This window comes from Gymnoscopelus braueri, assembly GCF_963280865.1.
Source record: "Gymnoscopelus braueri genome assembly, chromosome: 18".
In the NCBI taxonomy this organism is placed as follows: domain Eukaryota; kingdom Metazoa; phylum Chordata; class Actinopteri; order Myctophiformes; family Myctophidae; genus Gymnoscopelus; species Gymnoscopelus braueri.
Window position 1 is genome coordinate 6,032,047 of NC_137618.1, and position 104,241 is coordinate 6,136,287.

The 104,241-nt window shown below is 42.3% G+C and overlaps 5 protein-coding genes across 5 annotated transcripts; all 5 read right to left on the reverse strand.

Moving 5' to 3' along the window:
• Positions 1 to 3,788: 3,788 nt before the first annotated feature.
• On the reverse strand, positions 3,789 to 4,490 carry LOC308073531 (corrinoid adenosyltransferase MMAB-like; the record flags this gene model as incomplete). Its single annotated transcript, XM_080412469.1, has 1 exon — positions 3,789 to 4,490. The coding sequence occupies one exon, from the start codon at positions 4,488 to 4,490 to the stop codon at positions 3,789 to 3,791; it is 702 nt and encodes a 233-aa protein (XP_080268595.1).
• Positions 4,491 to 19,440: 14,950 nt separating this feature from the next.
• LOC308106079 (corrinoid adenosyltransferase MMAB-like) lies at positions 19,441 to 20,142 on the reverse strand (the record flags this gene model as incomplete). Its single annotated transcript, XM_080457086.1, has 1 exon — positions 19,441 to 20,142. One exon carries the CDS (start codon positions 20,140 to 20,142, stop codon positions 19,441 to 19,443), a length of 702 nt encoding a protein of 233 aa, XP_080313212.1.
• Positions 20,143 to 21,817: 1,675 nt separating this feature from the next.
• On the reverse strand, positions 21,818 to 34,568 carry LOC308105836 (extracellular calcium-sensing receptor-like; the record flags this gene model as incomplete). Its single annotated transcript, XM_080456759.1, has 7 exons — positions 21,818 to 22,731; positions 22,816 to 22,939; positions 27,335 to 27,400; positions 30,032 to 30,304; positions 32,673 to 32,924; positions 33,655 to 33,659; positions 34,541 to 34,568. The coding sequence occupies 7 exons, from the start codon at positions 34,566 to 34,568 to the stop codon at positions 21,818 to 21,820; spliced, it is 1,662 nt and encodes a 553-aa protein (XP_080312885.1).
• A 2,693-nt stretch (positions 34,569 to 37,261) lies between these two features.
• On the reverse strand, positions 37,262 to 62,083 carry LOC308105837 (extracellular calcium-sensing receptor-like; the record flags this gene model as incomplete). Its single annotated transcript, XM_080456760.1, has 10 exons — positions 37,262 to 38,175; positions 39,371 to 39,494; positions 39,581 to 39,808; positions 42,758 to 43,033; positions 44,554 to 44,823; positions 45,741 to 46,026; positions 46,178 to 46,308; positions 59,464 to 59,736; positions 61,564 to 61,825; positions 61,977 to 62,083. 10 exons carry the CDS (start codon positions 62,081 to 62,083, stop codon positions 37,262 to 37,264), a joined length of 2,871 nt encoding a protein of 956 aa, XP_080312886.1.
• Positions 62,084 to 65,663: 3,580 nt separating this feature from the next.
• LOC308105839 (extracellular calcium-sensing receptor-like) lies at positions 65,664 to 76,316 on the reverse strand (the record flags this gene model as incomplete). Its single annotated transcript, XM_080456763.1, has 9 exons — positions 65,664 to 66,577; positions 67,769 to 67,892; positions 67,979 to 68,206; positions 72,941 to 73,216; positions 73,310 to 73,516; positions 74,339 to 74,608; positions 75,000 to 75,086; positions 75,638 to 75,932; positions 76,075 to 76,316. 9 exons carry the CDS (start codon positions 76,314 to 76,316, stop codon positions 65,664 to 65,666), a joined length of 2,643 nt encoding a protein of 880 aa, XP_080312889.1.
• Between the last annotated feature and the right edge of the window lie 27,925 nt (positions 76,317 to 104,241).

Here is a 104,241-nt window from a genome sequence, read left to right on the forward strand (position 1 = left end):
GCAATGTTAATTTTTTTTTAAATGTTTTCTTATTTCCACACAACTCCTTTATGCTATATTAATGACATAGTTAAATATTGAAAATGGGTGGATTTCCCCTTTAAAGCACCAAAAGTAGAAAGTACTCATTATGCAGAATGTCCCATTTCACAACTTTTCAAATGTATAAAATGTAAAAAATCTTTTGAAAGTAGCAGATCTACAAGCTCATAATGTGAGCTTGTAGATCTGCTATTTCAAATGGCCGAAATATATAGAGGGCTGAAGTGGTTAATGTTTGTAATAATAACCAAAATCAAGTAACTAATAACTTTTTTTTAAAGTTTTTAAATAATTGTTGTGGAGTAAAAAGTACAACATGCCTCTGAGATGTAGTGGAGTAGAAGTAAAAGTATTGCAAATTAAAAATTGTGTCTCGCTAGCCAATCACAGTGCTGAATAGAGTCAGCCAATAAAGTCAGCCAATCACAGTACAGGAAAGTGGGCCAATCACAGTGCAGGAAACTAATGCTAATGAGGTGTCCCAACCCCACTTATAGGGGCGGCTACACCGCCCAAAAATTACAAAAACATTATGTTGCTATATACTGTACATAGCAACAAGAACCCCAAAAGGGGTTCCCGGCTTGACAGGTATAGTTACGTAATGGGGTTACAGGTCTAAATGGGTTGAGACCGTGTCGTATATTATGAAGCATCAGACCGTGTGTTATCAGGCTTGTAGTTGTTATAAGAAGAGGAGAAGAAGCAGACGGAGACGGACGTCAGGGTTTCCAGGTTCCATTCAGTGTGTTTATTCAGAGTCAGCAACAAACAACCAGCATTCAGAGGAGCAGCCAGGAGCAGAGCCCCTGTCCACCCCCCAGCCTGACGGCTTGTGAGAGTGTGTTCCTAAAGTCACATTACAGTTTACTTTTATGCCCTGTATTTCACATTTACATTTAGAACACAGACTGTGGGGTGGGGGAGAGCCCCCACCACCTGTTGATTAACTTCTTTGAACATTAGGTGACATGATTTGCAAGTGCATGGAGGAAGGGAGTGGAGACCTTTTGTCTCCCCAATTGGGAATGCTAATTCCACCCCCACCTGGCTAGGCCCATCAGCCACCTCTGAATAAGCTCTCCTGTGTACAGGCCAAAGTGGACTTGTGATCCCAGTACTGCTAACATATGGTTTTAGATTTGTACATTATGTTATGAGGAGTTTTACTTGCATACTGTTCAGATACCACACAACTATTCCCCCCACGGAAGAATTTAACTTCTTCCGCAACCAGGTATATTAAATAGAACAGTTTGCAAGAGAAAACATCAAAAAACAACATCCTGCTACACCCCCCAAGACCAATCAATGGCTGAAACCTAAACAAAGAACATTTAGGAAGAATTAACATCAAACATCACATCAGACAAAACAACTTAGATACAAGCATCAAAATTACATAATGGTCATACAGTGATTTACCTTAAATTTCAAAATAAAAATAAACAAACTGTTTCACAAAATCAAGCAAGAATATAAATATTTAGTAACGGATCGGCTAACATTGGACGCGTGCGTCATGGATCACATGACTTTCGACTGACACCAAAGGCAAAGACTGAAACTATTTAAAAAATAAAACAAGCTTTAAAAATAAAACAACTCAGAAAACCTTATTCTCAGAAAATACATCAATACGGTGCTGAACTTAAAAACACCAGTCAAAATGCATTCTCATTCAATAGTGCGCAGGTCTCTCTGTTGTCTTTAAACTCTCACACTAAAGATAACCCTTCCCCCTACCAATGTCCCCCCACGCCGAGTCACCAAACTTGTAACCAAAGATAGAACCTTTCGAGTACTCCTATTAACTACACATGCTAACTACCAACGGAGGTGCCGACATTGAACAGAAGAAAGTGTTTCTTCAATGAAATAGACCAGAGAGTGTAACAACTAAATCCTCACATCACACTTTTACGCACGGCAACAAAAATAACGCTCCGTGGTTCAAATCACTTTATCACTAAAATACAACCTCTTGTCCCGAATGTTCAGTGTTCCATCCAATAATGCTGCTTTCGTCGCCTCAATCTCAATGTCCACGCACGTCAACAGAATAGCTGAGCGCAGTTCCAGGTGATATCATTGTTCCAGCCAAAAAATAGCCTCTCTCCATGCTCACCTCTTCTCCCCCCACGGACAACTTTGACACAGAAAGTTTTCCGCACCGCCGTCCCCATGAGAAGAGTAGAGTAGGCAGTTGTGTAGCCATCCGAGATCTGGTCCCGAGCGGCCGCGCAGTCATCACAACGTCGCCGTCGCAAGGCATACATCGTAGGTCGCCCTGAAGTCTCCATGGTCTGCTCCGCGGTGGTCCACCTCGCCGTAGGAAGACATCCACGGACCCAATCCTCCGCACAGGCCCGCTCCTGCGGCCACCTCAAAATACACAGGTTCTTCTCTAAAGCGCCTCCGGAAAGGAAAGCAACAATAGCCGCTGGTTCGCCAAATGTCGTATATTATGAAGCATCAGACCGTGTGTTATCAGGCTTGTAGTTGTTATAAGAAGAGGAGAAGAAGCAGACGGAGACGGACGTCAGGGTTTCCAGGTTCCATTCAGTGTGTTTATTCAGAGTCAGCAACAAACAACCAGCATTCAGAGGAGCAGCCAGGAGCAGAGCCCCTGTCCACCCCCCAGCCTGACGGCTTGTGAGAGTGTGTTCCTAAAGTCACATTACAGTTTACTTTTATGCCCTGTATTTCACATTTACATTTAGAACACAGACTGTGGGGTGGGGGAGAGCCCCCACCACCTGTTGATTAACTTCTTTGAACATTAGGTGACATGATTTGCAAGTGCATGGAGGAAGGGAGTGGAGACCTTTTGTCTCCCCAATTGGGAATGCTAATTCCACCCCCACCTGGCTAGGCCCATCAGCCACCTCTGAATAAGCTCTCCTGTGTACAGGCCAAAGTGGACTTGTGATCCCAGTACTGCTAACATATGGTTTTAGATTTGTACATTATGTTATGAGGAGTTTTACTTGCATACTGTTCAGATACCACAACCGTGTTAAACTTCAGACCGGCAGACCAAATCTAGGGGGGAGGCGTGTCTGTTTGGATGTAGTGCAACACGTAGCACAAAATAATTTGATCCACTGTCTGCCTGTATGTTCTCAATGTGATATCTGTCCTATTTGTCATACATCTACGACTTCACTAGGACGACTTGACCACTTTTCAACATATCTTCATATAATAGGTCCTCACTAATGCTCATGATAAAATGATACAATTTTTCTACTTGGTCTGTGTCTCATAGGAGGGCTGTGGACAGTCCAGAAACCCATCTACCAGTGACATCACCGTTAGGCAGGATTTCCCCCCCCCCAAAAGATTACATTTTCTTTATTCAGATTTCTATTAAGGGGAGAACAATGGGATCTATTATTGTATTGCAACTTTCCAGGAAGACAAAGCCTGCAGTTTCTATTAGCTTGGATTCCCCATCGATGATGTCACTGGTAGACGGGTTTCTGAACTGTCTACAGCCCTCCTCTGAGAGAGACTGATTAGATTTTTTTTTACCATTTTATCATGAGCATTAGTGAGGACCTATTATATGAAGATATGTTGAAAAGTGGTGAAGTCGTCCTTTAAGTCCCACATATAACATCATTGTGAAGCACAGTGATAGCAACACAAATGTAACCACTTTCAAACTGGCATATTCAAATGTATATATTCCACACTCTATATCCTACTCCTATATTCCTTCCTCCAGAATGTAGGCTACTTTATTCAGATCTTTTGTAGATTTTCTCTTCATTGCCCTCTTTCATTGCTGCATATCTGGCCACAGTAAACAGGTAATCACTCAGCCTGTTTAAAAATGTGGCAACATCTTGATCTGCCTCACCTGAGCGCACGATAGGAGCAACACGCCGCTCCGCTCTGCGACAGATTGTCCGAGCTACATGCAAAGCAGCGCTGCTCTTACCCCCGGAGGGCAAGATGAAGTTGGTGAGCGGTGGGAGTTTGTCTGTGAATTCATCAATCCAGCTTTCCAAGTCCACCACTGGTTGAGGGGAGAATCTGGTTTTCTTCACGTGACTTTCTCGTGCAGATGACAGAGGGGTGGCAATGTTTGAGCCCACATCTTGTATAACACACTGTATCCTGTCTAGCTGATAAGTGAATGCATGGCCCTTTTCAATGCACAGCTCCCTGGCCAACCCTATGGCTGATGACAATTCATCTGCACTTCCTAATGCTTCAAACACCTGGTCTTCCTTTGGCCTCCGTTCCCCGGTGAAGGTGCTAGAAAAACCTTTGTCTCCAGTTTTGGTGTATATTTTAGGGATCCTACGGTCTCCTTCTCCAGTGACAAAACTTCTCTCAAATACAAAGGAAGTCCTTGTCCAGTTCAGGTCTAGACATCTGCCTGCCCTTATGATGCAAGATAGTAGATGAGTCGGTTTGATTATTACTGAAGCCATGTTGTCTCTTGTCATACCATTACAATGTCTAATAATGAATGTAAAACATCCCTGCTGTGGAACTCCATAAACTCTACAAAGCTCCAAATGAGCAGCCAACAAAAACAGAAGTCTATGTGGTCTGGTCCATCACTTGCCCAAATATAGAGTGACACTGACATCATCATTATGATGTCATCCATATGTCATATGTCATCAATATGTCATATGTCAGTCAGTCTTTCCCAAATATGGGGTTACAGCTCCAGATCGAAGTTATTGTAGTTTAGCTCATTATTATTTTAAAAAATTTTCTTAATTCAGATTTTTTTTATTTCAATGTATTCACAGCTGGTGGAAACAAGTTTAAGATGTTAAATGTGAAATCTGTTGATTCACCCTTTCCATGCTCACCCTTTTACTTAATGACGTCCTCGATAGAACGTAAACTCTGGTGTCTCTCGATCTCTGCTATCTTTGGTGGTGAAACCTGCAGTCCTACTGCTATTACTACTGTTGTTACTAAAACTACCAGCATTCCTAATAATGTCTAAATAACAACAGGCATCACATTCCACACACATAGCCTTTGTGTGTCACATAATGCTGATATTGTAACCAATGTATCCGCAATTGCTGGAAACAACAAGTTGAGCATGTAGAACATTAAATTCTTAGTTTCACCATTTTCATTCAGGTCAGCATCCAGAACATAATAGTACCCCCTCTCAAACCCACAGCTATGCAGTATACAGTCATTGGCACTACTTTGTAATGTAAGTACACATCCAACATTTATAAACATATAGGAGGAACACGCCGCTCCGCTCTGCGACAGATTGTCCGAGCTACATGCAAAGCATGTAACGCCCATTCATTCATGTTCACACATGGCCGCACGTTACAATTCAATTCAAAGGAGCTTTATTTGTATTGGCATGAGAAAAAGACATTTCAAACACTTAATATACATACATTTGAAATATTTGAATGCGTAATACATACTGGGGACATGTAACAAATGTAAGTATTGGCAGTAAATATGTTACGTATTATGAAGTTGCATACAACGCAGGTTCAGGAGTGGAGACCACTCTCTGCTTATCACGGCCACTCCCCGTTCTCAATTGCTTCCCGCCTTCACTCATTAGCACCCGTATCCACTACACCTGCCTCCACTCACAGCCAATCCTTGTTGCAATCACCACAGTATAAATTCACCTGCAATCTCTCAACTGGCTTGTTAGTTCTGCTTCATGACAAACCAAACATGGGTTGTGAGTACTGCGCTTGTATATCGGCTATTTCTGTTATTCATTGCTTTCAAGTTTGTCGTCCTCCTCCACCCCAACCTCCTTCCTCCTCGATTCTCGCTCTTCTTCCTTCAGTCTCTATTTCTATAGGAATCCAGGGGGGCAGTGACGGAGCAGAGACGACCGACCGCTCCCTGAGTAGAGCAACGATGGCCGTCAGCTCCCGAGACTATGCCCTCACCCTGAGTCTCGCCCTACCTTGGGTTCCTCATCCCGTTCCACATTCATCTCATTATGTTAAAATAAACTGTTAAACTTAAGTAACCTAACTTAGTCTAGTCTTAGCACGTTTTCGTCATGTGGTCATTACTTATCAATTGTACGTTTGCTAATGAGATTGTGTTGATAAAACACACAAAACATTTGTCATTGAATTTCTGCTACTACGTCTTGGTGGCACCACGGCCCATGATGGACTTTTTAGTGTTTCTCTCAGGTTTCAAAAGCATTATATAACACTTTGGTCCAAACAGTGAAACCAAAATGCCAAAACTAGATGCTAAAATAGCAAATATCTCCACTACAACTGCATATTTGCCTGGGGAGCTGATATATGCTGGGATGAAGGCTATCCACACGGCACAGAAGATCAACATGCTGAAAGTGATGAACTTGGCTTCATTGAAGTTGTCTGGAAGATTCCTTGCCATGAATGCTAGGATGAAGCTGAGGAGTGCCAGTAAACCAATATAACCTAGTAACACGGCAAAACCCACTGTTGATCCCACATCACACTCATAGACTATCTTATCACTGTGGTATTGTGTGTTTTTATGAGGAGTCGGTGAGGCAGACACAAGCCAGGCTGTGCAGATTATTGCCTGGATGGAAGTAAGAGCCAGAACTGTTCCTCTCTGCTGCATCACACCAAAAAACTTCCGAATGTCTGCACCCCCAGGCTTGGAGGCCTTGAACACAGCCAACACCACCATAGTCTTTACCAGGATACACGAGACACACAGCACAAAGCTGATCCCAAATGCTGCATGCCTCAGCTGACAAGTCCAGAGCCTGGGACGGCCAATGAACAGAAGTGAGCACAAGAAACATAGTTTGAGTGACAGTAAAAGTTGGAAGCTGAGTTCTGAGTTGTTGGCGCGCACAATGGGTGTGTCTCGATGATAGACGAAGATTCCCTTGACAATGGCACACATAAGTGTGCCTAGCAATGAGATGGTTGTCAAGGAGATACCCAGGCCCTCATGGTAGGAGAGGAACTCAATGGCCTTAGGGACACACTGGTCATGCTGGGGATTGGACCAGAAGTCTTCTGGACAACTGGTGCATTCTGTAGAGTCTAATAAGGAGGGCCATGTTAATTGGACAGACAAATACAGTATCATCTTTACCTAGTGTACATAGCCACATGATGTAAACCAACCAGTTTCATTGCTGATCTTTCCCTCAGAACAAGTAATGCAGTCAAAGCAGCAGAAAGGTTCTCCTTTCTTTCTGGCCACACGGGATCCAGGGGAACACCTCTCACTGCATACTGACCGAGGAGGCTGCAGAGGAAACAAACAGGGATCAATTTCAGTCTAAACCTAGAAAAGTGTGTTCCTCTGAGCACATATCTCTGCCAGGCTGGGTTGCCTAGCCAAGGCTGTTCAAGTCATGGGTTAAGGCCATCAGGAAGCTGGGGGAAAGACCATAGCTAATGGTGAAAGGTAATAATAATAAAGCAATCGAGGTGTGTCAAAAGGTGTGTTTTGAAGAAAATGCTAATTGATTCGTCCCCGCACACATGTTGTGTGTTGTCACTTGTCACTGGGCAATTTGGGTGTGGCACAGACTGTGGCAGAGGCAGACGCTCTGACAGACTCACCTGCCAGTGAGGAGCCCCCACCGGGAGGACGTAGAGCCTTTGTCCTACTCCTCCCACCCAACACTCCCTGCTGACAGTTGCCGCCCCAGCCCGTAGGAATACATACAGTGATATCACCCTCCCCGCCCAGCTTCCCTCCCCAGAACGCAGACCAATTGTGTTCGTACATAGACACTCGACAAAGCCGGATGCACCACAGTGAATGGTCTCCACGGTACTCTTCACGGTAGCAGGCAGGCACGTTTACCACTGTGCCACCCGAGCGCCCTGTGTGCATGCAATGTTTGACGAAGGTCAGTCCAGCGGTATCCGATATTAGCTGCACACAGATTGACGGACACACACAGACAGGGGAGAAAACATAATCTCTGTCTCCCATCCTGGCGGAGATAACACATTCACATCATTAGCTCAACTTTAGCGATTGCAGAGAGTTAAAGTGACCTTTGTGGATTCAACGTTCCAGAAGATTCCATCTTCATCAACATCAAATATGAGTTCTTCACCTGTGGAGGCTGACTTCTTGATCACACCTACGTTTTGAAGCTTTGTGCTTCCATCAGGGAGCCACACCCAGTTTATGACATCATAGATTGGTAAAGCATCACCATTCTCATCAAATGATACATCATCACCAAATGATGTGGTGAAGTTGACCTTTTCCAGGTAATATATGAGCTAGAAATGGTGGTGAGCAAAGTTATGAAGAGCAAGATACTACATAATAGCAAATATATATATATATAAACAAATAAAAAGTTAACAGGGTGGGCTGGATTTTAGATTGTGCAATATTTTATTCATTTAAGTGCTTTCTATCATTTCCAGGATGTTCTACTTTTTTGGGGGGCAATCATATTTTGGTAAATATGCTGTTGAGCCACCAACAAACCAGTGATTTTTATTTCTAAAGCTCAATTCAACTCGTTCCATTTGAAATCTTGCTGGACACCCCATGGGACTTGAGTAGCTGAAAACTCAGCTTACTGTGGACACACATGCTTTTTACTTTTAAATGTTTTGTTGTTTTTGAGATATTTGAGATATATACAGTCTTTGAATTAATGTTTTACTGCATACAATATTTAATATTTATATTTTTAATATTTTATAGGTCATTTTTGGCCAATTCTGACAGCACTACTAAACGCGGACATGTGCAAAAGAATGCATACTCCAAGCAGTGTTCGGAATAAAGTGTTTATATGGTAAATTCGATTGGTATATACCGCCCCTCCAAACCTGAATGAAAATTAATTCAGAACAGACCGGAATGGAATATTCTATTCCAATTGAGGTGTTTACATGAGTATTTTTATTCTGAATGAGCAGTCATTCTGAATATAAGTGGAATATACAGTACCTGTCCATGTAACTGCAAATGTGAGGTGTTGTGATCTTGTAGATCTGCTTTTTTTTTAAAAAGCTTGACAATATTTGGAAAATCTGAGAACTTTTACTCTGGTACTCTAATATTTTGATGCCAATAACCCCCTTCACCCCCCCACACCCCAAAATGTTGTACAGCTACTGCAAACACTAAATAATCCAGGACTGGTTTATATGTATGAAGTACGGTTTATAAGATCATAATGTTTCACTGCAAAGTGTTCTTAGCTGCTGTAGTTTATTAGGTGTGTACTATGGAATTTGATTGACTATGGAAGATAGTTATTCACACACTTATGTAATATAATGATATATGATATACAAGACTAGGCTTCTTGTCGAATCAGTAACCTCTGGCTCCGTCCCCCGTCCCATTTTATCATCACCCGTTTGATGGGGGGGAAACTGTAGTTGGATTCCTGAGTTAAAAACTGATTGACAAGTAAAAAAATAAATAAAATAAAAAATACGTATACTTATAAGTTTTTATTCTAAATTTGGTAAACTGTGAATTAGCATCTCACCTGCCATGGCTGTATTGTGTGCAAACTGTGAACATTGTGACAAAAGCTTTAGTCAGTTAGGTCTGCTGAAGACACACCAGCGTCTCCACATTGATTGATTGATTGATTGAAATTTTTATTAGGCAAAAGAATGTAAAACAACACAGTTACATTTATAATGCTTTTGTCTAAAAGGTCCGGCCAAAAAAGTCCTTGCGGACTTGTTTCCGTTGGGGTCCTTGAGTTAATTTCATAGTCATATATAGTAGCAACCAAACAGTTCAAATATCAACATGAAAATACAGATAATACAGAAAAAATACCACTATGTACAAAAAAAGCATTTAAAAAATATATGTACAAAAAAAGGGGGGGGGGGAAGCATGGAAAAATAAAAATTATATACAAAAACACTGGAGAAAAACCCTTCCGGTGTAAATTGTGTGACATCGGTTTCAATGAGTCAGGTAATCTGAAGAGACACCACCAGCGTAAGCACACTTGAGGAAAACATTTCCCATACTAGCGAGTCAACACTGGAGGAAAACCTTTCCACTGTGACCGGTGTGATAAGGGCCTCAGTTTTAGCTAAAATATCTTTGTATGTATTTTTTTTACCTGTATCTCTCAGGCATCAAATCTCTACCCCCTAGTGTGGGGGGTAGAGATTACTAGGGGCCCCTAGTATCACACCCACATGTTTCCCACAAGGGCATTTTCATGCACCTATCAGTGCTTAAACTGACATGCACTAGGACACTTTTGGGACCTTTGGGTGCGTGGACTTAAGTGCAACTACGCACATACACATCACATCATGCAACACAACATAATTTGCACATACATATGAAAGGACCGCAATGGAAACAAGCCGCTGGATTTATTGCGTCTATCCTTTTGATAATGGTGTGACAACGTATGTATTTTTACATGTTTTGTTATGAATAAAGATGTCAAAGTTTCAGAAGGTTGGCTGTCTTGTAATTGGGAGCTTTTAAGCAATTGCAAATAATTGTTGTGTGACTAAAACGGGACGTAGAGTGAACCTAAACAAGCACTTCTCTTCCCCTGCCATCCGGTAAAACAAACCTGCCTTTCCTCGTGAGCTGACAGTAGAATCAGAATCAACGTTATTGTCACATCAAAGGTTTATAGGTCTAAATAATGTTATGTATGTTAATTCAATGTGAATTATAAAGTCATTAATAATCAAATTCTTGTGACTTTACTTTGGCATGCAAAGATCTAGTAACCAGCTAGTAAATAAATCTTAATTAACGATGTGATGTTATTAGCCGGGGCAAGTAACAAAGTAATGATAAGAATCATGAACCCCCCTGGGGATCCACCTGAGACCACCGGGCCTATCCAGTGAGACAGTCCAACTTGGGAGACCCCCAACACACAGCCATGTATCGCATGGATGTTTTCGAACAAGCAGTACCAGAGACCGACTCTCCTCGCTAATCCTATGAGCGCTCATCCTGGGCATCAGAGAGACTGAAAAAATATCTACCAACACACCACGTGTGGCCCATAACATGGTCGCATATGAATTCATGTATTAGGTAACTGGAATATAACTAATGATATATTACTAAGTTCAGCTGGGAGACTGAACAGAACTGCCACCCCTAAACATTCCTCTCCAATCAACTCAGTTGGCCCCGTTCCAATCAGATTGGCCTAGCTCATGACAGCGTTCCTTTAAAAGGACACCTCATCCTGCCTTATCTCATTTGTGCTTTCCGTTAAGGTCAGATAGCACGTAGCTGTCATGTCAGACGCGGAGTCCCGTGCTATTTCCACTCCTCACCGCAGCAACCGGCTTGCATAGCAACCGGCTTGCAGCAGCCGAGTTTTTACTATGGCCCGACGACAGAATCCTCGCTACTTTGTCCGATCACAGCCGAACTGGGCTTGACCCATTCTCAACTCGTCGATCTCCTCCTTTCTACACTAGAGTCGGTTCAGTCTCAGGTTCAGCCCGACCAAGCGTCCGGTACTAGTTCACCTCAGATCAGAGGAAAGGCGAAAAAGAAAAACACCACTCCGCAGCGCTCAGCCAGCCGTAGCCGCAATATTTCGGAGGGTCCCAGCGCCTCTCATTCTCCAAAGACACCCAGCACCACTGCTCTGCTGATGACAGCTACTGTATGACCACTCTGATGAATGGGGTGGGGGCTCTGGACTCTAGCCTGGTAAACCATCCCCCTTCCGGAAATCTCATTTGCATTTGATTTCTGGAATTGGTCTGGCCTACAGGCCTATATGGGCAATTTGGCTGTGGGCTGGAGCTGGGCGGGAGTAATACAGCTGACTGAAAACCCCTTCAGCCAATTAGCAATTTGTTCCCCTTCAGCCAATCAGCAGTTCGTGAGATTTCCGGAAGGGGGGGGGGTTACCAGGCTATCTGGACTCTAGGTCAGCTGGGGCCTACACCCGGCTCCTCTGCCAGTCTCACGTCTGCCCCACCTTTGCTACAGTACCTACTGCTAACAACATCACCATGTCTTCTGCTCCTAGCTCTGGGTTCAATCTATCCTCTGCTCAACCAGTCACTTAGTCCGGTTAACAATTCATTTCCCTTTCGCTTGTGTTTCTCCTCTCGTAAAAAAGGACAACATGTCAATTTAGCATCTTTAATACGTCCTAATCCTGAATGTGAACAGTTATTAGGGAATAGTTCTCTGCGGTGTTTCGAGGCTCTGATCCCCGTGTTAATCGCTCTTGTCTTTAGAGACACGCTCTGTGATTCATTTCCCGAGCGTAGACTCGAACTCGATTCCTACCTTCATTTGTGAACTCAAACGTAGGTATGGTGGTTCAATGTTTCATGATTACCATAAAGCGTTCTCAGCCAAAGCAGCAATTTACCTTTCTAGGTTTAAAAAATGTCATACCTCAATGTTTATGCCAAATATCTAAATAGCTATGAATATGACATATGATATTTTTTGGTTAAAACAAAAAGGTTTTTGTTATGGGTTAAAGCTCTATATTCTGATAGTACTCATTGCTATAGAGTGTTTGTTCAGTAACAGGGGTCTCTCTGTCTCTCCAGCTCTTTGATAGACAGGTACATACTCAAAGGTATGTATTAGGTTTTGGATCAGTGACTAACCATTTTAACATTGATTATGATTATGTGGTGGTGATCCTCTCATTCCCCCCCTCTGACACCCAAGTGGAGGCACGCATTGCTGCTTGTCTGGCTGACATCTCGGAGTGGATGTCGACGCACCACCTGAAGCTCAACCTGGACAAGACCGAGCTGATGTTCCTCCCGGGGAAGGGCTGTCCGCACCGAGACATGGCCATCACCATTGATAATGCTGTGGTGACCTCAACTCGGCCTGCGAAGAATCTGGGTGTGACCCTGGACGATCAACTGTCGTTCTCGGCAAACATCGCATCAGTGACAAGGTCCTGCAGATTCCTCCTCTACAACATCAGGAGGATTCGCCCCTTCCTCACGGAGAAGGCAGCCCAGGTGCTCATCCAGGCTCTTGTCATCTCCCGCCTGGACTACTGCAACTCCCTCCTTGCTGGTGCTCCGGCATCTGCCATCAGACCTCTGGAGCTTGTTCAGAAAGCTGTGGCTCGTCTGGTGTTCAACCGCCCCAAGTTCTCCCACACAACTATCCTTCTCCGTTGCTACACTGGCTCCCCGTAGCGGCTCGCATCCAGTTTAAAACCCTGGTGCTAGCCTATAGGGCAGTGAAAGGAACAGCTCCTTCTTACCTCCGGGCTATGGTCGATGCCCATACCCCTTCCCGACCACTTCGGTCTGCCACCTCGGGGCAACTGATTGCCTCGTCACTCAAGGGTCCTTCTGGCCGGTCCACACGGTCACGACTTTTTTCTGTTCTGGCCCCACAGTGGTGGAATGAACTTCCCACTGATGTCAGGACAGCAGAGTCACTGCCCATCTTTCGCCGCAGGCTGAAAACCCACCTCTTCAGGAAACACTACCCATCCTCTCTGCCTGGCCTACTTGTTGTTAACTAGTTGTACGAACGCTTGTGTTATTGTTGTACTGTTTTATTGGATCTTGTTTAGTCGATACACTTATTTGTTTTAGCTCCTGCTCATTTGATTTTGCTATTGTTGCCTCATCTGTTTAAGGAAAATAGGTAGCTGATATATTGCACTTTTACCTTAGCGCTAGGTATACTCTTGGTTGCTTGTTTTTGCAGAAAATGCACTTAATACTTCTGGTGATTAGTAGTTTTCGTTCCCTACCTATGTTGAATGCACTTATTGTAAGTCGCTTTGGATAAAAGCGTCTGCTAAATGACTAATGTGGTATTTTGAACTGAGATATCATAATTTCTTTACCATTTTCATGTTTATCCTTTTCATACTGTATGTGGCTTTGTGGAATGTGCTTTACAACTTTCTAATGTTTCAGATTGACCACATTGAACATACATATTCTGCCTTTTAAACTAAACCATTATTTTATAAAGGTAAGCTAAATCGTCTTAAACTCCTGGATGTTTTCATCTGTGACTGGAAGTGAAAAAAATATGAGCATTTTGCATTTTTCTTTTGCAGGACTAAGAGTATGAGGATGTAATGATTGCCGCTACAGCTAGAAATTCATCAGTCTGCAGATTTGAGGTGATAAAAGTAAATTTAAAACATATTGGAAATAATGTGAATAAATAAATACCCTCTTGTTGCAATGATATACCGGTACTGGTTTTCAGATGGTTGCATTGCTACAGTATATAAAGCAGTCAAGATGCCAAAGAGACGACCAGACGATGCTATCATCAAAGCAGAAGAAAGATGCAGCATCTGAATTTACTATAAAGAGAGCAATGATCAGTAAAGCTTTCACTCAGGTGTGTGATTATCTAAAAATGGAAGTTATTGAAAAAGGTCAGGTTGTCAAACTTGCTTATCTTGCAGTTTTGTATAATGATACATTGAAACAATTTGGAAAAGGCGCTGCTTCTCAGATAACAAGCCATAACCTGAGACAAAAAATTGAATGCTGTCCTCATCTCCAAGATAGTATTGACTTCGCATCTTGCCCATACAAAGACACATTAGTGTTCAGTAAATCCCAAGAATCAATGAAGACGACAGTTCGTTCAGCTTATGAGATGGGAATTACTGATTGGAATAAAGAGGTCAGCCATGACCTTCACAAGAAGATCGCAAAAGCATAAAAAAAACTCTGAAACAATCCCATGGCCCCCTACAGCTCATGATCTCCCAGATCCAAAGCAGGAGATTCCGTCTGAGGTTTTACAATTTGTTCTAAACCTAATCTCTGGTGAGAGAAAGCCATCATATCGGGAGGAAAGTCTTGCAACCTCCATTTCCCAAGACATCTGCAGAGCAGTTACATCAGGACAATGGAAGATGAAAAAACACATCTTGCTACGTATGACACTACGCCATCTCTTCAGGTCCAAGAGCATCACCACTCTGAGTCATGGCCACTGTGAGTCATACACATACTCAATTGAACTTGAAACAGCTCTGGCATTGATAAGCAAGTCTGATGTTGTCAAGAGCCAACCTGATGGAGCAGTCTTCCATAGTGACTGGGAAAAATTTGATCAGCTAGTGTCAAATGTGTATGGGGCAGGGTCCATTCATACTGCAGTAGGGATCTTCTACATGCAAGATCTCGGTTATTGCGTAGGTACAGCAGCCCTTACCTCAACACAGCCTACACAAGAGTGTAATCCTAACACTCGACCTACAAAAAAACTGCGGTCATTTAAAAGTCCTGCTCAAGATTTGCTAATGTACTACAACCGGAAAACGATCTGAACCAGTATTGCCGGGATCAAATTCAAATACTTCATCCACATGCAGCCACTCAAAACCATCAGATACTGATGTAAAAGTAAAAGTAAAGTAAAAGTCCGGGATTCAAAGCGTACTTAAAAAGTACAAAAGTATTGGTTTGAAAATGTACTTAAAGGGGAAATCCACCCATTTTCAATATTTAACTATGTCATTAATATAGCATAAAGGAGTTGTGTGGAAATAAGAAAAAATTAAAAAAAAAATTAACATTGCAAAAAAATTTAACATTGCAAAAAAATTAACATTGCAAATTACACCATGATGAGTCATCACAGTGTAATTTGCAATGTTAATTTTTTTGCAATGTTAAATTTTTTTGCAATGTTAATTTTTTTTTAAATGTTTTCTTATTTCCACACAACTCCTTTATGCTATATTAATGACATAGTTAAATATTGAAAATGGGTGGATTTCCCCTTTAAAGCACCAAAAGTAGAAAGTACTCATTATGCAGAATGTCCCATTTCACAACTTTTCAAATGTATAAAATGTAAAAAATCTTTTGAAAGTAGCAGATCTACAAGCTCATAATGTGAGCTTGTAGATCTGCTATTTCAAATGGCCGAAATATATAGAGGGCTGAAGTGGTTAATGTTTGTAATAATAACCAAAATCAAGTAACTAATAACTTTTTTTTAAAGTTTTTAAATAATTGTTGTGGAGTAAAAAGTACAACATGCCTCTGAGATGTAGTGGAGTAGAAGTAAAAGTATTGCAAATTAAAAATTGTGTCTCGCTAGCCAATCACAGTGCTGAATAGAGTCAGCCAATAAAGTCAGCCAATCACAGTACAGGAAAGTGGGCCAATCACAGTGCAGGAAACTAATGCTAATGAGGTGTCCCAACCCCACTTATAGGGGCGGCTACACCGCCCAAAAATTACAAAAACATTATGTTGCTATATACTGTACATAGCAACAAGAACCCCAAAAGGGGTTCCCGGCTTGACAGGTATAGTTACGTAATGGGGTTACAGGTCTAAATGGGTTGAGACCGTGTCGTATATTATGAAGCATCAGACCGTGTGTTATCAGGCTTGTAGTTGTTATAAGAAGAGGAGAAGAAGCAGACGGAGACGGACGTCAGGGTTTCCAGGTTCCATTCAGTGTGTTTATTCAGAGTCAGCAACAAACAACCAGCATTCAGAGGAGCAGCCAGGAGCAGAGCCCCTGTCCACCCCCCAGCCTGACGGCTTGTGAGAGTGTGTTCCTAAAGTCACATTACAGTTTACTTTTATGCCCTGTATTTCACATTTACATTTAGAACACAGACTGTGGGGTGGGGGAGAGCCCCCACCACCTGTTGATTAACTTCTTTGAACATTAGGTGACATGATTTGCAAGTGCATGGAGGAAGGGAGTGGAGACCTTTTGTCTCCCCAATTGGGAATGCTAATTCCACCCCCACCTGGCTAGGCCCATCAGCCACCTCTGAATAAGCTCTCCTGTGTACAGGCCAAAGTGGACTTGTGATCCCAGTACTGCTAACATATGGTTTTAGATTTGTACATTATGTTATGAGGAGTTTTACTTGCATACTGTTCAGATACCACACAACTATTCCCCCCACGGAAGAATTTAACTTCTTCCGCAACCAGGTATATTAAATAGAACAGTTTGCAAGAGAAAACATCAAAAAACAACATCCTGCTACACCCCCCAAGACCAATCAATGGCTGAAACCTAAACAAAGAACATTTAGGAAGAATTAACATCAAACATCACATCAGACAAAACAACTTAGATACAAGCATCAAAATTACATAATGGTCATACAGTGATTTACCTTAAATTTCAAAATAAAAATAAACAAACTGTTTCACAAAATCAAGCAAGAATATAAATATTTAGTAACGGATCGGCTAACATTGGACGCGTGCGTCATGGATCACATGACTTTCGACTGACACCAAAGGCAAAGACTGAAACTATTTAAAAAATAAAACAAGCTTTAAAAATAAAACAACTCAGAAAACCTTATTCTCAGAAAATACATCAATACGGTGCTGAACTTAAAAACACCAGTCAAAATGCATTCTCATTCAATAGTGCGCAGGTCTCTCTGTTGTCTTTAAACTCTCACACTAAAGATAACCCTTCCCCCTACCAATGTCCCCCCACGCCGAGTCACCAAACTTGTAACCAAAGATAGAACCTTTCGAGTACTCCTATTAACTACACATGCTAACTACCAACGGAGGTGCCGACATTGAACAGAAGAAAGTGTTTCTTCAATGAAATAGACCAGAGAGTGTAACAACTAAATCCTCACATCACACTTTTACGCACGGCAACAAAAATAACGCTCCGTGGTTCAAATCACTTTATCACTAAAATACAACCTCTTGTCCCGAATGTTCAGTGTTCCATCCAATAATGCTGCTTTCGTCGCCTCAATCTCAATGTCCACGCACGTCAACAGAATAGCTGAGCGCAGTTCCAGGTGATATCATTGTTCCAGCCAAAAAATAGCCTCTCTCCATGCTCACCTCTTCTCCCCCCACGGACAACTTTGACACAGAAAGTTTTCCGCACCGCCGTCCCCATGAGAAGAGTAGAGTAGGCAGTTGTGTAGCCATCCGAGATCTGGTCCCGAGCGGCCGCGCAGTCATCACAACGTCGCCGTCGCAAGGCATACATCGTAGGTCGCCCTGAAGTCTCCATGGTCTGCTCCGCGGTGGTCCACCTCGCCGTAGGAAGACATCCACGGACCCAATCCTCCGCACAGGCCCGCTCCTGCGGCCACCTCAAAATACACAGGTTCTTCTCTAAAGCGCCTCCGGAAAGGAAAGCAACAATAGCCGCTGGTTCGCCAAATGTCGTATATTATGAAGCATCAGACCGTGTGTTATCAGGCTTGTAGTTGTTATAAGAAGAGGAGAAGAAGCAGACGGAGACGGACGTCAGGGTTTCCAGGTTCCATTCAGTGTGTTTATTCAGAGTCAGCAACAAACAACCAGCATTCAGAGGAGCAGCCAGGAGCAGAGCCCCTGTCCACCCCCCAGCCTGACGGCTTGTGAGAGTGTGTTCCTAAAGTCACATTACAGTTTACTTTTATGCCCTGTATTTCACATTTACATTTAGAACACAGACTGTGGGGTGGGGGAGAGCCCCCACCACCTGTTGATTAACTTCTTTGAACATTAGGTGACATGATTTGCAAGTGCATGGAGGAAGGGAGTGGAGACCTTTTGTCTCCCCAATTGGGAATGCTAATTCCACCCCCACCTGGCTAGGCCCATCAGCCACCTCTGAATAAGCTCTCCTGTGTACAGGCCAAAGTGGACTTGTGATCCCAGTACTGCTAACATATGGTTTTAGATTTGTACATTATGTTATGAGGAGTTTTACTTGCATACTGTTCAGATACCACAACCGTGTTAAACTTCAGACCGGCAGACCAAATCTAGGGGGGAGGCGTGTCTGTTTGGATGTAGTGCAACACGTAGCACAAAATAATTTGATCCACTGTCTGCCTGTATGTTCTCAATGTGATATCTGTCCTATTTGTCATACATCTACGACTTCACTAGGACGACTTGACCACTTTTCAACATATCTTCATATAATAGGTCCTCACTAATGCTCATGATAAAATGATACAATTTTTCTACTTGGTCTGTGTCTCATAGGAGGGCTGTGGACAGTCCAGAAACCCATCTACCAGTGACATCACCGTTAGGCAGGATTTCCCCCCCCCCAAAAGATTACATTTTCTTTATTCAGATTTCTATTAAGGGGAGAACAATGGGATCTATTATTGTATTGCAACTTTCCAGGAAGACAAAGCCTGCAGTTTCTATTAGCTTGGATTCCCCATCGATGATGTCACTGGTAGACGGGTTTCTGAACTGTCTACAGCCCTCCTCTGAGAGAGACTGATTAGATTTTTTTTTACCATTTTATCATGAGCATTAGTGAGGACCTATTATATGAAGATATGTTGAAAAGTGGTGAAGTCGTCCTTTAAGTCCCACATATAACATCATTGTGAAGCACAGTGATAGCAACACAAATGTAACCACTTTCAAACTGGCATATTCAAATGTATATATTCCACACTCTATATCCTACTCCTATATTCCTTCCTCCAGAATGTAGGCTACTTTATTCAGATCTTTTGTAGATTTTCTCTTCATTGCCCTCTTTCATTGCTGCATATCTGGCCACAGTAAACAGGTAATCACTCAGCCTGTTTAAAAATGTGGCAACATCTTGATCTGCCTCACCTGAGCGCACGATAGGAGCAACACGCCGCTCCGCTCTGCGACAGATTGTCCGAGCTACATGCAAAGCAGCGCTGCTCTTACCCCCGGAGGGCAAGATGAAGTTGGTGAGCGGTGGGAGTTTGTCTGTGAATTCATCAATCCAGCTTTCCAAGTCCACCACTGGTTGAGGGGAGAATCTGGTTTTCTTCACGTGACTTTCTCGTGCAGATGACAGAGGGGTGGCAATGTTTGAGCCCACATCTTGTATAACACACTGTATCCTGTCTAGCTGATAAGTGAATGCATGGCCCTTTTCAATGCACAGCTCCCTGGCCAACCCTATGGCTGATGACAATTCATCTGCACTTCCTAATGCTTCAAACACCTGGTCTTCCTTTGGCCTCCGTTCCCCGGTGAAGGTGCTAGAAAAACCTTTGTCTCCAGTTTTGGTGTATATTTTAGGGATCCTACGGTCTCCTTCTCCAGTGACAAAACTTCTCTCAAATACAAAGGAAGTCCTTGTCCAGTTCAGGTCTAGACATCTGCCTGCCCTTATGATGCAAGATAGTAGATGAGTCGGTTTGATTATTACTGAAGCCATGTTGTCTCTTGTCATACCATTACAATGTCTAATAATGAATGTAAAACATCCCTGCTGTGGAACTCCATAAACTCTACAAAGCTCCAAATGAGCAGCCAACAAAAACAGAAGTCTATGTGGTCTGGTCCATCACTTGCCCAAATATAGAGTGACACTGACATCATCATTATGATGTCATCCATATGTCATATGTCATCAATATGTCATATGTCAGTCAGTCTTTCCCAAATATGGGGTTACAGCTCCAGATCGAAGTTATTGTAGTTTAGCTCATTATTATTTTAAAAAATTTTCTTAATTCAGATTTTTTTTATTTCAATGTATTCACAGCTGGTGGAAACAAGTTTAAGATGTTAAATGTGAAATCTGTTGATTCACCCTTTCCATGCTCACCCTTTTACTTAATGACGTCCTCGATAGAACGTAAACTCTGGTGTCTCTCGATCTCTGCTATCTTTGGTGGTGAAACCTGCAGTCCTACTGCTATTACTACTGTTGTTACTAAAACTACCAGCATTCCTAATAATGTCTAAATAACAACAGGCATCACATTCCACACACATAGCCTTTGTGTGTCACATAATGCTGATATTGTAACCAATGTATCCGCAATTGCTGGAAACAACAAGTTGAGCATGTAGAACATTAAATTCTTAGTTTCACCATTTTCATTCAGGTCAGCATCCAGAACATAATAGTACCCCCTCTCAAACCCACAGCTATGCAGTATACAGTCATTGGCACTACTTTGTAATGTAAGTACACATCCAACATTTATAAACATATAGGAGGAACACGCCGCTCCGCTCTGCGACAGATTGTCCGAGCTACATGCAAAGCATGTAACGCCCATTCATTCATGTTCACACATGGCCGCACGTTACAATTCAATTCAAAGGAGCTTTATTTGTATTGGCATGAGAAAAAGACATTTCAAACACTTAATATACATACATTTGAAATATTTGAATGCGTAATACATACTGGGGACATGTAACAAATGTAAGTATTGGCAGTAAATATGTTACGTATTATGAAGTTGCATACAACGCAGGTTCAGGAGTGGAGACCACTCTCTGCTTATCACGGCCACTCCCCGTTCTCAATTGCTTCCCGCCTTCACTCATTAGCACCCGTATCCACTACACCTGCCTCCACTCACAGCCAATCCTTGTTGCAATCACCACAGTATAAATTCACCTGCAATCTCTCAACTGGCTTGTTAGTTCTGCTTCATGACAAACCAAACATGGGTTGTGAGTACTGCGCTTGTATATCGGCTATTTCTGTTATTCATTGCTTTCAAGTTTGTCGTCCTCCTCCACCCCAACCTCCTTCCTCCTCGATTCTCGCTCTTCTTCCTTCAGTCTCTATTTCTATAGGAATCCAGGGGGGCAGTGACGGAGCAGAGACGACCGACCGCTCCCTGAGTAGAGCAACGATGGCCGTCAGCTCCCGAGACTATGCCCTCACCCTGAGTCTCGCCCTACCTTGGGTTCCTCATCCCGTTCCACATTCATCTCATTATGTTAAAATAAACTGTTAAACTTAAGTAACCTAACTTAGTCTAGTCTTAGCACGTTTTCGTCATGTGGTCATTACTTATCAATTGTACGTTTGCTAATGAGATTGTGTTGATAAAACACACAAAACATTTGTCATTGAATTTCTGCTACTACGTCTTGGTGGCACCACGGCCCATGATGGACTTTTTAGTGTTTCTCTCAGGTTTCAAAAGCATTATATAACACTTTGGTCCAAACAGTGAAACCAAAATGCCAAAACTAGATGCTAAAATAGCAAATATCTCCACTACAACTGCATATTTGCCTGGGGAGCTGATATATGCTGGGATGAAGGCTATCCACACGGCACAGAAGATCAACATGCTGAAAGTGATGAACTTGGCTTCATTGAAGTTGTCTGGAAGATTCCTTGCCATGAATGCTAGGATGAAGCTGAGGAGTGCCAGTAAACCAATATAACCTAGTAACACGGCAAAACCCACTGTTGATCCCACATCACACTCATAGACTATCTTATCACTGTGGTATTGTGTGTTTTTATGAGGAGTCGGTGAGGCAGACACAAGCCAGGCTGTGCAGATTATTGCCTGGATGGAAGTAAGAGCCAGAACTGTTCCTCTCTGCTGCATCACACCAAAAAACTTCCGAATGTCTGCACCCCCAGGCTTGGAGGCCTTGAACACAGCCAACACCACCATAGTCTTTACCAGGATACACGAGACACACAGCACAAAGCTGATCCCAAATGCTGCATGCCTCAGCTGACAAGTCCAGAGCCTGGGACGGCCAATGAACAGAAGTGAGCACAAGAAACATAGTTTGAGTGACAGTAAAAGTTGGAAGCTGAGTTCTGAGTTGTTGGCGCGCACAATGGGTGTGTCTCGATGATAGACGAAGATTCCCTTGACAATGGCACACATAAGTGTGCCTAGCAATGAGATGGTTGTCAAGGAGATACCCAGGCCCTCATGGTAGGAGAGGAACTCAATGGCCTTAGGGACACACTGGTCATGCTGGGGATTGGACCAGAAGTCTTCTGGACAACTGGTGCATTCTGTAGAGTCTAATAAGGAGGGCCATGTTAATTGGACAGACAAATACAGTATCATCTTTACCTAGTGTACATAGCCACATGATGTAAACCAACCAGTTTCATTGCTGATCTTTCCCTCAGAACAAGTAATGCAGTCAAAGCAGCAGAAAGGTTCTCCTTTCTTTCTGGCCACACGGGATCCAGGGGAACACCTCTCACTGCATACTGACCGAGGAGGCTGCAGAGGAAACAAACAGGGATCAATTTCAGTCTAAACCTAGAAAAGTGTGTTCCTCTGAGCACATATCTCTGCCAGGCTGGGTTGCCTAGCCAAGGCTGTTCAAGTCATGGGTTAAGGCCATCAGGAAGCTGGGGGAAAGACCATAGCTAATGGTGAAAGGTAATAATAATAAAGCAATCGAGGTGTGTCAAAAGGTGTGTTTTGAAGAAAATGCTAATTGATTCGTCCCCGCACACATGTTGTGTGTTGTCACTTGTCACTGGGCAATTTGGGTGTGGCACAGACTGTGGCAGAGGCAGACGCTCTGACAGACTCACCTGCCAGTGAGGAGCCCCCACCGGGAGGACGTAGAGCCTTTGTCCTACTCCTCCCACCCAACACTCCCTGCTGACAGTTGCCGCCCCAGCCCGTAGGAATACATACAGTGATATCACCCTCCCCGCCCAGCTTCCCTCCCCAGAACGCAGACCAATTGTGTTCGTACATAGACACTCGACAAAGCCGGATGCACCACAGTGAATGGTCTCCACGGTACTCTTCACGGTAGCAGGCAGGCACGTTTACCACTGTGCCACCCGAGCGCCCTGTGTGCATGCAATGTTTGACGAAGGTCAGTCCAGCGGTATCCGATATTAGCTGCACACAGATTGACGGACACACACAGACAGGGGAGAAAACATAATCTCTGTCTCCCATCCTGGCGGAGATAACACATTCACATCATTAGCTCAACTTTAGCGATTGCAGAGAGTTAAAGTGACCTTTGTGGATTCAACGTTCCAGAAGATTCCATCTTCATCAACATCAAATATGAGTTCTTCACCTGTGGAGGCTGACTTCTTGATCACACCTACGTTTTGAAGCTTTGTGCTTCCATCAGGGAGCCACACCCAGTTTATGACATCATAGATTGGTAAAGCATCACCATTCTCATCAAATGATACATCATCACCAAATGATGTGGTGAAGTTGACCTTTTCCAGGTAATATATGAGCTAGAAATGGTGGTGAGCAAAGTTATGAAGAGCAAGATACTACATAATAGCAAATATATATATATATAAACAAATAAAAAGTTAACAGGGTGGGCTGGATTTTAGATTGTGCAATATTTTATTCATTTAAGTGCTTTCTATCATTTCCAGGATGTTCTACTTTTTTGGGGGGCAATCATATTTTGGTAAATATGCTGTTGAGCCACCAACAAACCAGTGATTTTTATTTCTAAAGCTCAATTCAACTCGTTCCATTTGAAATCTTGCTGGACACCCCATGGGACTTGAGTAGCTGAAAACTCAGCTTACTGTGGACACACATGCTTTTTACTTTTAAATGTTTTGTTGTTTTTGAGATATTTGAGATATATACAGTCTTTGAATTAATGTTTTACTGCATACAATATTTAATATTTATATTTTTAATATTTTATAGGTCATTTTTGGCCAATTCTGACAGCACTACTAAACGCGGACATGTGCAAAAGAATGCATACTCCAAGCAGTGTTCGGAATAAAGTGTTTATATGGTAAATTCGATTGGTATATACCGCCCCTCCAAACCTGAATGAAAATTAATTCAGAACAGACCGGAATGGAATATTCTATTCCAATTGAGGTGTTTACATGAGTATTTTTATTCTGAATGAGCAGTCATTCTGAATATAAGTGGAATATACAGTACCTGTCCATGTAACTGCAAATGTGAGGTGTTGTGATCTTGTAGATCTGCTTTTTTTTTAAAAAGCTTGACAATATTTGGAAAATCTGAGAACTTTTACTCTGGTACTCTAATATTTTGATGCCAATAACCCCCTTCACCCCCCCACACCCCAAAATGTTGTACAGCTACTGCAAACACTAAATAATCCAGGACTGGTTTATATGTATGAAGTACGGTTTATAAGATCATAATGTTTCACTGCAAAGTGTTCTTAGCTGCTGTAGTTTATTAGGTGTGTACTATGGAATTTGATTGACTATGGAAGATAGTTATTCACACACTTATGTAATATAATGATATATGATATACAAGACTAGGCTTCTTGTCGAATCAGTAACCTCTGGCTCCGTCCCCCGTCCCATTTTATCATCACCCGTTTGATGGGGGGGAAACTGTAGTTGGATTCCTGAGTTAAAAACTGATTGACAAGTAAAAAAATAAATAAAATAAAAAATACGTATACTTATAAGTTTTTATTCTAAATTTGGTAAACTGTGAATTAGCATCTCACCTGCCATGGCTGTATTGTGTGCAAACTGGCACAGCTGTGCCCAGTGAAAGGCCCTCTTCCTGGCACACATTGCAACATGTCATGGAGGGCATGGGCCAGGGCATACACAGCCTTGTACACATTATACGTGTGTCTGAGGTCAGACATATCCAAAAAGTTATTTTCTGCTGTTGCAAGGTCCTCTTGTCCGGTACACAACGCTCCACCAGCATCCACCCACTCTGACGGAAGGGGTGCAAATTTACACTGAAATGCGTGCTCCCAAAACTTCCTCACCTGAAGAAACACCATCAATACTGAAGATACATTTATACCAAAATGAACGTCACGTCACACAATGTGTCTGAAACTCGCCGACAGTGTCACCACAAAATGTAAACAAATAAGTAAATGTGATCTCATCGTCTCCATGGTAAAGGAGCTGACAAGTATCCCTATTAAATCAGAGTGCGTGACCATACATTTTTCCAGAGGTACGCAACACATTCTTTTGTAATTTTTACCTCACTTTCATCTTGTGACGTGCCATTCAAAACCTGTCACCCAAATCATAAATTTAAGCTTTTAAACTTTAATTTAATGTATTTACTTAAAAAATGGAGAAGAATAAATAAAAGCTTGCACACTGAGGGCTCCAATGCGACAGATGCTTTATTGCACCAAAGAAATCGGTGACGTTTCGAGCACAAAGCTCCTCAGTAGTGATGTGCGGGTCAACCCGCCCCGCGAACCCATTTATAAATCTATGGCTCAACCCGCCCCGCGACCCGCGGTGGGAAAAAAAAGATAATCATCATCATAATAGCTCAGATTTATACAGCGCTCTTTTAAATACCCAAAGTCGCTTTAAATGTCTACAGTAGCACAACATTGTCATGGGCTAAATAAACAAGCATGTTGTTCAAAATAGGATTATTATATTTTTTTTGCGTGTGAGAGCGGCTGACCCGCTCACCCGCAGCCCGCATAATTGCCTCTGAAATCCTGACTCGACCACCCGGGTCGGCCCGCTCATCACTACTCCTCAGACTTTGCTTTGTGCTCGAAACGTCACAGATTCTTTTGGTGCAATAAAGCGCATTGGAGCCCTCATTGTGCGAGTGTTTATTTATTCTTCTCTACACTGTTCGTCGCTCAGTACCTGCCCAAACTTGGGTTGGGGATGTGCATGTCGGTTCTCTCTTTTCATATTTACTTTAGATATGACCTTGAATACTGTGAATATTTAACAACTAGCCTTACATCCCTATTCTGGGGTGAACGTTGGCCAAAGATAGCAGATCTACAAGCTCAGAAGGGGCCCTACTAAAGAGCACTGGGAGACTCCGGTCAACTGAGTATTAAAGGTTTAAGTGGTTAAAAAACAGACGTCAGTTTGACATTGACATTGCAGCTTAAAGAGTGCAGCACATACCATGCTAGTTTCATGTCTGTAGTCAGGATCATTGTCAGGATGTATTTTTAACAAGTAGTCCTTGAGACCTGGTAAATTATCTGCACGACGGATGGTAAAACCCAGGGTGCCTTTCAGGTACGGCATGAAGTGAGGAGACTGGAGTGGCTTATAGTTTGACCAGACCCAAGTGGCTATCCATTGCAGACCCGTCACATTCTCCTTTACCACCTGTTAAATATATTCTACTCGTTACCAAGAGCCAAAAAGATAGCTTATGTGGTACCGACACTTCAGGGGCCTTCAGATGGCGCTAGGCCCCACAACAGTCAGGGGGCTGCTCAAGCAGGGCCCGGCTGTTCGCAATGCAGCTCCAACAGAGGAAGAAATATTAGACCTGGTGTTATCTACACTGGACAATAACAGATTGGAGGACAGGAGGGGAGTAGCTCATGATGTCCCAATGAGATAACAAGAACGAGAGAGGGAAGACACGGAGGAATTAGGCGCTAGGATCGGAGAGAGAGTCAGAGATGCGGTGATACTTATCGATAGTGATATAGAAGAAGTTGAGGACACAGAGGATGACATGGAACAGACTGGTGCAGGGGAAGGTTCAGAGTCAGAGCAGGAAGAGCAGCAAGGTTCAGAGGAGGGGGAAAGTCAGGTGGAGTTAGAAGGGCAGCAGGGTCCAGAGGTGGATGGCCCAACTTCACAACTGAGGATAATGCAACAGCCACAATCATCATTCCCTGGTCTACGTGCCTACCACACCGGAATGGGGGAATTCACCTTCCTTCTCCTCCAGAACCCCTCCGTTCTCTCCAAACAGTCCCTAGGAGAGTCAGTTGGCGATGAGGGAGACAAGAGTCCTCCACCATATTGTTGCATTATGCTTTTGTATGGATGCTTTTGTGTTTGAACTGTGTTATTTTACACATCTAGAATAAGTGATGATGAACTAAGTAGTAGGAATGTACTTACAAGCTTTTTTTTCTGTTTCATGCTGGAAAGCGAGGGGTTAAAATTGAGACTTCATAAAATGCTGCAGTGTCAGTGAGTGTGACGAAAGAGGTTAAGATGTGCAAAAACAACTAGAAAGAGGAACTACCCTTGAAGGACAGGAAACCACAAAAGCTGGGCGAGGGTCAAAAAGCAGAGAGTGTGAAAGCATTCTACTCTGAGAAGGAAGAGTAGAAATACTCTATTTTTTACTCTACTCTCTAGAAGAATAAAAATACTTAAGGACAGTACAAGTTAAATAAACTAAAAGGAGAGGGAGGTACAAAATAATTATAAAGTGCGGTAATGCTTATTCTATGCTTAAAGATTGTATTAATGAATGAAAGAAGGGTTATTGAAAAGTGAATAGGGAACATTTGCGCGCTGTAGTTGAGATACCTGAGGTCTGTTAGAGTAATCTTACCATCTCTGACTTTTGCGGATATGGCAGTTAGATGCTTAATAATAGATAGGGTAGAAAAATCTGCCAAAAACGTAGTGCGTGTAGCCTATTCGACCAAAAGATCTCCAAATGTAGTGATAGATCTTATAAGGGGTTTTACCCGTTATAGCCTATTATTAGATTGTAGTCAGGCAAGGGAAAGATTGTACACCTTATACCTCAATCTGCTCTAAAATAGACAACAGGTAGAAAGAAGGATTATGGATTATTGGAAAGAACTAAGAGAAGGTGATATTTTAATTATGTTTGTTTTATCACCTCACAGAAGAGTAAGGGTACCCATGTATTTGAGATCTATTCGGATAGAACTTTAATATTCTCATGTATGTGATTATTGATTATTTTGTAACAGCTTAATTGAACATTGTATTCAATTTAACTTGCTTTTACCTGCATTTCTGCTTAAAGCTGTAAGCGCAGTCCTATAATACATTTTACATTTCCTGCATTTAAAGAGAAGTTTCATAGAGTTATTTTACACACTTTTGGGATAATTCCCATATTTGGTTTATCTCCTTCAAAGAGTAAAAATAGGTTTTGTGCATATAAAGGATTTCATGGGTTACCTCTAACCTCAATTTGGGTATCAATTAAAAGGGTTTAGTTGATATTCAAGAAACCCCCTGGATTTAGACATTTTAATAAATTCAGAATAATAAAACCAGTAACCACATCAACGTGCACACAAATTTAGTAAGATGGCAGACATTAACAGAGGTAACTATAGGCATTGAGTGATTATAGGGTTGTTTATATTTAATGCCTATTAATGAAAAAGGGTGTGGACTCTAGCCTATATCTTACGACATAGGCTTAAGTACATTTCTGGACCGCATTAGGGAGTCCTGGTGTAATGATATGGGACTTGAAATCCCCGATATTTCTTGGCAGCTGGCAATTAAAAGAATACATAAATCATATGTCTGCATCAGACATGGACTACTTCAATTCAAAGTGTTTCATAGGTTACACTTCTCTGAGCAGACTTGCTGAGATTTACCCGGATGTTGACCCGACTTGCTCCAGGTGCCATCAAGCTCCAGCCACTCTCTACCATATGTTCTGGTCATGCCCATCATTATCACAATTTTGGCTTTCTGTTTTTGAGACCTTTTCTTTTATCTGTGATAAAGAGATCTGCCCTAACCCCTTGGTTAGGGCAGATCTCTTTGGAGTGGTCCCTAGGGAAGTGACAGTATCTGGCGCTCAGTCTGATGCTGTGGCCTTCTCCTCTTTATTGGCTCGACGCCTTATCTTGTTCAATTGGAAATCAGCCAGTCCTCCATCGCATCGACGCTGGGTCGGAGATGTGATGGCTCATCTAAAACTTGAGAAGATTAAATATTCTACCAGGGGTTCTGTCCAGAAATTTTACAGGGTTTGGCAGCCATTTTGGGATTATTTTGATCAAAAATTCCCGGCTGGGGACACTTAGTAATCGGACGGTGAATTAATAATTTGACAACTCTTGTATGGCAAGTGACAATCTGTATGAGAACGACGTGTTTTTATTTTAAATTTTATTTTTGGTTTATTTTTGATTTTTTGTATTACTGTCTATTTACTTAAGGTATTGTTCATGTATGTTTATGTTCCGTCCTGTGATGTATGTATGTATGTATTGTTGGTGTTGAAAAATCAATAAAAACAATTTAATAATAATAGGCTTAAGTACATTTCTAGGGATGAGTTAGGGAACTCATTAGAATAGAAATAGACCTGTTAGTCAGAGAGCCTATACGGGACGAACGTATCTTCGTAATCTGCCCGGTGACAAAAATAAATAAATATATATATATATATTATACTGTATATAAATTGGTTACTTATTTTGTTATTAATACTTTTTTTTGTTCTAAAAACAGTTAGTTATAGCAGAGACGTGTGAAGTCCTGATCTAGAGCTATCTAACACAGCTATTTAACACTTTCATGGAAAAATATCACTTACCCTATACCTTTAATTATGAATTCCTAAATAAACATGAATCATGATACCAACCTCTTCCATCAACTTAAGCATATGATTCCCATATACAAATGCAATGACCACACGAGCTGTGGATTTCTTCATCACAGTGCAAATCCTCTTAAGTTCAGCTGGGTCGTTCCTCTCATATGGCAGAACCTCCACATAGGCCAGACAACCCAGACCGGACTGGGCCAGCTCAGACTGGAAGGACTGGGCAGCTTCGCTGGTACCTTCATGGTCAACGATCAGCAATCCTACCCAGGTCCATCCGAACCGCCTTATAATGTGGATCACAACTTGCACCTGATTGGAAAAAGAATGGAGCGCTAAGTAGTGGTGGGAGAAATACTCAGATTGTATCTTTTACTCAGTAGCAATACCAGAATATTAAAATATGCTTTGTAACAAGCAGTGGTGTAACTAAGTATATTTACTCAAGTACTGTACTTAAGTACAATTTTGAGGTACTTTTACTTTACTGGAGTATCTCCAATTGTCTATACTTTTACTTCTACTCCACTAAATCTCAGTGGCAAATATTGCACTTTTACTCCACTACAATTACTTGAAAACTTTAGTTAGTAGTTACTTTGCAGATATACATTATTACATTATAAAACATACATTAACCACTTAAGCCCTATTTTTTACCAAGGCTATTTTCAAACATTTTAGTACTTTTACTTTTGGTACTTTAAGTACATTTTGATACCAACACTTTTGTACTTTTACTCAAGTCAATTTTGAAATTCCGGACTTTTACTTGTAACAGAGTACTTCTACATTGCAGTATTGATACTTTTACTTAAGTAAAACATTTGAGTACTTTTTCCACCACAGGTAACAAGTAAAATGCATACATACAACATTTTATTTAAAGTACAAAAGTATTAGCATTAATATGTACTTAATTCAGCGAAGTAAAGTACTAACATTTTTCAACAAATCTGCTAACTCATAGATCAGCTATTTTTTGGAAGAGACAAATTATACAATAGAGTTTAAGTGGTTTATGTTGTTACTTTAAAATTATTATTATTATTTTGAAGACTGAGTCTTCAGTATGTGTTGAGTATGTATACGGACATATCTAGTGAAAAGATCTTCACAAATATACTTGAGTAAAAGCTATCTTCCAAGTACAATTCATGTGACTTACATAAATTATGGATTTCTGGATTTTATTTCCACATCAGGTGATGTAATACTGATTAGACTCACTAGAGGGAGGTATTTGTCAAGTGTGTGGAACATGAACTACATAATAACATATTGTGTCTGTAGCAGTTCACCTGGAAGTCATCACTTGGGATTGTTCTAAAGAAGGAAGGGAACTTGTTCCTCTCACTCAGACAGGGGCAGGTGTCAAAAACACTGACCTACCAAAGAGACAAATTATCTTTTTTATTTTTTTAAGAAATAGCCCCTACAATTTTCTATTTAGGCATTTAGCAGACACTCTTATCCAGAGTGACTTACAATAAAGGTGAATAATAGCATACATAGAATGCCAGTGACAGTTAAGTGCCTAACTATGATGCAGGTAAAGCACATTGAACATTGAAACTATATAATAACAGGTAGGCTAAACAATGCACCATGTTAAGTCTTAACATTTGTGGCCAAGAAAAACAAATCTAAGAACAGGAGAACGAGTGACCAAGTTATGTCTGCATGGTAGCCATATAATGGTCAGTCGCCAGCTTCAATGGAGAGAGAAGTTGTCAAGAAGGGGTACAGGGAGAGTGAAGTGCTAGGGGGTGAGGTTGAGTATGAAGAGGTGAGTCTTCAGATTGTGGCAGAAATTGGGGAGTGAGTCTGCAGTTTCCTACAAGCAGAGCATAATGAGCAAAGCGGAGCAGGGAGAGAGAGAGAAACAAAAGACGGTGCTGTTTTTAGCTGCATTATCAATTCACCTAGTCCGGCCTCCCTCTCTCTCCCTCCCTCTCTCACCCTCTCCCTATCTTCCTCTCCCTCTCTCCCTCTCTCCCTCTCTCCCTCCCTCTCTCCTTCTCTCCCTACCTTCCTCTCCCTCCACCTCTCCTCTCTCCCTCTCTCTCCCTCTCCCTACCGTCCTCTCCCTCTCCCTCTCATTTCTATAATGCTATAATACATACAGCATTCTGTATATCACACCAATAGCTTACTACCGAACTCATTCATAAAAGCAAATGAAATAAAGTTACATCTAACAACAAGTCTGGCCCAACTCGGGGCCAAAGAATCAAACATTTTAAAACCTGCCCACTCCACTTTGCTCACATGTTGAAAAAACACTAAGCGAAAGCAAACAAATCTGTGTTCAATGTAGTTATTATTTAGTCACAAGCTTTTCATAATGCATATCATGGGTTGAATATTTATAAAACCCCCAAACAGACTTAAATGCTTTCAACCTTGCCTCCCTATTTTGGACATATAGGGTTAGGGTTAGGGTTAGTTGAGGATTCTCAAACATAAAAATAAAACTAATTAAAATCCTGAAATTCTACACGCTCACAAAGTGTCAAATCACAATGGACAAGAAAATATGGGGAATACATTTATGAAATAACATACTTTAAAATATGACATATGGGAGATACAAGGATTCTGTCCGACAGCGATGATATTAGATTAGTACATAATCAATAGAAAATTGGTGATGGCAGGGTTGAGGTAGATAACTTACCATGGGCACTCTGTACAAACCTAATATTCTAGAGATGTGAATAGAATTAAATCCACACACAATTCCCAGCACTGGAGGGGACCCAGCACAGCTCTCATCCAGTTGGAACATCTTCTCTCTCCCACTGATCAACGACATTGCTGCAGGTACAGCTCCAAGGGGAATGCATTCATCATAGAGATAATATCCCAGAGTCACATTGGGTAGAAGGCGGGTGTTTGTGTTGATCTCAGTAACGGCAAAAGTCATTGCCTGGGAGAATCGAAAAAAATCTATGGAAAAACTACCACACAAAATATTACTGTAACTTTGAATATTTATCTTTGTAGAAATACACAACATCAACTAATCCTATGGTACTACTATCTATAAAAAATAACTTCTCTGGTTGCTATTTTATTTGTGGTATACTCACCCTTTGCAAGTATACTGTGGCTTGGAGGTGAAAGATAACTCAGGGAAGACAGGCTGGAAGTGGACGGGAAACACGCCACCCACAACAATGTCACCAGCCTTATACATTCTGCTGAGATTAAACTGTGCCTGTAACTCGCAAGAAGAGGAAGGTGAGGAAAACAAGGGAGAGAAAGAAGAGAACAATATCAAGGTGAAGTACAGGTATGAAAGCAGGTGTGTGTCTAGAGAAGCCCTCATGACTGTCCTCCTCTGTCTAACACCCTCCCCCTTCTCTAAATCCTGTCCAGTTGTTATGTTTTATACGCAGTGCTGTGCCATCCCCTGTGCCAACTTATGCCACTACGTAATGTTTCACAACACCCATCTGGGCAGAGGCAGAAGTAGAGGCAGGACTTAGCATACATTAGCAATCCAGTCATATGAAAATAATGTTGTGTTTGTCCTGTAATGTGTCAATGACACTATCTCACCAGGGCCATTGGCACAGAATTATCCACATGCATTATGGATTCTAACAACAACCAGAAGGCAGATGGTTTAGCAATCAACCATTGGACCAACATACCTGAACTGGTGAAAAAGGAGTTCACACAGATGACACAGTTTCACGCAAATTGCTCAGAAATCCTGGGTTTAAAAGTTTTTCAAACTGCTCAATATGGCAGAAAATCTAAGGGCGGAGCTTACTGGTCAAAGTGATAGATGTGTTCCTCATGACTCAAGGCACATGTGTAAGCAAGTTTCATGACTGTCGGCCAAACGAGGCATGACTTTTGCCTGTTTAAAGTTTGCATTAAAAAAGAAAATGCTATAGCGCCCCCCTTTGACCAGGTTGCTTTCAGTGATATTTGGAATGACCCTCTACATTACTGCAAAGTTTCAAACAATTGTGAGTCTGCATGTATGTGTTAGGGGCAGATGAATAATTGTCATAAAACTGCAATATTCATTGGCTCATAAAATATATATTTTTTCATTTATGGAAAATCAGCCACTAACGTTTTGTCGGCATAGGTCCAAAGTACATGTGTAGAACGTTTCACGCAAATTGCTCAAAAATCACTGCAGAAACACAGGTTTAAGTGTTTTTCAAACTGCTCAAAATGGCGGAAAATCTAAGGGCGGAGCTTACTGGTCAAAGTGATAGATGTGTTCCTCATGAGTCAAGGCACATGTGTAAGCAAGTTGCATGGCTGTCGGCCAAACGAGGCATGACTTAGGCCTGTTTAAAGTTTGCATTTAAAAGATTGCTATAGCGCCCCCCTTTGGCCAATTGGAGTAAGATTGGTTTCAGTGATATTTGGAATGACCCTCTACATTACTGTAAAGTTTCAAACAAATGTGAGTCTTCATGTATGTGTTAGGGGCAGATGAATAATTGTCATAAAACTGCAATATTCATTGGCTCATAAAAGCTTAATGTTTTCATTTATGGAAAATCCACCACTAACTTTGTGTCTGCATAGGTCCAAAGTACATGTGTAGAAAGTTTCGTGCGGATTGCTCAAAAATCCCCGGAGGATAGTTTTTTTTGCTGCTTTTCATATATGAAATGGTGTCATATTTATAATTTAATAGAATCTGAACCAACTTTTGAAATCATTCACACATAGACACAATGCTTTTTGAAGGATTTAGTTGCTCCCAGCCCTGTGTATCCTACACACAATGCTTTGGTCTGTTCCCATTGAAAAACAGCACAGCAGAGTTTTGCAGTGTTGCCAAGTCTGCTTATTATAAGTGCTTATTTTGGGCTCTTTTTCATAGACCTAGTTGCTTGTTTCTGTATGAAAAATCTGGCAACGCTGCCACATGTATATAGCGTGACACTGTTGCTTTTCTAGAGGCTGCAGTGTGTGCAATTGAATAAACTTGGGCGGCTACACTACTACTACTACTACTACAACAACAACAACGATTACTTTTCAGGGTGTTAACTGCGGTTAATGAGGGAAGTTTGGCAGACATGAATGTTGCTTCAGTTGCTGTAAGCCCTGCAGTTAAACAGACAGGCGGGCATGTGTTTGTTGTTGTTTAAGCAAGTTCTCTGATCTTAGTACCATAATGCATGCATGCAGCTATGGCTGGAGGTGGTGAACATGTGACTCACTGAGATTTTAGTGAGACGTTCATTTGTAAAAAGACTGAAAATTGTTAGATAAGGAGCTTTAGGCATGAGCTCGGCCCTGACCTCCCTAGGCTGGTGAGGGGAGTGTAGCGCCCAGGATCACTTAGAAATTGGCACCGGGTGAAAAAATAAGGGTTACAAAATCGCGGGATAAAAATTATAAGTAAAAAAAAAAAAGCTTAAAAAGGGCTATTTAATCAGCCTTTTCGTTCTTATTCTATTTTTCTTATTTCGCACTGTTGGCATTGCTGCCCGGAAATATTCGGGAAGGAAAGACATTTTCTTTATTTATCTGCCCCTCGTTCAGGCCCAGTGGCAAGAGTAAACAGCTTAACCGTGAACAGCATACTCTAGTGCTGCTTGAAGTAGCTGCATGTTCAAGCATATGCTGCTGTCATTCACAATTTCATCATTACAGCTGGCATGTTCCTGGTCATGTGAACGTAATAGCAGATTCTTTATCTAATACACATTTTGCTTGCATCAATTTGGTGTTGATCTCTCCTTTTATTGAAATATATTCATTTAGCATTATGGTTTAAAGTATTTATGGCTATATTACAGTGTTGCTTCCTACTTTATGAAATTATTGAATAAATCACAGCAACGAGTACAAGTTGAGGAAGCTCTCAGCTCTGAACTCTCAAAAATCCGTACCTGGCTTACTGATAACAAACTGTCTCTACACCTTGGGAAAACTGAATCCATCCTATTTGTGACCAAACATTCCCTCAGTAAAATGAAGGTAAATGACTTCAAGGTCAAAGTCGATGACACAATCATCACTAGCAAAGAAGAGATTACCTATTTGGGATGTATTCTTGACAAATACCTGACAGGTGAAAACATGGCAGCAAAGGTGGTCAAAGGAGTAAACCAGAGAACCAGATTTATGGGCAGAGTTTCCTCTTTTGTCAACCCTCAGGCCCTCAGGACCCTCTCAGGGGCCCTGATTCAGCCCCTTTTTGACTATGCTAGCTCCTCTTGGTACTCCTACACCTCAGTGTCACTGAAGACTAAGCTTCAAACCTCCCAAAACAAACTGATCCGACTACTTCTCGGACTGGGGCCCATGACCCACCTCTCTCCCACTCACTTTGCCAGCCTAGGCTGGCTCAGGGTGGAAGACAGGGTTAAACAACTAAAAATGGGTCTGGTCTTCAAAATTGTAAATGCAGATTTGCCCGATATGCCCCCTATACCCGCATATCTGTATAAATACCTCGAAAAAGTTAGTGACACCCACAGCCACGAAACTAGAGGGAGCGTAAACAACAATCTGGTACCACCCACCCATAAAACAAACATGGGCAAATTCTCCTTCTATAGCACAGCCACCAAGGAATGGAATAGTCTAACCCCATCCCTCAAAAAATGCAGTTCGCTGGGCTCATTCAAAACAGCCCTAAAAACCCATCTTTCTGGAGGCCGAAAGAGGAGCTAGTACCAGTTTCCCTGTAGACAGACGACCCCCCCCCCCTCCTCTTTTTTGTACATATTTTGTATTTCCTCATGCTTTTTTTGTATATAATTTTTATTTTTTCCATGCTTCCCCCCCTTTTTTTTGTACATATATTTTTTAAATGCTTTTTTTTTGTACATAGTGGTATTTTTTCTGTATTATCTGTATTTTCATGTTGATTTTTGAACTGTTTGGTTGCTACTATATATGTCTATGAAATTATCTCAAGGACCCCAACGGAAACAAGTCCGCAAGGACTTTTTTGGCCGGACCTTTTAGACAAAAGCATTATAAATGTAACTGTGTTGTTTTACATTCTTTTGCCTATAAAAATTTCAATCAATCAATCAAACAAACGACAACAACATAATAATTCATTTCACATCACAGTTTTATTTAGAGTAAATTGATGTAGTACTAATTCATGGTTGAAACATACATGTTTGCACTTATTACCGGATTACTGCTTTTAGTTTAATCTGGTTAAAATCAGAAAATATTACTAACAAGATTATCAGCAATCAAAAATATGGACATTGTTATAAAACTCAAAGAACATATATTATCATTGAATTTATGCTACTAGGTCTTGGTGGCACCACGACCCATGATGGATTTTTTAGTGTTTCTCTCAGGTTTCAAAAGCATTATATAACACTTTGGTCCAAACAGTGAAACCAAAATGCCAAAACTAGATGCTAAAATAGCAAATACCTCCACTACGTCTGCATATTTGCCTGGGGAGCTGATATATGCTGGGATGAAGGCTATCCACACGGCACAGAAGATCAACATGCTGAAAGTGATGAACTTGGCTTCATTGAAGTTGTCTGGAAGATTCCTTGCCATGAATGCTAGGATGAAGCTGAGGAGTGCCAGTAAACCAATATAACCTAGTAACACGGCAAAACCAACTGTTGATCCTACTTCACACTCATAGACTATCTTATCACTGTGGTATTGTGTGTTTTTATGAGGAGTTGGTGAGGCAGACACAAGCCAGGCTGTGCAGATTATTGCCTGGATGGAAGTAAGAGCCAGAACTGTTCCTCTCTGCTGCATCACACCGAAAAACTTCAGAATGTCTGCACTCCCAGGCTTGGAGGCCTTGAACACAGCCAACACCACCATAGTCTTTACCAGGATACACGAGACACACAGCACAAAGCTGATCCCAAATGCTGCATGCCTCAGCTGACAAGTCCAGAGTCTGGGACGGCCAATGAACAGAAGTGAGCACAAGAAACATAGTGCGAGTGACAGTAAAAGTTGGAAGCTGAGTTCTGAGTTGTTGGCGCGCACCATGGGTGTGTCTCGATGATAGATGAAGATTCCCTTGACAATGGCACACATAAGTGTGCCTAGCAATGAGATGGTTGTCAAGGAGATACCCAGGCCCTCATGGTAGGACAGGAACTCCATGCTCTTTGGGGTACACTGGTCACGCTGGGGATTGGACCAGAAGTCCGCTGGACAACTAGTGCACTCTATAGAATCTAACAAAAACAGCAAGGTTAAAGATACAGCTAAGCAAAGTATTGTCCTAAAGATAACCTAGGCCTACTGTACATTGATTCATCCTACTACCATCCTATAATCCTACTATTTCCTACTATCCTACTATGAATGTGGAAACCTCTGTCCCTAAGGAGTGAGGAAACCGATACTTAACATTTCCCAAATTTAACCTGTTTATTAGATCAAATGCCCTCCACTATTTGTCTCCTCAATGGGTTGACAAATCGATCTGAAATTGCACACAGGCTTTGACCATCATATGCAGAGAGTGAAGAAGACCATTTTACACTTTTCCCAAATTTAAGCTGTTTATTAGCATTTCTCTCGATAGGGGTGAGAATCATCAATCAATCCACCATATGCCGTTGAAATAAGGCTCCCAAACGACGAATTAAGTGGCCAAGTCTTTCTGGAAGCTTTGAGGGGAGACTTCTCCCCCGGGCAATGGATTATAAGTTGTGGGCTTGCTCTCAAATTCACCTTTTTACAACATGAAAACTATGCACTGTGGGAAGTACAGACCTTTTTCGATCCTCCGCTTGCCTGGCCTAGTGGTGAGTCTTTATATCATGGATGTGTCTTACAGTATGTGTGTGTGTGTACAGTATGTGTGTCCACTACAGAGTCACGGCGGTCCTCACAAATAAACATATTCACGTACTAGAAGTTGATTAGATGCGACCATGTCACGTCTCTTTCTCTCCCTCACTTTATTGCTCGCTCTCTTTTACTCTCGCGTGCATTGCGTGACTCTCTCATCCCGTTACCGGTATTGTGATTTGAGCCAACACACACACAGCCATTTCTGGCATTAACTCGCTGTTGTTGTTTTGTTTTGTTTTTTACTTTCGGGCTCGGGCCTACAATTATGGTAATTGCTTGGGTCAAACTCGGTTCTGGTCAGCCAGATTCATGCACACAGGTGTGCACGCGCGCACACACACACACACACACACACACACACACACACACACACACACACACACACACACACACACACACACACACACACACACACTTTTGGTTGGTATGTCGTTTTGAAACTGATTTAAGCTGATTCTTTGCTTTAGGCTGTTGATCTGTAGTGACAGTTGCAGTCCCGAGTCTCTAGTCTACACGTAGTTTGGGTGTCTTGTGAACGACCCCGGGTATGGACTATTAATGTAAACCAACCAGTCTGATTGCTGATCTCTCCCCCTGAACAAGCAATGCAGTCAAAGCAGCAAACAGGTTCTCCTTTCCTTCTGGCCACACGGGTTCCAGGAGAACAGCTCTCACTGCACACTGACCGAGGAGGCTGCCGAGGAAAGTAACAATCATCAATTTCAGTCTAAACTAAATTACATTCACATCACACTCAACACTATATTAAGCTGACATTACCTTTTTGGATTCAAAGTTCCAGAAGATTTGGTCTCCATCAAGGATGAGTTCCTCATCTCCGGAGGCTGACGTCTTGACCACACCCACATACTGAACCTTTATGCTTCCATCAGGGAGCCACGCCCAGTTCATGACATCATAGATTGGTAAAGGATCACCATTCTCATCAAATGATACATGATCACCAAATGATGTGGTGAAGTTGACCTTTTTCAGGTAATACACAAGCTAGAAATTGTGATGAGCAAAATCACTACTACTGTAAAAACCTACAGTATAGGTTGACAGGAACTGGGGCCTGTTCCTCAAAAGGTGAATTAAAAAAGCCTGGCCTTAAGCCAAATCCAGGCTTGACAAAGTCGGGTCCGAAAAGCCTCGTTTATTCCGTTCCTCAGACGCCAAGCCAGGCTGAAAAGGAGCAACTTTGTCGAGCTAGGCTATGTCAAGCCAGGCTGTGTCCAGCCAGGATAATGAAGCCAGGCTGAATGGGCGGCGATTCACCGGCGACGTATTTCTATAAAAGACCATGAACTCGAGCGCAGATTCCTTGAACTTGACCAATCATGGCAGCGGGGAACAAAACTCGAGCACCGTTTTTCTCTGTGGCCGAACAGCAGCAGCTCATGTAAGCATATGAGGAAGTGAAACATGTTATCAACAGAAAAGGAAACGCGACCGCAAAAAATAGATCCAGGGAGAAAGCGTGGCAAAGTATTGCAAGCACACACAGTGTGTGTGTGTGTGTGTGTGTGTGTGTATGTGTGAAATATTTTTCTTCCGCCGTTTTATGCATAATCGCCGTATTATCTCTACCGTGCAGTCACTTTTTACGAAACTCTGCCATATGGTAGAGGGCTAAGTCAAGGGTTAGTGACATGAAAGCCACAACCATTGGCCAAACGGTGGCGCTGTAGCAATCAATTGAATGTAAAACTTTGAACAGGTATAACTCATGCCCTGTTTGACCTACAGCCATGAAACTACAATACACATATTTGTCTCCTCATGCCGAACAACTTTCGCGGTCTGACTTTTGACCTCTGACCTTTAGATCTCCCACCATTTTGAATTAGATGAAAAACAGTTAAAACCTTATAACTTTTTGAATAATTTGCACGAAACATGATTTACACATGAACATTGGACTAATATCTAAAATCCCAGTGGAAGAGAAGTTTGTACTTGAACATTTAGCTTTTATGAGCAAATGAATTTGCAGTTTTATGAAAACTATTCCTCTGCCCCTAACACATAAATGCAGACAATAACAGACTTTGCAGTATGGTAGAGGGTGATTCCAAATATCACTGAAACCAATCTTATTCCAATTGGCCAAAGGGGGGCGCTATAGCAATTGTTTGAACTTTAAACAGGCATAAGTCATGCCTCGTTTGGCCGACAGCCATGAAACGTGCACATGCCGACAGCCATGAAACGTGCTTACACATGTGCCTTGACTCATGCGGTAAGCTCCGCCCTTAAACACTTAAACCCGGGATTTCTGAGCAATTTTTTTTGCTCCTTTTTCGCCAGTTCAGGTGTGTGTATCGAATGGCTTAGTCGCTAAGATATTTGCCTCTTACTCACAAGGTCCCCGGGTCAAGCCTCACCTCATGCAGACTTCATTTAAATTGCAATGCACAAAACATGACTATCAATTAATGCATGTGCAATTTTTTAAGATAACATGAAATGCTTATTTGAGAGTAGTTATTTTCAATGTATACCCTATTTCCTTGTGAATATAGACGATCTACAATCTCACAACTTTTTGGATAGCAACGCTTTGTGAGCTTGTAAATCGGCTACTTTCATTAGTTTTGGTACCGAGGAGACATCACATTAGTGTTAGTGAAACACGGGCTTGGTTCATGATAGAAGGCAAGAGTCTATGATCTTCAACAGACACCATCAGGCTGCATGAAGCCTTAGCTCAATCAGTAGTGTGGCACCCTAAGACTCCAAAGGTTGAGGGTTCGATTCCTGTCTATGGCCATGGGTTGAGTTGTCCATAGTGAGTTTCCTAACCCCGGATTGCTCCCCTGCGTGCTATATATGACCACCTCAGCTGGGTCGAGCTGAAAAGTAGCTACCCCTGTTGGAATCATTTACGGTCTTTATTGTGGGCTTGCTGCAGGAACAGTGAGCACACTATAGATATCTTCACTATTTATAGACTATATTCTCCTCAAAACTTTAGCACCCTACTCCTCCTACATACTTTCACTTAGAAACTCCATTCAAACTTTAAAACATCCAGCTTACTGTGGACGCCTATGCTTTTTCTTTCTTTTTTCAAATATTTAACTTTAAGCGCCCAATGCCACGTTAATGGCCATTTAAAGGGTAGCAACATTAACACACATGAGTCTATACCTGTTACAATGCTCTATACCCCAGGTGCTGTGTTGCTACTGCCAGGATTCGATCGCATGATTTTGTGGTTCAGAGTCTAGAGCTCTTCCAACTGAGCTACCCAGACACAAGAAAAATTACACATTGACATTCCATCAACGTGCAATCTTTACACTACAGATTTTTTTCCCCCTGCATTATAAGCAACACAATGCATAGATGCATTACAATATCCACAATCCCTCAGCACTCTGCTCAGCTCTTCAGAATGCTAATTTGTTAATTGCATATGGTGCTTTGTCTCAAGTTCTATCTATTCTGTTTCTATGTTTTATTGTGTTATTGTTGCATATTGCTTTTTGCCTTCATTCCTTGGCCCCGTGTATCGCTGCTTGCAGCTATATTTATTATTATTATTATTATTATTTTCTAGAGACCTTTTCACAAGTGGTAACATTTGGAGGGACAGCGAGTGCATTCTCCGGCAGCGGAAGCTGCCGCGGAGATGCCGCGGCGGAGCAGGTGCCGGGAGGCGGGGCAGCAGTGAAGACCAGCGCAACATGCGAGAGCAACGAGCCTGAGTAGAATGTTGAACATATAATTACCACCTTCCCCCTGTACAGACCACCTTCAGAAGCCGGTCTCTTCGACGTGGGGGCAAGGCTACACAACACTTAGCTGGCCATCTGATGCTACATGAAAGATCCTGCTACGTCCATTTTTTCTTGCTTTTCACCAATGTCATATTTACATTTTCATTATTATTCTAAATTTGAATCCAACTACAAACGTTAACAGGTAAACTGTGAATTGATATCCCACCTGCCATGGCTGTATTGTCTGCAAACTGGCACAGCTGTGCCCAGTGAAAGGCCCTCTTCCTGGCACACACAGCAACATGTCATGGAGGGCATGGGCCAGGGCATACACAGCCTTGTACACATTATACTCTGGTCTGAGGTCAGACACGTCCAAAAGTGTAGTTTCTGCTGTTCCAAGGTCCTCTTGTCCAGTACACACCGCTCCACCAGCATCCACCCAATCTGACGGAAGGGGTGAAAATTTACACCGAAATGTGTGCTCCCAAAACTGCCTCACCTAAAGAAACCCAATGAAGACTTAAATAAAATGACTTAAAATAAAGATTTATAAATGTTAGCTTAAATACAATGTGTGAAACAAAAGACTCACTATGTTATTTTCATGGCTGTTGTCTGGGTCATTGTCAGGATGTATTGTTAACAAGAAGTTCTTGAGACCTGGTAACTCCCCACGACGAAGGGCAACACCCAGGGTTCCTCTCAGATACGGCAAGTAGCGAGGAGACTGAAGATTAGTAGTATGTGTCGTCCAACCTGCACTGGCTATCCATTGCAGACCTGTCACATTCTGCTTTACCACCTATTGAGTGTGTTGAAATAAATGAATGAATAAATACACATTAACAAATGAATGAATAAATACACATTAACAAAGGAGCACTCCTGCACATCACGATTAAGAACATCATTTACAGGCATTTGGAACATACAGTACTGAATACATAGTGACACTACCACCTAGGTTTGGTTTTAAAAGAGGAAGAAAACATAAAACTCTGCTGTCACTTGTCACATGTATGTACAAACCATCCAGTACCAGCTCTAATTGGCTAAGTGAAGAGTTATGTGGCAACCATCCTTGTGACAGATGTACCCATTGTTCTAATACCAGTACCAGATAAGTATTTTATCATCCACAGACCGGACAGGAATATAAATTAAATTGTTTTATCAATTGCAACACCACTCATTTTGTTTACCTGTTAAAGTGTCCCTAACTAAACTAAACTAAACGCAATCTAAAAATACGTATAGCAGAACAAAGCGGGCGTTCAAAATTTGGTAACATGGAATATGCCATTGCACGACATTATAAGGAGAGGGGCCATGGATCAGCAGCCACACTTAAATTCATGGGCAGAGAAGGTCAACCTGCAACCTATGGGCGGTGACATGAAGAAACTACAAAGGAATTACAAAGGAAAGCTCATCGGATTCAATGGAACCAGATGGCTTGTACGGAAATTTAATTTTTTAATGATTTTAAATGCCCTGGTCAGATGCGTGTATTTTTTATACGTGTATATATATATATATATATATATATATATATATATATATATATATATATATATATATATATATATATTAGGAGTTAAGAGGTTTTGTCCTTATCATTGATAAGAACAGCTGACAATGGATCTCCAAGCTCACAATGGATCACAATGCCTGAATGAATGCCCTGATGCTTCATGACACTGCTTATATTGGCCAATAATAAGCAGGACTTTAAATATTACAATAACTTCTACAAAGAGGGTTTCACGGAGTTGCAGTTTCAGTAGAACTAGTGAGAGAAACACTATATTAACTCATTTCTTGACACATTGTTCTTCTCAGAAAACACTACATAGATTTTAGAAATAGAATTAATTGTTTTCATAACATTAGTGTCAGTGCTGAGTTTGATAAACAGGTACACAAAAACCCTGCCTTGTTAAAGTTAGTTTTCTTCCGCTCTGAGTCTGCAGCAACGCTGTTTGCCACGCAGTACTGTATGTATTTTTATATACAAACCTCCTCCATGAGATTAACCATATAGCTCCCATATGCAAGTGCAAGGACCACACGAGCTGTGGATGTCTTCATCGCAGAGACAATCCTCTGAAGTTTAGCCAGGTCATTGTCCCAGGGCAGAGCCTCTGAATAAGCCACACAACCCAAACCAGACTGGACCAGGTCAGACTGGAATGTTAGGGCAGCATCCCGGCCATAAGCATCATCACTAAACAACACTCCTACCCAAGTCCACTCAAACCACTGCATGATCTGGAGCATAGCTTCCACCTGATTGGAGAAATAATGGAGGGATACGTACTTAGGTTAGATTATTTACATACTGTAGTGGTAAATTATAGAGATTCCACAATGGAAAAGGTCTAATCACTGTCCTTGATGTTGTCAACAGCAGTAGTTCCCAACATTTTGTTTGTTGCGGAATGGCTGCACTAGAGGAATGTTTGTGTGGGTGTGTGCGTGTGTGCGTGTGTGTGTGTGTGTGTGTGTGTGTGTGTGTGTGTGTGTGTGTGTGTGTGTCTGTGTGTGTGTGTGTGTGTGTGTGTGTGGGACATGAACTACCAGACACCAATTATATTGTCTATTGTGTGTAGAAGTTCACCTGGAAGGCATTACTTGGGATTGTTCTAAAGAAGGATGGGAACTGATTCATGTCACTCAGACAGGAGCAAGTAGCATAGTGACTTACCTGAAAAAGGCACACAACATCTGTTCTGTAATATACTACATTATTTATTTATTCAACTATTATTATTATTATTATTATTATTGTTGTCATTACTATTATTATTATTATTATTCAAATGTTTTTTTGTAGAGGATGTGTGAGCTCAGCGGGGAGAAACGGACACGACACTGTCCCAAAACATCAAGTTTTAACCCCTAACAAATTACTAGGCTACACAATTTACAAAGATATGTGGACATTGATTTTTCAATTGACAGGCAATAATATAACAATAAACCCTCCAAGGCAATCGCCTGGGATACCCTCCCCCCCTCTATCTGTGCGAGTGTGCGTCTCTCTCTCTCTCTCTCTCTCTCTCTCTCTCTCTCTCTCACTCAAGCTGTAAAATAACCATATACATTATGTATCATATTTTACATTTGTTAATAGCCACACAAAATGATAATTAAGTGTATATAAAATAGGTTGTGGTAAAAGGGGATTCTAGTAGTAAACTTACCATGGGCACTCTGTACAAACCTAATATTCTAGAGATGGCAATAGAACCTGTTGACGTATCAGGACCCACAATTCCGAGCACTGGAGGGGAGCCAACACAGCTCTCATCCAGTTTAAACTGCCCCTCTCTCCCACTGACCAATGACAATGCTGCACGGAATTCAACACCAATATTGTAACAGGTATCATAGATTCTATAACCCAGAGTCACATTGGGCAGTAGACTGGGGTTTCTGTTGATCTCATTAATGGCAAAAGCCATTGTCTGGGCCTGTTTGAACCCTCCACTGTCAACACTAACACACACAATTACACTGTAACCTTGAATATCTATATTTATAGAAATATGTAACATCATCTAATCCTGGTACAATAATTTACAGTATATCAACACAAGGTCCATGTTCTCATACTTGATATTATACTTGTGATTCTCACCCATAGCAAGCGGGCTCCTGTTGCTTGGAGGTGAAAGTCAGCTCAGGAAACACGGAGGAGAAGTGGATCACAAACAAGCCTCCCAGAACCACGTCTCCAGCCTTGTAAAATCTGTTGGGATGAAACTGTTCCTGTAACTCACAAGAAATGGAAGGAGAGGAAGACAAAGGAGAGAAAGAGGAGAACGATATCAAACACGAGTACAGGTATGAAAGCAGGTGTGTGTGTAGAGAAGCCCTCATGACTGTCCTCCTCTGTCTAACACCCTCCCCTCTTCTCTACATCCATTGTCCAGTTGTTATGTTTTATACACAGTGCTGTGCCATCCCCTGTGCCACCTTATGCCACTACGTAATGTTTGACCAGCGCCGTTCTGCCATGCATCAAAACCCACTGGAGAGCTCCTCTTCCCAGGGGTGATAGCAGGCTGACTTTGTAATTGTGTTTATTGTGCCCAGTGCCCAGTCTTCTGAAAAAAAAAATGGTGGCCAGACTTCTCACAGGTGTGAGGGAAAACAAGAGTAAAGCCTACGGCATATTCGATAGTCCCTCAGCTGAGTTATGTCATCTGCCAGCTCCACAAACACACACGCATGCGCACGCGCACGCGCACGCACACGCGCACGCACACACACACACACACACACACACACACACACACACACACACACACACACACACACACACACAGTGTTGTCTTTTTAATTCCGTATTTTTTTAATTAACCCAGGCCTTAGAGATCCACAAGATTGAAACTGTACAATAACACCAATTAAATATCTCATGGCTCAATGCCTTGCTAAATCAGCTGTTCCGATTCACTTGTTTATTTGTCCGATTGTCAAAAGTGTAAGTTTAATACCTTTAATACAGCTGTCTAATTTCCGTATAATTATTTGACATGTAGAGTACAATAATGTATCTTTATATGAAAATGTGACATAATAACTTATTTTTAATTCACAGTTCACATCATACAAATACACATTGACACATACACAATAATTAGTCATTTAATAGTAATGTATTAGTCTCAGTACTATAGATTGTCAGGGGGACGTTCTCCAAAAATAACAGATCTACAAGCTCACAAGTTATGGCCTTTTAAATCGGCTATTGTTGGCAAAGAGATTGGGTGTAGAGTTAAAAGAAGACAGTTGCGACTCAGATCCGTGTTACTATACATATATGTGCATATGTGGACCGAAGATGAGCTCTCTAGCTGCTCAGTAGCCTGAATAACAGCCTGTTGAAAAGAAAAAGGCCCAATGGAAGGTATTTGGTTTTTGATTGATGAGCATTCTCAACAGCTGAGGGATTGTGTCTAGCAGGGTTAAGAACATTACTCATGGACACCTCAACCCATGGCCATAGACAGGAATCGAACGTTCAACCTTCGGACTCACAGGCTGTCACACTAGTGATTGAGCTAAGGCTTCATCCAGCCTGACGGTGTCTGTTGAAGATCATAGACTCTTGCCTTCTGCCATGAACCGAGCCCCTGTTTCACTAAAACTAAGATCAGTGGTTCACAAAGCATTTATCAACAACTAGTTTTTCCACAACTAGTGAAAGTAGCCGATCTACAAGCTCACAAAGCGGTGCTATCCAAAAAGTTGTGAGCTTGTAGATCGGCTATTTTCACAATGAAGTACGTCATACATTGAATATAACTACTCTCAAATAAGCATTTAATGTTATCATTAACAGTTGCACATGTATTAATTGATACAGTCATGTTGTGTGCAATACAATTAAAATGAAGCCTGCATGAGGTGAGACTTGAACCAGCGACCCTGTGGTTGCAAAGCAGATGGTTTAGCAATCAACCATTGGACCAACAGACCTGAACTGGTGAAAAAGGAGCTCACACAGATGACACAGTTTCACGCAAATTGCTCAGAAATCCTGGGTTTAAATGTTTTTCAAACTGCTCAATATGGCGGAAAATCTAAGGGCAGAGCTTACTGGTCAAAGTGATAGATGTGTTCCTCATGACTCAAGGAACATGTGTAAGCAAGTTTCATGACTGTCGGCCAAACGAGGCATGACTTTTGCCTGTTTAAAGTTTGCATTAAAAAAAAATTACTATAGCGCCCCCCTTTGACCAATTGGAGTAAGATTGCTTTCAGTGATATTTGGAATGACCCTCTACATTACGGCAAAGTTTCAAACAATTGTGAGTCTGCATGTATGTGTTAGGGGCAGATGAATAATTGTCATAAAACTGCAATATTCATTGGCTCATAAAATATATATTTTTTCATTTATGGAAAATCAGCCACTCACATTTTGTCGGCATAGGTCCAAAGTACATGTGTAGAACGTTTCACGCAAATTGCTCAAAAATCACTGCAGAAACACAGGTTTAAGTGTTTTTCAAACTGCTCAAAATGGCGGAAAATCTAAGGGCGGAGCTTACTGGTCAAAGTGATAGATGTTTTCCTCATGAGTCAAGGCACATGTGTAAGCAAGTTGCATGGCTGTCGGCCAAACGAGGCATGACTTAGGCCTGTTTAAAGTTTGCATTAAAAAAAAAATCCTATAGTGCCCCCCTTTGGCCAATTGGAGTAAGATTGGTTTCAGTGATATTTGGAACGACCCTAAAACACTGCTCAAAATGGCGGAAAATCTAAGGGCGGAGCTTACTGGTCAAAGTGATAGATGTGTTCCTCATGACTCAAGGCACATGTGTAAGCAAGTTGCATGGCTGTCGGCCAAACGAGGCATGACTTAGGCCTGTTTAAAGTTTGCATTAAAAAAAAAATCCTATAGTGCCCCCCTTTGGCCAATTGGAGTAAGATTGGTTTCAGTGATATTTGGAATGACCCTCTACATTACTTTTTTTTTTTTATTTAAATTTTTATCCCACGATTTTGTAACCCTATTTTTTACACCCAGTGCCAATTGTCTATGTAATCCTGGGCACTACCTTCCCTCTGCCAACCTAGGGAGGCCAGGGCCGAGCTCATGCCTCCTTCAATGCATGAGAGCCAACTGACCTTCTTGTCACCTGACAGGGGAGAGTTTCCCTAGATGGACGTAGCGCGTGGAAGGAACACGTTATTCCAACCAGTTCCCTTCCCCTCCATCAGGCGCCCCGGCTGGCCAGGGGGAGGCAGTATAGTGACCAGGATTACTGCATGTTTTTGTGAGGGTACCTACCCTAGGAGACACGGGGAGAACATGCAAACTCCACACAGAAAGGCCCTTTCGCCAACCCCACCTAGGGTATGGGCACTGATGACGCGGAGGAGAGAACACGCCCCCAGCGCCCACAGCGTCCCCTGCGGGACCCTCTACATTACTGTAAAGTTTCAAACAAATGTGAGTCTGCATGTATGTGTTAGGGGCAGATGAATAATTGTCATAACACTGCAATATTCATTGGCTCATAAAAGCTTAATGTTTTAATTTATGGAAAATCCGCCACTAACTTTTTGTCTGCATAGGTCCAAAGTACATGTGTAGAAAGTTTCGTGCGGATTGCTCAAAAATCCCCGGAAGAAAGTTTTTTTTGCTGCTTTTCATATATGAAATGGTGTCATATTTCTTATTTAATAGAATCTGAACCAACTTTTGAAATCATTCACACATAGACACAATGCTTTTTGAAGGATTTAGTTGCTCCCAGCCCCGTGTATCCTACACACAATGTTTTGGTCCGTTCCCATCGAAAAACAGCGTTTTGCAGTGTTGCCAAGTCTGCTTATTATAAGTGCTTATTTTGGGCTCTTTTTCATAGACCTGGTTGCTTGTTGAAAAATCTGGCAACGCTGCCACGTGTATATAGCGTGACACTGTTGCTTTTCTAGAGGCTGCAGTGTGTGCAATTGAATAAACTTAGGCGGCTACACTACTACTACTACTACTACAACAACAACGATTACTTTTCAGGGTGTTAACTGCGGTTAATGAGGGAAGTTTGGCAGACATGAATGTTGCTCAGTTGCTGTAAGCCCTGCAGTTAAACAGACAGGCGGGCATGTGTTTGTTGTTGTTCAAGCAAGTTCTCTGATCTTAGTACCATAACGCATGCATGCAGCTATGGCTGGAGGTGGTGAACATGTGACATCGCGAAAAGACACCCAACTTAATATTTTGAAGGAAAAAATAAGAATTAATTAATTAGTTACTTTTCCCCCCGCATATTGTGCAATTGACTGGCACTAAAATGCCATTGAGCAAAGCATTGTTACATCAGCAGCTCCAGTTAGAGGCCATGATGCAGCGAGGCGCATCCCAGGTCTGTCTGTCCCCACATTCCATCCCGCCCCCTTCCTCCTCGGAAAGGGAATTAGGATGGTTCCAAGAACTGCTGCTGGTCCACCCTTCAACTTGCTGAGCATCCAGATCATTCCTTTGTAGATCATTTAATTACTGGTCTGTCGCAGGGCTTTAGAGTAGGCGTAGTTTCAGATTTTAGTGAGACGTTCATTTGTAAAAAGACTGAAAATTGAGGGAGCTTTAGGCATGAGCTCGGCCCTGACCTCCCTAGGCTGGTGAGGGGAGTGTAGCGCCCAGGATCACTTAGAAATTGGCACCGGGTGAAAAAATAAGGGTTACAAAATCGCGGGATAAAAATTATAAGAAAAAAAAAGCTTAAAAAGGGCTATTTAATCAGCCTTTTCGTTCTTATTCTATTTTTCTTATTTCGCACTGTTGGCATTGCTGCCCGGAAATATTCGGGAAGGAAAGACATTTTCTTTATTTATCCGCCCCTCGTTCAGGCCCGGTGGCTAGAGTAAACAGCTTAACCGTGAACAGCATACTCTAGTGCTGTTGAAGTAGCTGCATGTTCAAGCATATGCTGCTGTCATTCACAATTTCATCATTACAGCTGGCACGTTCCTGGTCATGTGAACGTAATAGCAGATTCTTTATCTAATACACATTTTGCTTGGATCAATTTGGTGTTGATCTCTCCTTTTATTGAAATATATTCATTTAGCATTATGGTTTAAAGTATTTATGGCTATATTACAGTGTTGCTTCCTACGTTATGAAATTATTGAATAAATCACAGCAACGACAACAACATAATAATTCATGTCACATCACAGTTTTATTTAGAGTAAATTGATGTAATTTATGGTTGAAACATACATGTTTGCACTTATTACCGGATTACTGCTTTTAGTTTAATCTGGTTAAAATCAGAAAATATTACTAACAAGATTATCAGCAAAATATGGACATTGTTATAAAACTCAAAGAACATGTATTATCATTGAATTTATGCTACTAGGTCTTGGTGGCACCACGACCCATGATGGATTTTTTAGTGTTTCTCTCAGGTTTCAAAAGCATTATATAACACTTTGGTCCAAACAGTGAAACCAAAATGCCAAAACTAGATGCTAAAATAGCAAATACCTCCACTACAACTGCATATTTGCCTGGGGAGCTGATATATGCTGGGATGAAGGCTATCCACACGGCACAGAAGATCAACATGCTGAAAGTGATGAACTTGGCTTCATTGAAGTTGTCTGGAAGATTCCTTGCCATGAATGCTAGGATGAAGCTGAGGAGTGCCAGTAAACCAATATAACCTAGTAACACTGCAAAACCAACTGTTGATCCTACTTCACACTCATAGACTATCTTATCACTGTGGTATTGTGTGTTTTTATGAGGAGTTGGTGAGGCAGACACAAGCCAGGCTGTGCAGATTATTGCCTGGATGGAAGTAAGAGCCAGAACGGTTCCTCTCTGCTGCATCACACCGAAAAACTTCAGAATATCTGCACCCCCAGGCCTGGAGGCCTTGAACACAGCCAACACCACCATAGTCTTTACCAGGATACACGAGACACACAGCACAAAGCTGATCCCAAATGCTGCATGCCTCAGCTGACAAGTCCAGAGCCTGGGACGGCCAATGAACAGAAGTGAGCACAAGAAACATAGTTTGAGTGACAGTAAAAGTTGGAAGCTGAGTTCTGAGTTGTTGGCGCGCACAATGGGTGTGTCTCGATGATAGATGAAGATTCCCTTGACAATGGCACACATAAGTGTGCCTAGCAATGAGATGGTTGTCAAGGAGATACCCAGGCCCTCATGGTAGGAGAGGAACTCAATGGCCTTAGGGACACACTGGTCATGCTGGGGATTGGACCAGAAGTCTTCTGGACAACTGGTGCACTCTGTAGAGTCTAATAAGGAGGGCCATGTTAATTGGACAGACACATACAGTATTATATTTACCTAGTGTACATAGCCACAAGATGTAAACCAACCAGTTTCATTGCTGATCTTTCCCTCAGAACAAGTAATGCAGTCAAAGCAGCAGAAAGGTTCTCCTTTCTTTCTGGCCACACGGGTTCCAGGGGAACAGCTCTCACTGCATACTGACCGAGGAGGCTGCAGAGGAAACAAACAGGGATCAATTTCAGTCTAAACCTAGAAAAGTGTGTTCCTCTGAGCACATATTATCTCCACCAGGCTGGGTTGCCTAGCCAAGGCTGTTTAAGTCATGGGTTAAGGCCATCAGGAAGCTTGTGGATACAGTATTTCTACCACCTACGGTGCAACTTTACGCAATTGTTGTGCAAAAGTGCGCTATTATAGAAGTCTTTCAAAATTCTATTTCAATTTTAAATGCCATTTTCTGTAAGAAATAGCTCCCTTACAATGATCGTTTAAGCTAATTTCACACGAACATTGTGGAATTTCAAAACCTTGTTTGACAGTCATTGTCACATGACTCACAAGACCATGTGTAGCTAATGGTGAAAGGTAAGGCAAGAGTAAGGCATTCAGAGCCAATCGGCATGTAGTATAAAACATCCAAATGATACAAGTTTATTACATGACCCCAGCAATAATGTGTACCGATTTGTGTGATAATAATAATAATAATAATAATAATAATAATAATAATAATAATAATAATAATAATAATAATAAAGCAATTGAGGTGTGTCAAAAGGTGTGTTTTGAAGAAAATGTCAATTGATTCCTCCCCACACACATGTTGTGTGTTGTCACTGCTGTTGTATCCCACTGACTCTGTCAGGACTCTCAAAACGAGGTAAGGACCCAAATCAGCCACATGAAACAAGAAATGACCTTAAATAGTCTTTACTTTGAAAACGGAATAACTCAGGTACACCTTTCACGCCCTGTGTGCATGCAATGTTTGACGAAGGTCAGTCCAGCGGTATCCGATATTAGCTACACACAGATTGACGGACACACACAGACAGTGGAGAAAACATAATCTCTGTCTCCCATCCTAGCAGAGATAACACATAACATTCACATCATTAGCTCAACTTTAGCTATTGCAGAGAGTTAAAGTGACCTTTGTGGATTCAACGTTCCAGAATATTCCATCTTCATCAACATCAAAGATGAGTTCTTCACCTGTGGAGGCTGACTTCTTGATCACACCTACGTTTTGAAGCTTTGTGCTTCCATCAGGGAGCCACACCCAGTTTATGACATCATAGATTGGTAAAGCATCACCATTTTCATCAAATGATACATCATCACCAAATGATGTGGTGAAGTTGACCTTTTCCAGGTAATATATGAGCTATAAATGGTGGTGAGCAAAGTTATGAAGAGCAAGATACTACTGCATACAATATACATAATAGCAATATATATATATATATATATATATATATAAATAAATAAAAAGTTAACAAGTCAGGCTCTCTTTTAGATTGTGTAATATTTTATTCATTTAAGTGCTTTCTATCATTTCCAGGATGTTCTCCTTTTTTGGGGGGCAATCAGATTCTGATAAATATGCTGTTGTCCCACCAACAAACCAGTGATTTTATTTCATTTTTATTTCTAATGCTCAATTCAACTCTCGTTCCATTTGAAATCTTGCCGGACACCCCGTGGGACTTGAGTTCCTTTGTTATCGCCGTTTTAATGCGAAAGTAGCAGATCTACACGTTCAGACCAGTTTCATTTTTTTTTTATTGGTACCAGACACTGTAAAACTTAGGCTAGCCTACTACTTATCACATTTCTCTTGTAGTCTACCTTAATTTTATTTAAACAAAAACACTTTTCATCTGACTAAAGAGATTATTTTGATTATAAGTTCCGGTTTCATGTCAAGGACAGGTAAAGATTGTTCCTCCATTGAGCGCTTCTCAGCACCAACCGTGGCCAATGCATACAGAGACATAAATAGACGTATGCAGTCTTTGAAATAATGTTTTACTGCATACTATATTTTATATTTATATTTTTAATATTTGATAGGTCATTTTTGGCCAATTCTGACAGTAATACTAAGCGCGGACATGTGCAAAAGAATGCATGTACTCCAAACAGCGTTCGGAATAAAGTGTTTATATGGTCAATTCCGATTGGTATATACCGGTATATACTGACCGATATAATCGGTCAGTATTAGGGGAGAGCCGCCATGTTTGTAACGCGTCATGGTTGCAACAAGCATGTTTTCTCTTGATTGGTCCATTTTCTCATAACGTCATCACATCAGTATGTGACCAGCATAGACATATAAAGGTAGACGCCTCCTCTGGCTCTGAAGCGTCGGCATCTCGGACACACTTCCGCTTCCTCTATGCTTCCGGGGGGAAGCTGGAAACTTCCGTGTGCGTCACAGAAGGGGGCGTTCGGTAGGCCAATCAGAGGCAGGTGGGGTGGGTCTTTTCTTAAGAGGCAGCCGCGCAGCAACTAGTCAGTTGGACGCGCTGTGATTAGCCAGTAGTTAACGTGATGTGATTGGTCAGTAGTCAAACAGCCCCCCGGAAGAGCCTTGTATTGAGAGACCAGTTGTTACAATGAACTGCAGAGGCCAATGAGGTATCTAGGTTTCTATATCTATGGTGACCAGTGCTGTAATGAACATGCCCAGGAAGTAGGAAGTATTTTCATCCAGACTAGAGAAAGTTATCGCAGAAAAACTGATTTATCTTAAAGTTAGTAAAAAAAATCACCTTGAGTATCTTTGGTCTACAAATATTTCCTTTAATGTTGTCGAGCTAAAATCCACATGGTTGTCTGCATGTATCTGTTCTTCATCAGTTTACATCGTTTTATTACTCTATGCACGTTAGCTCTGTTCTGTAAACAAAGCCAAAGCAGTGGAGCACAGAGCGACCCGATTGTAACACCCATCTGTTTAGGTGTAATCAATGGATTTTCCCATGGAATTTACTCAAACTGCTATCCCGGTAAGATTTAATAAATTCCTTACGTTTGATACATTATCTTATCACATCCTTGGTATGAAAACAATGTAAAACAGTTGCTTGAAATGAATATAATTGATTTAAGCTGAAAACGATTTGTTTAATGCCGTTTTTTAGCAGTGTTACTTTTGTAACTATGGCTGTTACAATTAGTCTGATAAGCGCTTAAAATGTAACGTCGGAACAGCGTCCACTTTCGGTTTAATAACTCACGACCTATTTTATCAATTGAAAAACTTTAAGTGATTTATGATAGCAGACATGTGTAGGTTCTTTGCTTGAAAATATTACATATGTAGGTAAAACGATCGCCGAGTAAAAGACCGAAAGGTGAAAACATTTACAATTGAAGCGGCCCTCCCCTACCTCGGAACTCGGGTCTGTCTATCATTATGTGTAATACCCGAGTGGATCCGAGAAGACCCGTAGTATGCCTCCTGTGTGTGCGCACGGCTGCACTAATCAGGAGAGAAATGCAATGAAGTGCTGTTTAACTTGTGTGTAATGTTTAAGAGTGACCTGGGATCAGGTTTAGTGCAGCAGCGACGTGAAAATGGCTGTGCATCTTGCGCAATGTTTTAGGCTGGTAGCTCAAAAAAGTTCAGCTACGCAGTTGAGCTACAGCGGTGTTTACTTACGTAAAAGTATCAATCCTAGAGCTTGTAGATCGGCTATTAGTACAGTACTTGAGTAAATGTACTTAGTTACTGTACACCACTGATGCGCACCGCAACGTACTGCAAGGCAAGCCAGCTGCCAAGCTGATTTGAAAACACCGGCGTGCATTCATGGATTCCTCTGACACCGTTGTCCTCAATGAACGAGGTGAAAGCAAAGCTTTAATCATAAAATGGTCAGTGGTCAGTAGGTCTGCTATTATTTCATAAAGTCCACATTTATTTACAAAGATAACCTTTTGTCACACATATTAAATTAATACCTCTGCGGATATTTATTTATTTTTGTATTGTTTCATAATGCGCTTTTTTGAAGGGGTGTCAGCAGGATCGGGGTCTGTAAAATCTCGGAAAAAACGGGTTTCGGAACAAATTTCACCAGTCCAATTAGGGTCCGGGTCCATAAAAAATTAAGTTGGAACGGGTCGGAATCGGACGAAACTGTCACGGGTTCTCTCGGGTTTGGTTTTGTTATTTGAAAAAAATCTCGGAACGGGTCGGAATTGGATCAGATTTCACATTTCCATTTTGGTTCCGGACCGTTATTTTTTTTACCCGTGAAGAGCTCTACTTCATGGCAACGCATCAAAACCACGTGACTTCCATAGGGAATGAATTGAAACGGCTTCACCATCCCCCCCCTCCCCCATGAAGCATGCATAAAGCATGCGTCGAGTGTTTTAACTGTGTGTACGAGGCTTAAGTATATTTTGATGCCAATAACCCCCCCCCCACACACACCCCAAAATGTTGTACAGTTACTGCAAACACTAAATAATCCAGGACTGGTTTATAATTATCTATGAAGTACGGTTTATAAGATCATAATGTTTCACTGCAAAGTGTTCTTAGCTGCTGTAGTTTATTAGGTGTGTGCTGTGGAATTTGATTGACAATGGAAGATAGTTATTCACACACTTATATGATATACAAGACAAGGCTTCTTGTAGAATCAGTAACCTCTGGCTCCGTCCCCCCGTCCCATTTTATCAACACCCGTTTGATGGGTGGAAAACGGTAGTTTGGTTAATTTGTTTTTTCTCTTGGATGTGTTAAAAACTGATTGACCAGTAAAAAATAAATAAATACGTATACATTTTTATTCTAAATTTGGTTAACTGTGAATTAACATCTCACCTGCCATGGCCGTATTGAGTGCAAACTGGCACAGCTGTGCCCAGTGAAAGGCCCTCTTCCTGGCACACATTGCAACATGTCATGGAGGGCATGGGCCAGGGCATACACAGTCTTGTACACATTATAGGTGTGTCTGAGGTCAGACATATCCAAAAAGTTATTTTCTGCTGTTGCAAGGTCCTCTTGTCCGGTACACACCCCTCCACCAGCAGCCACCCACTCTGATGGAAGGGGTGCAAATTTACACTGAAATACGTGCTCCCAAAACTTCCTCACCTGAAGAAACACCATTAAGACTGAAGATACATTTATACTTTGTGCTAAAACGAAATGCACGTCACACAATGTGTCTCACTACGCTCTGAGTTTTGAGCATTCATACTGTCTGAGACTCCCCGACAGTGTCACCACAAAATGTAAACAAGGAAGTAAATGTGATCTTATCGTATCCATGGTAAAGGAGCTGACAAGTATCCCCATTAAATCAGAGTACGTGACCTTTCATTTTTCCAGAGGTACGCAACACATTCTTTTGTAATTTTTACCTCACTTTCATCATGTGACGTTTCATTCAAAACGTGTCACGCAAATCATATAGGACCTAACCTAAACCTAACCCTAACCATAACCTTAGTGGGGGAACATAGGTCCGGGGAACATAGGTATGACCCCCAATGGGACAGATGCTTTATTGGACCAAACAAATCTGTGACATTACGAGCACAAAGCTCTTCCTCAGACTTTCCTTTGTGCTCGAAACGTCACAGATTTCTTTGGTGCAATAAAGCATCTGTCGCATTGGAGCCCTCATTGTGCGAGCGTTTATTTATTCTTCTCTATACTGTTCGTCGCTCAGTACCTGCCCAAACTTGGGTTGGGGATGTGCATGTCGGTTCTCTCTTTTCATATTTACTTTAGATATGACCTTTAACACCGTGAATATTTAACAACTAGCCTTACATCCCTATTCTGGGGTGAACGATTGGTCAAAGAAAGCAGATCTACAAGCTCAGAAGGGGCCCTACTAAAGAGCACTGGGGGACTCCGGTCAACTGAGTATTAAATGTTTAAGTGGTTAAAAAACAGACATCAGTTTGACATTGACATTGCAGCTTAAAGAGTGCAGCGCATACCATGCTAGTTTCATGTCTGTAGTCAGGATCATTGTCAGGATGTATTTTTAACAAGAAGTCCTTGAGACCTGGTAAATTATCTGCACGACGGATGGTAAAACCCAGGGTGCCTTTCAGGTACGGCATGAAGTGAGGAGACTGGAGCGGCTTATAGTTTGACCAGACCCAAGTGGCTATCCATTGCAGACCCGTCACATTCTCCTTTACCACCTGTACAAAAAGCGGTGCGTGGTCAAAGCCAAGCGCATCATCAAGGACAAGCACCACCCAAGTCACAAACTGTTCAAAACCCTACAACGACCGCGACCGTGCAAGGGGCCCTACCGCAGTATCAAGTGTTCCACCACCAGTTTCTGGTGCAGTTTTAATCCGGCTGCTGTCAGACTGCTGAACAAGGCATGAGCCTTGTTCAGCAGCCTGACAATAGGCGGTACTGTCCAGCTGGTCGCAGACTTTTTTTTTGGCTCTTCCTGAACACACCTGTGGATTATACCAGGGACAAATGACTTGGACTTAGCTCCCCCTTGGACATACCTGTGGACTACACCAGGTACAAGTGACTTTATTTTTTTTGCTCCCCCTCATGGAGCTACTTGCGGATTATACCAGGGTCAGTCCACCTTAGATGGATTATGCGGTTGACACGCACTGACTTTTTTTGTCTTTTTATTGTGCTCTTTTTTTCTCTAAGCACCTTAACGTCCATAATATCATGCACAGTATACATACATTGCTGCTATGCTCAGGCACCTTAGTTTTTCTTTTATCTCAGGTACTTGTAAATATGTAGATAACTTGTTTGGCCTTTTGTTGTTCTCTTGTTTGATCTCCTTCCCACTTGCCCCCCCACCCCTCTTCTTCCTCCCCCCTCTTCTTTCTATGGAAATAACGTTGCGATGGGAACGATGTACAAAAACGAATTTCACCCACTTTTTTACCTTGTAAACCTGTGATGTGACAATAAATCTGATTCTGATTCAAATATGGTGATGTGTTATTTTTGTTGTTCTAAAAACAGTTAGTTATAGCAGAGACGTGTGAATCCTGGGTAAGTTCTGATCTAGAGCTATTAACACTTTCATGGAAAAATATCACTTACCCTAGCTTTAATTATGAATTCCTAAATGAACATGAATCATGACACCAACCTCTTCCATCAACTTAAGCATATGCTGCGCATATACAAATGCAATGACCACACGAGCTGTGGATTTCTTCATCACAGTGCAAATCCTCTTAAGTTCGGCTGGGTCATTCTTCTCAAATGGCAGAACCTCCACATAGGCCAGACAGCCCAGACCGGACTGGGCCAGCTCATACTGGAAGGACTGGGCAGCTTCGCTGGCAACTTCATTGTCAACGATCAGCAATCCTACATAGGTCCATCCGAACCGCCTCATAATCTGGAGCACAGCTTGCACCTGATTGGATAAAGAATGGAGTGATAAGTAGTGGTGGGAGAAATACTCAGATTGTATTTTTTACTCAGTAGCAATACCAGAATACAATTTTGCAGTACTTTTACTTTACTGGAGTATTTCCAATTGTCTATACTTTTACTTCTACTCCACTACATCTCAGATGCAAATATTGTACTTTTACTCCACTACAATTATTTGAAACCTTTAGTTACTAGTTACTTTGCAGACATTATTACATTATAAAACATACATTAACCACTTTAGCCCTATTTTATACCTAGGCTATTTGAAAATAGCCGATCGACAAGCTCACAACGCGTCGCATCACGACGCGTTGTGAGCTTGTAGATCAGCTATTTTCAAACATTTTAGTGCTTTTACTTTTGGTACTTGTACATTTTGATAACAATACTTTTGTACTTTTACTCTAATCAATTTTGAATTCCGGACTTTTACTTGTAACAATGTACTGCTACATTGCAGTATTGATACTTTTACTTAAGTAAAATATTTGAGTACTTTTCCCACCCCTGGTAACAAGTAAAAGGTATATACATACAACATTTTACTTAAAGTACCAAAGTATTAGCATCAATATGTACTTTAAATCAGTTTCCTACACAGATTCCACAATGAAAAGGTCTGATCATTCTCTTTTGATGCTGTCAACAGAGACCTTCAGCTCACAAGCAAGTAGAGGTGGGTAGAGTAGTCAAAAACTGTGCTCAAGTAAATGTATTGTTACTTTAGAATTATTATTATTATTTTGAAGACAACCTTTACTACTACTTGCGTAATTGAGTATGTGTACAGACGTATCTAGTGAAAAGATCTTCACAAATATACTTGAGTAAAACCTATCTTACAAGTACAATTCATTAAAAAAAAGTGACTTACGTAAATTAAACTGATTAAATTGAACTCATTGCTATCCACATCAGGTGATGTAATATTGATTAGACTCACTAGAGGGAGGTATTTGTCAAGTGTGTGGAACATGAACTACATAATAACATATTGTGTCTGTAGCAGTTCACCTGGAAGGCATCACTTGGGATTGTTCTAAATAAGGAAGGGAACTTGTTCCTCTCACTCAGACAGGGGCAGGTGTCCAAATAAGTGACCTACCAAAGAGACGAATCATCATTTTTTTTAAAAGAAATGTCCCCTACAATTTTCAATTTAGGCATTTAGCAGACACTCGTATCCAGAGTGACTTACAATAAAGGTAAATAATAGCATACATAGAATGCCAGTTAAGTGCCTAACTATGATGCAGTTAAAGCAATAACCTAGCATCTATGTAAATAATATTCTATCTAAATAACAATCTGAACATTGAAACTATATGATAATAGGTAGGCTAAACAATGAACCATGTTAAGTCTTAACATTTGTGGGAGAGTGAAGTGCTAGGGGGTGAGGTGGAGTATGAAGAGGTGAGTCATCAGATTATGGCAGAAATTGGGGAGTGAGTCTGCAGTTTCCTACAAGCAGAGCATATGAGCAAAGCGGAGCAGGGAGTGCGAGAAAAAAAACTGTGTTGTGTTTTGCTGAAATAGCAATTCACCTAGTACGGCCTCCCTCTCTCTATACCTCTCTCCCCCCTCTCTCTTCAACCTGGCACATAATCCTGAAATTCTACAGGCTCACAAAGTGTCAAATCACAATGGACAAAATATAATGGGGAATTCATTTATGAATTTAACATACATAAAAAGATGACATATGAGAGATACAAGGTTTCTGTCCGACAGTGATGATATTTTAGATGAATTCATAATCAATAGAAAATTGGTGATGGCAGGGTTGAGGTAGATAACTTACCATGGGCACTCTGTACAAACCTAATATTCTAGAGATGTGAATAGAATTAAATCCACACACAATTCCCAGCACTGGAGGGGACCCAGCACAGCTCTCATCCAGTTGGAACATCTTCTCTCTCCCACTGATCAACGACATTGCTGCAGGTACAGCTCCAAAGGGAATGCATTCATCATAGAGATAATATCCCAGAGTCACATTGGGTAGAAGGCGGGTGTTTGTGTTGATCTCAGTAACGGCAAAAGCCATTGTCTGGGAGAATCTGAACAAATCAATGGAAAAACTACCACACAAAATATTACTGTAACTTTGAATATTTATCGTTGTAGAAATACACAACATCAACTAATCATATGGTACTACTATCTATAAAAAATGTTCTCTAGTTGCTATTTTATTTGTGGTATACTCACCCTTTGCAAGTGTACTGTGGCATGGAGGTGAAAGACAACTCAGGGAAGACAGCCTGGAAGTGGATGGGAAACACGCCACCCACAACAATGTCACCAGCCTTATACATTCTGCTGAGATTAAACTGTGCCTGTAACTCGCAAGAAGAGGAAGGTGAGGAAAACAAGGGAGAGAAAGAAGAGAACAATATCAAGGTCAAGTACAAGTATGAAAGCAGGTGTGTGTCTAGAGAAGCCCTCATGACTGTCCTCCTCTATCTAACACCCTCCTCCCTTCTCTTCATCCATTGTCCAGTTGTTAAGTTTTATACACAGTGCTGTGCCATCCCCTGTGCCACCTTATGCCACTACGTAATGCTTCACAACACCCATCTGGGCAGAGGCAGAAGTAGAGGCAGGACTTAACTTACATTACCAATCCAGTCATATGAAAATAATGTTGTGGTTGTCCTGTAATGTGTCAATGACACTATCTCACCAGGGCCATTGGCACAGAATTATTGTTACATCAGCAGCCCCAGTTAGAGGCCATGACAACTAAATGGGATAGTTCATCTCTAAGTGTAACCTCCTTTCCTTCCAAATACTTCTGGTAAATAACAATTCAACTCCTTCTTCGAGTCCGTAGCAATCTCAGATGTCGTTCTGCCGATATTAGGCACAGGCCACAGCTGATGGGGTAGCGGTTCTGCCAGGTCTTCTGGACTGCACCGGGTGGCATCGGCATATTACAGTAAGTGGGACAATGGCCCTCATGTATCAATGGAGCGTAAAAAACGGCTTATATTTTTCCATACATTCGGCCGTACACCAACGTCAAAGTCACATTTATGAAGCGATCCTATACAGCCAATCCTAGCATACATTTGGTCGGAGCTTTGATAAATCTCACGTCTGAAAACGAGCGTAATTTGAATAACACGCTCTTAAATATTCTCGAAACGCCCCGATTTTCTTTTCCAGGTTTCCCAAACAAGGTTGTGACCACTAGCGAGACTTTCCATGGTTGTAATTCCTCTGTATAACAGGCTGTTGTTATATACAGTTACAATGCAACTGTACTTAATTGTAGCATGTCCAGGTCTCCACTGCTTTATCACGTTTCATACAGTACACATACAGAGCACCAAATATATATATATATATATACATATATATATATATATATATATATATATATATATATATATATATATATATATATATATATATATACATATATATATATACATACATATATATACATACATATATATATATATATATATATGTCACAGTACGTTTGGAGAACCAGTACGATTGAAGACAGAGCGCTCGTTTTTAGGCACGGGGCTCCTTCGGGGCGAGGCGGGGCTTTTCGAGACAGGATTTATTAGCGAGGCTCGCGAGGAGGAGAAGGAGGACGCGGCGCTGCGAGGCGGGGGTTTATTACGCGAGGCTCGCGAGGAAGAGGAGCCTCCTCCTCCTCCTCACGTAATAAACCGTCCTCCTTCTCTCGTTCTCCTCCTCCTCCGAGGAGGAGGAGAAGGAGAACGCGGAGAGGCAGGGCTTTGATGCGCCGACGCGGACCTGTCTTTTGTTGTTCCCCCCCACATAGCAACCAGGAAGCTACGCTAGGGGAACCATAATATCTATGAGGGGAACGCTGAACACACGTTCACACGCACACGCTTGTCCATGACGGAGGCGCGCCGACTTAGTAGAGCTTGAGGCCGAGGAAGCGCGCCCTCGCGCCTCCAGGCGCGAGGGCCCGCGCTGACCGGCCGATGCTCTACTAGTCGACTCAGCGCCGTTTGAGTTGTAAACCGATAGGGACAGAATAGTTCTTCTCATGGATCACTGTGTGTGTGTGTGTGTGTGTGTGTGTGTGTGTGTGTGTGTGTGTGTGTGTGTGTGTGTCAGGGAGAAAGTAAAACAAAAGCCAGAACACAATAAAAGTATCTAAACAGTCCTGTTTTCAATAAACCAAAAAAAGCATGAGCGCGTGCGCGTGTGTGTGCGTGTGCGCTTGTGTGTGTGTGTGTGTGTGTGTGTGTGTGTGACTGTGTGGCCATATATGTTTGTGCACAAGCCTGGCTTGTGGCTCCCTCTAGTGCTGGGTGGGTGGTAAAAACGAGCGCGCTTTCTTCAATCATACTGGTTCTCCAATCATACTGTAACATATATATATATATATATATATATATATATATATATTTGGTGCTCTCCCCGTTCAGTTTTTCTCACTTGTACTGGTTTCTCATAATATATATACTGTCATTCTCGACAACCTTAATGCCTTCAACGCTCGCCTGTCGTCATTGGAGAACGCCGGTGCTTCTCCTGCACCTCCGGCTCACCCACCTGTGGCAGACAACCCGCATCCTGCAATTCAGCAGCCCGCTGGGGCAAATGCACTCTCATCAGCTCTCGTACAGGCCCCTCAGTACTATCTGGCCTCCGCTGTCCGCAGTTCAGCCCATGGTAGAGCTTACATCCCCCAAGCCGTTAATATTTCCCCCCGCCTAAAGGCAAAGATATAAATCTGATCAGTCTTCTGCTGCCCTTTACCGAGTGTGACAAGAGAACCACCACAGGCGAGTTTGCTAAGGTGTTAAAAAACACTGATCCTCGGTTGGCAAGGGACTTGTCAATCGAGGATTTTTTGGTGGCTTTTGGTATAAACCGTGATGTCATGTGCTCGGTATTTCCTCAGGGGGGACACGAGCTTGACACTATTTAGCCTTAATTGGTGATCTAAATGTAAAGTATGGGAGAAACATATTCTATCAGTATCACAAAGCTCTCTCCAGCAAGTCTGCATTTTACATATCACAGTATAATACGCTTATTAACTGGTCAGTCCTCGATACTGAGTTGCTTTTATTTCTAACCGGGGGTCAACCAGCATTCTCTTGCTCTACGGTGTGGTCATTCAGCCCCGCTCTGCCATAACCTGATTCCGCCAGATGGAACAACCTACTTCCATCTGGAATCTCTGTAGCCTTTTCTTCGGTTCCTTTTTTCAAGCTACTTGGCAGGTGATTGGATGGGTGAGATTTTTGTTTTTGGTGAGATCTGACGTTCATAGTGACAGAACACTATGCAACCAAAAAGAATAAGTCTCGCTAGACGAGATTGAAATCTCGAGATTTCGATCTCGTCTAGCGAGACTTGTTTTTTATTTTTTTTATTTTTATTTTTTTTACAGTATTCTGTCACTATGATCAGATCTAAAAAAAAAAAAAAAAAAAAAAAAGCTATTCAAATAAGCGATCTAGCACAATTGGCGCACGTTTTAAGCTGTGGCGGACCCGGGATGGAGTTATGACATTTTTCTACTGTACCATTCATCCTAAGATATCATAACGTCGTAGAAAAGGTAATAAAACCTTAGTCCAAAATTCCCCTTTAAGGTTTAAAGTCATATTTGTAGCTATATTACAGTGCTGCTTCCTACGTTAATGAAATTATTGAATAAATCACAACAACGACAACAACACAATAATTCCTTTGACATCACAGTTTTATTTAGAGTAAATTGATGTATTATTAATTTATGGTTGAAACATAATACATGTTTGCATTTCTGACCGGATTACTGCTTTTAGTTTAATCTGGTTGAAATCAGAATATCAGCAATAATCCAAAATATCTACACTTTTATAAAACTCAAAGAACATGTACAGTATTATCATTGAATGTCTGCTACTACGTCCTGGTGGCACCGCGTCCCATGATGGACTTCTTAGTGTTTCTCTCAGGTTTCAAAAGCATTATATAACACTTTGGTCCAAACAGTGCCACCAAAAGGCCGAAACTGGATGCTAAAATAGCAAATACCTCCACTACGTCTGCATATTTGCCTGGAGAACTGATATATGCTGGGATGAAGGCTATCCACACGGCGCAGAAGATCAACATGCTAAAAGTGATGAACTTGGCTTCATTGAAGTTGTCTGGAAGATTCCTTGCCATGAATGCTAGGATGAAGCTGAGGAGTGCCAGTAAGCCAATATAACCTAGTAACACTGCAAAACCCACTGTTGATCCCACATCACACTCATAGACTATCTTATCACTGTGGTATTGTGTGTTTTTATGAGGAGTTGGTGAGGCAGACACAAGCCAGGCTGTGCAGATTATTGCCTGGATGGAAGTAAGCGCCAGAACGGTTCCTCTCTGCTGCATAGCACCGAACCACTTCATAATGTCTGCACCCCCAGGCTTGGAGGCCTTGAACACAGCCAACACCACCATCGTCTTTACCAGGATACACGAGACACACAGCACAAAGCTGATCCCAAATACTGCATGCCTCAGCTGACAAGTCCAGAGCCTGGGACGGCCAATGAACAGAAGTGAGCACAAGAAACATAGTTTGAGTGACAGCAAAAGTTGGAAGCTGAGTTCTGAGTTGTTGGCACGCACCATGGGTGTGTCTCGATGATAGATGAAGATTCCCAGAACAATACCACAGATAAGTGTGCCTAGCAATGAGATGGTTGTCAAGGAGATACCCAGGCCCTCATGGTAGGACAGGAACTCCATGCTCTTTGGGGCACACTGGTCACGCTGGGGATTGGACCAGAAGTCCTCTGGACAACTGGTGCACTCTATAGAATCTAACAAAAACAGCAAGGTTAAAGATACAGCTAAGCAAAGTATTGTCCTAAAGATAACCTAGGCCTACTGTACATTGATTCATCCTACTACCATCCTATAATCCTACTATATCCTACTATCCTACTATGAATGTGGAAACCTCTGTCCCTAAGGAGTGAGGAAACCGATATTTAACATTTCCCAAATTTAACCTGTTTATTAGATCAAATGCCCTCCACTCTTTGTCTCCTCAATGGGTTGACCAATCGATCTGAAATTGCACACAGGCTTTGACCATCATATGCAGAGAGTGAAGAAGACCATTTTACGCTTTTCCCAAATTTAAGCTGTTTATTAGCATTTCTCTCGATAGGGGTGAGAATCATCAATCAATCCACCATATGCCGTTGAAATAAGGCTCCCAAACGACGAATTAAGTGGCCAAGTCTTTCCGGAAGCTTTGAGGGGAGACTTCTCCCCCGGGCAATGGATTATAAGTTGTGGGCTTGCTCTCAAATTCACCTTTTTACAACATGAAAACTATGCACTGTGGGAAGTACAGACCTTTTTCGATCCTCCGCTTGCCTGCCCTAGTGGTGAGTCTTTATATCATGGATGTGTCTTACAGTATGTGTGTGTGTACATTATGTGTGTCCACTACAGAGTCACGGCGGTCCTCACAAATAAACATATTCACGTACTAGAAGTTGATTAGATGCGACCATGTCACGTCTCTTTCTCTCCCTCACTTTATTGCTCGCTCTCTTTTACTCTCGCGTGCATTGCGTGACTCTCTCATCCCGTTACTGGTATTGTGATTTGAGCCAACACACACACAGCCATTTCTGGCATTAACTCGCTGTTGTTGTTTTGTTTTGTTTTTTACTTTCGGGCTCGGGCCTACAATTATGGTAATTGCTTGGGTCAGACTCGGTTCTGGTCAGCCAGATTCATGCACACAGGTGTGCACGCGCACACACACACACACACACACACACACACACACACACACACACACACACACACACACACACACACACACACACACACACACACTTTTGGTTGGTATGTCGTTTTGAAACTGATTTAAGCAGATTTTTTGCTTTAGGCTGTTGATCTGTGGTGACAGTTGCAGTCCCGAGTCTCTAGTCTACACGTAGTTTGGGTGTCTTGAGAACGACCCCGGGTATGGACTATTAATGTAAACCAACCAGTCTGATTGCTGATCTCTCCCCCTGAACAAGCAATGCAGTCAAAGCAGCAAACAGGTTCTCCTTTCCTTCTGGCCACACGGGTTCCAGGAGAACAGCTCTCACTGCACACTGACCGAGGAGGCTGCCGAGGAAAGTAACAATCATCAATTTCAGTCTAAACTAAATTACATTAACATCACACTCAACACTATATTAAGCTGACATTACCTTTTTGGATTCAAAGTTCCAGAAGATTTGGTCTCCATCAAGGATGAGTTCCTCATCTCCGGAGGCTGACATCTTGACCAGACCCACATACTGAACCTTTGTGCTTCCATCAGGGAGCCACGCCCAGTTCATGACATCATAGATTGGTAAAGGATCACCATTCTCATCAAATGATACATGATCACCAAATGATGTGGTGAAGTTGACCTTTTCCAGGTAATACACAAGCTAGAAATTGTGATGAGCAAAATCACTACTACTGTAAAAACCTACAGTATAGGTTGACAGGAACTGGTGTATTAACTACGCGCCGTATGTATAAAACAACACAGCATGAACTGTATTCTGTGTGTGTGTGTGCGTGCGTGCGCGCGCGTGTGTGTGTGTGTGTGTGTGTGTGTTTGTTTGTTTTTAGGCATTAAATGGGGGGCATGAAAAATCTACCATTAGGAGAGAAAAAAGGAGGGGGGGCATTAAAGGTACTGCAGGTGAATTTTATATGACCCATGGCTTAAACATGTTTTATTTATGGCCGCCCATATAGTCATGTGAAATTCATACGATTGACATTTCTTGAGTGTTTTGAAATTAACCTGGGCAGACAGGCTAATTCTCTGTAGAATTTTCAAGGATTTGAAAAGTACTTTATTTGTAACACCCTAGCAACCGTCTATTAGACCCTTGCAACCATACCAAACTTTTGGACTTTAAAACTTATTCCACTGAAATATTGATTCTATTTGAACTTTTTGTACATGTAAAAATATTCTATTAGATACAATTTGTGTTTAGCATATTCATGCTTTTCAATTCATCCCATTGATTTTGTATTTTTTTATTCATGTTTTGTACCTTCAAATGTACATTCTGCTTAAATACATGTTCTACTGTACATCATATACGTTGCAGGTGTTTTCAGCAAGACCACACAGTTTCTACTGGAACTCGTTGATGAATTGAATACATAAGACCACAATGGAAACAAGTCATCCTTTTAGCCCATAAGGATAAGGATGATTCCTTTTAACAGGATGTTCATGAAAGTCCTTGCGGGCTTGTTTCCAATGAGGGCCTGTGAGCAATTAGGGGTTAAGAGTCTTGCTCAGGGACAAATTTCATTTCATCGACACATATGCTGGCATGGCCTTGAATCGTACCTGGGGCAACCAGGGCCTCTGGCTCCCTAGGCGGGCTCACTAACCACTCAGCTATGGCCGCCCCCAGACGTCTGACTGTACCTTGTGCTGTTTACATTTCTGTCTAATACAGTTTTCAATCAATCAGTCACTGCCTTTTCTAATTATTATTAAGGACCCTTATTGCATCTCTTGCTTTTTAAAATATTTTTCTTCCGCCGTTTTACGCATAATCGCCGTATTATCTCTACCGTGCAGTCACTTTTTACGAAACTCTGCCATATGGTAGAGGGCTATGTCAAGGGTTAGTGACATGAAAGCCACAACCATTGGCCAAACAGTGGCGCTGTAGCAATCAATTGAATGTAAAACTTTGAACAGGTATAACTCATGCCCTGTTTGACCCACAGCCATGAAACTACAATACACATATTTGTCTCCTCATGCCGAACAACTTTCGCGGTCTGACTTTTGACCTCTGACCTTTAGATCTCCCACCATTTTGAATTAGATGAAAAACAGTTAAAACTGTTTTTTTTACAACTGATTTTTGAATAATTTGCACGAAACATGATTTACACATGAACATTGGACTAATATCTAAAATCCCAGTGGAAGAGAAGTTTGTACTTGAACATTTAGCTTTTATGAGCAAATGAATTTGCAGTTTTATGAAAACTATTCCTCTGCCCCTAACACATAAATGCAGACAATAACAGACTTTGCAGTATGGTAGAGGGTGATTCCAAATATCACTGAAACCAATCTTATTCCAATTGGCCAAAGGGGGGCGCTATAGCAATTGTTTGAACTTTAAACAGGCATAAGTCATGCCTCGTTTGGCCGACAGCCATGAAACGTGCTTACACATGTGCCTTGACTCATGAGGAACACGAGTAAGCTCCGTCCTTAGATTTTCCGCCATTTTGAGCAGTTTGAAAAACACTTAAACCCGGGATTTCTGAGCAATTTGCGTGAAACTGTGTCACCTCTGTGTGCTCCTTTTTCGCCAGTTCAGGTGTGTGTATCGAATGGCTTAGTCGCTAAGATATTTGCCTCTTACTCACAAGGTCCCCGGGTCAAGCCTCACCTCATGCAGACTTCATTTAAATTGCAATGCACAAAACATGACTATCAATTAATGCATGTGCAATTTTTTAAGATAACATGAAATGCTTATTTGAGAGTAGTTATTTTCAATGTATACCCTATTTCCTTGTGAATATAGACGATCTACAATCTCTCAACTTTTTGGATAGCAACGCTTTGTGAGCTTGTAAATCGGCTACTTTCATTAGTTTTGGTACCGAGGAGACATCACATTTCTCTATTGGTAAATGGTTTGTGAACTACTGATCTTGGTGTTAGTGAAACACGGGCTTGGTTCATGATAGAAGGCAAGAGTCTATGATCTTCAACAGACACCATCAGGCTGCTTGAAGCCTTAGCTCAATCAGTAGTGTGGCACCCTAAGAGTCCAAAGGTTGAGGGTACGATTCCTGTCTATGGCCATGGGTTGAGTTGTCCATAGTGAGTTTCCTAACCCCGGATTGCTCCCCTGCGTGCTATATATGACCACCTCAGCTGGGTCGAGCTGAAAAGTAGCTTCCCCTGTTGGAATCATTTACGGTCTTTATTGTGGGCTTGCTGCAGGAACAGTGAGCACACTATAGATATCTTCACTATTTATAGACTATATTCTCCTCAAAACATTAGCACCCTACTCCTCCGACATACTTTCACTTAGAAACTCCATTCAAACTTTAAAACATCCAGCTTACTGTGGATGCCTATGCTTCTTTTTTCAAATATTTAACTTTAAGTGCCCAATGCCATGTTAATGGATAGGATAAATCCTTTTAACAGGACGTTCATGAAAGTCCTTGCTGGCTTGTTTCCAATGAGGGCCTGTGAGCAATTAGGGGTTAAGAGTCTTGCTCAGGGACAAATTTCATTTCATCGACACATATGCTGGCCTGGCCTGGAATCGTACCTGGGGCAACCAGGGCCTCTGGCTCCCTAGGCGGGCTCACTAACCACTCAGCTATGGCCGCCCCAATGGCCATTTAAAGGGTAGTAACATTAACACACATGAGTCTATACCTGTTACAATGCTCTATACCCCAGGTAGACAGATTTCTCATGCTGTGTTGCTACTGCCAGGATTCGATCGCATGATTTTGTGGTTCAGAGTCTAGAGCTCTTCCAACTGAGCTACCCAGACACAAGAACAATTACACATTGACATTCCATCAACGTGCAATCTTTACACTACAGAATTTCCCCCCCTGCATTATAAGCAACACAATGCAGATATACATTACAATATCCACAATCCCTCAGCACTCTGCTCAGCTCTTCAGAATGCTAATTTGTTAATTGCATATGGTGCTTTGTCTCAAGTTCAATCTATTCTGTTTCTGTTTTATTGTGTTATTGTTGCATATTGCTTTTTGCCTTCATTCCTTGGCCCCGTGTATCGCTGCTTGCAGCTATATTTATTATTATTATTATTGTCTCCGCCGAAGGTGGAGAATATGTTTTCGCTTTGTGTGAGCAAACATTGTTAGCCAAGCTAACATTGGGCAAGCTCCACGTGACACGTGTCAATTTGTTGACACCAATGCCTCTGATTGGCTAGAGGGACGCGTGACGAAATAAAATTCTATAAATAGGTGTGTCACTTCAAAAAGCTTCTACTTTTTGAAGTGAGGTAAAACAGGATCAATCAGACTTGATTGGAACAGTACCTTCAGTAAGTCCAAGTCACCCGTCTGTGCGTGTGTGTGTCCCTTTGAGAACACCTGACATTGGTCAAGCAAAGGCGCAGAAGGCCAAAGCTAAGAAAGCATACTCATCTACAACAGTAACACAGAAGAGGACTAGAGTTGAATTGATCCCACAACAAGACCGAAATCTTAATACGTATTAATATGTTGACACCAATGCCTTTGATTGGCTAGAGGAATGCATGACGAAATACAATTCTATAAATATAATTGCTATAAATATAATTGCTATAGTCTGCTAGCGGAGACTTGTGCTCCGAGGAGCACATTTTCTAGTTATTATTATTATTATTATTTTCTAGAGACCTTTTCACAAGTGGTAACATTTGGAGGGACAGCGAGTGCATTTTCCGGCAGCGGAAGCTGCCGCGGAGATGCCGCGGCGGAGCAGGTGCCGGGAGGCGGGGCGGCAGTGAAGACCAGCGCAACATGCGAGAGCAACGAGCCTGAGTAGAATGTTGAACATATAATTACCACCTTCCCCCTGTACAGACCACCTTCAGAAGCCGGTCTCTTCGACGTGGGGGCAAGGCTACACAACACTTAGCTGGCCATCTGATGCTACATGAAAGATCCTGCTGCGTCCATTTTTGGGCGGTGAAACCGCCCCTATAAGTGAGATTTGGAAAAATGTACATTTTCCTGCGCTGTGATCTGGGCCCAGGAAATTTGTACAATTATCCTGCGCTGTGATTGGCCAATCACAGTCTATTCAGGACTGTGATTGGCCAGTGTCACATGACACATGTGCATAGCCCTATATAAGAAACCATAACTTGAAAAAAACCAAAAATTTGTTTTTTTCAAGTTATGGTTTCGTCCATCATAAAGAGTGTTTCAATAAATGTATTTATCTTTTGTACATGATTGGTTGACTCCATTCAGTATTGTGATTAGCTAGCAAGACACCGCCCACTTCACACAGGGTGTGATTTTTTTCTTGCTTTTCACCAATGTCATATTTACATTTTCATTATTATTCTAAATTTGAATCCAACTACAAACGTTAACAGGTAAACTGTGAATTGATATCCCACCTGCCATGGCTGTATTGTCTGCAAACTGGCACAGCTGTGCCCAGTGAAAGGCCCTCTTCCTGGCACACATTGCAACATGTCATGGAGGGCATGGGCCAGGGCATACACAGCCTTGTACACATTATACTCTGGTCTGAGGTTAGACACGTCCAAAAGTGTAGTTTCTGCTGTTCCAAGGTCCTCTTGTCCAGTACACACCGCTCCACCAGCATCCACCCAATCTGACGGAAGGGGTGAAAATTTACACCGAAATGTGTGCTCCCAAAACTGCCTCACCTAAAGAAACCCATTGAATACTTAAATAAAATGACTTAAAATAAAGATTTATAAATGTTAGCTTAAATACAATGTGTGAAACAAAAGACTCACTATGTTATTTTCATGGCTGATGTCTGGGTCATTGTCAGGATGTATTGTTAACAAGAAGTTCTTGAGACCTGGTAACTCCCCGCGACGAAGGGCAACACCCAGGGTTCCTCTCAGATACGGCAAGTAGCGAGGAGACTGAAGATTAGTATGTGTCGTCCAACCTGCAGCGGCTATCCATTGCAGACCTGTCACATTCTGCTTTACCACCTATTGAGTGTGTTGAAATAAATGAATGAATAAATACACATTAACAAATGAATGAATAAATACACATTAACAAACTCGCACTCCTGCACATCACGATTAATATATATATATATATATATATATATATATATATATATATATATATATATATATATATATATATATATATATATTGTCAGATACTTGCATGTGTCATAGTAGCACCACTTTACCCACGTCCAGCTCAAGTGGAGTTAGGAGGTTTTGTCCTTATCATTGATAAGAACAGATGACAATGGATCTCCAAGCTCACAATAATGCCCTGATGCTTCATGACACATATTGGCCAATAATAAGCAGGACTTTGTAACTTCTACAGAGAGGGGTTCACAGAGTTGCACATTGCTCTTCTCAGAAAACACCACATAGATTTTAGAAATATGATTAATTGTTTTCATAACATTAGCGTCAGTGCTAAGTTTGATAAACAGGTACACTTCATAGTTACTTTTAACAGACTACGGGGGAAAAAACCCTGCCTTGCTAACGTTTGTTTTGTTTTCCGCTCTGATTCTGCAGCAGCTCTGTGTGCCACGCAGGGGAGAAGGGGTGGAGTTAGCTGGTTTGGTTGACAGTTTGAGGATCCAATGGAGTTAGGAGGTTTTGTCAGAAGTGCTTTTTAATACTTTTATACTTTTTTCATTCCTTCAATTTTTTGTTTTTGTTTGTTCGATAGCGTTGATTTATGAAAAATAAAAATAAAAGGTGGGGGGGAAAATGGAGTTAGCTGGTTTCTGCCCGACAGCGACGATATATATACTAAATATATTTTTATATACAAACCTCATCCATGAGATTAACCATATAGCTCCCATATGCAAGTGCAAGGACCACACGAGCTGTGGATGTCTTCATCGCAGTGACGATCCTCTGAAGTTTAGCCAGGTCATTGTCCCAGGGCAGGGCCTCTGAATAAGCCACACAACCCAAACCAGACTGGACCAGGTCAGACTGGAATGTTAGGGCAGCATCCCGGCCATAAGCATCATCACTAAACAACACTCCTACCCAAGTCCACTCAAACCACTGCATGATCTGGAGCATAGCTTCCACCTGATTGGAGAAATAATGGAGGGATACGTACTTAGGTTAGATTATTCACATACTGTAGTGGTAAATTAGTGAATCTCCTATAGAGATTCCACAATGGAAAAGGTTTAATCACTGTCCTTGATGTTGTCAACAGCAGTAGTTCCCAACATTTTGTTTGTTGCGGAATGGCTGCACTAGAGGAATGTTTGTGTGTGTGTGTGCGTGTGTGTGTGTGTGTGTGTGTGCGCGTGTGTGTGTGTGTGTGTGTGTGTGTGTGTGTGTGTGTGTGTGTGTGTGTGTGTGTGTGTGTGTGTGTGTGTGTGTGTGTGTGTGTGTGTGTGTGTGTGTGTGTGTGTGTGTGTGTGGAACATGAACTACCAGACACCAACATCTATTGTGTGTAGAAGTTCACCTGGAAGGCATTACTTGGGATTGTTCTAAAGAAGGATGGGAACTGATTCATGTCACTCAGACAGGAGCAAGCAGCATAGTAACTTACCTGAAAAAGGCACACAACATCTGTTCTGTAATATACTACATTATTTATTTATTCAACTATTATTATTATTATTATTATTATTATTATTATTATTATTATTATTATTATTACACTTATTATTGTTGTCATTACTATTATTATTATTATTATTTAAATGTTTTTTTGTAGAGGATGTGTGAGCTCAGCGGGGAGTAACGGACACGACACTGTCCCAAAACATCAAATAACCCCTAATAAATTACTAGGCTACACAATTTACAAAGATATGTGGACATTGATTTTTCAATTGACAGGCAATAATATAACAATAAACCCTCCAAGGCAATCACCTGGGATACCTTCCCCCCTCTATCTGTGCGTCTCTCTCTCTCTCTCTCTCTCTCTCTCTCTCTCTCTCTCTCTCTCTCTCTCTCTCTCTCTCTCACTCAAGCTGTAAAATAACCATATACATTATGTATCATATTTTACATTTGTTAATAGCCAAGAAAATAAAAAAAATAAGTGTATATAAAATAGGTTGTGGTAAAAGGGGATTCTAGTAGTAAACTTACCATGGGCACTCTGTACAAACCTAATATTCTAGAGATGGCAATAGAACTTGTTGAGGTATCAGGACCCACAATTCCGAGCACTGGAGGGGAGCCAACACAGCTCTCATCCAGTTTAAACTGCCCCTCTCTCCCACTGACCAATGACAATGCTGCACGGAATTCAACACCAAGTGTGTAACAGGTATCATATATACTATATCCCAGAGTCACATTGGGCAGTAGACTGGGGTTTCTGTTGATCTCATTAATGGCAAAAGCCATTGTCTGGGCCTGTCTGAACCCTTCAATGTAAACACTAACACACACAATTACACTGTAACCTTGAATATCTATATTTATAGAAATATGTAACATCGTCTAATCCTGGTACTATAATTTACAGTATATCAACACAAGGTCCATGTTCTCATACTTGATATTATAATTGTGATTCTCACCCATAGCAAGCGGGCTCCTGTTGCTTGGAGGTGAAAGACAGCTCAGGAAACACAGAGGAGAAGTGGATCTCAAACAAGCCTCCGAGAACCACGTCTCCAGCCTTGTGAAATCTGTTGAGATGAAACTGTTCCTGTAACTCACAAGAAGAGGAAGGAGAGGAAGACAAAGGAGAGAATGAAGAGAACGATATCAAACACGAGTACAGGTATGAAAGCAGGTGTGTGTCTAGAGAAGCCTTCATGACTGTACTCCTCTGTCTAACACCCTCCCCTCTTCTCTAAATCCATTGTCCAGTTGTTATGTTTTATACACAGTGCTGTGCCATCCCCTCTGCCACCTTATGCCACTACGTAATGTTTCACAACACCCATCTGGGCAGAGGCAGAAGTAGAGGCAGGACTTAACATACATTAGCAATCCAGTCATATGAAAATAATGTTGTGGTTGTCCTGTAATGTGTCAATGGCCCTGATTCACTAAGCAATTTACGACCATATTTTGATCTTACCGGCATTTAAGACAATTTTCTTCATGCAAAATGTTGTCTTAAATGCCGGTAAGATGAAAATATGGTCGTAAATTTCTTAGTGAATCGGGGCCATTGACACTATCTCACCAGGGCCTGAGGCAGGACTTAACATACATATCAAAACTAGAAAAAGTGCTCCTCGGCGCACAGGTCTCTGCCAGGTCAGGTAGGTTATTGTGGCCTCCTGGTGGCGCTATAATAGGCCAATGTGAAAAGGGTGCCATTTCTTCCTCGGCCTAGTGGGAATGTGCGTCCACATTTTCACGGAAATCGCACGCTGCGTTCATGATTTGAGACGTTTTCTTCTAAACGGACCAATCCTGTAAACTTTGGAAGCCAACATTAGCCAATCAGGATGGAATATGAAATATCGGACAGATCCGTCTTGATCACATGACTATAGAGATACTGTGTACCGATTTGTGTGATGTTTGAATAAAATCTGTAGGAATAATATCCAAACATGGATTTGCACAAATTGGCCTCCTGGTGGCGCTATAAGAGGCCCATGTGAAGAATTTGGGGCAGAGTTTCTGAATTGGCATCCAGGGAGTGTGTGTGCAAAGTTTCGCAGCGACCGTGTGTGTGTGTGTGTGTGTGTGTGTGTGTGTGTGTGTGTGTGTGTGTGTGTGTGTGTGTGTGTGTGTGTGTGTGTGTGTGTGTGTGTGTGTCCTGTAATCAGAATCAGAATCAGAATCAGTTTTATTGTCACATCACATGTTTACAAGGTAAAAAAGTGGGTGAAATTCGTTTTTGTACATCGTTCCCATCGCAACGTTAATTCCATAGAAAGAAGAGGGGGGGGGGGGAGGAGTTATCTACATATTTACAAAGTACCTGAGATAATAAAAAACTAAGGTGCCTGAGCATAGCAGCAATGTATGTATACTGTGCATGTTATACTTATACTGTGCATGATATACATATGGACGTTAAGGTGCTTAGAGAAAAAAAGAGCACAATAAAAAAGACAAAAAGTCAGTGCGTTATACATGGGATTAAGGTGCAAAAGGTCAGTGCGTGTCCACCTAGGGTGGACTGACCCTAGTATAATCCGCAAGTAGCTCCATGAGGGAGTGCAACAAAAAGTCATTTGTACCTGGTGTAGTCCACAGGTGTGTCCGAGGGGGAGCTAAGTCCAAGTCATTGTCCCTGGTATAATCCACAGGTGTGTTCAGGAAGAGCCAGAAAAGTCTGCACCGCCTGTTGTCAGGCTGCTGAACAAGGCTTATGCCTCATTCAGCATTCTGACAGCACCCGGATTAAAACTGCACCAGTACCTGGTGGTGGAACTCTTGATACTGCGGTAGAGCCCCTTGCCCGGTCGCGGTCGTTGTAGGGGTTTGAACAGTCTGTGACTTGGGTGGTGCTTGTCTTTAATGATGCGCTTGGCTTTGACCACGCACCGCTTTTTGTACAGTTCCTGGAGCGCTGGGAGCTCGCCTCCGATTATTCGCTCTGCCGATCGCACTACTCGCTGTAGGCTGATCTTTTCTCGGGCAGTGCAGTTCCCGTACCAGGCCGTGACACAGCCTGTTAGGATGCCTTCAACAGAACTGTTGTAATACAGCCTGAGGATGCGATGTCCTACTCCGAGCTTCTTCAGGCGGCGGAGCCAGTACAGTCGCTGCTGAGCCTTTTTCCTCACGTGTGTGGTGTGCGTCTCCCATTTGAGGTCCTCCTCGATGTGTACTCCGAGGAACTTGAACTCGCTGACCCTTTCCACTGCAGCACCGTCGATGAGGATGGGCGCATGGTCTCTCCGCGGCCTCCTGAAGTCCACGATCAGTTCTTTGGTCTTGTCGATGTTAAGAGAGAGGTTGTTCTCCCGGCACCAGAGTGCCAGTGAGTTGATCTCCTCTCTATAGTCAGACTCGTCGTTGTTGACGATTCGGCCTATCACTGTCGTGTCGTCCGCGTACTTTATGATGGTGTTGGAGACATGTGTGGCTATGCAGTCATACGTGTACAGGGAGTAGAGGAGAGGGCTTAGCACGCATCCCTGGGGTGCTCCGGTGTTGAGGGTCAGGGGGTCGGATGTGATGCTGCCCATTCTCACCACCTGATGTCGGTTGGACAAGAAGTCCTGTATCCAGTCGCACATGCTTGGGTGTAGCCCTAGGTCTCTGAGCTTTTTGTCAAGTATTGCTGGGACAATGGTGTTGAATGCTGAGCTGTAGTCCACGAACAGCATACGTACATATTTATCCTTCAGCAGCTTGTTGTCCATGTGCGAGAGGACGGTGTGGAGAGCCATGGCAATAATCTTACAGAAGAATACTGGTCTGGGTATTTCTTAAAATGTGTACTCAAATGGTCTGTTTTGCTAAGAGAACATTTTCTCTCCATCTGCCATATGTTTTCACGCACCACATTAACTCTTTGCCTGCCACCGACGAGATTTCTCGTCAGATTCTGCCAAGGCGCAGCCTGCCACTGACGAGAACGACGAGACTTTGTGTTTTCAGTGGTTTTCCACCAGATGGCGCTGTTCGCTACCCTATGAATGATGCTTTCACTGCCTGATGACGAGAGACCCTAGCCTGGTAAACCTCCCTCCCTCCGGAAATCTCATTTGCATTTGATTTCAGGAAGGAGTGAACAGGCCTTTGGGAGCTGGGCTGGATTAGTACCGTTGACTGACAACCCCTTCAGCCAATCAGCAGTTCGTTCCCCTTCAGCCAATCAGCAGCGCGTTTTCCCCACCACCAGCCAATATGACGCAAGGGGACTTTTGAAGGGGCTATGCCGAAAATAGGTTGCTTTATCCGGATACATACGTGTCACTGCCCGCCCCTGCCGTTTTTTTTTTTTTCAAATAGGCTCTGTCATGATTAATTGACCACATATGTTAAACAACTAAATTCTATCCAAACGATATCTTAAAAGTCAATTCCGTGCCTCAAAAAATAAGTTTGAGAGCGTTTTAAAGTTTTAAAACCAAAACCAAAAACAGCGGACAGAAAAAATGGCCGCCCGTTCCATTTTTGTCAGCTGCACTCGGTTCCATTCGGTTTCACTCGAACTCGCCACCTGATTGGCCAACCTTCGCTGTCAATCACAGAACATTGAGCGAGGACACTGATAGGACAGTTCATGTTATGAACTGTGGAGAAACGCAGAGCCTGTAGGCCAGACTCACAGCTGAAATCAAATTCAAATGAGATTTCCGGAGAGAGGGGTTTACCAGGCTAGAGAGACCCGTGATCTGACGTATATATTTTTTAAAACGCTGTTTGTTTCCTGTGGGAAAATGGCTATATCTCCGCTCCTCTTGCTTTACGGCAAAAACAAGCCACATTCAACTGGCCACAGCTGTGCAATGGATTACCACGAGCGGATATTTTTTTTCCCCGAGACTCCCGAGACCCGCGTGGGTGTAATGAGGCGATCTCCGTGAGGCCGGCGGTCACGGATAATATTCCATGATTTTTCAAAGGTACAGTAAAATCGCTCGTTTTCGCTGGCAGTGGGGTGACACTATTACACTATTTACTCTGGCAGTTAAGAGATATACTTAAACCAGCATTGGTGTTACCAGCACCACTATGAAGCAGCTTATGTTTAATGATTAAAATAAGGCTCCACCCTGAGGGTGCAGACATGACACCAAATTGTTCAGATCAGGCTCCAGACCACCTACATGACCCAGATGTTCAGCATATTCTCTGCTCAGGCCAAATATCAGGCTCTGGAAATGTATTTTTATTACTCTAGTATGGGGAGGAAGCTAACAGGCCTGTGTGGGGTCAAAGGGTCCAATCTCCCTTTAGGCCCTGCTCTGAAGGTTCTGGAAACACACCAAACACTTCAGTCAGTTATTTGTCTTAAACCGCTTCTTTAAGAATATACAGGTTTAGTTTTAGTGACCTTTTCCCGGGTCAAAGGGGGAGGTTAAAGGAGAACCTGCAGGCCTGATGTCTGCCAAATACCTTCCATTGGGCCTTTTTCTTTTCAACGGGCGGTTATTCAGGCTGCTGAGTAGCTAGAGAGCTCATCTTTGGTCCACTTATTCCCTTTGTACCTCAGAATACACACCTTAAACATGGAAGTTTCCTGGTGCTATAGGTAGGAAAAAATATTATGTAAAAAAGTGTTGACCCAAATGTGTCAGCATATAATGGTCACAGATGGGCTCCTGACAACATCGAAGCCACATGTTCAGCAGATGCTCTCCTTATAGGTCCAATATCATGAGCTGGTGTTTGTAGGTGCTCTGGAAAAAATATCTCCACCTTCCCCCTCTGAAAGGTCTGACATGCCCTTAAGCCCTTTTGGTGAGGAATCGATCATTTTAGGTAAACTTTTCTTTCTACAGGTGCTGGGCTTCCAAATGTGACATAATGTTGATCTCTACTCAATTTAAAGTAGGGAAAATCCCATTCATCAGTTATGCAGCGTGGACGTCATAATATCTCAGCCAAAATAGCTTCAAATGATACGTTTATTTTGAACAGGTACTTAACAAACACCCTATACAGAATCGGGATGTCGTGGAGATTACCTGATGCAAGTTTTGTGTTGATAGTCATTGTAGAAGCAGAATTGTGGCTTTACTTGGTTGAGGTTCGTAGATCTTGGCTGGGGAGTGGTTATGGGGAAGACCAGGTCCCTGCCATGGACATAATGCCATCAGGCAAGTCCCTTCAACTTACTTCCACCTGCAATAACCGGTAGTAATAAAGATCATTGAGGTGAACATGAGGCTAACAGGACTGTGTGAGATGATTGGACTGTGTGGGCTGATAAAGTCCCTTCAAGTTGTGTCCACTCACAATGACTTTACATTGTACCCCATCTTACTGTAACCCCAATTTGGGGTGGAAAAGTGCCAAAGTCCACTCTGGGAGTGTCCACCGGGCCGGCAGTTAACTCCCCTATAGGAGTCCATCAGCATTAGTCACATACATCCACCTTTACCCTTGTTTAGAGTACCACATAGGATGCTTTAATTTGCACCCAGCACCCAGGGTGCTCGAACCAGCCGAATATCCCTAAGCAAATTCGGGCACCAAAACAGAGTGGGCTCCGGGAATACTTTGTACCGGAAGTCGGCTGAGTCCACAGAAAGTGTTTTTTTGAGCTACCAGCGCCGTTCTGCCATGCATCAAAACCCACTGGAGAGCTCCTCTTCCCAGGGGTGATAGCAGGCTGACTTTGTAATTGTGTTTATTGTGCCCAGTGCCCAGTCTTCTGAAGAAAAAAAAAATGGTGGCCAGACTTCTCACAGGTGTGAGGGAAAACAAGAGTAAGCCTACGGCATATTTGACAGTCCCTCAGCTGAGTTATGTCATCTGCCAGGCAGCTCCACAAACACACACACACACACACACACACACACACACACACACACACACACACACACACACACACACACACACACACACACACACACACACACAGTTGTCTTTTTAATTACATCTTTTTTTAATTAACCCAGGCCTTAGAGATCCACAAGATTGAAACTGTACAATAACACCAATTAAATATCTCATGGCTCAATGCCTTGCTAAATCAGCTGTTCCGATTCACTTGTTTATTTGTCCGATTGTCAAAAGTGTAAGTTTAATACCTTTAATACAGATGTCTAATTTCCATATAATGATGTGACATGTAGAGTACAATAAAGTATCTTTATATGAAAATGTGACATAATAACTTATTTTTAATTCACAGTTCTCATTTCATACAAATACACATTGACACATACACAATAATTAGTCATTTAATAGTAATGTATTAGTCTCAGTACTATAGATTGTCAGGGGGACGTTCACCAAAAATAACAGATCTACAAGCTCACAAGTTATGGCCTTTTAAATCGGCTATTGTTGGCAAAGAGACTTGGTGTAGAGTGAAAAGAAGAGTACAGTTGCAACTCAGATCCGTGTTACTATAAATATCTGTGCATATGTGGACCGAAGATGAGCTCTCTAGCTGCTCAGCAGCCTGCATAACAGCCCGTTGAAAAGAAAAAGGCCCAATGGAAGGTATTTGGTTTTTGACTGAATTGATTGAATATTTTATTAGACAGAAATGTAAAAACAGCACGAGTACAGTCAAACACTTTGTCTAAAAGGATAACACCATAAAAGTCCTTGCGGTCTTGTTTCCATTGGGGCCCTAGGTATTCAATTCATCAACATACAAAATAGCACCAAACAATTCAATATCTTCACAATACCAAAAAAAAGCAGTCAGATTCATGAAACGTTCTTAAAAGGCAGAATTGTTTGTAACTATGTTCTTATGATGATGAATCCCAATCCTCGTAACTTGAAGGGGTGTGCCAGTTAATCATAATTACCATAGGGACCCGCCCCACCAATCCCCATATAAGGCATGACTGCATGGCCCTGCCTGCCTGCACACAGAAATCACAGGAAATCACACACAGAAATAAAGTTGAGAGAATGAAGTAAACAGACTCCAAACATAAAAGTAAATAAATCAATAGTTCTGTGGAGGTACTTCTGAAGTGAACAGCAAATTATTTTATTTAATTAATTAATGTATTCTATTATTTCTCTCACATTAATCAACATATCACCACTAGACACCAATGTAAATTTGAGGGTGGCTTGGGCGGGGGGTTATGGGATGGGCATGGGGCTTGGGCTTCATGCAACTCAACCGGGTCTGTTTGGGTTAGATTGTAATTCCAGGCCTGTTGAAAACTCTAAAGCAGCCCAGCAAGCACAGTCAGGACCCGGACGAATCAGTGACGTCTTGATTGGGGCTAGATCCAGTCAAACTAAGACTAATCAGATCTGGCCCAGAATATCACCTGATTTCTATGGAATCGGATCACTGCCAATACTCCTAACTTCAAATAAAGGTTTCAGAACCTTGAAAACCTTTTTTGCGAGACTGAAAACTCGTTTCGAATCTCTGAAAAAAGTGTTGAATCTCTGAAAAAAGTGTTGAATCTCTGAAAAAAGTGTTGATAGGCCGAAAAAAAAATTCTAAACTCTGAACAAATATTTTACAGTGTTTCGCCAACACATTTTCAGAGTTTCAAATTTGTCACAAACACACTTTCAGAATATGCATTTTGGCACTGTTCTCCCTGGGTATTATTTTGTTTTACATGTGTGAAACCTTGTAAACTCCTGACTTAAAATAAAGGGTTCAAAAGGCTTGAAAATAATTTCAAGACTGAGAACTGGTTTTGAATCTTTGAAAAAAGTGTTGATAGGCTGAAAGTGTTTCTCAAATCCTTGCAAACACATTTTACAGTGTTTCGTCAACACCTTTTCAGAGTTTCAAATTGGTCACAAACACACTTTCAGAATATGCATTTTGGCACTGTTCTCCTTGGGTATTATTTTGTTTTCCATGTTAGAAACCTTTTAAATGGGAATCGTTTTTGAAACTAGCAACTTTATTGTTGAAAGACTGAAAAAAAAATCAATGGTTAAACTTTATTTTGAAACTGTGATTTAGCGTCACACACACAGCAGCACATTCTCCTCAAATCTCTGAACACACACACACACACACACACGCGCGCGCGCACGCACACACACAGCAGCAGCGGCGGCAGAGGCATGCCATAAGTGTTGAAACTCTGAAACTGCTACTCGAAACCTCGCAGGGAGGCGGGGGGGAGCGGAGGCGGGACCAGAGGCGGGGCCGTCTGAAGTCCATTCCATTCGCTCCAAATGACACACTTCAGTTTTATTCATGGTTTACACAGGAAATAATGAACTGATTACAATAATGTAAATTCTCTCAAATCAGTAACAGGTAGGTGATACATATGCCCATCAAATATGGTTTTATTGAAAGGCAATCCAGGTACCAACATTCGGGGAATATCTGACGGCTTGGAGCGCCTCAGTGCGGCTGCAGAGTTCATCTTGGAATTTGTCATAACAATTTTACTGTAATCCACATTCCTAAACCCCCCCACTCCTACACCCCCCCCCCCGAAGGGACCCCCCCCGAACCCCCCCCCCCCCCCCCTGGCCCAAGGGGTCACTCATAATAATTCTATATCAGCATATTTTGTGCATTCAAACAGAACAGTTGAGATTTCATTTGGCCAGATCTCTGGCAATTGTACTTGAATTCTTATAATTTTAATGTTTATATGGTCTTTCAAGTTTATATTTTCATTTGGTATCAGTCATGAATTTATTAGAATGTATTAGAATTCATTTTCTCTATTGATATCAAGCTGGATTTTTCCACGTGCGCAAGTGCATGCTGTAACATAATAATACACAACGTGTACTGTACATATATATAGCCCACTGTAGGCTAACATTTTTGGGGGTTTTAGCTATGGACCCTCAAGCTCCAAGCTCCACCTTAGCGCCGCTAATGGAGCGGTTTCAGAAAAGAAAAATGAAAAAAATTAAACCGAAAAAAAGGTGTGTCTGTCTGTCTGTCTATCTATAAATCTATCTAAATATCTATCTATCTATCTATCAAACTATCTATCTCCAGCATGTTGTTCAACAAATAGCAGATCTACAAGCTCACAACAACTGTTATTGTGAGCTTATCTGCTATTTTCAAATAGCGTATGTATAAAATACGTCTGAATTGGTTAGTGATTCATAATATAATCATTTATATCTGCGAAGTGTAGGATTATTATAATTATTATTATTATATCACAATTAAAGTAAGCGCATCGGTTAGTGTGATTCGGTCTGTCTGTCTGTCTGTCTGTCTGTCTGTCTGTCTGTCTGTCTGTATCTATCTATCTATGTATCTTGTAGATCTGTCTGTCTGTCTGTCTGTCTGTCTGTGTATATGTATCTATGTATCCTGTCTGTCTGTCTGTCTGTCTGTCTGTCTGTCTGTCTGTCTGTCTGTCTGTCTGTCTGTCTGTCTGTCTGTCTGTCTGTCTGTCTGTCTGTCTGTCTGCCTGCCTGTCTGCCTGTCCGCCTGTCTATCTAACTATCTATCTCCAGCAATATGTACCACTTGCCTACAGCTGCCCCCCCCCCCCCCCAATAAATAATATCAGTCCAGTAATGACAGCCCCAGATGTAAGCTCCCAACGCGGTGATTAGCAACACGTTGTTCAACAAATAGCAGATCTACAAGCTCGGTTACTGTGAGCTTGTAGATCTGCTATTTTCAAATAGCGTATGTATAAAATAGGTCTGAAGTGGTTAGTGTATGGTTCATAATATAATAATTTATATCAGACAGACAGACAGACAGACAGACAGACAGACTGGTTCAGTCCATTAATGTTGTATTCAGAATAATAAAAAAAAATATATATATTATTATTATTATTATTATCATCATTATTATTACCCTTATTATTATTACCCTTATTATTATTATTATTATTACCCATATTATTATTATTACTACAACTTGTTATATCCACATAATAAGGCACACTACTAGAAGGGTGAGCTTTATAGGTCCATCTTTACTGGGTAACAAACATGTACGCTGGCAACGCACGTTACAAGCCGGTACAACAACAGAGCAGTCACACTTTACGGTCTAGTGTCGTAAACACAACGGTACACTCATACACAACATTTCCCCCCCCCATAGAAAACCATGAAACACAACCCCACCCCCCCAATGTCTTATGCATTCAGAAATTGGTAACATAGTCCTTGAGGTAATCTGGTCGAGCCCGGTCTCGAACTGGCCGTGCCACGGGCACCACCGGGTGGTCATTAGGTGCCGGAGGGCGCACCACCACCGGGTGGTCATCAGGTGCCACAGGGCGCACCGGGGGCAAGTCCATATCACCTGCTGTAAACTCAAAGTCAGTATTAGCCCACATACCTGCGGCAGCAGGCGGTGTAACAGGCATGGCAGCCTCCGGCCCCACGACAGCAGGTGGTGGCACTCGCCGAATGCGCCTGGCATGCCAGCGTGACCCATCGGACAGGCGGAAAGTGGCAGGCCCCAGCTGGTCGGTTATCTGCATAGGCGTGGACCAGAAAGACTGCAGCTTGTGGCCCCTGTGAGGGCGGCGGACGCGGACCCAGTCCAGGGCCGCGAACGATGGAGTCTTCACCCTCCGTGTCCTGTCGAAACGCTGCTTCATCTGACGCTGCCGGTGGCGGACTCTGTTGCGCCCTCGAGCTGAAGGTGGCACCATCACGGAAGCCCTCAGTCGATCCAAAGGCAGCTGCAGCTCCCGTCCCAACATGAGGAATGCTGGGGAGCAACCGGTAGTGGAATGCTGTGAGGCTCTGTAGTGCAGAAGCGTGCGGCGAAGAGCTGTAGAGAAGGAGAAGCCATCTGCCAGGTGAGCTCTGATGCCATTCTTCAGTGTCTGGTTAAATCTTTCCACCCCCCCGTTGGCCTCAGGGTGGTAGAATGATGTACGGACGTGCTTTATGCCCTTGTCCTCCAGGAAGGCAGCAAACTCCGCAGAGATAAACTGGGGGCCATTATCCGTCGTGATGGCCGTAGGGTGCCCCCAGCGGGAGAAGAGCAAGTCCAGGAACTCAGTCACCACGCGGGTGGTAACAGTCCCCGTGGAGAGCACCTCAGGCCACTTGGAATGAAGGTCGTACACCACCACCATGAAACGCTGGTGGTGTGGGACTGCATGAAGCTCCCCGCAGATGTAGAGCTGGAGGTGCTCCCAGGGCTTGTCAGGCCAATGCAGCGGTTGCAGCGGCGGCGGGGCGGGTGGGCCGGTTTTTCCACTGAGAAGGCAAGCTGTACAGTCCCTCACTAAGGCCTTGATGTCTCTGTCAATGCCAGGCCACCACACCAGGTCACGACAGCGCTGCTTCACCCTCACAATGCCCAGATGACCCTCGTGGGCCATGGTCAAGATACATGGTCTTAGGCAGTCAGGCACCACGGTGCAGAGGCCGCGGGCTATGCAGACGTCATTCCAGCAGGACAGCTCGTCCTTGACCCGGTGAAAGGGAACCAGCTGGTCTGGGACCTTAGCGGGCCACCCCGAGCGGATAAAAGTGCGGAGCTGGGAGAGCACCGGGTCCTGTTCCGAGGCTGTCTGGAGCTCTTGGAGTGAGACTGTAGGCTGGAGTGGAGAGTGGAGCATCTGGATGAGGCCCTGCTCAGCGGAGTCAGGACCAGGATCTGGAGAAGGGCCGGGGGTTGCCCGTGACAGTAGGTCTGCTACTACGTTGTCACGACCTGGAGTGAATTGCAGGCTGAAGTTATACTGCTGGAGCCGCTCCGACCAGCGATGGATCCTGAGTGGCCTATGCCCTGTGCCAGACAGAAACACCCCCATGTGTGTGACAAAGGCGGTGAGACTCCGGCTGTCAGGGTGTAGAGGAACCTGCAGATAGCCCTGCCGAAGATCCAGCTTTGTGAATATGGTAGAACCATGGAACTGTGTGGTCAGTTCCTCCGCTGTAGGCAACGGGTACTTGTCGGGGATGACTGCCTTGTTAACTGCCTTGAGATCAATGCACAGGCGCAGCTTCCCTGTCTTCTTCCGCACAGCCACCAGATTCGAGATCCATGGTGCCGCGTTGACTGGCTCAATTATGCCTGCCTCCAAGAGGTTGTTGAGCTCTCCAGCCACCTCGTCGCGCAGGGCAAGAGGAACGCGTCGCAGGGGCTGGATGACAGGGTGTACATCAGGGTTGAGGAGGGGCTGGTGGTTAAAGGCAGTGAGGCAACCCAGCCCAGCGAACAGTCCAGGCCATTGTTGGGGCCACAGTGAATCAACATGGTGGATAGTGAGCCCACTGTAATCCATGAGCACAAAACCTAGGTCAGTGAACAAGTCCAGGCCCATGAGGTTAGCACCGTGGCTTGCCACTTGGAATGTGAAAGAGGAAACAGTCTTAGTGCCATAGCGCACCGCGGAGCTGAAGGTGCCCACAATGTTAATTTTGGAATTACCATAACCCTTGAGGGGCACTTTGGACGGCGCAGCAAGCGTGTGGTGTGGGAAAAATTGTGTGACTGTAGCCGCATTCAAGAGGGACGCGTTAGCCCCAGTGTCGAGCAGTAACGGCAGGCACACGCCATCAAGCTCCACAGTACACACCTTGAACGGCCGGCGAGCAGCACTCACAGAGTGTATAGTAGTCGTGGGTGCAGGGTCAGTAGCTGAGAAAGGCTGCCGTGGGGTGGTGGCCGGGGCAGAACGGCAAACCTTGGAAAAATGGTTTTGTTTACCACAACGTTGGCAACGCTGGCCCCTGGCGGGACAGTTTTGGGCTCTGGAAGCATGTGATGATGAGCCGCAGTTACTGCAGCGCTGACCTGGGGGGCGCTGTCGTCCAGCATAGTTTATGTGGGAAGCGTCCTGGAGAGGATCAGGGCTAGCTGAACGCGATGGGGACTCGACCTGCTGTGCTGTGAGTGCAGGCAGTGGAGATGAGGCGCAAGCCAATTGCCTGGCAAACCCCTCTGCTGTCTCAAGTTGAAAAGCTATTTCCACAGCCTTATGGAGAGTCAGATCATCTGAGGACATTATCAATTTCTCACGAACCTTTGGGTTGTTTGTGTGCTCGGCTAGCTGGTCTCTAATCATTTCGTCCTGTAATGCTTCAAACTTGCACAGGCTGGCCAAACACCTCAGATCGGCCACATATTGGTGAACTGACTCACCCGCACGTTGTCGGCGCTGGCGAAACAAAATCCTACGGAGGATAACGCTTTGTGGGGCTGCAAAATGTCCAGACAGTAATGTGACACAGTCTGCATATTTTTCGGCGGTCCCAAGAGTGGTGAATATCCGCTGTCCTTCTGTGCCCAGGCAGTGGATTAAGATGGCCCTTTTCCGTGCATCGCTTACGTCCGTGAGTCCCAGAGCCGTGATGTAGGTCTCGAACGACCCCAGCCGGCGAGTCCATGGTACAGGAGGCTCGCCCGGGAACGATAAGAAAGCGGGAGGCGGTGAGAAAGTCATCTCCATCCTCGTCGTCAATGTTATATCCACATAATAAGGCACGCTACTAGAAGGGTGAGCTTTATAGGTCCGTCTTTACTGGGTAACAAACATGTACGCTGGCAACGCACGTTACAAGCCGGTACAACAACAGAGCAGTCACACTTTACGGTCTAGTGTCGTAAACACAACGGTACACTCATACACAACACAACTACTATTACGCTATTGTTATTATTATTATTATTATTATTATTATTATTATTATTATTATTATTATTACTATTATTATTATTATTATTATTACATTAATGTTGATGTTCTGTCACAGCTCACTGTTGCGCGCACGTTGATTGACGGGTCAGGGTCAGTAATCATCACGTATAGGCCTACTCAGAGACGCTCACATGCTGCAGGTTTCTCAGATGTTTTCTCGTTAATTAACCCACTTGTCACATCTCACATGAATAGTATACGCATCAGACAGACAGACAGACAGACAGACAGACAGACAGACCCAGACCCAATCACACTAACCGATGCGCTTACTTTAATTGTAATATAATAATAATAATTATAATAATCCTACACTTCGCAGATATAAATGATTATATTATGAATCACTAACCAATTCAGACATATTTTATACATACGCTATTTGAAAATAGCAGATAAGCTCACAATAACAGTTGTTGTGAGCTTGTAGATCTGCTATTTGTTGAACAACATGCTGGAGATAGATAGTTTGATAGATAGATAGATAGATAGATAGATATTTAAATAGATTTATAGACAGACAGACAGACAGGCCTTTTTTTCGGTTTAATTTTTTTCATTTTTCTTTTCTGAAACCGCTCCATTAGCGGCGCCAAGGTGGAGCTTAGAGCTTGGGGGTCCATAGCTAAAACCCCCAAAAATGTTAGCCTAGTGGGCTATATATATGTACAGTACACGTTGTGTATTATTATGTTACAGCATGCACTTGCGCACGTGGAAAAATCCGGCTTGATATCAATAGAGAAAATGAATTCTAATACATTCTAATAAATTCATGACTGATACCAAATGAAAATATAAACTTGAAAGACCATATAAACATTAAAATTATAAGAATTCAAGTACAATTGCCAGAGATCTGGCCAAATGAAATCTCAACTGTTCTGTTTGAATGCACAAAATATGCTGATATAGAATTATTATGAGTGACCCCTTGGGCCAGGGGGGGGGGGGGGGTTCGGGGGGGGTCCCTTTGGGGGGGGGGGTGTAGGAGTGGGGGGGTTTAGGAATGTGGATTACAGTAAAATTGTAATGACAAATTCCAAGATGAACTCTGCAGCCGCACTGAGGCGCTCCAAGCCGTCAGATATTCCCCGAATGTTGGTACCTGGATTGCCTTTCAATAAAACCATATTTGATGGGCATATGTATCACCTACCTGTTACTGATTTGAGAGAATTTACATTATTGTAATCAGTTCATTATTTCCTGTGTAAACCATGAATAAAACTGAAGTGTGTCATTTGGAGCAAATGGAATGGACTTCAAACGGCCCCGCCTCTGGTCCCGCCTCCGCTCCCCCCCGCCTCCCTGCGAGGTTTCGAGTAGCAGTTTCAGAGTTTCAACACTTATGGCATGCCTCTGCCGCCGCTGCTGCTGTGTGTGCGTGCGCGCGCGCGCGTGTGTGTGTGTGTGTTCAGAGATTTGAGGAGAATGTGCTGCTGTGTGTGTGACGCTAAATCACATGAAAACAAAATAATACCCAAGGAGAACAGTGCCAAAATGCATATTCTGAAAGTGTGTTTGTGACCAATTTGAAACTCTGAAAAGGTGTTGACGAAACACTGCAAAATGCGTTTGCAAGGATTTGAGAAACACTTTCAGCCTATCAACACTTTTTTCAAAGATTCAAAACCAGTTCTCAGTCTTGAAATTATTTTCAAGCCTTTTGAACCCTTTATTTTAAGTCAGGAGTTTACAAGGTTTCACACATGTAAAACAAAATAATACCCAGGGAGAACAGTGCCAAAATGCATATTCTGAAAGTGTGTTTGTGACAAATTTGAAACTCTGAAAATGTGTTGGCGAAACACTGTAAAATATTTGTTCAGAGATTTGAATTTTTTTTTCGGCCTATCAACACTTTTTTCAGAGATTCAACACTTTTTTCAGAGATTCAACACTTTTTTCAGAGATTCAACACTTTTTTCAGAGATTCGAAACGAGTTTTCAGTCTTGCAAAAAAGGTTTTCAAGGTTCTGAAACCTTTATTTGAAGTTAGGAGTATTGGCAGTGATCCGATTCCATAGATTTCAACTAACATAAATCCCACAGACAGAATACTTTGCCACTGAAGACTACTTGAGGATAATGAAATAGTTGAAATAGTCAAATCACGTATTTTTCAATCCTGATCTGTTATGATTGAAAATCTGATTATTTGACAGTCTTATGGCTTACTAACAACATACATGCATGCACACTGATCAACGTGTTTGTGCACTGAACGTGTGTGCTGCTATAATAATAAATACAATAGCTAAACCAAGTAATATTAGTTTTAATTAAGAACGTGTACCTAAAGTCAGGATTATGGCTTTAATTGTACATGTTCTTAATCAGGGTTGATAGCAGGAGTAAAATTACAACTCGCGGACCGTGAGTCCAGGAAGAAAATGTGATCCTCTCTTCTATTCCCACAGCTATTCCCAGTGGCCACCAAGGCTACGTCAAATCCCTGCAGTTCAGTCACTTTTACTTTGAAGGCGAAAAAAATCTACTGGTAACGACAGAGTAACCTAAAAAAGTGTGCTCCTCCGAGCGCAGATCCCCTCCAGGCCGGGTTGCCTAGCCTAGGGTCCTCAAAATTTGGATGACAGTCATAGCCAATTGGAATGAAATCTGCTAACTGAGTAATACATTTTCATCACATGACCCAGAGATAATATATATCAATTTGTGTGACTTTTGAACAATAGTTGAAAGGAGGACTAGCAAAAAGTGTATTTGGAAGACAACGTGAAATGGGGAAAATCTAGCCAGGCACAAATTAGCCTGGTAAAGCCCCTCCCTCCGGAAAATCAAATTTCCATTTGATTTCAGGAAGGAGTCTGGCATGAGGGCTTGTTTGGCTTATTGTCGTCGTCCACCAAGCCTATCAGCGTCCTTAGCCTGGTAAAGCCCCTCCTCGCTCATCGTTCTGTGATTGACAGCGAAAGTTGGTCAATCGGGTGGCGAGTTTGAGTGAACCCGAATGGATCCGAGTGCAGCCGACCGAAATGGAACGGCAGCCATTGTTTTCTTTGCGCTGTTTTCGTCTCTCTTTTAAAACTTCAAAACGCTCTCTAACTTAATTTTTGAGGCACGGAATTTACTTTTAAGATATTGTTCGGATAGAATTTAGTTGTTTAACTTCATATCATGACAGAGCCTATTTAAAAATAAAAATTCAGAGAACCGGCAGGGGCGGGCAGTGACACACATGTATCCGAATAAGGCAACCTATTTTGGGCATTGCCCTTTCAAAAGTCCCGTTGCGTCACATTGGTCTGGAGGTGGTAAAAAGGAACTGCTGATTGGCTGAAGGGGAACAACTGCTGATTGGCTGAAGGGGTTGTCAGTCAACGGTATTACTCCCGCCCAACTCCAGCCCACAGTCAAACACACACACAGGTTCTCACATAGATATAGAAACCTAGATACCTCATTGGCCTCTGCAGTTCGTTGGAGCGACCTGTTTCATATGGTGGCCGCCATATTTCCGGGGGGCACGGGCACTGGCCAATCTCAGCGTGTTGACTATTGGCCAATCACAGCACGTCTTTTCCAGGACTTGTCAGAATCTAGTTGTCCCGCCCCCACCTGCCTCTGATTGGCCTACTGAACGCCCCTTCTGTGACACACGCGGAAATTTCCAGCTGCCCCCCCCCCCCCCCCGGAAGCGGAAGCGCGCCCGCCATACAGACGCTTCGGAGCCAGAGGAGGCGTCTACCTTTATATGTCTATGGGTTCTCATGCCAGACTCCTTCCTGAAATCAAATGGAAACTAGAAAAAGTGCTCCTCAGATCCTCAGAGCACAGGTCTCCGCCAGGTCAGGTACGTTATTCTAGCCTCCTGGTGGCGCTATAATAGGCCAATGTGAAAAGGGTGCCATTTATTCTTAGGTCTTTCACGGCAATCAGACACTGCATTCATGATTTGAGGCATTTTGTTCCAAAAATGTGTTTTGCTAAATTAGACCTGCTGTTGGCGCTATAACAGGCCAATGTGAAAAGGATGGCATTTCTTCCTCGGCCTAGTGGGAATGTGCGTGTGAAATTTCACGGAAATCACAAGCTGCGTGCATAGTTTGAGGCTTTTTGTTCAAAATGGACCAATCCTGCAAACTTTGGAAGCCAACCTTAGCCAATGAGGATAGAATATGGGAAATCGGAAATCCGTGTTGATCATATGACTATAGAGATACTGTGTACCGATTTGCATGACGTTTGGATAAAATCTGTAGGAGTAATGTAAAAAAAATTGTTTTGCACAAATCGGCCTCCTGGTGGCGCTATAACAGGCCCATGTGAAAAAAGGGCAGAGGTTCTGAATTGGCATCCAGGGAGTGTGTGTGCACAGTTTCGGAGCGAACGGGCCAACGGTGCCGGAGATTAGCTGCTAACACACAGACAGGACGGACACACGGACGGACACACACACACACGGACGGACGGACGGACGGACGGACGGACGGAGGGAGGGTAAAACATACTCTCTCGCCATGCCTTCGGCCTGGCGGAGACAATGAGGTTTCCGGAGGGAGGGGCTTTACCAGGCTAGGCACAAATGGCCAGGGCCTATATTTGGAGTTGCATCATTGAACCAACGGTTCAAGAGTTATTGATGCCTTTGTGTGGTTTTGAACTTAAAACCTTTTATTGTCTCCGCCAGGCCGAAAGGCATGGCGAGAGAGTATGTTTTCCACCCCGTCCGTCCGTCTGTCCGTCCGTGTGTCCGTGTGTGTGTCCGTCCGTCCGTCTGTGACCAGCTAATCTCTGCCACCGTTGGCTTGATCACAGCGCCACTGTGCACACACACTCCCTGGATGCCAATTCAGGACCTCTGCCCCACATTTTTCACATGGGCCTGTTATAGCGCCACCAGGAGGCCGATTTGTGCAAAACATATTTTTTGACAGTACTCCTACAGATTTTGTCCAAAAGTCACGCAAATCGGTACACTGTATCTCTATAGTCATTAAATGAAAAATTTCTTTCAGATTTTTCATATTCCATCCTGATTGGCTAAAAATGTCTTCCAAAGTTTGCAGGAGTGCTCCGTTTTGAACAAAATGCCTCAAATCATGAACACAGCATGCAATTTCCCTGAAATGTAGTACGCACATTCCCATTAGGTAGAGGAAGAAATACCATTTGAAAATTTTCAAATCAGCCTCATGGTGGCGCTATAACAGGCCGATTCGTGTTTTTACCTATAACTGCACCGATCTGTGTAAAACTTTGTATGCGCACTCCCTAGAGGTCAAGGAAAAACATCTGCCCTGCATTTGTTACATCTGCCTTTTATAGCGCCACCAGGAGGCCAACTTATGTTAAACACATAATTTTATACTACTCCTTCCAATTTGATCCAAATTTCACGCAAATCGGTACACATGATCTCTATAGTCATGTAATCAAGACGGATGTGTTTGTTTTTTCATATTCCATCCTGATTGGCTAAGATTGACATCTAAAGTTTGCATTATTGGCTCGTTTTGAACAAAATTCTGCAAATCATGAACGCACCGTCCAATTACGGTCAAACTTTGCACGCACATTCATACTATGTTTAGGAGCAAATGCCACCCTTTTAACAGTGGCCTGTTATAGCGCCACCAGCAGGTCTAATTTAGCAAAACAAATGTTTTAACAAAATGCCTCAAATCATGAATTCAGTCAGTGTCGGATTGTCGTGCAAGGCCTAAGAAGAAATGGCACCCTTTTCACATTGGCCTATTGTAGCGCCACCAGGAGGCCACAATAGCCTACCTGACCTGGCGGAGACCTGTGCTCCGAGGAGCACTTTTTCTAGTTAGTTGTGTACTGGGGAGAGGGGGGGTCTCTCAGCATTGCTTTGAATTTGATCATTGTTACCTTTTTCTCTACCTTTTATGCCATGTAGCACTTTGAGATTTGTGTCAAATATAAAGTGCATTACAAATAAAATGTATTATTATTATTATTATTATTATAAAAAACCTGAGATATTGTACACATTCAGTGTAACGATAGTTCATGTAGACACGGAAGGCAGAATGTTTATATTCTTCATTCACACTCCCCAGACCCCCACCATTCGCTTACAGGCTTATACAGTTGTACTCCTTTAAAGGTTTAATGACATTCACTTTTACACCACATTCAAAGTCTTTGTCCTGGTCCTTCAAAAGTGTACAAAAAGTTTTAAGTGAAAATTCCATTCCAGTGATGCATGGCAGGTGTTTCTCGCTCACATTTCTAAAGCCTTTTCAACTGCAATGAAAAAAGAAATATTTGCCTGCGGGTGTCGCTGGTGAGGGATTTTGCCTGTCAATCATCGCCTCTGCTCCGCCCCCCCCCAAAGGAAAGGATAGGGGAGGGGAGGGGCGAGGAGGAGAGTGGGCGGGATTAATCAACTGTGACCTCACTGTCGAAGGGCCAAGCTCAGATTACTTTTCAGCCTAATTATTCAGAAAACCCCAGACCACAGAAAATCCACTGAATGTTCTAAGTTCAGGTTTTTTGGGTGTAATTGAGGTCATAAAACCCCAAATAAAACATTGAAAATAAAAAAAGTGAAAATGAATGTCATGATACCTTTAAGTCAGTACGTTCAACCTCTTGTCATTCTCATTCGCTACAAGCCAACTCACTCACGCCCTCATACCCACAGTGCAACTCGGGCGGTTCATTTAAGCAGCTTCTGCTCTCTGTTCATTCTACATGCTTAGCTGTCATTGCAGGTTGTTCAGCTGTAGGTTTTCAAATTCCCTCCACCTCCCCGGCCTCCTCCCTGTGGCATTTAGTTCATATTGTTTTAGGTTGATTCTGTGTATTGTACTGTGGTTCTAAGGATTATACTATGATTTTGTGTATTGTACTGTGGTTCTATGGATTGTACTATGATTCTGTGTATTGTACTGTGGTTCTATGGATTGTACTATGATATGTGATAGTTTAATTAGGCATTGAAGGTTCAATGTTTATGTAAAACTGTATTTATGCTATGCTCTGGGGGTTTTGTGATTGAAGATCTGTGACATATTTGCACAGGGAATCTTTAATATCACAAGAGCAGAGTCACACCGCCAAACTTGAATGCAATATCATTGAATATTTGGTAAATGGTTAATATGGTAATGGTTAATAAATGGTAAATGGATAATTAATGGTCTGGTTATTTCTGACCTGAAGTATCTAAGTGAAATGATGACGTATGTAGCAACCAAACAGTTCAAATATCAACACAAAAATACGGAAAAAATAACACTGTACATATGTACAGGGGGGGGGGGGGGGGGTCGTCTGACTAACAGGAAAAGGGGGGTGGAGTTTAGCAGAAACTTGAGGATCCAATGGAGTTAGCTGGTTTTGTCAGAAGCGCTTTTTAATACTTTTCATTAGTTCAATATTTTTGTATCAACACACAGACGTAAAGGGTGTTTAATAGCACTGATTTATGGAAAAAAATGCACAAGCGTCAAAATGGAGTTTTCTGCCGGACAGCAACGATTATGCTTCATTTTGGTTATTTGGCTATTTACAAATCTAAAATATGATAAATAATGTATTTAGTCTTCTTACAGTTTGAAATACATCATATTTACTTGCAGCAGAGCATGTGAGCAGAGAGGGCCGGTTGTGAATGGAGAGTGAAGCAGGTTTTCAAAAGGTTGTGTGTTAAAAGTCAGATTTATTTGCCCAGACTTGAGAGTAGGAATGCTACAGTCCCATGGTCAGATATAACGTGTTTTTTTTTTAAATATAAAGGGATGGAGAGTAAACTATTTTGTGTGATATTCATGATGTTAAATGTATAATAACATTTCAATCACTGTGCTATATACACATTAAGGTTACAACACTGTTATAATGTGGACATGACACATGTCCCCAGTCTAGTATGATCACACGTAATTCTGAATGGATTTCTGTCATTCAAATTCCTCTGTAATCCTTAACGGGTGATTGTTTAAGAGAGAGAGAGATAGAGAGAGAGAGAAAGAGAGGGGAGGGGGGGTATCCCAGGTGATTACATTGCAGGATGTATTGTTACTGCCTGTCACATGAAAAAGCAATGTCCACATATCTTAATAAATTGTGTAGCCTAGTAATTCATTAGGTGTTCAAACTGTAGGGGCCCTATTTTTGCCACTTCTAAACCCGCACCCGCTGCTAACTACCAGTGATTTACTGCCCACTACCCGTGAATTAGGGATAAGGGAGCTGTCACTGTCCCGGCCGCTCTATAGATTCATTATGCCGACTCCACTATTTGCATTTGCATTATCCCCAAAAATTGCTATTTTGCCCCGGAACGTTTGGGAAAGTGTATAGTGGAATCTAAAACCACCCGCAATGCCAACTTGGTTTGGTAGAGCGCGCCTGCAATGGATGTCTGGAGACGGCCAGGGCACACAACACGGCACAACATTCAAAGGCTCCCTCTCTACTAATTGTCAACAAATCTCAGTGATTCTATGGAAATAATGAACTGACTACAAAAATATAAAATTCTCAAATCAGTAACATGTAGTAGCCTAGGTTATACTGTACGTACAGTATGTCTATCAAATGTGGTTTTATTGAAAGGCAATCAAAGGCTAGAGCTTAGAAAGCAAACGTCGGGTGTATGGTTTCCATGTTAAATGCGCTGTTGCGGTTGCCAGAATTTGCGAGGGATAAGCAACCAGGGGCCTGTTCCTCAAAAGGTGAATTAGAGCTAAAGCCTGGCTTTACCACCTATCCTGGCTTAATTTAGCCAGGATTAGAGCTGAGTCGGTTCCTCAAAAGGTGAATTATCTTGAAGATTAGTTTAGCCAGTTCACCCTGGCTAAGTTTAGCCTTATCCGATTCCTCAAAAGAGAATTGAAGCAAGCCTAGCTTAGTTACCATGGCAATTTAGCTGTGAAGTTAGCCTGGTCAGGAGCAGGCTAACAGCCAAGCTTTATTAATCCAGTGCCTTGTTCTTCAAGTTTTGTGAAATAGCTGTTAGTCCAATGACTCCAATCATAAACCAATGAGTTTTTCTACACTTATTCAATTCTTATGCTAAAATCAAAGATCTACAAGCCCGAAATGTTTTTGTCTTATGACGGCCGGGGGTCCCCGGCCCCCCATGGACCCCCGCCCCCGTGGACCCCCGGACCCCCGTGTACCCCCGGCCCCCTGTGTACCTCCGGACCCCCGTGGACCCCCGGTCCCCATTGGACCTCCGGACCCCCGTGGACCCCCGGCCCCCCATGGACCTCCGGACCCCCGTGGACCCCCGGAGCCCCATGGACCTCCGGACCCCCGTGGACCCCCGGACCCCCATGGACCTCCGGACCCCCGTGGACCCCCGCCCCCGTGGACCCCCGTATACCCCGGACCTCTGTTGGGGGTCAACGGGGGTCCGGGAGTACACGGGGGGCCCGGCCCCCCGTGTACTCCCGGACCCCCGTTGACCCCCGTGGACCGTGGACCCCCGGCCGCCAAAAGGCAAGCTTTTCACTTGTAGATCTTCGATTTTAGAAATTTGAAATTAGAAAATTATTCTAAGTGTTTATAATTATAATTCCAACATTCACTTAAACTCCTTATGTTTAAGCCTAACTGAATTATATATTTATGGATTTGTATATAAATTAATTGCATATTTTTGGACAACTTGTGCATTTAATTTGTCTGCAATACTTTGCCATGCTTTCTCTCTGGATCTATAGTTATTGCGGCCGTGTTTCCTTTCTTGCTTATTATACATTTTACTTCCTTGTAAGATTCCTTGAGCTGCTGCAGTGCTGCTGTTCAGCCACAGAGAAGAACGCCGCTCTGGTTTTGGGCTCCATGATTGGTCAAGTTCAAGGATTCTGCTATCGACTTTCATGGTCTTTTATAGAAATAAGTGAAGCCTGGCTTCATTATCCTGGCTCGACACAGCCTGGCTTGACAAGGCCTAGCTCGACAAAGTCTCTCCTTTTCAGCCTGGCTTGGCGTTCCAGGAACCGAATAAACCAGGCTATATGGACCCGACTTTGTCAAGCCTGGATTTGACTTAAATCCAGGCTTATTTAATTCACCTTTCGAGGAACAGGCCCCAGGTCTATGAAAACAAGCCCAAAAGAAGCGACTATAATAGGCCATAACATGAGCACTTCAAACCTATATATGTCGGCCATTAAACAATGTGCATATTTATATATGTTGGCTATTTGAAAATAGCCGATCTACAAGCTCACAGCTGTTCTACCATTATTTACAAGCAACTTTACAGAAAAACAAGCCCAATGTGGCTTATAATAAGCAGACCTGGCAACACTGCAGACAGGGAGAGAGGAGAGGTAAGATTGCATTGGGGATAATGGCTTGCGCAGCCTTCTCATAAAGGCAATGGCATCTGACACGGTGATTGGTTTTATCATTGTAACGCCAAAACCACACCTATGCATAATGTTAACGGGTGCAGGTGTTTTGCGGGTAAGGCAGGTGTCCCAAAATAGCAACTTTTGCGGGGGAACGCCCCTTGCCCAGTCCTAAATCCCAAATTAGTGTGTTTAGTCAGTTCGGCCCTTTATAGAGCCCTAGGTGTATTGTCTTACTCCCCGCTGAGCTGACCTCTACTGCTTGGGATTTATTATTATGTGTTTAAATAAATATACATATTTAAAAAAGGGTTAATTAATAAATAAATACATAATTAATGTAGTATATTACAGAACACATGTTGTGTGATATCACAGGACACAGATGACTAGGGTTACAATAATCAGGGTGGTAAGACAAGACAGGTAACAGCAAACAAGGGCAGGCAGGAAGGTACAGAACATTACTACAAAATAAGATACACAAAACCAAGGCAACAACAGACAGAGTAACAGAAATACAAAACTACACACCTAAACCAAAAGGGAGCAAGACAGAAGTCGTCCTAAGAGTCCAAAAACGAATGAAGTCCAAGGGCCGAAGAGCGGACAGTGACACGCGTAAGTAGAAGTCGGGCGTCCTTTTGATCGATGCCTGTATGTTGTTCCCACAGTACAGGCTTTGAGAAACGCAAAGTTACTGTATGCATTAGAGCAGTGGTAACCAACATTTTAAAGCCCAAGAGCACATTTTATTTCCAATTGTAAGCCGTGATCTACCACTAAAATATGTTTTAAAAAAAAACACTTGTCACGATTGCAATTTCTGACAGGATCAATCCATGTGCATACATCCACACAAAGACTAGTAGTTTAAATAAGAATAAAGATGATAGTTATATAATCAATGCCTAAATATTAAGAAAAACATATTAGAAATATAAATATTAGGACAAAAATACAAATAAACTTCTTTGTTGAGTTATTTTTTAAATAAAACAAGACACAAAGGACATGAAATGAATTGCAATTACAGATTTCTTCTCTTCAATGCACAATATTTAGTTTCTCAGTTCAAAATTTCTCAGAATTTTCACATTTACAGATATTCTGTTCAAATGACAAAAATGCATCCATGACCATATATACTCTAATGATTAGAGTAACTAAAGCTGTCAAATAATTGTGGTTATTTGTAGAAATACTCTATATTATGCCCTATAGCTGCCACCGGCACCACAACCACCACCACCACAAGAGGCACATCTGTTCGATTGTGTTATTTGTTAATGTTGCTGTCATCATTCTTTCTTTCTGTGTCAACAATCGTTGTCTTTTTAAATGCTCTCCCCTTTGCTGCCAGTTGATCCGCTCGGTCCTGTAGGTCACTCAGGTCACTCTGTAGGTCATGTTCTCTCATGTCTGCCCGTTCAATGACCGCCTGTTCAATGTCACGTGGAGAGAGTTCTCTGGGTGCTGCGTCAGTGTCTGAGAAAACAAGACAGTAAAAACATAATTCACTGAGTGACACACACACACACACACACACACACACACACACACACACACACACACACACACACACACACACACACACACACACACACAAAATCTCGGAAGGATCCATCTTGATCACCAGACCAAAAGAGATCATGTGTACCGATTTGCGTGATGTTTGGACAACATTAGCAGGAGTAATATTAAAACATATATTCTTTGCAAAATTCTGCATCCTGGTGGCGCTATATGCAATGTTAAAAGGGTGGCATTTGTTCCTCAACGTAGTGTAAATGTGCGTGCAAAGTTTCACCGCAATCGGGCGCTGCGTTCATGATTTGCAGCATTTTGTTCAAAACGGGCCATTGCTGCAAACTTTAGATGAAGCCAATCAGGATGGAATATGAAAAATCTAACAGATCCTTCTTGATCACATGACTATAGAGATCATATTGTCTACCAATTTGCGTGAAATTTGGATAAAATCTGAAGGAGTAATATCCAAAAATGTGTGCTATAAAAAGCAGATGTGAAAAAAATGCAGGGAAAAGGTTTTTCCTTGGCCTCTAGGGAGTGCACATACAAAGTTTTACACAGATCGGTGCAGTTATAGGTAAAAACACGAATCGGCCTGTTACGGCGCCACCATGAGGTTGCGGAAATTGCACGCTGTGTTCATGATTTGAGGCATTTTGTTCAAAACGGAGCACTCCTGCAAACTTTAGAAGCCATTCTCAGCCAATCAAGATGGAATATGAAAAATCTGAAAGACCTGTTTCGTTCAATGACTATAGAGATACTGTGTACCGATTTGCGTGACGTTCGGACAAAATCTGTAGGAGTACTTTAAAAAAAAAAGTTTTTGCAAAAAGCGGCCTCCTGGTGGCGCTATAACAGGCTCATGTGAAAAATTTGGGGCAGAGGTTCTGAATTGGCATCCAGGGAGTGTGTGTGCACAGTTTCGCTGCGATCAAGCGGTGACGGATATTAGCTGTTCACAGACGGACCGACATTTTTTATCTAATTATATTTAACCCCCAAAGGTGGAACTTTGAGCAAGATAGGTGGAATTCAAATGTTGGGGGAAATAGGCTATGATACATTGTGAAATCAGTCATTTTTGTTCTGATTTGCATTTGTTCTGGGCCCGACAGGTCCGTTCAGGGATCCAGCTCAAAAAAGGGAAAAAAGGCAGGCACATTATGGTGAATGCTTTAACGTAAGGCCTTCATTGAACATTCTCTCAACAGCAGGCAGAATAGGTTATGAGAGAAAAAGAGCCAATAGTTTTAATTAAATATTAAACTATTGACTTATTCTCTTTACATTATTTGAATTAGCAGCCTATAATAAAATGTAAAACGGTGGTGATTGTCACTGACTGACGAATGCATATCTCACCAGTCTTGTGAAAAAAAGTAGAGCTCCTGCCCAAAAAGTTTGCCCACCCCTGTTGTAGACTAGAAAGGACTCCTGTGGTCTGTTTTCACATACTTATCACAAAACAGTTAACTGCAGTTATTTTACCATGTTGCCAGTGGCGGCTCTATGTTTCACCCATTTCAATTGAAACAGCTCTCGAGTTTAGCTTGTTGGAACGTGTGCAGTGATGCCAGCTGGTGATGGACATTTTTTTATCACAATTGCATTTTTGTCAAGGAAAAACTAAATAACTGGTCATTAATTTTACCAGAAACACAAATGACTAGCCCTAAACGTAAACTAATGGACTCGTAATGTGCCAATTACCTCGTAATGTGCCAATGTGCCCTCCCATGGTGATATCAGATGGTGATATCAGACGCAGGCTTTGGATCGAGGGTTACCATGGAATATGGCTGTGGAATGTTATTATACTTGTTATTGTTATTATTGGACACTTTGAAACACTTTCTCTCCCACTTTCACTCCTCTGTCTTGGTAGAAAACAGCTCGTTCTCAACAGATGATCTGTTTTTGCTACTTAATAATATATAATATAATATATATAATGTATAAATTACATTTACATTATAAGTAAAAACATATACAGGCTATATTTTATTATTATTATCATTATTATTTTCAAAATAAAAATATGTCTCACGGACACGTTTGACTGAAGATTGAGACATTTCACAAGAGATTCTCTTACCTTTGACTACTTGTGATGTTTTAGACCAGAAAAGTAAAAGCTGACTGAAATCCAAACAGACGTTAGCCTACTAACTCATTTTCCTACTCTCTCCCCCAAAAGGGGCGGAGCAAGAGTTTTCTGACAGAAGCCTTTCTTTCGATGTCACAGGTAATGGCAGAGAGAAAGCCCAGCATTGTCTGTCTTACGTATATTACTATGTGATGTGTAAGGCTTATATTGCGAGTGATCTTGATCTTGTGATATCCTTGGTGTGTGTGTGTGTGTGTGTGTGTGTGTGTGTGTGTGTGTGTGTGTGTGTGTGTGTGTGTGTGTTAATTTCCAATTACGGGACGATTCCGTATTTTACGGGACGGGTGGCAACCCTACCTCAGCCATGTGATCAGTGTCATATGCAAGATGTACTTTTGGCCTCAGCCAAAAGTACATCTTGCATATGTCACTGATCACATGACCTGAATCAAGAATACCTCAATATGTTGCCTAGAACTGGATAATTGATTGAGGTCATGTGATCAGTGACATACGCAAGGTGTACTTTTGGCCTCAGCCAAAAGTACATCTTGCATATGTCACTGATCACATGACCTGAATCAAGAATAC